The following is a 143,403-nucleotide window of genomic DNA, read 5'->3' on the forward strand; positions in this document are numbered from 1 at the left end:
GGAGTTGTAGTAGAGGGGAACTAGGTGGAGCTTTACATGGGCAAGTTGCTATTTGTATTGAAGTGGCAGTATATAGTAGTATATAAAAACAAATTTAGTTATTAATTAAGTAATTATTAATTATTAATTAATTAATGATTTTTATAATTATATATTTATTTATAACTATTATTCATCATTTAATATTTATAGATAATAATTAATAATTATTAATTATTAATTAATAATTTAGTTATTAAGTAACTGCTATCATTATATTAGCATCTAGTGAATCAAAGGGAGAAGAGTCCCATTGTGCTAGGCATGGTTTATCTAGAAGAGAAATAGGAGCTGGCCAGAGAAGAAAAGGGTAGAATGATTAAGAAAGAAACAGTTTTTGTTATAAAAATACCTGCATCATACTGTAAGAGGCAGGAATACTATAAGGCAGACTAAATGTCATTTTGTCTGCTTTACCATCATCTAATCTGCAGGGCAGACTAGTCCTGCAGACTAAATTAATCTGCTACAATTTCTAGGATGGAGGAGATTTGGAGGAAGGTAAGGACAGTACTGTTGCAGTCCTTCTATGCCAAAACTCTTCACATCTCCAGTGGGAATCAGACTTTGGTGCTGCATTGTGGCAACAGCAGTTCCGTCATCACCTCTATGAATGACAGATACTTCCCGTTCTCTCTGAGACAGCTGGCCTCTTATGAGCACTTTAGACAAAGCTAAAGATACAAGACTTTGACATATATTGTTTATCAATAATTTTCATGAGAAAAACTCATCTGTCATCTCTCCTACCCATTTGTGTCAGTCATTTAGCAACAGAATTGCTGTTGCCACATCTGGCCATGTTGCCTCCTGATTCAGGAGCCTCCTCTCACTGTCAGAAGTTGCCAGGGTCTCTGTTGCCAGCCGTTATACTAGTCTAAGCTGAAAAATTGTCTTTTCTCCCTCCTACTTTGACATTTGTCCTTCCTTTGCTGTGATGCATTATTTAGTGCTGTGTGGTAAATATACAACTTTATGAGCTATTTCACAACACAGATGTGTTTTACTATCACATTGTGCAAACTTCTATATCTGGAAGTGAGAAATGGGGGGTTAAGTACAGACTGTCCTGGGAAACAGTGATTCTGGAAAGGTTCCATGAGGCTTGTAAGAGAGAAGCAGCTTAGCATGAATTTCTTGTGCTATGAAGTAACAGCCTCGTGCAGCCCATCGATGTAAAAGTAGGGACATGGTGAACTCTGGGGGGACTCCGTGTTGCCCTGGCGTTCAAGTTTCTAAAGCAATGCTGGAAGATAGAAGAGGGTTAGAAGACTACAAAGATAATATAAGGCTACTGTTAATTGGAAGTGTAGGGGAAATACAGTAAGTAAATTTGTTTGTGGTGAAGTTTTAAGAGGTAAATGTTATATTGCCAGATTAGAATCAGGTGAACTCCCATTTATCTGTCCTTACTGTCAATTACATTACAAGGAGAAATGATCTGAGTGAGCAAATTAAAACATTTAGCATGTTTTGCCCATTACAAAAAGATTAAAAGATTTGACAATGTGTACCTGTACAAGTTAGAAATGCGAGATCTGAAGGTACTTTTTAATCCCACAGAGGAAGGCAAAACAAGAGCCGGTGACTGGAAGTGGAAAGTAGGGAAATTCAAATGAGAAATTAGGCAGAAAAATTTAACAATGAGAGTGATTAACCTTTGGAAAACTGGGATGTGCTCACTTTTCAATCCCTTGTTATCTTCTAATCAAAGCTGCAGTCTCTTGGGAAGAACTGCTTTCATTATTACAAGATCTGCTTTGGGCAAGCCTGAGCAGTCAGGGCCCATACAGGAATAGCCAGGTGAAACTTAATGTCCCACAATATATACAGCATCAGACAAGAACAGTTAACATTCTTTTCTGAATTGATCATCTCTGTGCATCTTCATGTATCTCTTCTAGTTCTGGACTTTTTCTGAAACAGACCTGGTAATCGTTCTGAGATCCTTAAACACATTTTCCCCGAATATAAATCTGTCTCTTAAGAAAGAAGGATTAATTCTTATTTGTTTTTACCACGATATTTTTTGCTGAATATTTCTGGACAATAATGCTATCAGGTTTCCACATACATCTCTTTTCACAAAAATGATCATGCCAAAATGATCCTTTCTACGGTGAGTAAAGAGTTCAGGCTCTGTGGAGTACTTAATCCTTGGCATGGCTGCCAGCAGAGATGTTTTTTAGTTTGATGCGAATACCTCAACTGGTTTTGAGAACATGTATCTGATGCATTCCAAGGAGTCTTTTGGGGTAGATTTAGGCTGTTAAATCCTCTGCACCTTTTTTATCTACTTCAGCACTTTTCACATTTGCAAATGCAGAATTAAATGGTTCATGAAATATCTTGTAACAAATGAAGATGACAATACAAAGTAATGGAATAAGCTATTGTTAATATCAGATATCTGTATGCCTAAGAGTTGCTGCACATTGTGGGATAAAAATGATCAAAATAAATTACACTTCTTAACTCAAGGGATAAATTACACCACAGGTAAGATGCTAAACAGTGAAAAAGAAGATATTTACGTAGATGGAAAGGTTCAGCCACATCAGCAACCCCTGCACTTCAGATTCCCTTAGGGGTTACAGGCAGCATTCAGAAGGAATAATTATAGCTGTGGGAAAAAGATCAGAAGGTCTATTAGTGCTTTTGTAAAATCTTTAAATTCTTCAAGCCATGTCTGTATTCTTTCGAATGACTGAAAGGGAGGCTGGTTTGATTTCTATTATTTGTTGTACTTTGTAGAAAAGTAAACTTTTTCAGATAGGCAAAAATGATCTTGTGTACTTCTGTAACACCTTCCAGACTCCAGGGTGTTTTGCCAATATTTTGGAAGCATTCCACTCCCAGCTGGTAAACATCTTTTCACACAGGACATGGTGGGCCACTGACACTTCCCAACGACCTGCAAGTGGAGTATCCTTTAGCGGCCAACAGCTTTAGCAAACAATGTAAAGGGGATTTTTTGCCAACAGAAATTATAAGAGAGAGGTATGGAGGTGGTCTGCAATTGTCTAAACTGATATTGGGCAACAAGGTTGAGCAAAGGCCTTGAAGGAGCAAAATAGTAGTAGAAGTGGGCTTTGCAGGTCACCTAAAGCACAGCTCTCCAAGCAGCACATTACTTTCTGTTATCACATTCGGACATTGGTCACTACTGACTTGAAGGGACTGAATGACCTGTGGCACTAGGCAAGTTTCTTTCGAGAGATGTCTTATCCAAATATTGTCTCTGTACAGCATGATTGGTAAGAAGATCCTATTCTAAAATTTGATGTCTCCCAGAGTCAGCTCTGAGCTTTCCATTGCTGATATAAAGGCAAAACCTGCCAATCTCCATTTAAAGCTGGACCAAGAATGTGGGTGGGTTTGGTCTAGCAAGAGACCTGTGGGAGTATGTTAAGCTATCTTCTGGAATTAGTTCCAGGTAGGTTGTTTTGCTTCCGGTCTTCCATGTTGATTTGCACATCTGTCAACCCTTATACAGAGGTATTTGTAATATTTTTTTCTGGTGACCTGAACTAACCGGAAAAGAATCAGAAAATATTTCAGAAGTACAGATCTCTAGCAACAGAGATCCCATCAGCTAGATCTTCAACTGGTATGAATTGGCATTGCTACAATGACTTTTAGAGCTGAACTTGTTAATAGCAGCAGAAGATGGATCTGCCTCAATATTTGTGTTACTGACCATCCACACAATGGCAGAACAGATCAGAAGAGTGAAGAAAAACCTGCTGGGTCAAGCTGTTCTTCCCACTGCACTGGTAGCAATTTCTCCCCACACCTTTTCATGTCTCCTTGTTAAGCTAGTTCTCTGGGTCCACAAAATCATAGGATCACCTGGTTTCTGGGACTGTTTTGATCTCTTTTCCCATGCTTCCTCCTGTACATGAGGAATGTCTGGTATAAGTGAGACTTTCCCGATATCCTTCCATGTTCTTCATTAAAGTGAATCTAAAAAAGAGGTTGATTCTCAGTAGGGAGGGTTGATACTGACCTCCTGTCCTCTTTTCAGGCAGTCTGGCTGCTCTTCCCGCTCTGTGCTTGGGACAGAGAGGCCTGAATCTTTTGAGTTTGTTTCTGCATTTCATGAGATTCACACCTGGGATGCAAATGTCTTCAACAAGAATGAAAAGGAAACGCTTTTCGCTTTTCATCTTTCACAGCAATTTGGGGTAATCTGAGATTTAATTTATTCACCAGTTGAAAGGGAAAGGGAAAATCAAGCCAGCATCTTTCTTTCGAGCCAAGCTCTTTCTTGCGTACCCCGTGCAGGCTCACACAAAAGAGCTCTGATCACTCTAACTAGGTGCTTGTTCTAATTATAGAAAGATTTAGCGTTGGTTACATAATTGCCCGCTGCACATTGGCACACGGCATTGTTATACTACAAAAGCCTCTTTTTTCCCCCCCCTTTCTGCAGCAGACCCAGCGTCAGCCTGTTTAACTGAGAGCTGCAAGGAACAGAATTAATCTCAAGCAACCTGCCACAGCTTTTCCAGGAGAGGCCAGCAAAAATCAGATAGTGACCTGCTCTCTTTGCTGGGAGCGTTGCCAACACATGTGATCTTGCAGTTAAAGCAGGGGATTGAAAGCCTGGGCCACAGTCTTAAGCATCCTGGGTAGAAGCAGTGAGCTGTGATCAGGAATCAGTGGTTGTGCTGAAGTTACAGTCTCTATTTTGGGTTTTTATATGCAGTAGTGCAGTAGCTTTAAATGGATACCCTGCTATTATGCCCAGTATCGGCCTGAGCCATGGAGGTCATGAATTTGCAAACACAAAAATCTATAGGAAAACTTCCACAGACTCTAGTAAATACAGAAGTAATAGATCTTTTCCCCATATTTCTAAGCTTATTTTATTCTGTGATTTGGAGTGGTTATTTCATGTCCCCACACTCATTTCTCTCTCATTTTCCCAGTAGTACATCACATGCACATCTCTGTGACTTTTTATTTTATTCCTCTTTTAACATCACCCTCTAAGCTGTAAAGCTTCCTTCTAACAGATAGTCTTTCCTACACAATTTGTAATGGTCCAAGACTGAGCTGGGATGCTTCACTGCTCCCCCATCAGTTCGAAAGCTCCCATCTGTCCAAGGAGGGAAAGAAGCTTATGGGATTGTAGCCAGTTTTGCCATCATATGGCTGATGCAGCAACTGGCCATGTGGGCCCTGTATCCACAGTGTGCTGGCAGGGTAGTCACCCTTAACTCTGCTCTTCATAATTTGTAGCTGATTTGCTTCTTAGAGATAATGTTTAGCAGGAAGCCCACATTGTGCAGGCATTTATGTTAATATCTGCTGTAGGGGACAAGTAGGGAAAACAAAAGTGAAGTGAAGCCAGATGGAAACAAAAGGGGTACCCAGCAAATATTCCCAATATTGTGTTGATCTTTTAGGAAAATCTTTAGTATACCATTGTCCCACAGCCGAGGAGAAGGTGGACAGGTTACCTTTACAGCATTTTCTGCTGGGGCTTGGATGAAAAACCTGTTCATCCTGGAAGAGATGCTGGTCATCAGGACCTTTCCCTGAACACAGTGTCCTGGTTTATTACTTCTAGAAGCTGAGACCTTTTGCTTCAAGTGTTTCTAGATCCCTTTTTTCCCTCTCTCTACCTTTTTGGGTGCAACTGTATCCCTCCAAATGTGAACGGAAAGGCAATGTGGTGATGCTTTTCCTGGATTTCTTTCAGTGTTTCCAGAATCCTGCTGGAAACAGTAACTCTCAAAGAGTTATTAAGATCCTTTCGGTCTCATTCTGGTTTTGGTCTCTGGCATCCTTTTAAAGTATTAAGGATTAATTGTGGTAGCTGTGTCCTTAACTTTGTCCCAAATACTTCCAATTTTCCACTATGGGTTCCCAGGTGTTACTGAATTGCAGGTTCTCTTTATCAGAAAGATATTGACTGGAAACAACATTGAGTTTCCTTCTTTTCACAATGGGAGAAAAGTTCAATCAGAAATGCTAAGTTTCCAGTGGGTGACTATCAAGTTAGGTATTTGCTCCAGGGAATATGAATCTCTTACAATATTTATGACAATTCAGCAGCGTTTTTTCATTCTCTGCTCTCTTTTATTGTAATCTTTATTGCAAGAAGACTTTGGTGAAGAGATTGGTTTTGCATTGAACCTTGAATACGATAAAATTTATTATAATTTTCATTTCTTATGGTAAGGAGATAAAGGTTAGCTGCAGAGAAAGCTGCTTTTTTTTTTTTTTTTTTTTTTTTTTTTTTTTCCATTCTGCAATTATTTTCCTTGTTGCCAACAGCTCTTATTCTTGATGAACATGGTTGTTTTACTGGATCATTTTCTTGGATGGAGAACAGCAGTTTCTGAGATATTTATGATACACATCTCTTTGGTCTTTGGAATTATACCCTTAAATATAAGCTGATCTTAGGCAGCCATGTGTGCATTTCACTGAATTATAAAAGCTAAGTATAGCTGCATAGTTTGTGCTATCAGATTACGCTGCTTGAGAATCTGACCACAGGATGGACAACATTGTTCTGTGTTCAACAGCAGCAGGACAATGTTCGACTCCATTGCCAGAAGCCCTCTGGTGAGAGCACTTCCTCAGCACCGGGAGCATGTGTTGCAGTAGCCAGACTCACAAAGTAGAATGTTCATAGTGCCCTGGTCAAACCCACACCCTTCACTACAGAGCAGTTCTGATTTCTAGTTGATAAAAGCATCGGTGTCCCTCCAGCACCTCTCACAGGTGTAGAAAACTAGGGCTCTGATATCTGAGTTTGGTATTTCTACCTTCTCTCCTGATTTCTGATATATGTATGTATATATGCTTACAGATATATGTACCTTCTCTCTGCTGCAGGGCTTTCAGTGAGAAAACGTTGAAAACCAATTGAAATATCACGAAGTCTTAAGACTTTTCCAAGAACGCAGAAGGTGGCTGTTCGGGCAGCCGTGCCAGGTTGGGAGACCCACTGATAAAGGGGAGATTGGGTTACCCCGTTTTGCACTGGACTGGAGGGTGCTGCCCTTGCACCTCCTCTTTTGCAGTTAGGATGTGGGAGCGGCGCGCACCCCTGCACCGGGGGCACAGGCGTTAAAGCAGCCCCGGGGCCGCCGGTGCGCAGCGCCCTCCCGGCTGCCCTCCCGCCGCCCCGCGGTGGGCTCGCCCAGGGGCCGCCCCTTGCAGTCCCGCGGCGCCCCCGCCGCTCCGAGCGGCCGCGGCCGGACACTGCACTTCCCAGCATGCCGCGCGGGGCAGGGCCGTACCATGTGCGAGGCGGGGGGGGGGGAGGAGGCGGCTGAACGCGCGGGAGTTGAAGTGCCGCCGTGCCGGCGAGGCGGTAAGTGCCGGCTCCGTGGGCTGGCGGAGGCGTCGACGCGGTGCCGGAGGCTGTGGAGGGTCCGGCGGGGCGGGACCCGGCCCTTCGCTGCTCTCTCGGCCCTCGCCGCGGCATCGGGCGCCTCGTCCCGGTTCGGCTCCTCCGCGCCCCGGCTGGTGCCGGTGGACGCGGGGGTCGGGGCCCAGGGAGCGGTTGCCCGGCGCAGGCCCCGGCCCCGGGGGTGGAGGCTCGGCTGCCGCAGAGCTCGGTGGGGCCGGGGGTGTTTCTGAAGGCGGGAGCGGCGGGGGGCGCGGGCGCTGCTCTGGGAGGCACGGCAGGGCTCGGCACGGCGGGGCACGGCGCGCCCGGAGGAGAACCGAAAGCAGCCGCGTCCTTCACGGGTAGAGCTCGGGCCGCGCTGCTGTGGCGGCGGCGGGCGCGGGGGGGCGGGTCGGCCTCGCCGGGTCTTTGCTGCGGCCCCGGGGACGTTGTCCCCGCTGTCCTGGGGGTGGCCAGCGCTCCCTGCCGCTCCTCGGGCCTCGGGGCAGCGCGATCTCCCGGGCAGCGCTGCCGCGCCGGGGCACAGGCCTGGGCAGGTGGCGGCGGTGGGCCCCGAGGGAGTCACCTCCCGGGCTCCGGGGGAGAACCGGTAACCGCCCGTCCGTCCCCGCTCCCCCGAGCCCTGGGAGTCGGAGAGGCGGGGCGCCCCGCTGTGAGGAGAGGGAACCCTTCGTGTGTGAAGTGTGAAAGTCAAAGGAGCCAGCTCACCTAGGCGAAAGCAGAGCTGAAGGTGATCCATCAACGCAGGCCTTAATAACGAGAGGCAGTGACATCCTGAGGCATATTTCACAGCTGACAGGGTCTTTAAGATACCCCTAGGGGTGTTGGAATGGCTCATTTACATGGAAAAAGCTCCTCGACACCTTATGCAAAACTTTGAAAGACAATTGATTTCTAACAATTCCATTTCTGCACCTTATATTGGAGGGGTTTTAATTCTTCCCTTTTTATTGGTACAACGCGTTGAGCATGAAAACAGGAACTTTATTGCTGAAGAGCTCAGCTGCTCTGTCTGTTTATTTGCTACCTAAAGTTCCCATCTTCTGTTCGTGACGTACAGCTGGCGGGTATGGCAATAGATGTGATGTCACGAACTGCAGATTATAGCTTCAGGTAGGAATAAGATGCAAGAACAGATGGACTTGCATGCTGCTTTCAAGCAAATGTTCTTTCAGTAATAAAGAAAGTGAAGGAAAAAATAAAGGGAGGCATATCTTCTGTGTTAAAAAAAGTCACTGTTTGCACCTTTCACTTTCCAATAAATGAAATTTTACAGAAGCGTACAAGGAGCAGAAATGGTTTAATTAAAACATGTTGCAGAAAATGTTTTTTGAAGGTGACAGAGGATACAAGAGATTTCTGTACAAAAGAGATCAGTCTTCCAGGAAGAAGCCCTGAAATTTCTAGAATTTCAGTGAGACAAGGGGAGGAGGGCAGCTTTTTTTTTGGGAAGCGTGTGTTCATTTGGCTGTAGTCAAGGGTCCAGGTTTATTTTCTCTTGAATTTGATCGTAGGTTTGAAGGAGTCCTGATCAGCCAGCTACCCCTTCTGTCTGGTGCTGACAGAGTATGTCTCAGCTTTTCTGCCTCAAAGTTACCTAGGGCTTGTAGGGAAAGAAAAGGAAATAATAATGTTTAGCTAAGATTCTTGCACAGAGGTCTCTTGTGTTATACTAGCCTATTTTGCCAATTGTGTTCTTGTGAACTGTTTTTTAAAAGCTTGACCTGTATCACTGCATGTATTTTTTGGTCACAAGACTTCTGAGAGAAAAAGCACGAGCCAGACTGACCCCACTAAAGGTTCACAGTGAGAAGTAGGAAAGTTTCTCCATCTAGTCTAAGAGTGGGAGGATTAGTGGACTCGTGATGGGGTAAAAGCCCACACTCTGTCAAGGGTGCTCTTGAGAGCTTACAGAGTAGGTGAACCATGCCACTTGATTCGTGGTATAAGCAGAAAGAATGGCCAATCATATTTTCTATCCAATACCAGCCAAATAAAAGAAGAGGAATTCTTTTTTCAGGTCTGAATCCTCTAAAGTGATATAATGAATCATAGTATATGTATCACATGTAATGAATTACATGCTTACACTGCTTTATATCCTGTAAGCAATGAAGTAGTGTTCCAAAGTGCCTAGTGTGGGAAATGTGTTTGTTCCCCACCCTTGCCTTCCAGAGAAGAAGTGAGTGAGAAATGTCCCATCCCAGACCTGGGCTGTGCCTGTGACAGAGCCAGGATTAGGCTGTTTATTCCTGCAGGTGTCCATTCTGCCACTGCCGCCCTGCCTGGCACTTGAATGGGATGGCGATGATGAGAAAAATCTCGCTTGGTCACTCTGATCCGGTCCCCCATCCCCTGCGTTGCATGCGGCTGTCTGCCACTGGCTGCTGGAGTTGCACGCAAGCTCCAGGGATGCATTGGTGCTTCCTCCACCACTCATCAGCAGTGAGGCACTTTCATAACTAGTCTGGCAGAATTTTCAACAGGTGTTGGGTGCTCTTGATGTTGCAAGAGCTCTTTTTAAACCCTGCATTTTTATATCCTGTTTTATCCCCTTGCAATCTGCCTATGCTGTGATATCTTCAAAACATTTACATTGAAGAGGCGGCCTGTTGCAGTGGTCAGAAATGACTTTTGGTGAGCTTGTGTTCCCTTCTCTCTGGCTACCCGTTTCTCCTTGTGAAGCCTTTGGGACCATGAACAAATGTTTTGTTGCAAGTGCACAAGGTCTAGCAGTGAATTACTTCTGTGTTTGTGGCCCAAAGTAGGAATAGCAATGGAGTCAGAGCAGAACAGCTTAAATTTAGTTGCTCTGTGATTGCTTGAGCTCTTGGCTGGGGGCAGTGCTAGCAATGCATCATTAGCAAAGGAGCAATTAAAACTTGGATTGTCAGGTCCCTTGGGGCTGTAGGCATCAGTTCACTACATCCTTCTCAGATGTTACAGTTGCTGTTTTGTGTCCCAGCAGGGTTCATCAGTCATGGCACGAAGGGCCTTGAAACTTGCCTCATTGGCAGCAGCTGCTTCTGGCATCTATCTGTATGGAAACAAGTTCCTGGATCCCAATGATTTTGGAGTTGTTCGTGTGGGCCGAGCCATTGCCACAGTAAGTTTCACCCTAATAATGTGCAGAAAGATTCCTAGGTGGGTAAGGGAATTTGAGTTCACAAGAACTTGGGATTTCCTGCATTCCCTCTCTGCATTTCCAGTTGGCAGCTGGCTCCGGGAGTCAGAAGATCAATAGGGAGCTCTGCAAATTGTTGATGCAGTGGGGAGAAAAGAGGTGAAAGCATATAAGGAATAGACCTGTCGTTTGCACGTTTTGGAAAGAAACAGAGGTCCTGGGCTGCAGAGAACTGTCTCTGCTTCCCCGGATAGGGTGGGACCTTCAGAGCAAGGGCTCACTTTGGGCCCACATCTTCATCAGCCACCCTTCAAGGTCAGTCACCCAGGTACAGTGTCCTGCTGCCTTTAACAGTGACCTAGTTCAAACCATCTTGTCTGCATATGCCATTTTTAACATTGGAATGTTTTGTTTTAAGGATCATGGTTGTTGTATTGATGTGCCATGGTAGCCATTGCCCTGTGACCCTTAGTATGAGAGATTTGGGGAGAGGAGGGCAGGTGTTTTGAGGATCATTCTCAAAGCGAGAGTAAAGTGAGATGGGAGATGATGTACTTCTGAGATTGGATTGGTTTCCAGATTCGTAAAATAAATGCTACATCTGCCTAGCATCGCTGCTGTTTCACCCTTGTGTTGATCACTGCTCCAGAAAACCTGAGAGTGGAGACTGCCAGCCAAACAGGTTGCTGCCTTCTCCTTGAGGATATTGACCGATGAATCCATGAGCAGCCAGGAACAAGGAGACCAGAGACTCTGGAGGGAGTATCAGTCTCCCTGTACCTCACTTGCATTATACATCTGTCACTTCAGGCCACGATCTCCATCATTTACAGACCCCCAGTGGTAAGCAGCTGTCTGTCTGCATATTCTATGACTTTTAAGGACTTCATTAATGAGTTTTACAGGGAATCGGCTCCTGAGGGCAGATGCAATAAGAAACAAGCTCTGTGGGTTGGCTGTGCCATTTATATGTGGAAGCTGCACCATGAACTATTGTGAAAAGCGAGTGTTTATTTTGAAAGGGTGAGGGCAGAAATACAAACTGTAATCTTTCCTTCTTACTTCCTAAGTGCTAAGCTTCATGCTCTGTCCCTGACCATAAGGCAGCGCAGCCTGGTGGCAGGGAACAGGTGTGTCCCTTTTATGGCAGAGGAAACTGAGGCACGGAGAACACTTATTATGGCTGGAGAGGAATCTGCTATTCCTCCCCACAGCTTATTATGGCTGGAGGGGAATCTGCTGTTCAGGCTATTTGGGCTGTCCAATCAGCCCTTGAGTTCTGCCTGCTTGACCAGTGTTTCTCAGTCTTTCTTCAAGCCAGTGATTTTGTGGCTATCTTCTGGCAAAAATAAGTGAAAGTGTGCAGTGATGAAGCTGTGCAGTTGGTCTGTGTTTTGAGTGATGGTGAGAGATGAGTTTCCTGATGAATAGGGAGTAGGGGAAAGGAGATTTTCTTTGCTTTAGATACTGGCAAATCTAAAGACACGCTTGACTTTCATGTCCTCTGCATTTAGGAAAGTCACAAATCATGGGCTGTAAAGCACTTCACTGGCCTTGCTCTTAAATGCATTAGAGTGTTCTGCACCTGTAGCTGCAAGCAGTGACCCCCAAAACCAAGCAACTAATGGTCAGTCTTCTGTAGGTGACGGCAGCGTGTATTTATATCTGTGTGTCTGTATACTTTTCAAACAAGAATTTTCTGTATCTTTTTAAATTATGTGTTCCCTCTGATATGTAGGACTGCATATGGTTAGGTTGCTTCTGAGAGATTCTTTAGTCCTGCTGCATTGGTGACCTCTGTCTTCTCAGTTTGGGGTCTGCTCCTTGTTGGAAAGTCAGAGGTCATATCTCATCTGAGCACTGGCAGCCCGAACTGCTCTCATTCCTTAGCCGTGGACTGCTTAAGCCAGTAGAGAAATTAGACATGTTCATTTCTAAGAAGCTCAGCTTCTTGGGCTTGTTCTTTTTGTAAATGAAAGCTGAGACTCTGTAGCAAACAAGGGACTTTGGGTATTGGTGGCTTCTACATGGACCTAAAGCGTCTGTCCTTCAATGTAGCCGTGCCCACACTTCTTACCTGCGGTTTGATTCAATCATTGGACTATAGCCAGGCAAAAGCAAGCTGTAATTAAGAGGCTGTAATTCTTAAGAGCTAAGTTGAGCAGCAGCAGACACAAAAATTTAAGACAAGTTATGGTGTGGCAAACAAAACAAAACAAAAGCCTGGAGAAAAGAACACGTGGAGGTCAAGAAACTTAAAGCAGAACTACAGGACTCCGGACAGATTTCATCTGAGTTTGATTAGAAAGATTTGAGCCTGCTTGTACTTTAAGCATACTGGTTCAGTGGTCCTTTGCAGACTTTCCTAAGAAACTTGATGAAGTGCGTTAGCAGAAAATTTCTTCTTGAAGTTTAGAAAACTGGCTCTTGCTTATGTGTGGGTAGACAACGATTCAGAGGGAACATTGTGTCGTGACTTGGTAAGATTTGAGGATAGTTTTAGGAGTGGTGGAAGAGCATAAGGTGTTGAGAATTCACTGATACAAAGTGAAAGCCCAAGTCTTTGGGACATTTAACACTGGACTGGATACCAGATCAGTTAAAGAAGTATTCTGACATTTGTAAGGGGAGGGACTGATTAATCTTCTAGATCTTTTTATGTCTCTGAGATTCAGTCTCACACTGTAACATGAATGACAGACAGCACTAGTCTTGCATGAGAATGAAGTTAGTGGCGTGAACAGCGTCACGGTTCAGACAGTTTCTATGTTCTGGTAAAATTAGAAACCTGGCAGAGCAGTTGTGCGTTTGCCATATTTCTCTGAGGGTATCCCAGTTGTTTTGGGTATGTGGAAGGAACATTCTGTGCAGTAACTGGAATACATCTCAGGCACTAGCAGGGATTTGGCAATGTCAGAGTTGCCTATCAGGATCATCATAATACTAATTCAGTGTTTAAGATTACGATGTAATTAGCAACTGCTTAATTAATTCCCTCTTCCTCTGTAATACAGACCAATCTGTTAGCTGCTGCTTTTCAAGTTGGAGGTGATAATTACCCTCGTGGACCAGAGATAAAATAAGAACTAACTCAAGACTTCATGCAAGGCTGATTTGAACCTTCCTCCACTTCAAAGTTGTTCTTTGAGGTTGTGAAGATGCTTTGAAAAAATTTTCTTCTGAATGGGTCTTTGTGTATCTGTGCAGCTCCTGAGTTCACCAGAGACAAGAGAGCCTGAAAAGCCAGAAAAAAAAAGTTGCTGTTCTCAGTTTCCAATTTGGAAAACAGGAAACGTGAGAAACCTTACCTCCATAAGGAGGGAATGTGTCTGTTTGTAACTGATTCCCAGCTGAGTCTCCTGTTGGATGTGTCTCTGAACTTTTGACTGTTTCCCTGTTGTCAGCTCTGGTGACTTTGTCTCAAACTAGATTTGATTCCCTTGCCTCCCTGGCTTTCACGATACATCAGTTGTGCTTTATGCCCTTCCTAGGTGTGCTTGTGGTAAAAGATGGGGCTATTATCCTGTCCCAGAATTGGGGTCTTCAGTAGGGAGATTTTAGGAAATCTGACTTTAGATCTGAGTTATGCAAATGGTTCTTTGTGGCAAGGACCTTGAAGTTCAAATGGCAGGTTAGTGGACAGGCTCATCTAGATGTACATTCCCTTTTCTCCCTCCAAGTAAACTTAATAAACATGACCTGTATGTTTCTGTCCACTTGCTGGTGTTCTGACTGTGGAAAGAGAGAAACTTTAGTCATAGGATAAAATTGTGAAATATGTTGCATCTATTTTCAGAAATCATTAAGGCACTAATTTCATTGTCTGTGGCTATGTCTAGCTAACAAGCTTTAGCTGGATCCCCAGCTGAAATTGTTGTTTTGTAATTGGGTATCTGACCCTTTGGCCCTCTAGTCCTTTGTGCACTTGAATATCCCCAAAAGTACTGCTGCTTGTGCTAAAGGTGAGCTTGTCTTCAGTCACTTTGCTTCCTTTTGAGCCATCTACCCAGACTGAGCTCAGTGTGCACCAGTGTGGTTAGGCAGGTTGGAGGTGTGAAGATGAAGTGTGGGATAACTGATGGGGCACAAACAGGGTCTGCATGGCCTCTATTACTAGCAGTAGACCTTATTGTGGATGGTTGACTGAGAATGGGAGTCTACTGTGCAAGGTGCTGTACAGAGATTATGAAAATGCTTTGAGCTTCGAAAAGAAGATAGTATAGGAGTGCTAAGTGTTGCTTATTTTTAATAGCTGCATGTCAATGAGGTCCCTGCACTGCTTTCTATAAATGTTCATTGAAACTGAAATAATTTAATTTCTTATAAGTCTGTTACCATAAACTTCACTGTGGAACCTAAACTGTGTAAGATACATACATTCTCCTTAATAGAAATTTTGTTGTTTTGATAACTGCAGAGCTTGCTCAACATTTCTGGTTTCATTTGCAGACGGCAGTTATCACCTATGACTACCTTACCTCTCTTCGGAGTGTCCCATACGGATCAGAGGAGTATGACTTCCTCAAATCACAGGTAGGTGATAGCACTGGACTGTGTTCCTTGGAAACTGCAAGGCACAGGTGTGTTGCCAAAGCCATTGCTGTAAAGCAAACTATCAAGCTGTCAGCTTAATAATTCAGTATGCCTTCTACCAACTGTACTGCATGTTAGATAAGATTCTTGCAGGACCTGTATTGCCCAATAGAGAAGGTCCCTTGTCAAGAGTAGCCACATGCAACCAGTGCTCACTTATGTCCATTAGAGATTCAAGTCCTCAGTGTATGGGGTAAGATGCATTTGGGCTCTGTCACCTGTTCTCTGCTGCCCAGACTGGATGTGTGGAGGTCAGATGCTGAGAGGGGCCTGGCAGTGGTTTCTTATCCTGCTTATTGCTTGGTAATGGCCATAATATGAAGGCTGAGAGTTTTAAGTAAAAGGAGTGTGTTGGAGGAGAAATAATAGGGATGAATCAGGCTTGCAGATCCCTGAAGAAATAAGAATTGGGCAAAGAAATGTACATCTCATTGCAAAACACACTGTTGTGTTTTGCTATCAGTAATTAACATGAATAGAAAAAGCATTTCTAGTGAGAAGGAAGATAAGCACCCCTATTGCTCCTCTCAGGCTTGTGCTGCACCTTTCATTCCAGCCTACAGCCCTATAATACCTTGAGCTGTGAGTGACGCCGAGTTTTAGTTGAGCGCATGTGGTATATGTAGCCAGGGTATCTCTGCTATTCCAGCTCAAGGCCTCTCTGGAGTGGGAAATATGGCTTGTGCCAAATTAGGCCAGTCTGCATAGTATGTTTGAAGTAAGGTCTTTGACCTCATTTTTCTTCTTAGTGCATATAGGATTTAGGCCACTGGTGCTGTTGTAATGCATGGGGTGGTGCTCTCCAAGGACTCTCAGACTGGAGGGACTCTGAAGCTGGAAACAGTGGTGGGCCAGGTAGAAATCAGTGACATCGGACTCCAGCATGCTTTAGTATTCTTTTGGCAGAAAATCCACGTGATCAGTGTGGTCTTAGAGTATTTGGGATAGTTTGCAGAGTGGCTTCCTTGGGCTTGTTCTCACCCTCTCCTGTCTAAAGATGCTAAGCTCTTCTGTTGTAGCTCCCCATCCCAGGTGAGTGGCACTGATGCCCTGACATAAACTGGAGATAGGTGTGTTGGATTCTGGAGCTTCACCTTCCATCTGCCCACGTCTCTGCCATGTGCCTTTGAAACCTGGTTTGCAGAAGGGCTGCTTGTAGCTTTCTTGAGCGACACCCAAGTTATGGAGTTACCAGTGCTTGGACAGCTTGTCATTTGGCAGCAGTTTGCAGCAGCCCTTGCAAATTCCTGACCTTTTGCTGTGTCTCTCCATGGCTTCATTAACCTCTGTCATGCAGGTTTTGATGGTTTGTCAATTCATGCCCCAGGCAGCCAGAAAGGGCTGGCGCTGCACAGAGCTGTGCTCTCCCTGCTTGGCAAACAAGACTAGCTGAGTCAGCCTCTGCGTGTGGCAGAGCCAGTGGCAAGTACAGCATGTCAGCATGACACGAGCACTCTGGCATGGCCAGCACTAGCCCTTGGCTGCATAAGGGGAATGAGCTGGGAGATAGGAGAAAGTGGGCGCAGGCATGGCATGTCCTGTTGTTGGCAGGTGTTATGGAGGGCCACCACTGAGCCTGACAGTGACAGCACTTGTGGGTTCCTCAGCAACATACCTGTACTGCTTGTGCTAGCAAAGCATCTGTTTGGCATGGGAGAATTTTTTGGGCCTGGGCAATCACATGCCAAACCCTTTATCTCAGTGCAGCTCTAAGTGGATGAAAACCATGTCTTTACCATCTTGCAGCTCTTATAACACTCTGTGGAAGCTGATTTTGTTGGTCTCAGACTAGCTCAGAATGACTTTTAAGAAGTTGCCCCATTGGAGTTGGTACTAAAGATTAGTCGCTGGACAGGACCAAGGGGATGTGAATGCCCCTCCCAAGTAAGTGTTGTGTGTGAAGGATGCTTATCCAGATGTTGCTTCTACTAGCCTCTCTCCTGGATAGATCTCTGGTGTTCTCAGCCATTCATTGTACTCTCTGTGCTTTCTGTTCTTCCAGTGAGGCCATCTTAAGCTCCTCTTCATATGCTGAGAGTTTGGAATTTTCTTTTAAGCTTATGTATGAATTGATTACTGATTTCCAACCTCACTTTTGGTGCTGTGCCTAGAAGAGAGATTCTGTGAGGCAGGAATTTGGTGACCCTGGGACTGTGGATAGTGCCAGCAGGTCTGGATGCAGCTGCTGTGTCTCTGTCTCTGGTGAGGTTGTGCTGCGTGTGTGTCTGGAATGGGTTTGCAGCTGGGAGTGGAAAAACACTTTTTCTGTTCATCTCCTCCTTGTACTCAGCATACTGGTGAGTGCTACTCCAGTGCAAATAATGCTCAACTTGCTCTCTATGCATTCCCAGTTAGCCATTAAACTGGAGCCTCTAAATTACCCATGGCCACAGATCAGAGATGGGAAGCCTCAGTAGTAGCACCAGTCCCTGAGCCTGCTGGGGCCAAACAGGGACATAGTCATTAGGAAACAATTAAATGCAATGCAGATTAAGAAGGAAATGGGTTCCCCAGGGGCTTTTAGCCAGGTTCCTGCCTAGCTCTAAGGAATTCTCTTCAATCTTACTCTATTTTTCTGTCCCTCATGGAGCACTCTTGATGCTAATGCTCTCAGCCTTTCCGTTCTCAGCACCTTTTTATGGCCAGCAGATTGAGGGTGTTTCACCACTTTCTGTGAGGCAGGAAACAGTATCTGGAAATTCACTGTGTGTCCCTGGGGTTGGTTTGCTTCTCTTTGCTTCTGCCCTCAGCCAGGAGATAGGAGAATCCACTTTCCTGATACTGCGTATCTTTTTGATTCCTGCCCCTTCCAGAGAGAAACCTGCTTAAGTGGTCAGGCTTATGTCCGTCCCAGTGGTTGCTTCATCTCACCACTGGTGGCTTGACCATGAAGGTAATGATCTTTCTCCTGAGTTAAGGATCCTTTTCTGGGGTGTCTGCCCTTTTCCTGCATTTGGTGATAATGCCAGTGTGCTGATGTCAAGGCCAGTGGTAGCCATGGTTAGCCCCAAGACATTGGATATCTGTAGGTCTAGTGTCAGGAGCATTAGGGGTGATATGAACTTTCTTCACTTCATGTCTGTTTCATTAAATGACTCTGGCCATCTTTGCACAGGTAAGCTTGGCCATTTCTTCCGGTTTCTGCCCCTGCTTGTAATGGGTCAGAGGAGGAAGGAGGGCAGCCTGCTCAGTCAGTGCCATTTCTTTGCCTATTGCTTTCTCAACAGTGCATTTTATTCTGTAGAGGGCTGCATTTCTCTAACATTCTTTTGCTTCCTTGAGTGTTTGCCTCCTTCCATGTTTGTGTCCTCAGTCTCAAGTCAGCCTGCTCTGTGACATCCATTGTAGCACCTGAATGTCTTGGTTGACGCTTCCTATAGTGCTGCATCAATTTCTGTTGATCTTGCTGTCAGTCAGGAGGTGTCTCACAACATGCAGTTTAAGGGCTGGCATCAATGGGATTCTGAATTGTTCTTAGTGTAGTAAGAGGATTGCAATGGGTTGGTCATCTTGCAGATTTCAGCCAAAGTGGCCACAGTTGAAAATCTTGAGCAGGGAATTTTTGTGTCATTTTCCTCTGTAAGACAAAAGGTTACTGTTGTGAATGTGGGTAGAGGTATTTTTTTTAATGGAAAGGAGATAGCAAGGAGAAAAAGGATCTGTGGTCAAGGTGTCTCGGGAGACAGTGGGAATCCATTGTTGAATTAACTTTGTTGGCCACAGAATTGCCTTGTCAGGGAAAAGCCATTTGGGAGGTTAATTATCTTTCCTCCTTTTGAGAGCAGAATGAGGATATTCTCCTCATCCAAACTCCTGGTTATTGGGCTGTCAGTATCTGGGCAAATATTTGGAAGGTGTAACCTTGTGCCATCGTTATACAAAATACAATTTCTTGCTCCTTGGAGGCTATTCCTGGCGTTTGTTGTGTTTGCTTCTCATGGTGGGATGGGTGTTTTCAAAATGAGCTGTCTCACTGTGAAGTTGCTTGACTGAAGGATCCTGGAAAGAAAATGGGTGGGTGTATGTATGTGTGTGTTTTTCAGAAATAACCTATAGTTTCTGGATAGTTCAGACCAACGAAATAGCCGGTGTCTTTGGACTTCCCTCATGATTCAGTAACACTGTGTGCCTTGAATAATAGGAAGTGATGTCTAAAATAGTTTCTTCACGATGGAGGTGGACTGCATCTGCAGAGAGAAATCCCCAGGAGCTCTCCATGGCATTCCTTCAAAAAGGCAACTATGAATGGGGACTATGGGCTGTTGTACACCACAGCCAGTCTGTGTAGTGGTGGCTGTCTTTGCTTGTGCTTCATTCAACCTCTGATGAACTGGAGTGAGAAGAAGCAAATGAACTTCCCTATGAGACACGGAATAGCCATTAGGTGGCAGTGACTTTCTGTTGCCAAGCTAAATGGGAACCAGTAATAGAGAGGTGAAGAGCTTCACAGCGCATCCACAGTCCCTGATCTGATCATGTTTGGTTGCTCTATTATGTGCTCCCCAGGATATCTCTTCATCTAAAAGGCATGGTCTACGCTAATGCAGTCTAAAAAAGCTACTAGCAGGGCCAGCTGGTGGCTTGATGACTCTACATTTGAGCACGGCTGTCTAGCAAACTTCCTGCCAACACATAAAGCATGAAAGCTTTGCACTGAAAACACATAACAAGCTGTAAAATAAATCTTATAATTATAAGACACTTCCTTTTCCTCCTTCTGCTTTCTAGAGTGGTGTCAGCTGAACATTATGGCCACAGCATCTCTAGATTTTAATTTTGTAGCATTAGGAAAGTCCTTTATTTTGGGGATGCGTGCCTATGAAACAAGATGTTTTCAGTCCTCAGCAGTGATTTATTCAGAGAAATGGGCCATCTCACTGTGACATTTTAGGAGGAGGAAGAAGGAGAGAAGCGAGAAGAAAGAGGCAATGCCTCATTTATTGCACTTTTCCTGTCTGTGCACCCTCATCTCTGAAGTGCTTCACTCCCGGAGCATGAGTGTGAAGTGTCAGGCACACCACTTGCCCAAGGGGTCCTGCATTTTGCACCTCCCCAGCAGGAAACTCTGTGCCTTGGGAGCATTTAACCTTCTCTCCTCCAGGTGGGGCTATGTCATTTGAATCCCTGTAGACCTCATTACTTTGCTTCCTTATAGCTGCTGAAGAGGTACATAATAGCCAGAGGAATATCTGAAGAATATCTCAACCGGTACAGTGAGGAAACCATTAGGAAGCCCTTGAATGATGTAGACTGCAAGGAGCCTGCACCTTGATGACCACTATAAAAAGAGCAAATGGAAAGTGAAGAAATAATCCTGTTTTATTTAGTTTTTGGACTATGCCTAGAGTCCCAGTGTGAAATGAACATTCAGCAGTGCAAAGTCAAGAGATATGGCAAGAGATGATATCTCCTCTGAAGAGCGATTTATGTATTTGCCTAGATTTTTACCCTAGATATGCGTGGTGCAAATAGATATGAACACGGTATTTCTCAGAGGGTTGAAGGTCTGTGTAAAGAGGGAAGGAAAGAAAAAGCAGAAATTGCTTAGGATGCCACTGTAAGTAACTTAAGATTGGTTCTAATGACTTTGGTTCAGGCTCTAATTAGGGATGTTTTCTTAATGAAGGACTGTGTATCCTTGAACTACTGGTCAGTTTATATGATTTGGTTGTGGGAGACCACCTGTAAAATCAGTAGAGCTGAGAGGTAGCCAGTGCTTTACCTGTTTTAAGAATAGGAAGAGAGCTGGCTTGAAAATTGAAATAATCTTATCTGAGACTAGGAAAAATAGATACCTAGAAGATTCGCTTGGGGATAGAGACACATCAGTACTTCCAACGGCAAACTAGGCTTCTCAAATGTTTTTGTTTGTCCTTTGAGCCCTTAACAAGACCCATATTGTGGATTCTGTTGCCTTTTTTAAGGTTACTGTAGTCAGCTTGCAATGAAGGACCCCAAATTAGGAGTACAGAGATGTAAAAACAGGAATGAAAAGACTAGCATGGCGTGCAGAGGATATTTCATGTATCAGGCCAGGTTGGAGTTTCAGAGCAGGACTGAATACTGTAGATTGGCTCTGCTAAACCAGTGACCTTAACGCATCCTCCCCAAAGTGTATCTGATAAAAGAATGTGCTGGAGGACAGCACACAATTATCTTACCTGTCAAGCTAGTGTCTTTATTTAGTGCGTTAAGTCAGTGTTGAGGGAATTGCTATGGTGGGTGGTATCTTGCAAAAACTTCTCTGGATTTCTTGGCAATGTTGAAGGTGTCTTAGTGGGTTCCAGGCAAACCCCTTTACCTATGTGGGGGCCACCCTGTTTGCATACTTGAGGGAAAGGTGTCTCTGAAAGGAACTCTGCTGTCTTCATGCATCGGGTGCCCCAGGACCAGGCAGGACTCTGCTAGGCTGAGGAAGCCCAGGGGACTAGGAAAAAAGGAAGCTATGTTTCTCTTGCATTGGAGCAGTTTTAGTCTAGAACAAAACAAAATGTAAATTTCGGTGCCAGGTTTGGAAGCTACCCCTTTATTTACTAGCGTGTTCAGGTGCTCTGCCTAGAAATCTGCTTATGTGAGCACGTGTCTGCATTTTTGTACATCTGGACAGGCACATCTGTCTGCCTGTAGGCATGTGCCTGTGTGTTCAGGTGTGAGTGCTTTTGTTGAAGTAGCCACTTTGAAGACAGAGTCAAAGGTTCAAAGATGGCTTTGGAGGAGGGAATCCAAGGTGGTAATCACATTCACTGCTAGCCTAGTTAAGCCTACTTTTGGTCCCATAGAACTGGTTTGTTTTTTTTTTTTTTTTCTTGTCTCTTTTTTGACTTGAGAGTCCTGTCTCAGTGGCTGCAAATTCTGCTGATGATGCACCATTCAGAGCAGCTTTCCGCTCCTTCCTCTGCAGCAGCATCATCTTGGCAGGTCTGACACCAGTAACAACTTGTTTTTGTCAGTGTACTGAGCTGATGTGACTTGGAAGGGGCCCACAGGGAGCAGATAAACATAGTGACAAGGGTCATCTTTGTACAGCCTCCACTCTGTTCCTAGCTCCACTTTAACAGTGAATCTGCATGAGCTTGCAGACATGCATGCATACACACATGCACAGTGCTTTATGAAATGCCTCCTGCTAAGCCTGGATCTGCTTACTGTCTTGCCAGTTTTGCTGAATTGGAAGGTAAATTCACTGAAAAGGTCACTAGCAGAATTGCTTTTCAAAAAAACCCAGCTCCTAAAATGTCTTCACTGCCCCTGCAATCTCTGTTTGAAAATGTACTCATTTTGAGTTGCCTGTGAACTCTGTAACTGTGGCAGCCTGTTTGTTATTGTAGGGTTGCTCTGAACGGAAGTTGTTTTTTACGGGATTGCCGAAGGGCAGCAGGCTTTGCACTCCCATTTGTTTATCATAGGACTGTTGTGTGAAGAGAAGTGTGAAGATACACTTTGCTCCCTCGGGCCCTTTCCTTTTCGTTCAGAGTCAGGCAGCACAGCTGGGCATTTCCAGAGCTTAGCAGGAGCTGTTTCATCTCTGCAGTGCCCTGGTATCGCCTCTTCTGACTCTCTTCCTCTCCAGGACAACTTCCCTGCTTCTATTTCTTGCAGTAAGCTGAGGTTTTGCTGTGGCAGTCTGAATTGGGAGTTATTTGCTGCCAATATATGGAGTGGTGATCCTTGACTGGGGAACATTGTTATAATGAAATGATGGCTCTTGAGCGATGGAGAGTGAGAAACAGCAAGGCTGTTAGCTGGAACCGTGCTTTCCTCTCTGTGAGCTGGTGCTTGTACTGGGCTGTTGTGCTTGAAGACAAGAGGTGTCTGCAACCTGATGCATGTGAAGGGCTCCAAGAGCTCTATCAGCTCCTGCTTCCCTGACCAGAAGGGTTAGATCCACTGCAACTTTCCTCGACATCCATTGGCCCCAGAGGCCACAGGCTAGGGACTGAGTCTGTACCAGGAGTGAGGGTGATGTTTGATTCTTTTGAACCTGTGTTTTAATTTTAGGGTAGCAAGTGCTTGGTAATGTGGTTGAGGACTGAGCAAAATGCAGGCAGAAGCAGCTTCACGGATGCATCTCTCCTGGTATATCCCCGTCTGAACGCATGCAGCTTCCCGCACTAGCCCTGCACAGCTGACCTCTCTGTTGGCTTGTGCTGCCATCCTGTACCAGACCTGAATCAGCTTCCTGCTCTCCTGATTCTCCTGCAGCCTGCCCCAGCTCTGCCCTTACCTCTCCCCACTGACGCCTCAGCCCTGGCAGCAACCTCCCTGGCCCCCGTCATGCTGCCAGCAGATTTGATACGGATTTACCCCACCCAGCCTTGCACCGATTAGTAGCTCATGTGGCAAAGATTTGCCACAATCTTAATTTTCTGAGAAAATGGAGACCCAGTGCTGGGTGGATGCATTGCCAGCCCCAGGCAGGACAGCTCTCCCAGGCTATGGCTTTGCACACCTGTGTCAATGGCGGCTGAGCCGGCAGGTTTCCCCTTCCCAGTCCCTTTCTGGAGTAGGATTCCCAGCCCTGGCAGACTTTGGTCTTTACCTGGAGAGACACTGTGTGTATCTTAGCTTAATTCCTGGAAATCTCACTCCAGAAACAGGCAGATGTCAGGTTCTGTAACATGCTGAAATCAAATGAACTCAAAGCCCAAGGAACTCTTCCACTCAGAAACAGCCTAAAACCCCATTATATTTCATATTAATATTGAAAGATTAATGCAGGCATGCAATTTTTATTTGAGGAATACTAAATTTAAATAAAGCAACAACAAAGAAGTCAAGCTCTGTCCCTTTGCAAAATCTTTGAAATGGTGGGATGTATGTGTAGCTAATGAAGGAAAGTTCCTTTAAATTAAAGAAGAAGCAGTGTATAGATAAGACCACTTCCCCACACAACCCCCATCCCCATGGCTGATGCCCCTCCTTCCACCTGCATTGCTCAACAAATTTCATCTCAAGAGGGGAAATGAATTTTCAGTTGCAACATGCCTAGTAATTAACCACACTGTAATTCTGATGTGCAGTGCTGTCACCCACCATCGGGTGGGAGTGGAAAAGGCACTGCATTTTGTTGATGGTTGAACATTTGTTTTCCTCATCATTTTGACACCAGAGGTAATTGCCATTCCTGAAGTATTCTCTCGCTACCATTACAAAGCAACTGTTAGGGACAAATTAATTATGAAGAATCTCGTTATGACAGATTAATAGGCCAACAGAGGAGATTTCTTTTTCTTCTTTCAGGCAACTGAATAGTAAAATCTAACAGCTCCTGTATAACTGCTAGAAACATGTGCTTCTCTGTAAGCCAACACATATTTTGTTGGAATGGGGAATTTACAAAACTAGGACTAGAGTATAGAGTGGGTTTCCAAGCTTGCTTTTATTGAGCTTTTGGTTTCCCAATATCATGTGCCAAAATGCGCTTGAGTCTGGGCATTGCCATATGGAGGGGAGGTCTTCGTGGTTGGTATTGGACCAATGTCTTCTGTCTGGGTCATGGTTGAGCAGCATCATGAAAGCTTGGAAGTGAGGAATGCTGGCCTTATGGATTTGATGGATTTTAGAACAAGACATAAAGTCATTATCTGGACTGCTTTATTGCCACTAAGGGTTCCCTGTGTCAGGGAGGTCCGATCTGATGTGCTGGTTGAGTTCCAAATGGCCAATGATATTCTGTCTGCTGTGTCCCCCTGGAAGTTGCAGACTACCTGCCCCAAATTATTCTTGTGGGGTGCTTTCTGGGGACTGTTGTGATGTGGCCCACAGATGGCTGCCGCCTTCTAGTGGAGGTGATCGAGGCACCTTGCCTCCTTGTGACTGAAGTGTTCCGTTAAAGCCCAGGGGAGGATGAGTTTGAAATATCTGAATTGTTCATGGCCGTGTTTAGAAGCTCACCCAATTTATGTGTAGTCAGGACAACAATTCAAGTAGACTTGGTAATTGTGCTCTGAAAGAGGCAGTTACATATGTATCTCACAGTTGACTGGCTACTATGGGATGCTGGTGAATCCCAGGTGCTGATGAGCACACAGTTAAAAAGGAGCCTATTTTAGGCTTCAGAATAGGCATAATGTAGATTTAAAGAAGGTCTTGGAGGAGGCCTGTTCATGATCTCAGCTTTGCCTTCTTTGATGTCTCACTCGAGTTGTCAGGCAGTAGTGACTCAGCAAAGGATCTCTCTAGTTGAGACCAGAGTCCCCTCTTACCACTTCCAGCCAAGTGCTTGTACATGCAGCACTCTGTCCCTGCCCAGGAAAGGAATGAATCTTCAGTGGTAATCAACGCACAGCCCCCCTTCATGCCATGATGTCCTTAATGAGAGAACAGGGAAGCTCCACTCTTTTCCAGAGACCAAATCAAGACCATGTTTAGCCCATTTTCCATCTTCTCCTGCCTGCTGATGTCAACTCCCAGTTTCACTGTGACTTCATCCTTCTTCATGGGATCTGTGTATCTCTGTGTGGAGTATGTAAATGCTTTAATATTAAATATTTGAGGCTAGAAGTTATAGATAGCATTACTTTTGAATTACTAGCATCTGATTTCATTGCTTTGCTTCATGTCCATCTTGTGTAGTGCTAATTCTCTATGGTCATTTTTGGCATGCAAATTTTGTCTTTGGGACTATTCACAGTGATTGTATTATGCCAGCAAGGTCTGATTCTTTGGAGGATCTTTGTCAGTATTATTTTGCTGTCAGGTTTTGCACTGATTGCCTTTTGTCTTGAGTTTACCTTCTAGCCAAGGTTAGAAATTACCTATCTTTGGCTAGCCTGTTGATGGAGAGTGCCTCTTGCCTGTTATCTCCACTGCAGTGTCATCTTTGTTTTTTCTTGTCCAGCATTAGCCTTTTATACCAGATTCTCCCCCTTTTGTCAAAGGAACCTTGACTTTTGCTTTTGTGAGATTCAGACCAAAACCTCTGGATTCCTAGATGGTGCTTTCTTTTTAAAATTGTGACAAGCGCTGCCTGATTTGCAGTTTTCTCCACAGAGAAGTTGTAACTGGGTGGTGATGGACCAGTCTTCCCTTACCCTGCCCCTTGGGGTGCTTGCACAGGTGATCTGTGGTGATCAGCATCTTTTAAATCAAGAAAAATTAAACCCTATATTTCCACTTGATAAAGCCCATTTCCTGCTATTTGTAGTTGCTTCTCTGAAAGGTTGGGGGATAAGGGTAGGAATGTTCCTTCACAGGCAGTTGTGCAGAAATCTGTTTTAGAATGTCCTAGGCCAAACCACTCTTAAATACTGACCAGTCACTTTGATCCTGGATGGGAGGTAACCTGGAGATGGAGGATTTCTCCTCCTTTTCTTCTTGGCTGTGTGCCCAGCTCTCCATGCACTCATAATGTTTCCTGTTGCACCCAATTCCTCATAAATAAAATAATGGCTGACAGTGAGTCTGCAGGTGGAGGGACACTCCATTTTCTTAAAATTAGAACAGCTTTACTGACTATTTTAGTCTAGGTTCTTATAATACGTTTGACATTTACAAATGCAGCATCCCTGCCTCGTAGATGCTCATTCATCTCTTAGATGAGAGGGAAAACTCAACAACTGGCAATGGAAAGGGCAAAATGTTGAATATGTAATTGTATATAAAGATGATCTCAGTTTTATTCCCTTCACAACCTTGGTGAGCCACAGCAAAGTGCAGGGGAGACATGTACAATATTGTTCATTGTGATACCAGCTGCAAGAAAGGTAATTGCCTCTGGTACTGCTGGGGGTAATTCCTTCTGCTTATTGTAGGAGCAAAAGTAATCTACTCTGGGTAATGAATAGCCAACATGCGGCCTCACCTGGGCTCTCCTTTTGTTCATCTCAGTTTGGTACCATGTCAAATATTCATATGTTTTTCTTTATTAAACTACTATCTCATGCTATTTTAAAGTGGCACTCTTAAAGCCAAGATAGGTTCTCTCTCTTGCTTGTGTTCCTAGTAGCTGTAAGGATTCAGTAGACCAAATGCTACCCTGACTGGCACCCACATAAGCCCATTTTTTCCACAGTCTGCTTCCATTGGCACCTGCACAAACCTATTGTTTTCAGTGAGAAAGCACAGGAGTGGCTGAAAGGAAGGATCTGACCTTCTAATTGCAGTTTAACAAGTGTATTGATTGTGTATGAATCAGAAGAGACACCAGCTCGGTCTCCCTTAGTGGTGACATTGCTGGGATGCTAATAGACACCATCTGCCTTTCTTGGTGTGGAGCTGTGTGGTGTTAACTGGATGGAAAAGCTGGAGTAATTTATATATATATATTTTTCACTGAAGTCAGCAACCCTGACTGATACCCAGAAGGGAACAGAGCTGCTGAGTAACAAGGGGACATTTCTTGGGTTTTGTTTTTTTCAACATAGGCACTTTTAAAAGTAGAACTGCACTTTGCCATTGATGATGACTTACTGGCACCGCAGCCACTGTCTATCGGTTGGATGTGGTGCTATGACAGTGACTGCAATTTTTTGGAATTGACAGTGTAATCCCACGGTTGTTATCTTCACTGACTTCCTCGTCAATCCAATTTAATCACTTCTAGGTATTTCATGTGTTACTGTCTCTCTCCTCTTCAGGCATCCTGCTCCTATGGGAAGAATTCTGTGCTTTAAAGGTCAGAGCTTCTTAGATTAAAGAAGGGGAATGGAATCTGCCTCTGTCAGTTTGGTAAGGGGCTGTATTGAGATCTCTAGAGAGACCTCAATGGAAACCCTTCTTTCTGAGTTCCGTGACCAAGCTGAATGCTGGTGCCCATCTGTGTGACTGTAAGAGAGGGAGCCTGCTTGCTCTACTCCCCTGACCATTGGAGTGACCTGCCAGGGGAGAAGTTGCATATGTACAAGGGGGAGAAGCTGCTGTTGCATGGTTTAATCGCCTGATGTTGACTCAAATAGGTCCTGACTGGAGGTCAGCTGTGACGTGCAGCTGGTAGGGTGAGATTCGACTGTTGGGAAGAGAAATATGTCAGCCCAGATTCTTCGGTGTTGACAAAGTGGATGTGATGATTTCTCCCCTCCAGCTGCAACGGCTGCCTCTGCGCTTCCTTCTTCCCTGCACGCCCACACTAGGAGAGCAGACTGTGTGAAGCTACCTTGTCTTGACCCTCAGCTGCTGAACTAGATGAGACTTAGCTGAGCTTTCTCCATCTTTCCTTTGGTGCTTGAGCCATGCATATTGATAAACCTCACCTGTCTGTGTGTCTTTCAGTGTATCTTCTGTCTGTTGGTGCATCCTGTAGAGTCCATGGCTTTTCCAGCTCCATTTTATTGCAGGATTGGGTGTGGGCACTAAGGAAGGAGGCTGTCAGATGTCCCGCCTCATCATTCACTTCACTTTGAAGGCTAGGAGTATTCAATATTGAACAGATTCCCTTGATACTCATTTCATCTCATCTTCCACCTCTTCACTAACCCTAGTAATACCCTGTATGTTTCCCTTCCCATTTACAGTGTCTGACCTCTTGAGTAGTTGGAAAATGTTACCAGGTCAGCCTTCTTGTTTTATTACTGAGGACAAATCATGAAACTCTTTTCTCTTTTTCACTCTACTGGTTCTTTGGACTTACAGTGGCTCCTGATGTACTCTACCTTGTTTGTTTTGTTCTCTCTATCTGAGACTTCAGATCTTTTTTTAAGTGAAGAGACCATCTCTACATGCCTCCCCCTGATAAAATGCCTCCCTCTGCATAGCCATAAATGTATGTGCTTCAGTGAGAGCTAATTCCTACTGTGGCTCTTCCCCCATCCTCCATGGCCCAGGACCAGACCTCACTTCCCATGCTACTGCCTTCCCAGGGTTTCCTTACATGAACATAGCTGTCTGGGGAATGTTTTCCCTTCAGGTAATTTTTGCTGCACAACATCATCTCTTGCTGTTCAGCCAGTAGTCTACGGTTTCTGTAGGGTGTGTCAGCAGCTCCTGTTTAGGGAACACACCTGAATGTAACACACATCTCGGTTGGTCTTGTTCCTTATAGCAACTGAAAATAGCAAATAAAATGGGGCTTAATAGGACTGATGGCTGGGAGCCCTCCACTACAGCTAAACACAAAGACATATAAGATGGTGTCTTTACAGCTCTCAGCTTGTTTTCACTGCCATCCCACATGGTCTGATCCAAGCTGAGCTGAATTAATTTTGTTAGCAAGATTTTGAGAGATGCTGCGTCAAATTTATTATCATTTCACCTGCCTCTGTAACAGGAGCTGCAGGCACTGTGATCAATGGATCGAGACACGTGCTTAATTTCACTGCAGCTTCTGTAAATGTCTCTCTGCCTTCTGCAGCCATGCTGTTGAATTACTTCCTATCCTCCATGGGTGCTCTGCAACAAAGCACAGGACAGATCTCTTTGTATACCAACCCTATCAAGACAACAAGGCACTGAGGGCACTTTTGGATACCTGCTGACTTTGCAAGTGTTATACATTTGTGTATACATAGGTCTGGCCCTTCCTTCTCATGCAAATCTGATCAGATCTTATCCTCATATGTAAGTACCATTCACATAAGTGTACATGCCCAAGAAGAGAGCCTATGTGAAGAACCTGTTGTACAGTCGCAGGGTAAAACAGCTTCAAGAGCAGAACCTGTTCACTGGAGGTGATGTCTGTAGGTGTAAAGGACTCAGCTTGACTCTCAGATTACTGTATTCAACAGTTTGATCTGGAACTGTTAGTGAGAGAGAATAGACAGGTAATGCTATAGCCGTAGAAGTGCTATGTCCTGGTTATTTTAGCATGTTACTTTCCCCTTGTCTCTTACCATCCCTTCCCTGTGCTCCTTGTTCTTCATGTTCAGGAGACTTAGACAGAATAGTGCATTCTATCACAGAGGTGTCTAAAGGGGAAACAGCTGCTCCCTTTTGATTTTTCTCCTGAACTGCCCCACAGATAACTAATTGCAGCTCAGTTGCTTCCATTAGCTATTTACCTAAAATTGAGCTGGCTAATGAAAATGTTTCTAATTAATACGAGGCAGATTAAAACTCATTACAGCAAGGTCGTCAGTAATGAGAGATAATCAGAGCACAAATGACCAAGCTTGGAGCAAAATGAAGATGGAACACGAGCAGGCGATCAGTGCTGGTTGTGCATGCACCAGCCAGCAAGGGCAGGGTTCAGCAAGGTGACTGCAGGTGCTCTGTGCTGCGGTTGAGGAACACTGCTTCCTCCTCTCCAGAGCAGCTTGGGAAGTGACTGGCTGAAGAGATGGACCTTAGCCCAGTATAAATGTTTCCTGAATCAATTGGCATCTCAAACTAAGGGTCTATTGCTGGGCCATCCCTTAGTCACCTGTGCAGATTGTTAGGAACTATGTTGTGAGTCAGGGTATTAGAGGGAAGAGCGTGGGAGTATGTGTAGCATAGGTGGGAGATCAATGTCTGTGTGTGCTTGTGTGTGGAAATTCAGAGTCCTGATGAATCAGATGGTGGGAGCTTGCACATCTGTTCAGCATGAAATTGGCTGGCCTAGGTTTGGAAAAGTCGCTTGTGATTTCCAGGGAAGTTTTGCACAAATCATGAAATGTGTTTGCTTTAATTTCAGCTGTCTTTAGTACTGGTGATACAAGGCCCCAGCACCAACACCAGATTTCAGCTGTCTGATGTGGGCTTACCATGTATATCCTTCCATTTGTACAGAGTTCACTGGTCATCCTGCTAGTTGAGTGACTCTTTGTTCCTGTATTTGTGAAACTGAGAAGCTAAGAAATTGTCTCTTTAGTCTAGGGGATCGTCTCTGTCCTTCATCCTTTGCAAGCTATAAAGCTTGCTTTCTTCCTGGTTGTCCCACTGGCAACCAACTGTTGTGCCCAAATTTCTGAAGGATCTTGATCTCTGCTAGGAATATTTTGAGCTATGGAAGACAAAACTGAGAATTAGGGGGATGTCTTTTTAACCAGGGTTTGCACCAAGGGGAACTAACTAACAAGTATGGGTCTGAAAAGGTAACAATGTACCTGCCTAAGTGGGAACATACAGAATGCCCTACTCTCATATGGGCAAGCAGAGACCCATAGGTATATCTTTAGGAATGATATACGTAACTTACACAAATAATGAATTACTATAGAGTGAGGTGCATTGCACCAAGAGTTATTCCAGTCCAAAGATGTGGATCTGTCTGTGATCAGCAGTATGATCAGTATTGGTATAAGGAAGCATTTGAATGGAAATATCTGGTGTGCCTAGGAATGAGCTTTTGTAAAAGGTAGACAGGAAAGATAGTACAAAAAGGAGGCAATAACAATTCCATTTAGAGCTGTGTGTCTCCCTGCAGCATCCCTGCTGTCAGTCAGTTTGATTACCAGGCTGATAGTGTCAGTGAAGGCTACAGTAGCTTATATTAACTGTATGCTTATTCAGATTTGTTGAAAGAGGAGATAACAGCCCCTTAGACACAACTACACTGTCATTGCAATGGGTTCTAGGTTTTCTGTTGCTGTTTTTAAAGCACCCAAGTACATATTCACTTCACCAGTAGCTGTATCCTCCCTAATCATCCTCACAGATCTTTTGGCATGGCACTTGATTTCAGTCTCTCACTGCGTTAAATTGAGGTGGACATCCTTTCATTTTTCTCTGGTTTATGCTGTCCTGGATCATCGAAAACTGATCTGAAGTTTTACTAGCCGTGTGCATATGACCCTGTCATTATCAGGGGTGGAAGAGAAAAGAACTGTGACCAAATTCCTTTTCTGCCTTCTCTGACATGTCTTTTCTCCTTCCCCAACTTAGTTGTTTTGGGGATACCCACTACAGAGGTGTGATGACATCCTCTCTTCCCTCTGTATGGAGTCCAAGTGACAGCCTGGGTCTTCCAGTCCAGCCTCCTGCTCCTGCAGGCATTCCTGGGAGAGCTGTCTCATCCATCATCAATGTCCCAAATCCTTGCAATGGCAGGTAATTTAGTAAGTACAGAAGATCCTTGGAAGCAGTTTGAACCCCCGCAGAAGGGGTGACCGATTTAACCTGAATGTGAGAGCTGGATACACCAAATAGGTTCTTTAAAGATTTTAATGTTGCACCCCACTTGTATTCTGTCTCTCACTGTGGCTAATCCATAGGGTAATTTTTGTCTTGATGCCTTGAGCAAGAGTGTTGAAAGCCCTTTAGACATTTTATTACATGTAATGTTCTTATGAGTCTGTAAAATGGGGGATAGCGATCCTGAGTTTTGTAAAGAGCTTTGTAAAAGCACTCTTAGGGATTAAAAGCTCCATATAAAATCAGGTATGGTTGTTTTATCATAAAGCCTTTCTGAATGCCATTAAGCTCTTGGTTTCTCTATCCTCTGACAGTGAGTGCCACTGGTTAATGCTATACTGTGCAAAATGAGATGTAAAAAAAAAAAAAATTAAAAAAAGGTTGTTGCTTTGTGGAATGCCCTATTATTTGCTGTTTTGTGAGAGCTAGAAATACGAATGGGAGATTTTATTATTTCTTATAACTCTTCTCTCTTATGCATCAACTCTCTCTAATCTGAACAGTCCTCTAACAATTCAGATCTCTTTTTTAACACTCTTTTCAAGTCCATGATCAATTTTCCCTGTCCTTCTCTGTTCTCTTCTTTTTCTTGTGTACCTCTTTTTGTGATGGGATGTCCAGAATCCAAGGTGAGGTTGTTCTTTCAATTCATACAATGGCATTTTGATATTTTTAATGTTTTTCTCTTTTCCTTTCTTAACACAGTCAAACAGCTTGTTTGGGTTTTTCTGACTCCCACTGTGCATTGAGCAGTGCCTTCACTGAGCTGTCCACAGCAATGTGGTCCAAGTGTTAGGTGGTTACAGTCAATTTAGAGCCCATCAGTGTGTGCGGGAAGGATAAATTGGACCTTCCAATATGTGTAACCTTGCAGCCATCAATGCTGATGGTGATATGCCAGTCTATTGATTGTTCACCTATCTTTGGTAGGGACTTGGTAGGACTTATTTTTCCATAGTGGTGAATAATTTCTGTTGCATCTCATGCAGTTTTTGTCACTGCACCGTTCTGTCCTTTGCCTTTCACTAGCAGGGAAATGAAACCTTGGTGTAAGAATGGGTGTAATGGGACACTCTGCTGTTTGTTTTTGAGAGTGGTGTGGGTCAACCCGTTTATAGTAGAGAGCCCCTTCTGCCTTGTGGGCGCTACTTGGACCTGTTTCCCTTTTCATCAGATTTCTCAGTGTTTCTAGTGCTAGTTCAGCCTTACTGGAAGTAACAGCATTGCAGGTGCTAATGTAGACAGGGCTTCTGCAGTATCACCTCATCTAAAAGAGCTCAGAGCAGGTTGAAATGAAGCTGTGGGAAAAACATCACTAAATGTTGCAGCCTTGTCTGAACTAGAGAGTCACCCACTGCTGCTGGCTGTAGTGCTGGGCTTGGTGTTGCAGAGAGGGAATTCTGGGAATGGGATAAAATGAGCAAGTGATGTTCTTGCATCTTCTACAATAATTAGTTTTCACTCTTTATGATGGAATCTATTGAAAGTCCCAGTAAATATCTTCCTTTTCTCTTCTGTTGAACATTGCGTTAACATGCTCAGAGTATTTTAGTGGACTAGTGAAGAATGATTTTTTTTCCTCTCAAAATCACTGTTGGCTTTTTTCAGTCATATCACATTTAGCAAGATGATTTTTAGTACTTTCTATAATTATTGTCTCAACTAATTTAGTTGATACAGAATAAAAGCTTGCAGGACTATAATTTCCCAGATTACTCTGGATTTTTCTTAAAAACAGGGCAACATTTGTTCCCCTTCAGTCCTCTGGAAGCTAATGGTTTTAATCTGTGATCCCCTTTTTATTATGATTATTAGCATCTCAGCTACTTTTGGAATTAATCTGTAATTTTTATATGATTGAAGTTTTCAAGGTATTTTCTGGAGTCATCTTTCTTGAAATACTGTCTTGGAGAGCGTATCTCCATTGTAAGCAGTGGTGGGCAAGTTTCTCCTCAGTGTCCTGCCCGGTGCAGGAAGTTGCCTGCAGCAGAAGGCGCCTCCTTTCCCTTGCTCAGGTTGGGAGTAGGTGAGTGGCACCCTGTGGCGTGGAGCTGTTCCTGCTCACCTGTACAAGAGTGCTGTCTGGTATGGAGGGGAGAGGAGGAGCAGCCCTTTTAGCCCTGACCTCTGGGCAAAATCCAGCCTGATGTCCTTTGTGAGATTTCTGTGTTTGTAGTGTTCCTGGAGGCAACACTCCATCACTAGGATTTTCTGGTGACTTGTTTGTTATGTCTTTGACTAATTGCATTTCAGATTTTTTTTTCTGCATTCCTAATCCTCATTTCACGTTTTGCCAGCTATGAGTATGCCCTTCAGGGTTGGAATGACTTTTCTGAAAGATTTTTCATATGAGGAGTGGCTTCCACCACTTACGTTACTGTCTTTAGTGGCCTTTCTGAGCCCTTTTGTCACCAGGTCTGTTACCAGATGCTCAGGTTTTCACCAGTATATTTTAACTTTGGTATTTATTTTCTTCTAAATTAATTCATTTATTTTTAAGACCAGGTTAGCATCTGCCAATTTGTGACATTTGCACGTCTGATGCTCTGAAGAGCAGTTCTTTGCCAAGGTCTCTGTGAGTAAAGGCTCCTTCAAAAGCATCAAAATGACTTGAGAAACCAGGTCTGCTTGTACATCAAGGGTAAATTAAAAAATGTTCCTTTGCAGCTCTGCTTGCTGAGTATGTGCTTCATCCCAGAGGTGCCTCTTCTCCATATCTGACAGTTGTTACTTTTGCTATGGCCCATTTGGAACAATTTCAGTAATCAATGTTAATCCCAATCTACCCAGGGTTTAGGTAAACCACGTGAGTCTGACACCCATGCTGTGGACCAATGGAGAATTTGTCCTGCTGAAATTTGGGAAAGAGGTTTGAGACAGAAAGAGATGCCCATAGGGACTGAGGAAAGAACCATATACACACTCAGACAGCATTTGCGATCTGAAGTGCTTCCTGAGGGAGGTAGTTCTTGGTAATCCTTGGTAAGTGAAATGCTTCCTTTCTCTGCAGCGTGTTCCTAGGTCTGATGCATACAAGGGGGTCCGTGTCTGACTAGCTGTTGTTCCCAGATCTTTTCCCTGATAAGAAGGGTCTTCAAGGTATTGCTTGTGCGACAAAGAGCAGTATCCTGTGAGATTTCTCAGAGAAAAGCTCAGAGCTATTCCAGGGGTTTCCATTTACCCTGCAGTTTTTTCAAGCTAGGACAGAAATGTGGGTCAACAGTATTGGACACAGCAGTGGGAACGTGGCACTCTTACTTTGCCTATGATTAGGAGAAGGTCATCTATCAGAGAAACAAGTGCTGCATCTGGACTGTGACCTAGCTTGGGGAGATCCAGGCAATTAGTAGATAGTGTTATGAACTTTTTTCTGCTAAAAATCCTGACCTGGTTGATAAGAAAAGAGACCTTGGAAGCTGCCTTCACAGTCCTACTTCATTCTCACTGTACTTCTGCCTCTAATGTGGGCTGGAGTTTTGTAAAATGTAGGGCTACAGATAGATTTCTTTCTTCTGAGGCAAGTTGCCTGGTCATCCTCTGTCTTTCTAGCAGGGGCAGGAGCTGGCATTCCCTGGTCCAAATAGCCAGCTGGGGCAGCTGTCTCTTAGGAGTTTTAGCCAAGCCGGTTGTGAGAACGTGGTGGAGGATGCTGTGCATGGGAGTTTTGTTCTGTTTTGTTCCTGGAGTCCTCTGTAAGGATGCTTTTGTCTCTCTTGGCCAGGACTGCTGTGTCCATGAGGCCAACTGGGTTCTCTACAGGGTGGATAAGTTTGGGAGGGCCAAAATTTCCTCTCTCTTTTTTTGCTAGAGGAGAGAGAGGCTATTTCTGCCTCCTTCTCAGCAGTGACCAACAGGAAGATACACCCTGCATCCAAGTGTGTCTACAACCAGTTACATTTTCAGCTACATGAGTTTTCCATTCTGTTTTTTCCATCTCCCTTGGTGATCCGTGTGGGGCAGGTAGGTGCATTGGAGCCAGCACCTGTATCCCGAGCTGGCTGGCTGGCCTCATGCCCAGCACTGTGCTACAGCCCCAGGGTTGCTGCTGCTCTGCCCTGAGCCCTGCCGCAGCCTGGAGTCATTAGATGGGCTTCTGCTGTGCCTGTGGGAGGTCACAGGGCCCTGTGCTGGCTCGTGCTCAGTGCTGGGGTTTTTGGAGCGCATCTGCAAGGAGCCTTGCCACTGTTTCTCGCCAATGCCCTGGGCTGTGGCTGCCTGATGCCTCGAGGTGGGTGGCCAGCCACTGCTCCCCTTCCCCTTCCCTGCTGGCGGGGGGTTTCCTGCATGGCTGGAGGCAGTGGGCAGAGGGCGATTATTGGAGCTGCATAAAAGCTGTTTCCCTGTAATGGGTTGCACTCTCGGTGCTGTGACAAACTACCCAGCTGCTCTGGCTCCCTCCCTCCCACTACCTTCCTCTTTCATCCCATTACTCCGTCCCTGCTTCTCTTGCTCTCTCGTCCTCTTTCCCAGCTTCCTTTCTTTGTCCCCTTACGGTCTGCTTTTGCCCCTGCCACATGCAAGGGAGGAGAGCAGCGAAACAGCCAGAGCAGAGGCTTGCTTGTTACAGCAGGAGCTTTAAAGCTGGTGTGCAAAATGTAGCACAATAATGTGGGAGACTTCAGGCATGCTCAAGGATGTTATTTTCTGCCTATGTATTTGCGAGTGCTTTTGAGCAGGCAATATGCTGAGTGAGGCTCACTCACCTAGCGTGAGTTATCCTTGCCCCTGCACACCCACCTAACAAAGTGTGTGTGTGTGCACGTGTGCATCAAGCTGTCAAGTCTCACACTCAGCGTGTGAGACTCGCACATTAGGCTTTCTTCTTACAGTCCCTTAGGCCTGTGTTTCTTGCACTTGAAGGTCAGCACCCAGTCTGTCCCCCTGACGTGTTTCCAAATGCGAGATACTCACCCAGTCCTGTGATGTGACATGGCACTGCTCTGCACGGAGGGCAAAGTTAGCCATTAAATGGGGGTGGGGTGGGGTGGGTGATATTCATGTATGTTTGTGGTGGTGTTCCTTTCTGACATGTATTTCGAGGCATTTGTTAGAGTCCCTCACCACAGGATCTTGGGCAGATGAAGTCTACAGACACAGGATTTGACCTTTAATGTCTTCTGACACAGAAGCCAGAGGAATTAGGAGCCTTCATACAGATAGGTGTCAGACATTAACAGGAGATGGTGCAGAGTTATTTTTTGTCATTGATTTGTTTAGATTTTATTAATGTATCAGGGTAAACTTATCTGAAGTTTATTAAAGAATATTGAATATAGCTGTGTCCTTGGCAGAAGGCTTTTCTAGTGAGAGTAATAAAGGTAGAATAAATCATTGTCACTGACTGGTCTGTTCTTGAGAGGCAGAATGAACCTCAGGAGCTGAAATCCAGATCAGGCAAGTGATTGGTGATCGGTTTTGTCATTTGATGGCTGCATTTTGGCCAATGTGAGCAAAGCTCTCAAGCCTTCTAATTCTTAGTTTATAAAACTGCTGTCACTGCGGACTTTGTTGTCAATGTAAGCAGTAAGACCAAGACCTGGCTGGACTGGAGGGATCCTGTTTCCCCTCTGGTGTGTCAGAGTAAGCTGAGGAGGATGAAGGACTGCCCTTATATTGTCCTCCTCACTGCCAGATAGACATCTGTAGTTTTGATTTTTAACAGATTCTTCTTCCAAATTTGTGGAATTTTCTGGGATGGTATCTGTCATTTTCTTCTCACTTTAATTCATTGCACTCACACTAAGAATCCAACATACACATTTGTGATCCTGACTTGTCTTTTGACAAGGGGTTCCCAAACTGTGTGTTGTAGCGGTGGATCACAGTGACAAACCAATGCTGCGCTATAGCTAGACATCTTATTCTCTGCAAGGATGTAGCCCTGGACAGAGCCAAAAACTAATGTGCTGCCACTGATCATGGTGCCTGTGCAAACAAGTGTCAAAGCCCCTTATACCCTTGGAGCATCTTGCCCTGGTCTGGTTCAGCCCCTCTAAATCAGGACAGAGTCCTAATACTTAGCTGACACATTAGATGATGATGCACAAATTCAAGAAAGGAAATCCCTGGTCTGTTTAAGTACTGGACAAATAAAAGGTACATATGTGGGCATGTGCATGTAACAGCGAAAGGGCTTGGCTGACGTTCTGGTCTCTCCTGCAGGTGCACCTGCGCTCTGCTGAGCGCCTCCGGGAGCTGTGCTGCGCCAACCGAGGCACCTTCATCAAGGTGGGACAGCACCTGGGAGCGCTTGACTACCTGCTGCCTGAGGAGTACACCCGCACCCTCAAAGTGCTGCACAGCCAGGCCCCGCAGAGCACCAGGCAGGAGATTGAGCAAGTTATCCGTGAGGATCTGGGCAAAGAGGTAGGGGCAGCCATAGCCTGTGTTGGCTTCTCAGGCCTCAGCAAGCCCTGGGCATCTAGAGGAAGGAAAACAGGAACAAGGAGGTCCCTGGTGATTCTCAGTTGCAAGAGATACCAAGGGGAGATATCTCCTCCTTGTACCTGGGAGAATGCCATGCTAATTTTCCCTGTCCATTGATGGGCATTATTGGCAAGCTTAGGAAAGGAGAAGATAACAGAGGATTAAGAGTGTGAAAGCTGCCAGGTGGAAATGGCAGGACTCAGCAGAGCAGAGTACCCCAAAGGTTATGCCAAGACTAACAGGGTTGCTGGAAGTCAGGATGGAGGGCTGTCTGCCATACAGAGGTGTGTGAGCTGGAGGTATTGATGTTCAGGACAAAGATATATTAGCAGAGCTCTGTGAGAGATGACTGCACTCTCCTGGCTGCACTAGACCAATTCCAGCTAGCACTGACAGCCGTTTACTTTCTTGAGCCCCTAATTAACCCCCAAAGAAAATAATAACATAATTTAGTTTTGGTGTTTGCAGTCAGGTAATGCAGTAGCCCAGGAGTCTGTGTCACCATTAACCCTCAGCAGCCCACAGCACTGAGATCAGAGGTAGGTGCCTGTGTTCATTAGATGTAAGGGAAGTAACTGCAGTATTTAGAGACGGTGTTCTGCTACTCTGCATCTTGCCCCTTACAAGATGTCTCCTTCCTTACACTCCAGCCCAGGTTGAGGAGAGGCATTTCAAGGATCACAACTGACATGGTGAGAGGGAGGCAGGAGGCAACAGTGTGCAAAGGCAATGGTAGAGAGGGTGCATGTGATGAGGAGGAAGACATGAGGTTGAAGAAGGGAAGCAGTGTGTATATCTGTTGTTGCTCATATATAGAGGTTTGTGGAGCTGTTTTGGGCTGTCTGACTGTGTGGTAAGGAGGTATGGGGGGGGAACATGATGGGGTAAATGAAGTATTTGTACCTAGTGGGTATATTATGGGTAGATTTGGATGGGGTGGGTCTGCCTATGTGTAGTTTAAGGGTCTAGGTATTGTCTAGTCAGGAATGACAATTACTATTTCCCTGCAGTTTAATGGCAGGGTTAATGTCAGCCCCTGACCTGCAAGATGCTCCCTCTCTCAGCACTGCATCCTTGCAGCATGGCTGGTACTAGCTGTGCTTCATAACTCAGTGGATAGATGGAGCAGGGCAGGTTGGCTGCTCCTTGCAGACCCCTGCTGCTCCATGGGCCTCCATCTGGCAGTTTCCCCTCACCAGGAGCTGCAGAAAGCCACCCCAAGGTTAACCCCCATTAAATTACCACAGCAGCCACCTTTGGCTCAGTTTGTGTGGCATCTCTCAGAGGATGAGTCAGGTGCTTGGAGGTGGGCAGTTTTCTCTCAAGTGTGTGTTCGGTTGCCACTGATACACCCTGGTTTCTTTCAGCTTTTTGGGAGCTAGACGAACCCTCCATGCGTCATTGATTCCCAGCGAGGCAGCTCGAATCCAGTCTCCACTGCAGCCTTCCCTCTTAGTATTCACTTCACCCACATGGGCAGTGCTGGGCAGTATTTAATTTTAAAGAGACAGAGGGAGGGAGGGAAAAAAAGGTAGAAATGAGAAGAAATAGACAGAGAGGAAATGCTAATGAGAGAAAGAGAGCAATGATGAAAGAGAGAAATGAAGAGAATGGCATATAAAAATAAAGGAGCTGGTGAAACTGGGAAGTATTAAAAGCCGGGGTAAATGCCTGTGTCCATTAGTTACAAGGTACCAAATCAAGGTATTTAAAAAAAGGATTTGGGGAACCTAATGCACCAAAGTTGTCTTTGCTGGATCCCAGAGGATTTAATAGGGTTACTTCAAGAACAAATTTAATTCCAGTGTAGCTATATCCTCAGTACATTTTAAATATGATATACTTAGCTGAAATATAGATGGCAGAAGGGCAAGGTGAAATGTCAAGGCAAAGGAGAGTGCAAAGAGGGGTCCTGAAACCTTCCCCTTGGGGCCAGCATCACACCTGAGAACTTGCAGATGAATTCAAATAGAAGAGAAAATGACAGTGAGGGAACCTTCCCAGGACACGTAGGCCTAACCCTGCTGCTCTCGAATTCAGCGGTAAGGCTTCCAGTTCCCCCATCAGGCACAAGAGCAGGCTCAGATGAATCTCAAGTGTAGCCAAGAAGTAATTACATACAGTTTGGATCAGTGCAGAACAAATGGGAGAAATACAGAACTGGAAATAGAGAGATACTTGGGGAGGAATGTGACAAGGTGACAGATTAGGCAAGAGATTGCAAAAGGTCATGAAGATCAAAAAAGCCAATTTCGTGTATAGAAGCATTGTATCTTCAATCAGTTAGAAATAGTCTGTTTTCTGATGTGACCTAAGAATCTTATCAGAGGCTTGGCTGTTTGACAAATGGAGTGGTTTTGTGGGACAACTGGCATAAATGGAGACCATGCCAATGGGACTGATCTTTGAGCAAAGTCAGAGGGCTTGTGAGGTAGGTTTACAGTAGTTCAACATGGCTCTGTTGTCACTACGCAGACTTGCATGACACCCTGCTGATGGGGGGGTCTCCCATTCTAGTCTGGCATCGTGGCTGGAGACTGGAAGCTGCAGCATGTAGCTCTGCTGCATGAGCTAATGGACTGATTTAAAGGCAAATGGCATGTGTGCTGATCTGACACAGAAGGAGAAGCATCATATATGCTGACTAGTGGGTTGCCCTGTCAAACCCTGTTTTAAGTCTAGGGGGAATCTGTGTACCTATCAGGGATCATTGGGATAAAATAATCAGTACTGAGCAGATGCTGTCTTTCTCATCTTAGCCACAGTGGTCTGGCTAAGTGATCACAGAATCATTCAGGTTGGAAAAGGCCCTTGGGATCATCAAGTCCAACCATCAGCCCTATGCTACAAAGTTCTCCCCTACACCATATCCCCCAACATCACATCCAAATGACCCTTAAACACTTCCAGGGATGGTGACTCCACCACCTCTCTGGACAGCCTATTCCACTGTCTGACCACTCTTTCTGTGAAAAATTTTTTCCTAATGTCCAGTCTAAACCTCCCCTGTTTCAGTTTAAAGCCATTCCCCCTTGTTCTATCACTAATTACGTGTGAGAAGAGACCAGCACCAACCTCTCTACAATGTCCTTTCAGGTAGTTGTAGAGAGTGATGAGGTCTGCCCTTAGCGTTCTCTTCCTCAAACTGAACAGTCCCAGCTCCTTCAATCGCTCCTCATAGGATTTGTTCTCCAGGCCCTTCACCAGCTTCGTTGCCCTCCTCTGCACTCACTCCAGCACCTCAATATCTCTCTTGTATTGAGGTGCCCAAAACTGGACACAATACTCAGAGTGTGGCCTCACCAGTGCAGAGTACAGGGGGACTATCACCTCCCTACTTCTGCTGGTCACACTATTTCTAATACAAGCCAGGATGCTGTTGGCTTTCTTGGCCACCTGGGCACACTGCTGGCTCATGTTCAGCTGTTTGTCAATTAGAACCCCCAGATCCTTTTCTTCCAGACAGCTCTCCAGCTACACCTCCCCAAGCCTGTAGTGATGCATGGGAGGTGATCATTCTCGTAAGTGTTGTATGCAAGAAGTTGAGATGAGGTTTGGGATTCTCAGGGTAACATGAGTAGTAGCAGTAGGAGAGGCTTCACAAAGAAATCTTTAAAATTACTCCTGGAAACAATCACCAGCAAGACCATAGAGTAGGAGTCTTAAGGGGAGACAGTGGAGATGCCACAGGTTGGGTTTGTTCTGGATGTATTCCTTGGAGCAGTTGGAAAAAGCTGTGTGCATAAGAATGGATGATGAGATATGATTGAAAGAGTCTTTCCTACCTCTATTTTCATCTTCCTTGCTTGAACAAGGTTCTGAAAATGAAAAGGTGTCAAGCGTGGAAAATTAAAGTGGAACGAGTATGTTCCCTAGCCCACAATTGTAATTTTCTCTGCAGAGCTATTAATGACACAGGGAAAGATAGCTGGTTCATCTAAGCTCTCTAACTCAACAAAGTGCATGCAGAGCAGAGCCAGGCAACTTCTGGTGAAATGTGGACACCAGACATTTAGGGAGAAAGACTGATGAGGGGCTCTGGAAGATAAATCTTTCAGAGTGGCTGCACCTTAAAAACACAAAATCGTTGTGCTTAGAAACTAGAAATGATGAAAGAAATGTTTTGCCAGCACTGGGATTAGGAGCATTTTCTACCTCTGGCAGGTCTGTTGGAAGGGACTGGCTTGTGGCTGTGGGATACAGGGATACTGGGGAGGTTATGTCAGTTTGGTCCCAGAGCTGAGATGCAGAACCCAGGTCACCTCTGAGTTTGGCCAAGCCAGTTCCACCAGACAGCCCTTCAGTGTCTGTCGGGAAGGTTTCTTCTAGGTCTTTCTGTATGTGATTTCCATGGACGAGGTGGTCGGAAGAGCTAATCACTCATTGCTAAGACTGACCGGACAATTGTGAAACTCTCCCCTTTCAAAAGTACATCTTCTTCTCTCTGCTCTGATGAAGGCCATTCCAGAGCATCCTTCCTCATAGGACTGAGTGGCTGCAGAATGACTTGGCAGCTTTTACAAGCCTGCTCTTCCAAATATCCTTGGTGCCTTTCTGTTGTCTGGCTCCACTGCTGTCCAGTGTAGACCCTGATATGGCTCTGTGGGTCTCACTTCTCTGCCACTGTGCAGTGATAATGAGTTTAGATACTGTGACATCTCCTCGCTTTGCTGTGTTCTCCTGTCTACACCAACACAGTTTTACCTCTTTCTAGTCCTAAAATACCTCCTGTTTTGCAGTCATATTACATGTCCCTGTAGGCCACAGCATAGCTCTACCTGTTCAGCACCACCATAATCCCTTTCCTGTGTACAGCAAGACATCACTTTCCAGAGCCCATTGCTCATCAGTTTCCAGCCCATCCTCACACACTGGCATTTTGTAATCAACTTTCTGAACTTTTCCCCAAGACTTATTTTCCCTCTCAGTGTGTTTTTGTACTCCATATGCTATCCCGACTTTAACTCATGTTGGAGGTAATTTTTCTTGGTGGGAGATAATCCCTCCCTCCCCATCTCTCACCACTGTCCTTTCAGAAATATCCCAGTTCCTCCACCTGTGTTCCTTTCTGGCAGGTTGCCATCAGGCTAGTTCTCTGGTTCCTGCTCCTCTGTCTGGTCTAAGGTTGTGCAGTTGGTGATTAGGGCGAGGATAAAGTTAACATCCCCATGAGGCCAGTGTGGTCCCAGGTAGAGTCTTTCCCGTCCTGGTGGGGTGCCTGTGTGGTGTGGCTGCCCAGGTGCCCTGTGTCCAGGCTGCGTCTTTGCCTGGGGGGCGAGGGGCTGGTGTAGGGCCCAGGGCAGGCCTTGCTTGCCATGAAAGTGAGGGTGTCTCCATCCTTCTTGCCCCTTGACTTACCCTCACATCTCTGGGCTGTTGTTAAGAGTTGTTGAAGCTGTTGCAGAGATGAGTGGAAATTGCTGAAGCTGGGCGGTCTCAGATGCTACTAAGTGAGGGATCCCAAGAAATCCTGACGCCACGTATCCGCATCTACAGACATACTTATACCATTGCTGGTGAGTTCGCTGTGCTCCAGGAAGGCTGAGAGGCAAAACAGGCTCCACAGGGAGAACAGATCAGTGATTGAATGTGTTGGTTCCAGAGCTTGCTTTGTTCAAATCTGGGAGAAAGGGCTGGGGAGAGCCCAGAGGTCAAGGCTTGTCTCTGCTGAAGCCAAATCATGTAAAGGGCTTAAGTAAATGGAAGGACAATCATCTGGAAGGATGTCATTCTAGCTCTGCTTTGTGGGGAGTGCAGGTAATGGGAAGTAGTTTCTAATTGCTTGATTAGCCAGCACCTCCAAGGAGACCATCCTTTTCATCCACAGTTAATTGTGGCTTTTACCTGTTTTTCAAGGACTATTTTGCCATTTGCAAGAAGCCTCCTGCAGCCATGCAGTAATGGAGCTCGCTGATTGAGCAGGGCAGGATATGTCAATGGTTTGACTGTGATTTGTAAGCAAAGCATGTGTGGTAGAGGAACCTCCTGTGCTGTGGTTTCTGAAGCAGGATGCATTTTCACAGTGCTGTTTGGAGGGACCCAGCCTTAGGTTAAAGGGCTTTGCTGTCCTTGGATTCTCTCTGCTGTACCTGGCATGGCATCAGTGCTGTGTGGTAAGAAACAGATACCCCTTGTCTGAGAAGTCATTGTCCCTGCAGCAAAACCGTGGCTAAGAAGGATCCTGCCCTTTGTCCCTTTACTTTAAATTGCTTCCAAGGTTCCCACAGTGTTTTCTAGGTTGGGTACATGAGCGTTATTCATCCACTGTTGAAGTGTACCTATATACACCTGGGAGCATGGTCACTCCAATGATGTGCAGCAATGCCATGTGGCCATTTGACAGGTTGAGACAAAAATTGTATGCCCGTCTGAACCTGCCATGGGAAAGATTTAGAATGAGACCACAGCTAATTCCCACAGCAAGAGACTTCTCTGCCCTCGAACTGTTAGAATATAAGACAAGACAGAGGGAGTAGAAGAGACTTCTCTTTTTACTCCTATTTCTGTACGCATTCCTGGTACAGCGTGGCAGCCTTTGCTGTGCCAGTGACAGAGAGGGCAAACTGAGTCCCTTCCTTCTGGAACTGTTGATTAGCATTTAAGCTCTGGCAAGACATATGCTTACTTCTGATTTGCAGAACTATTGAAGCAATGCTCAGCCCTGTGGGAGAGAGCAGCTAGACCTTCAATAGACTGTTGAGTATTACACTGCATGTCCTACAGCATCCAAGTTGTTCACAAGGGAATATGAGCCACTTTCTGTAGCTGGCTCCATATGTTGCCCTAGAGAAGATTCATTTACCCTGCTAGATCACAAGATCTTCAGGTCATGATTCTGCAGATCCTGTTATGGCCCCAGGAAGCATCTTCCTAGGCTGGCAGTGTTATCTAACCCATCCAGGGTGCCAGGACACGTGTTTGCTTCCTCTGGTGTTGCACAGCCTTGTGGATGAGTGTTCTGCCCAAAAACACTGACATGTGGCACAGTCAGCACATGGGTGTTTTCGTTGTTGCTTGGGACTGATGCTGAATGGCTCTGCTGAACACCCGGGTTGCCTGTAGCTTGTGGCTTTGGTTCTGTCCTTAAGTAGCCCGCTCCAGCAACACTGTGCCGAGGTGTTCTGTGAAGTTGGTCTTCACGTACATCACTAACAGACACAGGGAAACTAGGTTAGGTCAGCAGGAGCCTCTTCTGCCTGCTAGGGGTGTTACGTCCGTTGCAGGAAATCTCCTCTTCCTGCATGACATTACCCACCCTTCATTACCCACCAGAGTGGAGGCTGGGCTGTGGTGACCATTAATCTGACAGTGTGAGGGGCTGGGAAGTGGGATGGGAAGATTTGGCCCTTCTCCCACCCCTCTGAGCCTCTCAGTAGGCCCGTCAGGGTTTCCAAGCAGCCGTCAATAAAAAACACATTTGTATTAAAACTATAATGAGGAATAAAAAAAATTCACATTTTTTTTCAATAACTTGGGATATAAAAAAGAGATTTTTATCAATTATGAAAAGGATTTTGGCCATAAAAAGGTAATTTAAAGAGTCTGAGATGGATGGCGAATAGCATTAATGTCACCCAGAACAAATGGGCCCGCATTACTCAGCTGAAAAGCAGGAGTGGCTGCCTGTGCAGGTCCCGCTGCTGCTGCAGCCTCTGCCATGCTCTCCCTGCCTTGCCTCTGGTAAGAGGCCCCAGTCACTGGCAGATCTCAGTGTGGCTGCCTCTACACCGAGCCCTCGTGCAGGCAGTAGCTGCTCAGAACTGCTGCTCCACTGCCAAGGGCAGACAGGGAAAGCAAACAGGGAGCTTAGTGTGGCTCAGGTGGTCCACCTTGCTTTGTTCCTTGTGTCCTTGCTCACTCTGTTTGCAAGCTCCAGTGTTACTGACCCTTAGTGTCACACCAAGGACAACCTGATGTCCTTACTGCCAGGGAAGATTTGGGACAGGGTGCTCCCTCCTTCCATGGGTTTTCTCTCTGCTCACAGCTCCTGGGAGACTCTGTCTGAGTCCTGCTCATGGCAGCCTCTTCCTGGGTGCTCAGAGCCCGATTGCCTAAGAGAGGGAAGGTTTTGTGAATAGATTAGAGGATAATCTCCTTTGGCTTCCTTCAAGTTAATAAGATTTACAATACAGGAGGTTAGACAGTGGATTTTCTGAAGGATTTTTTGGAGGGCCTTCTGCAAGGAAGTGAAGGATTTGAGATCAGAAATTGCAATAGGGAATGGCCTGGTAAGGAATAGTTCTGATATGCATGCTTAGTGACATTTTTTTCTTTAATTTACAAATTCTTTAGGTGCCTGGGGGTTAGTGTATGACATAGCTGCATGGAATTTGTTGGCTCACAGTGTCTTGGGTGCAGATGGTAAGCTCTGTTCAGTACGGTTTTCTCAGAGTTTTGATGACACCTGAAGTGTTGCTGTGATGTGAATGAATTTTGGCTGGCAATGCACCCACAGCTGTGTCGGGCTGTGCTCAGTGTCCACATCCTGCGGAGGTGGATGTGCTGCACAGCAGTGCTCTAGCATTGGCAGAAACCACCTCTCAGCACATGGGTAACCCTTCCAGTTCCAAACAATCACTGGAAATCACTATCTGTAACTGGGATTAATAGTCTTTATGTGGCCTTCTTGCATATGGAGACTTTCTTTTTTCAAATCATGACATGTGTCTCATTTGCTCAGCAATCTCTATGCATTTATGACACAGCAGGATCTGGGCAGGGGCAGAAACACTGAGCTGCCATGTGGAGGAACTGGCTTCTGTTTCAAAGCCTGCTGCTGATACACTCAGAAATATTCTTACTTGATGCTCAGATCTAGATACAGGCTGGGTTTATTATGCCTGATTTTTCTCTGAGGGAGCAGGGAATTCTGTCATCTGCCTGCCCACTGATCTTTTACTATCCTACTTTATTTTGCCTGGTTAGCATCTTCTGTTTTCTTTCTGAATTTTATGTCTGCCCAGTTACTTGGCTCTTGACCCATTGGGAGCCTGAAAACATGATGCAGTGAGTCTGCGATTTTTGGCAATAGGTTATTTGTGGATGAAACAAATGACATAAGATTAAGTATGGAGTTACAGAGGCCAACCTTGGCATATCTGCATTTTCCTAATGTGCAGAATAAACACATAGCATTTTTGTGTTTTTTTAAAACGTACAGTGATCTAATACGATCTGTTTTATGACACTTCTGGGATCTGTCTGACAGACAGCTCCTGATTCTATGGAAGGATGCTGAACTACAGAAAGCACTTCAACCTTGCCTGCAGGTTTTCTTCCCTGTGAAAAAGCTGCTATGGGTGAGAACGTTGGAAATTCTCCTCATGGGAAGCCTCACATTCAACATTCTCTCGTGTTTTGAGAATTGAAGCAAAAATTGGGATCTAAGGGGTCTCAGAGGTCTTTCCACCATTAGTGAGCAAAGTGTGTTAGTCCCTAGTAGGCAGGCCAGCCTGAGGGAGAGGAAGTTTTCTCATGTTCCCTTTGGAAATCAAGTTATGTTTGTGAACATTAAGCACATTTTGCACTTATTTTCTGTAAGCTTTGCAGTGCTTTGGTTTTACTGGATGCATGGTTCAGAGCCAAACCTGTGAAGCTGTCTGTGACAACTGAAGCAATAAACTCACATGACCTATTGCTTTTGCCAGGAGAGCTCAGCTGAAGCAAACCCACGAGTTTCTCTATTACAAAGCTCACATAACCACTCCATCTCAAATTGGCAAGTTCTTGGAAGAGGTTGTTCAGCATCAGCCCTTCCAAATTTCAAATGATTAGTAGAAAATATACACTAGTTGGCTCATTTCAGGTAATGAACGAAACTGAGATGGTATCGGTTGTGAGTGAAGAACAAAGCTAATTTTGCCAAACACCTTATTGGATGTAACTGTTTGGTTCAGGTCTATTAACTGTTATTCCCATTTATCAAGAAAGACTAGAAGGAGGCTAGAGCAATTAAAATTACCAGGGCTTGTTAAGAGAGGTTATACTAAAGAAGTCTTTCCATGTAACTTTTGCTGCCTTGTCCTTTGTGAACTGCTAGTGCTTTTGCCCTGGCTGCCAAGAAAACCTCTAATCCCAAGCCTCCTGTCCCAGACTGTCTTTTGGACTGTAACCTAACTTTTTACTTCTCCTTTATTTTCCTTTTATTTGAAAGAGCTGTGAGGCTGGTTCTTAATGGGATATCCTGTCAAAGGCCTTTGTCAATCCTTTGCAATTATCAGGACCAGCTCAGGGAATACAGGTTGGCTGCTCCAATCTAAACATTTGAGACACTGAGTGGTTCTCAGTGAGTGAGCAGGGAGGAAGGGATGGGTATGGACTGTACTGGTTCTGTGGGTCTTATCTCTCCTTTGAGTGCACACCATAGCACACAGTGTGTTGAGTTGAGCATCTCCAGTGACTGAGTGTCTTGTACTCAATGAAGGAGGACATGCAGCCTGACAAGTAGCAGGTTTGGGGCTACTTTCTCCTGGATTTGCTCTCCATGGGGCATGTCTGGAGTGGATCTCAATCCTTGGCTCTTCTTTGGTGAGGTGACTCCCTGGGTTATGATGAGGTGTTTTCTGAGATGGGTACCCCTGTTTACATTAGGTAGAATCAACCAAACTGCTTTACCTCATCCACAGGAGCCCAATTTTGAACTGTAGGAAACAGAGCTAGATACCAGTCAGTGTTTAGAGGCTCCCTGTCCTGTTCCTATTCCAGAGGCTGACTCTCTTGTTTCATCTGTTTTTGAGCTGCGTGGGCCCTAGGGAAGGAAGTAGGGCAATTGGATTCTGGCTCTAGAATAGTGGGTTGCTGGATTGCTCAGAAATGCATATGAATTAATCAAAATTAGCCCCCTACCTTTGTTTCCTTAGCCCACTTTTCTCCTTGTAACAACCTCTAGCAGTACACCCTGGGGGTGCCAGAGGAGAACTTACATTCAAGGTGGAAGACAAACGAGCTGTTTCCCACTGCACTCTGGACTGGCAGCCATTCCCTTTGCAACGCTTGTCACCCAGCAGTGGCAGCAGCAATGCTAGGCCTGTAAGTGTAGTTGATTTATGTTAACTGTTGAAACGATAATGTTTAATCTGTAAAGTGCTAATCTATTTTTTATGTTGATTATGAATAGGCCAGCTGTGCCTACTTTCCTATTCATAGAGTTTAGTGAACAAGCCCATTTCACAGGCTGGCTTTGGAGGGTGATTTACATGAGAGCAGACACTGTTTTAAGGAGAGTAAATCAGCTGAGTTACACCACTGAACCAGGGACCTGGCAGCCCAACAAGAAGATCTGGGGGCAAGGAAAAGAAACGGGGAGAAAGAGGAGGAAGAGGCAGATAATAAATAAACTGTAGAAGGAACAGATGGATCAGAACAGAGATGTAAGAAGTAGGGGAAATATGGTCTGGAGAAGAAAGGAGAGGTTGATATTCAGAGGAGAGATTGACAAGAAGGAAACAGGAAATGATGTGGCTGGCTTAGCACAGGACTTTCCTCTCTGGATCAGTGCAGAGAGCTCTGGGCTCCAGGGTTTATATGACTGGTCATTAGGGGATGCATGGAACCCCTTCCCCAGCATGGTGCCAGTGATGCTGTTGGCAGAGTCAGTCGTGGATTTAATTTACCGTGCAGTTGTCTCTCTTGAACGACTCTTCTGGATCTCTGTACATTTTTTCTGAGAGTAGACTGCAAAGGATAAAAACTCCAGGGTCTCATCCAGATCTCTTCGTGAGTTATTCTACCTTGACTTCAGTCCCTGCACCTTGTTCTCTGTGGTGTGGACTGCTGTACTGCTGTGACTCTTGCTTTGACTGGCCTGTCAATATCTCATCAATGCACAGTCACCACCAGTAACTGGTTTATAAGCTTTACATCTTAAGGCTTTACTACTTTTTTAGCATCTTTCTTCTAAAGTAGTGACCTCATTATATCCCTTCCTTGATACAAATTCAATTCAGGCAGAGCTGCCCACATCTGCCAGGCTACATGTACTTCCATGTCCACCTCAGATCCTCACTCCTACTTCCCTGTCCTATTACTCTGGGGCAATGCTGTGCTTCAATAAAACTTTATTACGCTTGCATCGATGTAATCATGACCACAGTCTGAGGAAGGAACGTAGCTGGGCAGAATCTGGCTGGGACTGGGCTTTGCCCTTAGTGTGTTTTCATTGTACTGTGCCTCTGTCCACCCTGGTGACAGGCTGCTGGATTGTGCAATGCTGCTTCTGTCATTCCTGCTCTTTGTCCCAGGCCTAGAAACACTTTCGCCTCATCCCTTTCTGAGAAGACAGATAAAAGCGTTCCACATAGTACTCACAGGAGTATGCCTCCCTCTCTCTGTTGTAGGAGCTGGAGTAGAAGTGTCTGTCAGTGTAGCCTATACTCACATATATGCAGTGCTGTCCTGCTAGATATGTGCCCTGCAACGTAGCCCTCCTCTCCCCCTGCACACCCTGCCTCTGCACACACCCAAACACCTGTCCTGACCCTGTTCTTCTCTTGCCTCTCTGTGGATGGAGGATTTTGCCTACCATTCCCCACACAAACTGTGCACACAAATGCACTGCCCCATGGCTCCTCCTTAATTCTCTGCGCAAGCCCTGGCGCAGCTTTGCTTGCTGATCAGATGCTTGTAGCCTACCTCTTCCAAACATATACCCCCAGACATCCCCTCACCACTCTCTGTATAGTCACATAAATCAGCCCATAAACATTTCTCCCTGACCACCCCTTCTCTCATACTCTTCTCAAAGCCCCCAGGCTTTCAGAGCTGATTCAGAGGCATTTGAGATGAGGCACAGGTGATGTGTGCTCCTGAAGGTTCCTATATATCCTCAGGCTCTGGCAGCTGGTTATTTCTCACAGGACTGTTGCTGTTGTGCAGGCTTACTGCTGACAGGGCCCTTGGGGCATCTCACAGAGCCTCCTTCTGCCTGGCTGTAACTGAGTGGAGACTGTTTGTTGTGGGTCTGTTGACCCTTTCCTACTCAGGTTTTAGCCAGTGCATGGCAGGGATGTGTTTATGCCTGGAGTCAAAATGGTCTTGGAAATTCATTTGCTTCTGGGTACTTGCTTAAATCATACCTTCTTGCTTAATGTGCTAAGTGGCCGTGTCTCTGTGGCATTTCTTCTTCTCTGTGGCATTTTGGGAGAGGTTTCATCTTGATGTAAGAAAGACCTTTTTTACATTGAGAACTATCAATCACAGGAACAATCTCCCTAAGGATGTGGTAGAGTCCTCATCACTGGAGGTTTTTAAGGTGTGATAATCTCATCTAGGCTTCCTTTCTGGACCAGATGATCTTTTGAGGTCCCTTCCAACCTGGGCTATTCTATGATTTGATGATTCTTTCCAAATGCGCTGATATGTCATTTGGGAATATGTCTGGGAATTCGATCAAGGGGTTCTGAGTATATTGAGGACCCCCAGGTGTGCATGGCTCAAGAGAAATGGAAACTGTGGAGGGGACAGGGGGAGAACAGTTGGATTGTTGTCACCTGTCATTTGTGAGCATTAGTACTCAATGTCTAGTACTAGATTCAGATCTGGCCTGGAAATGAGAACTAGAGGGAAGTCAGTGTTGATGACAAGGCCAAGGCTGCAGGCATGCTTCACAGAAAGTCGGTGACATTGTCTGTTGTGATGAGAAAGGAGGAGGGATGGTTTGAGTGAGGAGATTAGGAACTGTGCTTTAGCTTTGTTGAATGTGAACAGAGAGATGACTTTCTGAAAGAAGATGTCTGAGAGGGAGGCTGAAATTGTAGTTTGGCTAGAAGCAGGCTGATCTGGAGTATAGAGATAGAACTACAAGTCACCAGAAAGGAGGTGGGAATTTTATGTGAGTTATTAGCCAGATGCAGTGGTGGGAGTAGGGTCTTTGAGCAGAGCTTTGTGGAACATCTCCAGGAAGCTGGGAAAGGGATAATGAAGCTGCTCAGGCACGCTAACAGAGCCAGTAGAAGAGCAGAAGGCTGAGGAAACTGTTCCCTTCCGTAGGAACTACAGGGGTGTTCCTGCTACGTTGGCACTCTCAGCTCTATTGCTTGGGAGCTGAAGAACTGCAGAGAACACGGTAAGCCTCAAAGGTCTTAGTAGAAAGGGGCTACTACTGCTTCTGCTGAACCATGGAATAAGAGTCCCTTTGGGCAGATGGGATGCAGAAGGACGTTTACTGGCAGCAGAGAGTTGTCTTCTGCCCTGCTCTCACTGCACACTGGTATAACAAGTGAGAGCCTCCTTTATTAGCAGGGGGAAAAAGAGAAAGAAAGAGAGAGTGCTTTCAATTAAAACACAAAAAATGACTGGGAGTAGAGAAGTTGTGTGTTCTGGAAGGACTGTGATTCTAATCTGTCTGAACAATTGACAAGTGTGGCTCCATCCTCACAGACAGGAGAAATGCAGGTGAAGTAATATTTCTCCAAAAAGACAGAAAGCAAAGAGTGGTTTTAATGAGCATTGTTCAAGTGGCAGACAGCTCAAGATGAAAGAGCAAATTAAGACCAAGGGAAGTATTTGTGTGTGCAAGGGGAGGGCAGGGAGCATGGGGCACCTTGGAGCATCTGCCCCATAGCCTGTACTATTGGTGGAAATAAGTATCTCATAAGTCACTACTTTCTTTTTCAGTATGATGGAATGGAAGGAGGTGAACAGGAATATATATATATATATATAAAAATATACATGCCTCAGCTTTACTCTGCATTTTACATCAACTATAAGATGCTTATATCATGCAAAATAGAGTGCACAGTGACACTATTTAGTGTGCACTTTGAGAGATTATCATTTTCCACCTTCTCTCTCCACACAAGTGTAGTTGCTGGTGGACTCTGGCTTGACTCTCTGGCTCTGGAAACACTGGCTGCTGTTGGAGGCCAGTCACAGACAGACTGGGTTGTGGAAGTGGTTTAGGATGGCGGGAAGGCAACTAGCTGCGCAAGATGTTTATTCTGAGGCAGAAAGAAGTGGGATGCTAAACAAGCCAGGTCATCGTGCTGATTAACTGCATCTGGAAACAGGAAATGAGTATTTTCCTAGTGGCCATATCAGGGTTAGAGGGACTGGTACTTTGTTATCACTCAGGGGATCCTGGGGAAATCGGTGATTTCAGTGGTGCAAGGTTCCACCTTCCAGCTTCTCTATAGGGGAGTCAATTGGACTTGCAGCTTAAAATTATGATGCAGCTTCCAACAGCAGAATCTTTCCTTTGGTAACGGACATTTTGGAAAGAAAGAGCTTCTTGGAATTTAATTCTGAGCACGGGATTACGGGCATGGGGAAAAGCTCTCTGCATTGTCTGAAATGCAGTACTTTGACCAGCAGTAATGTCCGCATTGGTGGATGGGTTAGAGACTTGTTCTGAGACATCCCAGTTTTGCTGTTTCCACTCTCTGGTTTGCCATATGCGCTTGTGCTACCGAGGATGTTTTGCTAGCCCTGCAGGTAATGTCTGGACTCTGCTTTCCTACTATCCAGCTTGGTATCTGCCTTATGTCAGAATTCTAATGTGCAGTCTCTCTGCTTTCAGAGTGCTTTGCAAAATCAGCACCTGGACAAAGAACAGCTCAATGAAGCTAAGAATGGAAGAGGCTGTGGTGATGCTGGTGGAAAGCCTGTGGAATTCCAACTGTTGAAAGCATTCATTCTCAGGGTGCTGAGCTAGTCTGTTAATGTTAACATCTTCTGTCTCTGGAAGGTAGTAGGACACCCAGTAGCTTAATTGATGAAAAACATTCATCTCCTTGTGCCAGGAGGATGTTCCTGAGCCAGTTAGATTCCAATCAGGCAATGACAATCCTTGCTTTTATTGGACTGAATATTGTTTGTTTGTGGGAGCCATGGGTAAGTGGCTCACCTTTTATAGAGATGGGAGATGAGGTCCACCTCACAGGTATGGTCTCAGGAGATGTGCATCAGCTCTGTCTGCTCCTTGCTGTTACTGCCTGTTCTAGCTGTCACCACTGAGATTGGTTTCGATCCAGGATGAGTGATATTCTCAGACAGTTCTGCCTTGTCTTAAGGATCTGACTTTACTCAGGAAAATAAATGAAGCTACTGTGTGTGTCTGAGCACAGACTATTAAGCAGGAGTCATCAAGGATGGAATAAAAGGCGCTTTTCCTCAAAGTATGGCTCTGTAGCAGTTAAAGATACTATAGCAAGTAGACTGATACTATTGTGGTACAGCTCAGTGAATGGATGAAGTGAAAGCAAGGGTGGCTTCATGTGGGCTTTCCCACTGCTTTTCTAGCCTGAAGAGACTGCAGAAGGAAGATGGTAGGTGAGCAGAACAGGGAATAGCCAGGATCCTAGGTATCAGGCAGTGAATGAATGAGCCAACTTTGGTCTCTGGATTATGGGACCAAGGACTCTTCCTTCAGCAGAGTTAATTTTCTGTAACATTCATGGCTTTGTGACTGGGAAATGCTGTTGGCAGGATCCCAGAGAAGATTCTCAGTGATATAGCTGGCAGTAGGCTGCAGAGTACCAAAGTGGCACCAGGTAGAAATAACAGGAAAAGATGAACTTCATACCCCAGCTGGCTTGCAGCCCTTTCCCAGAAGAAAGGCTGATGGTTGATGGACAGTCCTGGGTTTGTGCTATTGCAGTGCAACATTAGCAGTGATTAACCAAGTTAGCAGTGATCAGCATGCCAGGAGCAAATGCATTGACAGATGAAGTTACATGTCTGTGGCTGTGTGTGTAATAACTGCTGTACGTGTATTATACATATAGGTTTTAAAAAAGATATTAAAGTTACGAATTTGGTCCTGAGAAATCAGATAAGGGCAGGTTTATAGCTGACTGAACAGCCCTAATCCTGCTCATCCATGCATGAGCTCTGTGACATGGTGTGGCCCATCATCACAGGGGATATCAGGGAGAGCCAGTGTTAGAGCTCAGCTCTTCCAAATTCTAGGCAGGCACCTTAACGCACATCTCCCCTTGAAATGGACCACATTGCTTTCCATCCTGTGCACTGAAAGATGCAGGGATCTTGTGTAATAAGCCATATGTAATTGTTTCAGTGCATCAGAATACACACATACCTTTTATCTGTATTCGTTTGGATGTAGTGTATATCTTTATATACATGCACACTTACATGTATATATAATACGAACACCAGGGAATCCATTCAGAAGAAAACCGCTATTCTGTATATATCTACAATATTATTAAAAATACTGAGTTAATAAATACATGTTCTTGACAGATGCATTTAGGAACCATCAATTAAGCTTGACATTCATTAGGTGGGGAGAAGTCCAATCAGATTTCACTGGCTCAACAAAGCCGCCTATAAATTGTGGGCTGTTTGTTCTGACGTTTGATGAATTATTCTTCATAATCCACTGTCTGCTGTGATAAATCTAATCTCAGTTTTTGCTGTCTTAATAATTCTCAGAGAAACACTGTGACATTTTGTTTTCATAGAGAGGATAGAAAGGCTGGGACAATGGAAAAAAAACCCTCATATGCTGTCTGGGAAGTAGATCGCTCTAGTCCAAGGTAACATTTTCTCATGCCTAGAGCTCTGGTCTTGCAGACTTGCAGGGATCAGTGAGTCCTTGGTGCCATGGACAGACGTGTATGTACTTGAGAAGACGACTAGCCTAAGATGAGGTTCACATCCCTTAAACCTAGTCCAAGAAAGGCATTCAGACTTTCAGAGCAATAGGGTCCTAGTGTCAATAAAGTGAATTCCAAAAGTTCTGGGAGCCACAAGCCCTAGAAATGCTGTATCAGATATAGAACTGAGTAACTCTTCAACTATTCTGCCACATGAAATAGAGGGGACATTGTACAAGGCAGTGTAAGATGGCAGCTGAAGCCCCCAAACCTTCCCTGGGAAACCTGCTCTCTTCCCAGGGTGGTATTGTGTTGGTCTGTTTTCCAGCAAGCTCACCAATGCTGTTATCACAGTGCCTCACACTGTCTCGGCTGGGAGACTGCAGACAGCATGATCCCCGTGTAAATCTTAGAAAGCTCCTGTAGACTGAGCTCACGTTAGCAAATTGCCACCCATGGAGCCATGATTAAGAGGGAACTGTTCAGTGCTGTCTCTATCAGGAATGGAAAAACCAGATGAATCGAGTCACCTCGTCAAGGGAATTTCAGCTTGGAGAATTATAGCACAAGGAGATGTGCAAAATTTACTTACCTTAAGCACTTTCTTGCTGTCAGCTTCCACCGTGGACCTGTCTCCCAACTGTATGATTCCCTTTGTCTTGAATGTATTTATATCAGCTTTGCCATGTGCATCTTCCTGTGCTGCTGCATGGCATCAAAATGCTAGGATACTGCAAGCTGCTCCTGGCCATCACAACACAATACTGTTGTTAATGGAGCTCTGTTGTATCATGGCCTGTGATGAGTATCCTGGAGGCAAGAAGTTCAAGTTAATCCTGTGTTGCCTAGTCAGCCCCTTCTGAAATAGCAGGACATCTCATAGATTGGTATCTTGAAATACAAAGTGCAGGACTTGGGAGCAATTACAGTATGCTGTGATCAGAAGAGGAGATCTGCTGTGAAATTGTGGTTGAGGTTTTGAATGTTTCAGTTTGCATTGCTTTTTGGTGATAAGAGAATAGCATCATCCCTGTTAGGCCCCTTTTTGTGAATTATTTTGAGCGGCTGTGATTGGTGAATCTGTGGAGCACAGTGTAGTATCTGGTGATGGCCTCTGTCTGAGATGGTCTCAGCTCCTGATGCATGTTCCCCAGATGTGCCAGATTCTGGTGAAGTCCGCTGACATGGGCATATTTACACTCAGTTCAGGCATATTTGCCATACTTTTGGTAACAGAAGCAACTTTATTGTCTGAAAGTTACATGACAAGACATTTCATGAAGTTGCACTGTTACCAGAGCTCAGCTTTACCCTGGAGACTGGGCCACTTCCAACTGTGGTTCCCCCATACCCTTTGCACTCTCAGAAACTTACAGGGTCTATCAGTGACTTTCTAGGCTGTCAAACAGCAACTGAGTCCCAGGCTAGGAGCAGGTGAAGCAATTCCTCCATTGTCCATCCTGCTGTTATCGAGACTGATCAGTCTGGTGGGAAGAGCTTCTGAAGAACATAAGGATGACTCTACAGATCAGACCAAAAGGTGAAGCCCAACACTCTGCTTCCAACTGTAGCCAGTGTTGAGTAAGAGATAAAGGCTATAAAAGCATGACAGGCATACAGTTAAGCTTTACCTGGTATGATCTTCCCACTTCCAATAATCTGAAGGTTAGAGGTTTCCTGGGCCAGAGATTTTGGTGTTTTTTAATAATTTGTGATGGATTTTCTTCATTGACTTACTTGCCCACCTGGACTTCTGGTGTTCATAACATCCCGTGGCAATGAGTTCCACAGCTTAATTGGTGTGGGGAAAAATTACTTCTTTTTGCTTGTTTTAATTCTGCTGTCTGGTAATCTTGTGTGCTAGTCGGCAATTTGCGGCTCCTGAGTTCTTCTGTGGAGTGAACGAGCATTCCCAATCCCATTCTCCGTGGCAGAAGTGATTTTATAGAGCTCTGTGACATTCCCTCCCCATTGTCTCTCTTTCCAGGCTGAAGAGTCCTTTGAAGTCCTGGGAAATATTCGAAGGCAGTTTGAAATGCTTTGGTGAAGGACTCACTTCCCCTGGGAAATGCTGAGCATTTGAAAGTCTCCTCAGTGACACCACCTGTACTGGACTGGTTCAGCTCTGGCAGAGTTGAGGAAAGGTTCTTTGTAAGTGGTTGTGGAAAACCAGAATTCTCAAAACTGTCCTGGACTCTGCTGGAAACCTGGATAGGACTTGTGATGCAAAATACTGTTACTTAGACCCCATAGTGGCCTCATTCTGGCTACACCACAGAGAGGGGTCTGGTGCACCATGTTGGAAGGGGTTCAGCCTGCCAGCTTCACGGGGCTGGGCTGTTGAGACACCTTCTGTTAGTGATCCTGCATCCCACTGCACCCTAAATTTGTCCTGAACAGGCTGCTGACACGTGGCCACCATTCATCTGCTGTGGTCACCATGGCAGAGCAGAGCTACCACATCCCACTTGGGATGATGTTATGTAGTGCTGGACCAGGAAGGGGCTCCATGACTTAAGCTTCTGCTCCAGTGTACCTTGTCAGCAGCCCTTCTGGAGAGGGAAGGTAACATACCTCTTTCTGGAGTGGGCAGGTTGAAACCAGGCGGTAGTATTTGAACATTTGCTGCAAAGGTTGGGAATAAGAGGCAGTATTCTTCAAAAGAAATTATCTAGCAAAACATGCACATTTAATGTTTATGGTTTGGAGATAAGGCTGAAACTTGGGATGTCAGGGTCAAATCCCAGCTCTGTCAAAGACTTCTCAGAACATGCTGGACAGGTTGTGTAAGGTAATGCTTTCAGAGAGGACTCGGGATTTGGGAGCTTAAATCCAACTGACTTCCAGTAATTTCCTAAGTGTTTAAGGACAGGATTCACAAAAAACGCTGAGGCATTCTGATGCTCAGGATTATGGCATCAGCTGGTGTGCTGCAGATCTTGGGCAGAGCAGTGTGTGCTTTGGGAAGACACTTCAGCACATGAGGAGGCCTGTAGGTGACAACTGGAGACTCCTGGAAAGCGTGGGTTTGGGCAGGGCCCACAGTTGCTGTGCACCTCACACCAATAGCACTCTGGGCTTAATGATGGTCTCTAGGTGCAACCTCAGCACAAATACATACTAATAAGTGTCTAAGTAGGTAGATCCTGTAAGAGCTTTTATATCAGCTCCCCGAGGTGTGAATACTAATACCAACAATCATGAAAAGATTTTGCATATTTAAAATTAAATGAGCTTCATTCTTTAGAATTAAAGTCAGGGCTGTGTTTCCATCCAGTGAAGTACAGTGATGCATTCATTTGCTGGTTGAACACGTGCCCGATGGGGAGCTGGTTGTGCAGAAGGCTAGTGAGGGAAACCACTGGATGCAGGGACACCACTCACCTCTACAGCTGTAAACCTGCAGCTGGCTGTCTTGCTCCTTTGAAAGAGCAGCCCTAAAGTTCATTTTCCTCTCTTTTAAACCTTTATTAAATGTGTCTGGAAACTATGCTTGTTTCATCTCCTGCCAGGATTACAGATGGTAACAGCCAGTTTGATAAGGCCCTTTGAGACCAGCTGTGGCCTGGAAGAAGCTTGAGAGTTCCTTAAGTACCATGTCAGGTGGGCTCTGAGACTGTCCCAGACCTTTGCTAATTATCCATCCTGGAAATGATGGTTAGAGTTTTTGTTAAGGATGCTTATTAGCAGGGAGCTTGTGAGCAGTAGGAGCCTGCAGCCTGCTCCAAGAACTCCCTGCCTGCATGAAATGGGTGCAGCTGCCTTCCCTTGGGAAGGACCCCGCTGTCCGACTGGCAGTGTGGAAGCCTGGCTACCTCTTCTCTGCTTCCATGTCATACAGCCTCTCGCTTGCTTTAGCCTGTCTGGGACACACAGCCTGCATCAGAGGCACTATCTGCCTCCAGTGAGCTGCAAAAGGACAATTTCATAATGAATGAGGGTGATTTGCTAAGTGGAGGGACCTGGAGCCCAGCCGTAATTGTGCTGCTGCTTTATCTCAGCCTCACACCTGCTCATGTAATGGCCCAGCTGTGATCTGCTCCCTCCCCCTTGTGGATGCTCTACCCTTCTGCTCCTGGAGGAGCCATCAATTCTCTGGCCCTGTTGCCGTCCCTCGCCTTGCTGCCCTCGCCTGCAGCCTGTGGGTACACAGAAATTCCCCTTTGGATTGCAACAGGCCACTGGGCTGGCTCTGAAAGACATGACTGCTAACCTGTCTTTCGTGTCCTAAATAGCAAGTTCTTAAATGAAATCCTTCTGCCAAAAAGAACTCCTAGAGACAGCTTTCTTCAAATGATGTTTCTTTAGAAAACTTAGTCACACAAGAATATTGTATATATTATTCCTGCCAGAGGGAATATGTGGAGGTTTGTTTTTTTTTTCCCTGTATGCATTCAGTACTTGTGGAGATGGATTGACCGTGTAAGCAATTAAAAACTTTTGGAATCCAGAGCAGATAGAATTTTATCCAATTTATATGTGGTCTTACTATAAACGTACCTCACTGGATTCAGGCCAGTGAATGCTCAGTTCTGTGCTTTAATCTTTGGAGGATGTTACCACCCTTATGACAGTTAACACTAGTAATATTGACTGCTACTCTATAAAGGGTATATTCCTTCAATATGAGGATGTAGGGCAGTGAGAGACTTGAAGAAAGCCTCAGCTTGACCTCATGTGGCAAGTTCTCTGTTAGTATTTTTCCCTTCCTTATGGGATCTCGTAGCCTAATATGCTCTCGGCCACCTTAAGTCTTTTCCCGTTAACAGGTCCTCTCTTCAGCTGATAGATGAACTTCACATAAAGGTAAAAGTCCTGTGTCTTGAACACATGTCCCCTGAACCATCTGTCATCCTGTAGGTGCTTCTTTCTTTATACTAATCTGAAATGAGAATCTCAAAATCCAGAAGTGATAGAGAAAAGAAAGGGCGGAGGGGGGGGGAAGAGAGAAAAACTTTTTTTCTCTTGAGACACAAATGTCAATAGGTTTGAATTATGGACCTGCTGTAATTAAAAAAACACGTAACTAGTTATTTTTAAATGCAGTTGTTTTACTTAATTGATTTTGCCGCCAGGACCAAAGGGAATTAATTAAATAAATAAAATGCACCTTCCTAGTGAATTACTGGAGGCAGCCAAGTCTCTGTTGGAATCTAATTGCTGCAAATGCTCCAGTTGGAAGGGGCTGGGAGAGAAGGGGTAGGGTGGTGTGGGAGGGGATTCATTCCCTGGCAGCTGCAGGAGGGAACAGTCTGCTCCTTGTATAGTATTTTTCTTCCTTGTCAGCAAAAAGAATATTCGTTTAACGCTTTGCATGAAGACTTTGCTTAGAAAGTCTTTATTCATATTTAATTACTAGCTCACTGCAACTCTCATCTTTAATTACCTTTCAAAAAGCAGGTTATAAAAATGCACTGACATTCTCTCTTTTTTGTTACTGCATAAATTACAGGCTTCTCAACTACTTACCAAGAATCAGTCCAGCCTGCGGGAAGGGTGGGACAGGTTCCTTTTGCTGACTTCTGGATACCTCAGAGCTTGTCTCCAGCTTGCTCCACAGAGCAGGACAGAAACTCTCAGCTAGCATTACATGAACTAGCTCCATGCCTGAAGCCACATAACTGTGTTGGCACTCCCTCTGAGCTAATTATCTGTGGGCAGGGGCCTGGCTAGTCAGCCAGGCTGATATCACGCTACCATGGTAATAGTGTTTCCAGGGCCCAAGCTGCCCAGTGCTGCACTGATGGTCTCTAGCAGGGTGCTGTACTATGCAAGGTAGACAGGCCTTTGCCCATCTGCTGTTGCTTCACCCATGTCTGTCTAGGTTTTTGCTTCCTGGACATCCCCCTGGTAAATCTACTTCTTCATCTGCAGTTTTTCTTATAGTATAGTCCTCAGTTTCACAGCAAGAGCTGCTAATAATTTCCTCTTCTGCCTGGAAAGTGCTTTGCTGTCCCCACCTGGTGCTTTTTCTGAGCTGAGTTGCACTGGTTACTTTTATTGGAGGTGTGAGAAAGTCCATCACATAAAACATGTTTTCAGGCCAAGTTGTCACAGGTTCAAACTACAATTTTTGTCCCCCTGCCCTGAATCTAGCGCTTACCACTGCTCCCAGTCATGTACTGGCTTTCACCAAGTAAGCTAGATGCTGCTGCTGTAATGCATGGGAATATGCACTGTCAGGTTTCAGGGCATGATGATGGGTGATATTAAATATCTGCAAAAGAAATACATGCAAAGGGACAGCTGTTGGCTTCTGCATCCAGTAACAGCCAAGGATGCTGACCATAATTGCTCCAACCCATTTTTAGGACAGCCTGGAGGGGTCCCTCACATGCTGCCTGGCCATTCTGTGTCCTAGATGAAATGCGCTGCTGGGGCTCTGCCACAGGTTTCCATAAGCAGAGTATCTCCAGGGCACTTCTGTGCTTGGCAGGCTTCACTGGGAGGCCAAGCAGTGAGAAGGCTCAGGCAGGGGACAGAGGAAGGATGAAAGGGCTGAGCCTGCACAACTTTGGTACACGCTGTCTTCTGGCCTGTGGGCAAGGATAGTCTCTGGCACCCTAAACTGTTGCCTCTTTCTCTTCTCCCGGCAGATAAAAGAGCTCTTTGTCAGTTTTGAGGACACTCCCTTGGGAGCAGCATCACTAGCCCAGGTGCACAAGGCAGTGCTGCAGGATGGGACAACGGTGGCGGTGAAAATCCAGCACCCAAAGGTCCAAGCTCAGAGCTCCAAGGATATTTTGCTTATGGAGGTAAAACTACCTGTTGTCTTGGACTTACAAAACAATTGCTATTGAAACATGTGGGGGCCACATTCACTCATGGTGTAAGCAGGTATAATACCACCATCCTGTAGCTTTGAAACCTCCACAGAGATAAATGTTGTCTTACGGGAATAATACAGAAAGTTGGTGCAGTGCGGGTGATTGTGTGGATGGAGAGACTTAACAAGAGGGTAAGAGTGAAGGAGGGCAGAACGAGAAGATGGGTAAACATGAATGACTTTAGAGTAAGTCCATATGAGATTTAAGAACTAGAGAGTGAGTCCTGAAGTCTCTCTTCAGCCTGTGTGCCCATTAACTGGTTGATAAAACTGGTTCCAGTTCCCCTTGCAGTCAGTGCTGTGTGGACAAGGAAAAATCTTTCTCCATGATTAGAATGGTTTTTTTCAGTTAAATTTCAGTGTGGATTCAACAGTGGCTGAGACTGCTGTGATTTGATTTTGTTTCTTGATCAGCTCCTTAATGCTGAGCTGATTCATGCTGGAAACAAAAACACTGAAATATGGAGGGGGTCACCTAACAGGGACAGACACACAAATGAGGGATTCAGCTAGGAAAAATGTTTCAGTGCCTGTCTCCTGTTCCTCTCCTGAGCGGTGAGTACCACTCATGTTCCCAGTGTGCAGTGCTGTAGCTTCTCCCAAACTTCTAAGTCTAGCCCATTGAAGAGAGGAACTGGAGCAAAGCTGTGGCACCGCACTGCATTGCAATAGTCACAGATGCCAGCAGTATGATAGGGAACGGGAAAGGGGTTGAGGTGGAGGGGACAGGCTGGATTAGGTCTGTAAATGGTAACACTAAAGCTTTTAGCTTTCCTAATAAGCATATATCTGTATGTATAGTACAGTAATGTGCACATCCTTTGGCAGACAGGTATGTCCATGGGACTAAAGAGGGGAAGGTTAAGCTGAGGGGGTCTGATAAGTGTTTAGAGGGTATTGCTGATGCAATGACACACAGTTCTCTATCACAGGAGATCAGGAATCAAGGATCCTGACAGCATCCTCTTAGAGGAGCACGTAACAGAGGGTGAAAGGAAGGACAGGTAGCTTGGGAGGAATACAGAAAAACTGTCCGTGTAGCCATGGATCAGGTTAGGAAAGCCAAAGCCCTGATAGAATTAAATCTGGCCCTGGACGTCAAGGGCAACAAAAAAAGCTTTTACAGGTATGTTTGTGATAAAAGGAAGACTAGGGAAAATGGGGGCCCTCTCTGGAAGGAAACGGGAGACCTGGTTACCCGGGATATGGAGAAGGCTGAGGTACTCAATGACTTTTTTGTCTCAGTCTTCACCGACAAGGGCTCCAGCCACACCTCCCAAGACACAGAAGGCAAAGGCAGGAACTGGGAGAATGAAGAACCGCCCACTATAGGAGAAGATCAGGTTTGAGAACATCTAAGGAACCTGAAGGTGCACAAGTCCATGGCATCTGACAAGATGCATCCACGGGTCCTGAGGGAACTGGCGGATGAAGTGGCTAAGCCACCATCCATCATATTTGAGAAGTTGAGGCAGCTGATGAAGTTCCCGCTGACTGGAAAAGGGGAAACATAATCCCCATTTTTAAAAAGGGAAATAAAGAAGACCCGAGGAACTATATGCTGGTCAGTCTCACCTCTGTGCCTGGCAAGATCGTGGAGCGGATCCTCCTGGAAACTATGCTAGGGCACATGGAAAATCAGGAGGTGATTGGTGACAGCCAACATGGCTTCACTAAGGGCAAATCATGTCTGACAGATTTGGTGGCCTTCTATGATGGGGTTACAGCATTGGTGGATAAGGGAAGAGCAACTGACATCATCTACCTGGACTTGAGCAAAGCTTTTGACGCTCTCCTGCGTGACATCCTTGTCTCTACATTGGAGAGACATGGATTTGACAGAGGGGCCACTCGTTGGTGTCCCTGCCCGTGGCAGGGGGGTTGGAACTAGATGATCTTTAAGGTCCCTTCCAACTCAAACCATTCTATGATCCTATGATTCTATGATAACTAAAGATTCTTTAGGCAGCTAAAATACCCTGCTTTGACCAATTCTGGCTAGTCTCTAAAGAAGCACAGTTACTTCCAGCTGCAGCACATCAGTTTTCAGCTGATACTTATTTTGAACTCATAGTAGAAGAAACTTTGGAGTTCAGTAAAGATATCCCAGTAAGATGGGATATGTCTGTTTTAGTGCTGGTTTGAGAACAGAGGACTGTTTGAATTGGCTCTGGGTCCAGCTGTAGATTTGGATTTGATTCAGGTTCACTCCAGGACTGCATGTAGTGGACTGCCTGGTGAGTTTGCTTTTGTGAGTCATCACATGCATAGCAGTTCTCAGGGGGCTTATGGCATCCTTCACTCCTGCCCAGGACAGGATGGGAGAAACTAAGTAGTCAAGGAAGAAGGGTGAGCAGGTAATGAAAGACTGTAAGGCCAGGGCAGTAAGAGAATTGTGTATGAATGAGCCAAGACCTAGATCCACCTTGGGATATTTGCCCTTTTAACAGTGCATATTACAGAAGAAATCCCCCCTCACACTATGTTGCTGTGATTGCTGATTTTACAGGAAAGAGACATTTAAACAATTTTAGAATGATTCCTGTCTTCTCTGGTTTTAGACTAATCCTTCTGGGAAACTTGAAACTAAACCAGTGTATTTCCTCTTGGCAATTTAGTATTGTCCTTCCTCTAGAGACAGTCTAGTTTGTCATCCTTGAGATCTGTTGTGTACACACAGCTATGGGGAAGTAGCTCACAATATGACACATGCAGTCTTGTTTTTAAAGGGTCTGTTTTGGAGTGTTGGCTTATATGCATCATCATATCCTGTGTGGGGCTATTTTTGTGTAGGCTGCACTGAAAGCTAGATTATGTGCACTGAAGTACTGGTCCTTTAAGACTCAGACAGGCGTTGCAGCTAGATAGGAGGTTGGTTTAAATATTGATGGAGATGGTCTTATTTAGAGACTGATGGGAAGGAATCTGAATGGGAAAAGCTAGATGGAAAATTCCTAAATTCACTTGAGGTTTCGTAGCATCAGTGCTGACTCCTTAAAAATCAGTACAGCATCTGATAAATCCAGAGAGAGATACCTCACTGCTCTTCTTATATCAATACTTATTTCAAGACACTACGTTAGACAGATGTCAGAAAATGGACAAGCCAAATACTTAAGTATGTCCCTGCTGATGGTGAAGTGGGCAAATTGATTGAGAAGAGCATTTAAAGAAAGCAAAAAACAATGCATGAATTTTCTCACATCAGGCACCAATGAAATAATCCTGCAGCCCCTATAAAGTTTTATGTACATGTTCATGAAGACCGCTGGTTACATTTCGTTTGGGTGACATAAATTTGAAAGCATTTATGCCTCTAGATGTAACAGTAGAAAAATCATTCAGTAGTGTCTGGAACCTGGTGATTACATTTTTAAAGGAACATTGAGTTTGGAGCTGACATTCAGATGAGAGAAGTAGAGACACGGGTGGAAAACAAACGTTCTCACACAGCAGAACAGGAGCAGTGATGGTGCATAGATTTATTTTTTGTCATACATGTCAATGATAGCAGTTTTCTGTGTGTGCTTTAAATGTTCCTCCTGCAGTGCAGGAATTCCCACCTTAACAGTGGAGATCTAGAAAGGGAAACTGTCAGGGAACACACACCGACAAGTCTGTTTTCATTTTATGTATGGAACAAGTAAGATAACGACAGTGAAGTGGATGGCATTTTAATGTTTTATTCTTGCTTTATGACTCAAGTAGTTAAAAAAAGCCAAACAAATTATTTTCCTTACGATGTGGTCCAAATTGTCAGCTTGTGTAAATTTGTGACACTGGCTGAGAAACTGGCCTTTCATTTGAACAGAAAGCATGCTTGGCTGCTGTGCAGCTTTGATTATGCCATCCAATTGCATAATCTTGATTTTCTTCAGGAAGGGCTGCCCATCACCCCTTAAATGTTGCTTTAAGCAAACATTTCCAGGAACTTTTTGGCAGGGCTTTTCAAGGCCCTGTGCAGCTGAATACCTAATCCCTTTTAGCAGAAGAGGATGCCAAGTAGTAGACATATAATATTTAGAAAATACCACATCAGCATTGCTGAGGATGGTTGTGACTGACACTGAGGAGCAACACACCCTCTGACCCCCACCAAAAGTGTCCTTTAAAGATCTGTAGTGTACTCCCTGTATCCAGACTCCACTGTCTTCTCCAAGCTGCCCAGTGGATTTCCTGTGCTAACAAAATTCTTTCTCAGCAGTGGAAGAAGTAGCATAGAGGTGACAAGTCTTACTTTAGATCTTCCTTTTTGCATTATTTAAGGGCTGTTCGAATGAAGCCAAACAGTGATTTGTAGAATTACAGGACTCAGAAGAGAGTCGCTCCTGGGCCATGCCCTTGGCAAGATCTGGCCGAGTGGTCTCTTCTCCAGGGCTTTGTTCTCCTACTTCTAGGCGGCAGGCAGCTGGGCTCCCTTTGATGTCTGTGCCACCATTTAACTCCTAGATGTGCCTGTGTGGAAGGGCAAGCCAAAATTTGTATTGCATGACCAAGGCATGACACTATGTGTTGTGTTATGATACTGCAGGAATCCTACAAGCACTTGGGGTGCAGGTTGGGTTTTTTTATCTGAGAGTTACATGGAATGATCCTATTAAACTAGCACTGTGTGCAGCTGTGTGGCTTTGGAGCCAGGATGCAGCTGATTGTTTCCTTGTTCTCAGGTTCTTCTCTTGGTTGTGAAGCAGATCTTTCCAGATTTTGAGTTCATGTGGCTGGTGGAAGAAGCTAAGAAGAATCTGCCCTTGGAGCTGGATTTTCTCAATGAAGGCAGAAATGCTGAGAAGGTTGCTCATATGCTCAAGAACTTTGACTTCCTGAAGGTGAGGGAACACATTTCTATGTATGTATGTGCATTAATAGTCTCACTTTATGCATCTTGTGCACCTCATTCACCACCTGGAGGAAGCATACAGAGGGATAATGGAGTTCAGTCCCTCTGTGTTGTTCATCCTAGACTGCTATGCTGGTACGGACCAGAAATTGCTCTGAGACATGCTTCCTCCTTGTCTGTTTCCTACTGTAGGCACCATATATTGGATGAGCGGTGGCTTGGGGCCAGCAGTCTCTGGAGCCTGCTCCTTATTTTCCATACACTGTTTCAGAACTTGTCCAGAGACCTGTGAATTTGCCATTCTTTGCTGAGCCATCAGATGGTACCCTTTCCTGGGCATGATCTCCACTGAGGGCAAGAAATGAACATAAACCAGAAAAGCTAGACTGAAGCTGATGATGTCAAATAGGACTGGGAACACTGTATCTCAGGAGGAAATGTGTTCGCATGAATCCTTCCTCCTGAAAAAAAACACGTTCTCACTCTGGAACTGAGCATGCATCCTTCATACACATCCACAGCTAATGCATTCATGTTACCTTCATACACAAACTCAACAGCACCCATACTGGGCTCTTCCCCACTTACACTCTTACCCACCTTCCCTGCTACGCACTGACTAAAGTCACTAACAAATGTCTCAGGTACAACCAGACATGTACACATCTCATTCTTGGAAAGACATAAGCTCACATCTTCAAACTTGAACGTGCACAAATCTTTTGCTGACATACAAGAGGTACAAGCCTCCACTGTGTGCATTCTGGAATACACCAGTATGGTCAAGCACACATAGTGCTGTGTGCACAGTCACATAACTGCATTTGCACATACACAAAGGCAGCAAACAATGCACCCTCCTTTGGACCTTCCTGCATATGCACATCAAAATGAGGTTTTCACCTCCTGTTTATGCAGAAGTCCCAAGATGGAAGTGACAAATGTCTGAAATGAAGTGAGTTTTTGTTAGACTTTACAGGCCGATGCAGCCATTTTTAACTTGCTTTCTTCATGCAAGGGCTATAATTCCTTGTCACCTGACTCCAGGTTTGAGGCTGTTCTTTTGGAGCCCAGTGGCAGCAGTGGCCTTCCCATAGACACAGACAGCTAAAAGCCACCAGGGCAACAGAAGGCCAAAGGCCAATGATTTTGCTGAGTGGGCACTTATCAGAAGTGATGCACCTTGGAGAGCTGTATCCGTTGCAGCTGTAACTAGGATACTGTGAAGTAAATCCCCATGGAGACGGCCAATCACCTCCTTGCTGGGTTAAGGAGCTATCATGATATCAATATGTGTAACAATAACAAATGGCTTGAGATGGCTAAATAATGGATCCTTCTGTCTGACCTGCCAATTCAGAGACGTGTTCATCACCCAAAGGCAACAGAAGAATTGGGCTCCTGTATCATTAATTTTCCTAAACATGCTGGAAAGCTCAGAAGTAGGTTTTGTGCTGTGAACCTGTTTGAGGTTTTAAAGCCAGAGATAAATTGTTTCCATGCACTAGCATTACAGCCAAACATCTGTGAGTAATTAAAAAAATCACTGAAGAATTTGGCTATGAGTGAGCGAGGCATCTCTGAGAGCATGGATAGTGCTTTACAAGCCGACTGACTTCCCCCTCTAAATTTTGAGACAAGAATGAGTGTCATCCTAAATGATCTAAGGCATCAGGGATCAGTGAGCTAGATGGGCTGGGAAACTGTTAGTTTCGGAGTTGGTTTACTTCCTCACCAATCTAACTGCAAAGAATGGACATCCAGATAAGCTGGCAAGGCTGCAAGTGGATTCCCTTGCCCCTAATGGATCTCTGACGTCAAAGTCTACACAAGGTTAACATGCAAAGTGTGCCAGGAGGGTTGAGTGGTGGGTCTGAGGGACGCTGGAATTGCTCAGCAAAGGAGTCTTTGATCTAAAGCGGCATGCACATGGTAAGGTAGAAGTGAGTGACCCTGGGGAAATGGTCTCTCTAGGACAGGAACAGTGGGGGGAGGCAGATAGTGAAGGACTGAGACACTGTCAGTAGTTACAAGCAGAGCATAAAACAAATGCTGCTTGTTCAGGAGTTACGATGAGCTACAGTGGCCTGGCTGGTTCCCCTGGTCACCCTAGATGGATGACACCTCTTACCTCTTCCTGTGGTCCTGCTGGATGCTTGCAGTGTGTGAGTCCTGAGTCCATGGCTGAGGCAGGCAGGTGAGGAGAGGGGGCCACACAGCTGTCTCTCTCTTTACAGGATCCACAATGTGTATCTCTGTATTGGGGCACAGTAATGGGAAAGGGTGGAGATCCCTTATATCTTTGGTAAAATGTACCTGTGTGGCTTCATCCATGTGCAAAAGCAAATCTGGACAGCTTGGGAGATTGGTCAGCACAGTGATGTGAGGAATATCCAAAGGGAACTTCAGCAGAAGGACTCTTAACAGTAGGGACTTCAGCATGGGAAGAATTTTGCTGGAGAGAGAGGCTGGAAAAGGGGAGCCAGCCTGAGTGATGCCTGCGTCACTGCCTCCCTGGGTGACACCAGGCCTCTTACTGGTACCTCATTCAGCTTGATTTACTGCAGATTGAATGAAAAGTGCTTTGACATTTTACACTTGTTACTGTGTCACTTTGGCAACAAGATAGTTAAGGGTCTCCCAGGGTTTCTGTGACAAGCCCCTTATTTGTGACACTTGATTTTTCTCCCAGTTCAATTGCAGATGGCCTAAGTATGCAGGGTTTGTCAGCTCAAAGACGTTTGTGTTCCAAGGGACACTGTGGAGATACAATTTATGACGATGGCTTATCATTTTTAGAGCTGCATAAGTGGGCCCTGCATGTAGCAAACGAGATATAGTTCCTGTCTAAAGGAGCTGAGTGGATGATTCAGAAACTTGCAATACGTACTAGTTAAACAGCCCAGCTAGAGGAGCTGCAGAGCAGATAAGAAAGCTCTCAGACATCAGTGGGAGTGGGAGGTGGTCAAAATCTTGTAGAGCATGGCTAGAAATGTTTCATGAGGGGAGATCCTGCTGCCATTGAATTGGTGTGTTGTCCTTGCCCACGTTGCTGCTGTTCTGGGGAGGAGGCCAGTAGATGGATTTACCTCCCTTGTGCTCAGAAAAAAAACAAGTCCTCACTTTAGTCTCTTCCATTTTTACTCCTTTTCTGGGTTGCATGTGATACATTCTCCTTGCTTTCCCAGCCTGTTGTTTGACCTAACCCATCTGTTCCTGTTTCAGGTCCCCAGGATCTACTGGGAGCTCTCAACAAGGCGCGTCCTTCTCATGGAGTTTATGGAAGGGGGACAGGTGAACGACAGGGCCTACATGGAGAGGAATGGCATCAATGTCAATGAGGTAGTTTGTCAGCCATCTCTGAATTGGGTGTGGTGGGCAAAGCAAAACTGTTGACATCAACTGACGTTGATGCAAAATGAAGGCTGACAGGACAGGAGGGGACAGAAAAGGGAGTACATACAGATGTGAACAGAGCAATCAGTCTGAGACATCTCAGTTCTTGTGCTTCTGGGAAGAGTACATAACTTCTTTTGGGGAACACTTTCCTATAGGCTGCACAGCTAGAGAGATCTTCAAGAAGAAGATAGTGAAAGATGACCGTGATCTTGTATTACGTATATTCATGGTTTGTTCCTGTTATCCTAAAGGAACGACTTCAACTTCTGATTCTTTTTGTCTCTCTTCTTTCCCTCTCTTTCTTTTGCATTATTTTTCTCCTGGACAAATGCATGGGATGTAGCTTTTATATCCCAGCAGCTATCACCTTAGGCAGGAGATATAAATCATAGATCTTACATGATCACAGTTACTAGAGTGCTGGAGCCTCAGCCATGGTGCTTTGCATAATATTCTGACATTGGTTGTTTTCTTCTGCTTTCCAAAATCTCCCTCTTTCTTCCGGATGCAATGGTTTTCTTCTTTGCTTCCTGGTCCTACATTAATGTGTAGTTTTGCAGTCCTTCATTAAACAGCTGCCAGATTTCATCCCTACAGAGAGGCTACATTTCCCCAGTGAGTGAAGTAGTTTGTATGTGTGGCATGAAGTCGGGAGAGCACTTTGGACTCTCTGTGGCTGAGAGATTCTTGAGGAAAAGGAGGTATTACTTCCCAGAGGGGCTGAGAAGATGCTGGGGAAAAGGGTTTTGAGTCATTGGACAGTGTGTCAAGCCACCCCTCCCAGTCAGTGAGTGGTGATTAAGGCACTACTGCTTGCCTTTCCCCTTGTGCCCTATCGATGAGCCTCAAAGCTGCACTTGGTTGACTGGCTATCAAAGAGCTACGGCATAAAATCAATTGTACTTAATCTGTCCATCCACTTACCTCTGAAATCTGAACGCTTCCTCTCTCTCTGCTCTTCCTCCTCTCTCCTCCCTTTCTATCCATGGCAAAGTTCATGTGGCATCAGTTAGAGACATGCCAAAAACCTCTCATGGGAGGGGAAATGTGAGTTTGGTGTGCCCCACAAGGAGAGAATGTTAACTGTATTTTCTCAGCTGCCTCCCTAAGTCAGCATGCAGCTTTTTCTCTGCCTGAAGAGCTCAACCAAATTACAGGGGGAGGACTGAGTAACCTGACTGTTTCTCTGCCTGTTTCTCTTTGCCTCTTCCTCTGCTCTTGCACCCCATAGGAGTCAATGAGATATTTTCTAGTAACCTCTGCAGACAGAAAGACAGGCACCTTTTCATGTGTTTCTCCACTGAAATACAGGAAGGTCTAAGGTTAAAGTAGATTTTGAGACTATCTTTCCATTGTAACTGTGACAAACAAGCCAAGGACAATGGGTAATAGTGAATGATGCTCTCTTCCCTACAAGATGTCTGGTCCATTTTCACTCAAGGGACTTCTTAAATGAATACAACCTCACCCATAGATAGTGCAGTCTCTCACATCTCCATCAGTAAGAATTTGGAGTATTTGGGTCACTGTTTTTTCTCCTCCCTCTCATCAAGGCATCACAGAGGTCATTGTCAGCTGATCAGAGGTAGACATAATTCCTTCTCTGTGTCTGTTTCGTGCTGATGATCTTTCTTTGTATTTACCAAGGTAGGTGCCTTAGTGATGTATCTGGTCTGCAGAGAGCACCATAGTGTGACTCTTGAAAACATGGACTCATGGACTTTACTATCAAGAGAGATTTTAAAAAACCTTGTCCATGGCAGATGCAGTCAGATCCATTCCTGGACAAGTCAACTGGTCAAAAGTGAGAGTTCTTTGAACGAGTTTATGCTATCCTTCTGCTATAAAGGCAGAGGTCAAATCTAGCCCCCAGTGCTCAATACAACAGTGAATATTCCTCAAGTCTTGAAATAGTCAGAAAGGCTTGTTTTGATGTATTAACAGGAGGACTCTTGAGCAATATGTACATTCAGATTTTGAGTTGGGCTTCCTCACAGTTCTTGGACAGCAGATGCATTCTGAGATTGAGGTAGCTAGCATAGTGTAGCTCCCTGAGACTTGGGTTGCTTCTTTGAATTTTCTCAAACTGCTGGAGATAGCAAAGTTGTCTGGAGAAGCCCAGGAAAAAACATTCTTTGCAATCTTCCATAGCTTTTTCCAGCAAGTCAGAGTGGAAAATTCAATGACTTCAGCCTTTCAGTGGGATATTTTGCTGCCAGTGTGTGCCACAATAGAGAAGCAGCTAATTTCAGTTTTTCTAACTTGCAGAGGCTTTTGCTTGTGATAGGAGAGATTTAGGGTGAAAATTCATTTTTTTTGTTCGTCTGTGCCTTTGGGAAGGTTGTTTTCTGATGTCCTGGCACAATAGGTTCTGTGCAGCAATGAAACCACATATTTTGCTGATTCCGAGCTGGTCTGTAAATGATAGCTAAGATGTAATTTAAAAAAAATTGTCAACAGACTTCCACTATTGCGAAGTATAAGCCTCAGAGGTTTCTGGCAATCTGTCAGGTATAAGATGTTGCTCAGCTCAGCGGTAGGACTGAGTTTCTGCAAACTCTCAGTGCCTGCGATGAGCTGTTCTTTCTTCCTTTTCTCTCCCCACACCCTGAAATTAATGATTAACTTTTACTGATTGCCAATAAAACAACAGTAGAAAGGAGGGAATACCAAGCCTGTCAGAATCACATGATGGGGAACAAGGTCTGTTATTAAGGCCACAGTGAGATGAGGCACACCCCAGACTTCTCCTGTGGCAAGGTGCAGCAGATGGGGACAAATATGACCAAGGTCTATTATCAGCTGCTGCTGTTGATGCCCTGGGTAAAAGAATTGCATGGCATGGTGGTGAAATGAGCAAAAGTCAGCAGACACTGAAAGGAGCATGAGGAGGGGTGGCAACCCAGGTTTCAAAACTATGACATGGCTTATAATATACAGCAGTTCTGGCTTTCGAGACATGTATTAGCTCCCTACAAATCACCTCAATCTATTTATCTATCAAGCCCTCTATCATCTTACTCTTTTTGTTTTACTGGGCGGAGGAAGAGCAGTCTTCACTAAGCAGGATTTCTCTCATGTGACAATGCAGCCTTGAAAAGCAAGCTGAGCCTCTCTCCTCTAAATGGAAAGGATCCCTGAGGTGAAAGCTCCCTTCAAACCAGGTTACTGACATTTACTTAATACCGTCTGTAGCAGGATTATCATTAAAGCTGCCCAAAAGCACATTAATCTCTCTGGATCCGTGCAAGCGCTAGATTGTAATGGCATTTAATCAGAGAAGGCTTTGATTTCTAAAGACAAGTGCAAACACTGAAATATCTGCCTGTGGAAGAGTTACTTATTCATGTGCAAGTGTAGCTGAGGGTGAGCATTCAGCTAGGATATTGACAGTGGGAGGGAAGTCTGAAGAGGGGAGTTACCAAGAAATGAGCTGGCATAAATTTTTGAGAGAAGACCAGGTGGTGGCAGGGTTAAGAAGGAGGCCACCTGGAAATGGGGCTGTTCCTGTTTCAAGACACAAGAGTATTTACAGTCTTGGTTGAGAAGATATGTTTTGAAGAGGTGGATAGAGCAGGGAAGGGAGGAAAAATAGACTGAGGGGCTCTCAAGACCTTTGTAGCATACTGTATGCAGGAGGGAAGGAAGGATAGCAAGGCTACTTAAAGCATGGACTTTTAAAGAAGATCCCAAATGGCACAAATGCTCCTTTTGCACCCATTCTGATTTTAGCCGATTCATTTAGAGAGACCTTGTCTCTATACAAATCTTAACATTATCTGTGGTTCTGCTGCACGGGTCCTCCCTGTCCCTCCTTGTGGATGCTTTGCCTGTCTCTGCAGAGACTGCTGATCAGCAGGCTGTGGGAGCTGTGGAGTTTACAGATGCACTCATGACATGTGCTGTATTGCCTCCAACTAACCAGCCAGCTCAGGTAGCCAAGTGGAGAGTCTTCTGTGATCACCCTGGCTTGGACTTGGGTCAGGGAAAGGAAATGATGCCATGTACTTCAGCTCACTAAGAGCCTGGTCATGAGCTGTGGATGATTCAGAAGTCAGGAAAGTGTTTTGTCCAGCTGAGAAGTGAAAGCAAACAGCTAACGTACTTAAGATGAGCTATTGTGCACAATTATTGCCATCTGTCACCTCATCCTACTATGGCTTTTTGCTTCCTTCTGTTACTAAATGGGTTCTGCACTGGAACAGTATCTCTTAGCTCGATAAAGAGCACAGCTACCTTCTCATGGTTGACAGCTTTGCAACTTGAAATATGCTTTCAGTGTGGGGTTTACCCTTCCACCAAGAGTCAGGAGCTGCTGCCTTGTAGCTGCTAAAATTTATGTGGGATTTCCCAGGGTGGGATCCCGTTGTCAGCGCAAGTGTGGAAGCCTCTCAAGTATTTGTGCTTATAACACTCAAGTGTTAGATGAAATGGAGCATGTTTCTGGGGAAGATGGCTATTCTTGCTCTTTGCACCTGCTGCTTTAGTCTGGGGAGAGGTTTCCTTGCAGGTTCTCCTACATTTCCTCTTCTGTGAAGCTTAATGAAAATTCACAAGGTACTGGTAAGCAAGGATAGTGACCTCCAGCATTTCCAGCTTCTGAACTGTACAAAGACACCAGGTAAAAGAGTTAAATTACACATAAACCCATTTCTTACTGAAAGTCAGTCTCAAGCATCAGTGTCAATCAATTGCTTAAGTCTCATCAAGATGCTTTACATTAAATCCAAGGGAATATGACTACATTTAAAGCCAAGGGAAAATGATCTCCATGGCCATTTTGTGTCTGACAAAGATGCAAGAAGCAATTAAACAAACAACGACTGATCTTCTCTACCTGTGTCCTTTCGAGAATCTGTAGAAATTTATCAAGTTAGTCCCTCGGTTCCCTGGGCGGATGAGTCAGAATATTTCTCCCCACTTAAATGCTGTGGAAGATGGGGCATTGAGCAGGAAAATAATTTCCTCAGTCCCCAACAGAGAGTATGGGGCATGCTAGGAGTACACTCCAGGAGTCCTGAAAACTGTTCCTGTATCTTAGTGACATCGTGTGTGTCCAGACATCACCTTGCTGTGATGCTAGATCAGTGCATAGTGATAGTACTGCATTACAGAGCACTGTGTTTTGATCCTCACAACTGGATCACAGAGGGCAGAGTGTGAAACTGGATCTCTTGTGTATGACCATCCTAATTTGCTATGGACAAGAGCCATTTCAGAGCAGGCTCCAAATTGTGGCTATTCTCCATCCACACCCTTTGCTAATTTGACACCAGCTTAATTGGGTAGGATTGTCCTAGCAGGATTAAGCAAACCCTTAGATGATGGCTGTAATAACAACAGCGAAAGAAAGCAAAAACCCAATACGTTCTTCAATCCAATTAACCTTCGATTAAGGTTCCAAAATCAATGATATTATTTTGGCCTGAGGAGGTAATATTGAGCCCTGAGAAATGAGCTGCACAACGACCTTTACTTTTAATGAGATCAATAGAAGTTAGTGTCGCCATCTCTTAAAATAATTGGCAAATATTACAGCCAAATTAAGGCCAGAGACTAGTATCTGCTCCTGATCTAAAGAGACAGTCACAGATGGAGGTGGGACAGGAAGGGATGATGCCCGATCAGGCAGTTTCATCTGGGACTTATCAGGGGCAGACAGTGAGATCAGCTCTACAGGACCATGTCACAGGATTTTTTTCTTTGCCTTTCTTCTTCATGTCAGTTGGAGGCATTGAGCCAGCACCACTCCAGCTTCCTCACAAGGCCAGGAAAGTATCAGTGACTTTCCCTCAAGTAACCCAGGCTGGTTTGTTACATTGCAGCTACCCATGAACATGATATGTGTGCCATCTTTTTACCGTAGGATTATTCATAGGCTCAAATTTGCACTCATTCTTTCCTTTCTGAGAGGTTTCTTGCTAACTGTTGTGTATTGGTTTTTATAAAGATACTAATTCGTGATGGATTTTCCAGTGTTTTGTTATTCTCAGATTGCTCTGTCAGCTGGGTGTGCTGATTTGTTAAGAGAAGAGTTGCATACAGGGGCTGGTGTGTGCCCAGGAGTTTGCTACTATGGGGCTGTATGTGAGGGAATATAATATGGGTTATTCAAAAGTAGCTCCTAGTGAATCATGCGAAGGTAACACGCTTTCAAAACTGATGGCATCAACAGTTGCAGCTGTGTACGTATAGAAGAAAAAAATACATCACTGCTGCTGTGTATGCTACAGCTTGTGATACTCTGAATTAGAAGACCAAAATACAGTAGGTGTACTTGGTAAAATATGTGGTACACTGGATATGAGTCAGTTAACTAGAAAAAGTGGGGATTAGTAGGGAAATTGCAAAGTAGGTAAGAAACTGATAGAGTCAGTGGTGGAGAGTAATTACTGTAGCAGAGCTTTGTGGGGTTTGCTCTTCAAACTGATCTTGCTTAATAAATTCAGTGGTGACCTTGACACAAACAGAACTGTGTGAAGGAGGTTGTGGATGACACCAAGTTGGGAGGTTGTGTCATTGTAGAGGACAACCACAGTAGCACTTGGTGGCCTTGAGGACTGAAGTGATAGAAAGGGATAAAAATGAGCAATACCAAGTGAAAAGCCATGCTCTTAAAAGCTAATAAGAAATGTTTCTTAAATATGCTGGGATTTTATCAGAAGGAAGTGAAATATTAGAATTAACTTTGGGGTATTAGTCAGTTACAAGGTAAGCGTGTGTTTCCAGTGCAGTGTGATTGTGTAAAAGGCAGGCTGACTCCTAGGACACATCAGATAAGGGAGCATCCTGCAGAAATGGGGCAGTATTTATGCTGTATTTATGCTGATAATTATCTTACTGGTGAACACACTGGAGTAGTAAATACTGAAGAGGGAAGGAACTAGTTAAACTCTAGGGTTACGTTAGCTAAGGAAATTATTTAAACTAGACATCATTAAAATCAGGCTGGGATTTTCTGACATTATTTAAACTAGGCATCATTAAAATCAGGCAGAAAGATTCTGACCATCTAGAGAAAATTTTTGGAACAGCCTCTGAAGTCATGCTTTCTGTCATACTTATTTCCAGTGAGCTTGACAAGTTTATAGAGAGACTATGTGGTACTGTACAATAACAATCCTTAATGTCTGCACTGCATTCTTACTTTCTTCTGTGTTGGCTTGTAATTCATGTAGGATAGTTTGTGACATGTAGCATCTTTGTCACATTGAGTACATAAAATGAACTCCACGTGCTTAGTTTGGTGAAAAGTTACTCCAAGTCCAGCTGTTATACATGTATCTGTCACGCCATTGTTTTTGCTCAGGCTGCTGACTCTCCATTTGTCATCTTCAATCTGCTTATTCATCAGCTACAGTTTTTTCAAAATGAAAAAATTGGGCTGAAAATGTGTGCTTTGCCTGACACAGTGTCATGGTCATGTCACGTACTGTGGCAATGGCAGGTTGCTATTTGTGTTGACTGGTGAGGCCACAGGCTTACTTGGTGACTGTAGTCATCATGTTCTGCTGCGGCACAGACAGACAAATTGAACTTCTTTTAGTCAATAACACAGCTCTGGCAATAGGCAATGACATGCCTCTGGCCAGAGCCAGAGTCTGGTGTCATCCTGACATATCAAGCTCATCTCTGCTTGCTGACTAGCATAGTTTTTTTTTCTTAGGTGTTGTGCCTAAATTATGCCATTCTTGATTACACCCTTGCTACAAGTGCTTCTGCTTCCTTGCTATTCAAACCTTCTAACATCGGTAGACTGCCCTCCTCTGCCATTCCTTAGCCAACTTAAGAATCTTCAGCTCTTTTAATCTTTTCCCAGGTAAATTCCTCCTGTGTCTTGCTCATTTATTTGCTTTCTCTGAACTCACTCTGTGTAGTCTGCATCTCTCTGTTAATGAGGTGTCTGGAAGTGAATGCAGGATTCCAAGGGTGATTATTATTTTTTTACGATGTGCAACAAAACAATACTGGGGGACCCCGGTAATGATAAGGACCTCATTGTGTTGGATGATAAACAGGGAAGAGAATGATGACCTCTCTGTGTCATAACAAAATGCCTGTTTGCTTACTTTGGTCTTTGCTTCTGTAAATCACTGCAACCTTTTGTCTAATTTGCAATGCACCTTCACCCCAAGGTCTTACACAGCCTAAATGCATGTTGAATTCCTCCCTTCTCCTGAGTAGAGGTTTTCACGCGTTTGTTTTCTCATTTCACCTCACTGCATTCTTCCAAAGTGAATTCTGTATATGTTATTTATCCAGTGACCTTCTCAATAATGGTGGAATAAAGGCCCATAGTGATGGGGGCACACTCCTGGAGAATGAATGTATATAAAGATTTCATGGTTTTTTCCTAAACTTTTTCTTTAGAAACATGAACTTCCTTTGTCTGAATTATAATTATAGGTTGCTATTCACATACTACACTCTAAGCCCTAGAAATATACTCTTCCTTTTTGGTTTAGAATTTGATGGTATTGGTGCTTTCTATCTTAATTTACTTTTTATCCTATTTTAGAGGTATGTCAACAGGCAAAAATATGCGAAAATACTTTAGTGTGCAGCACAGCTCCATCTCTTATACTGGGTAATTTTTTTTTCAAAAGTAAAGACTGTTTATATGCTTATATCATAAATCCCTGTAACATATCTTCTGTATGCTAACTAAATTATACAGAATGCATTCCTCTTTCTTAAAGAAGCCATAAAGTGTAGTTTCATTGAATTAACTACTGCAGATACTCAAGGTTGCATGCTGGTGAAGAGGTAAATATAAGTACAGAAGGGAAAGGAGAGAGGATGGGGATCTTGCAGTGAAGATTGTCTTGTACCCATGACCCAGCCTGTGGGTCTGAACAGGGCTGTGACCCCTCTGTTTTCATGGTGACATGAGAAGATGAATCCTGAGCCTTTTTTGTGTTGCATCGTGGGGTGCAAAAGGCTATGACAACAGATCTGTTTAGTAACCTGTCTGCTGACGGTGGCTCAGGAGGGGACACCTTCCCTGCACCTGGAGCCTATAGCCATACCATAAGATCCTGTTATGAGGGTGGCATGGATAACTTGATGAGATGTGTTTTTATAGGATCCTAAGGATATCTGAGATTGGAAGGGACTGCAGGAGGTCTCCTATCAAACCTCTTACTAAGACAGGGTCAGCTATGAGGTCAGACCAGCTTAGTCAGGGTGTTATCCAGTGAAGTCTTCAAAACCTCCAAGGATGGAGGTTGCACAACCTTTCTGGGCAACTTGTTCCACTGCTTGACTTTCCCAACCTATGCCATTACTGCAGCACAGAAGGAGAATCTGCTCTCTTTGAAGCAGCCTGTACTCCAGCCCCAAATTAACAGCTTTCCAGGCTTTAGCCATGACCAGCCAACAGGTTTGCAGAACTGCCAGCCCCTGTCTGGACTTGTGTTTAATGGGTACGAGGCATCATGTTGTGCCTCAGATTGTCCCCAAGTCCTCATCTTCAATAATTCTGTGCCCTCCAGGTTCCTGGAGGGCAAACAGCTGAGGCAGAGAGGGCAAAATGTGGTTCACTCAGTGTGTGCACAGGTGTCGTGGTTGATACTATGATCAGTCATGATGTCCAAGTCCATTCCTGGTGGTGTACAGGTCCCTGGGAGGCTGTGGGAATGAGTGCCTGACTTAAAACAGACTGTCTGGCATATTCTTGGACTGTCAGCAAATGCTACTCAGCCTCTCTAGGAGATCACAGCACCTGGTACTTTGGTCCTATCCAATTTTAGAGCTTGTTGATCTAGTAGACTTATAAGGGTCACTTTATTGTTCCAGTGATCTCTGCTGGTGATTCAGAAGAGAGACACCATTCCCCTCAGTACTTACATTAACACCTGTGTGGCATGAGGGGAGCTGCACTACAGGAGACCACAGGGCTGTGCTATGCCACCTGTGTGGGTGATTCGGCATGCGGGCAACATTCTCCACGATTCAGCAGTGGCTCCAGGTCCCACTTGGGGGATGGAGGGTTGTCCCACCTGGTCCCACAGCTGTGCCTGTCGGTGAGCTGCCAGAAAGGTTCCTGTTCTTTCTCCTCATTTGTAGTTACTTGGGCACTCAGAAGTGGCTGCATTTCAGAGGTGGGTAAAGCAAGCCCTTCTCTGGCTGTCTGGTTTTCTGCAGGACGAACTGTCATTAGTATCCCCGTTACCTCTCCTACCACCTTTGCTTATGGGGACAGCTGCCTGTTTGCTGCTTACACTGTGCGTCTGGGGACATGCTTGGAATCATTTATAATGATTGTCTTTTAATTGCTTGCTCAGCACTCTGCTGTGGAGCACCATGCTCTCTCTGATGGCAGGGAGGGCCAGCAGTGGGGTGTCAGGGTGAGGCTGCTGTGTTAGTGCATGGTGAGGGACTGATCCCGGGCCCTGCGGATTTTTGCTTGCTCCTACAAGGTTCTTAGCTTTAATAACATCTCTTGGTGGTAAGGATCAGTGGCATGGAGGGACACAGCAGTGACAGGATGATTTAACAACCTTTCTGTGCTGCTTCATTTTCACAGACATCACAAATCAGATTAGCAGGAGTCTGAGGAAAGGAGAGGGGGAAGTGGGGAATAGTGTGATGGAGGAAGGGGAAAGGGAACCCATGTTCGTTCTGGTCAGCAGATGGACAGGCTGAGTCTCCTCCCACCTGTTCTCCTTTGGGTCCTGCTGCCATCCATGGATAAAAACACACCTGAGTCTTCCTCCAAGTAGTCTCTCACCCACCCCAGCAGCTCTTTCCATGCCTTCCCTGTGAATGCCTGTCTGCTCCTATCTGATGTTTCACTTTCCTCCTCATTACCAGAAACCCCATTCTTACCCACAAGTATTTTCTCTTTTTTATGCCAGGCAAGTGTTCTTAAATAACCCCTGACCCCGCAAACACCTTCATGGTGCCCCCTGAATGGATCCTTCTGTGAATGTCCTGGGTCACCCTGCAATAGATGCCAGCAGCTACCCTGTGTGTTTGTCAGCATGAGGACCTGCAAGAGCTCTGCATGGGGACACTGAAACGTACCAGACCCTCGTTCCCCACAGTGTTGGCATGTGGGGGCTGCCTACCCTCCCCAGCAGGCACCCTGCTGTGGGTGGCAGTGTGTGACCATCTCCTGTCTCCTCACAGATCTCTCGCAACCTGGGAAAGCTTTACAGCGAAATGATCTTTGTGAATGGCTTTGTGCACTGTGACCCACACCCAGGCAATGTGCTAGTGAAGAAATGCCCAGCCTCTGGCAAGGCCCACATCATCCTCCTGGACCATGGGCTCTACCAGGTACGTAGCTATGGGGGGCCTGAAGGGCCTTGTGAGGCTGCCTGTGGGTGTCAGGCTGAAAGAGCACACCCAGCTGCAACCTTGCCCCCCTAAGCCCCTATTTTTCCTATTACTCCCATAACCTTCCAAGGATATTTCCTGGCTCTGAAATGGGGGATAGGTCACAGCTAAGGGGCACAAGGCTTTCCCCCCGCAGTTCCCTGTCCTCCGTGGACTTCTGGGGGCTGTGTCTCCCTCCCCAGGTGCTGAGCGAGTCATTCCGCATGGACTACTGCCGCCTTTGGCAGGCCCTTATCAAGGCTGATATGAAGAGGGTGCAGAAGTACAGCCGGCGGCTTGGGGCAGGGGATTTGTACCCTCTCTTCGCCTGCATGCTGACTGCCAGATCCTGGGAGTCTGTCAACAGGGGCATTGACCGGTCGCCAGTCTCAGCCAGCGAGGTAGGTCTGGTGTGCCCTTCCCTATCATGTGCCCTTCCTTCTCCTTGGGTACCTTTCTTTGTTGTAACCATTTACACCACTGATATTGCAGCGATGCTGGGCAACCCCTGGCAGCTCTGTAGCCAATTCTGCATTGATGGCTAAGCTAGAAAAAGCCAGGACTCATTCTGCAATGTGTTTATAGTGGCTGAACTTAATTTCCCAGTTTCACTTGTCACGGGCTGCTTAAATTTTCTGTAATATTTTAATGGCTAAGTGTTCACCAGTTCTGGCAGGGGAAACATTTGTAGATCAGCCTTTTCTTTTAAAAGTGTTGAATGCAGCTGTGCAGGGAACCATCAAGGAGGATAGGTTAAGGTAGAGGAGACATAAAGGCTTAGTGGGAAGACATGAGAAGGATAATGCATTATCACTATTCATGTAAATGACTATCAGCACTGATACAAACTCCTAAAAACCCTTGGAAATTACCACCCAATCAGAAACCCTATTAACTTGGAGTCAAGGTTGCTTAACTGCAGATCCTGTCAGCTCAATCACTACAAATCTAGGAAATTGCCACTTACATACTCCACCCTTTCCTATCCACACATACTGGGGTCCTTCTCACATCTCCTCACACTCCTGACATACACACACCACCTTAAGAATAGTAGCAGCCCCTGCCAATTGTGCTGTTTTTAGGAATGAACATATAATGATGTGATTTCAGCCAATGGACTGTAGGCAGAAGGATGGTTGTATCCTATGGTTTGTTTTTATCTGCATGCATTTGTAGTCGAGAGGATGAAATTCATTTAAGTAGTGTTATAGTCCTGTGAAATTCTCTTCTGGAAATTCCTTTGTGTTGTCATTTCATTTTGATGGATGTGGCAGAATTTGCTGCACTGGCTTGCCATTATACATAGCAATGAGTAGGTCAGATACCTTGGGTAATGGACCCCCCCACCCAGTAATTTGATTGTTTCCTACCTGAGTTAATTTTCTGCATATCAGAAATAATATAGTGACTGTCTAGCAGATCTGTGCTTGATCTGGCAATTTCTGGACCTGGTAGCTCCAGAAAAAAATTCAGAGGCACCAAAGTGAATCAACATGGAACTAGCTCCAGTACTACAAGGCCAGTGTTGAATCTGAGCTAATAAGCAAAGTTTATCCTAAACTGGCTTGTGAAGGTTATGCCAGAGGTGTAACTGCAGCCTCATGGTGCCTTGTGTGGGCTAATGAACTTTGTCATTGAGTTGAATTGCATGTATGGAGCCAGCTCTGTTGTCTTTGCCTACATGACACAATTAATGCTGAAACTGAATAATCCTGTAGCAGATAATGGGGAGCTGAGCAGATTTGCTGTGGCATTAGGAAATGAGCTGCTGCTTGCCCTTAGTTTAGAGGTGAATTTGAAAGATTGTTATCAGCAGCAAGAGCCAAGCTCTGTGTAGGCAAGTACCATCAGCACAGAGCTCCAGAGACTGTGCTTGAGGATGTATCAACACAAGAGTAGCCTGTGAGACAAGGAAGCATCCCTTCTGAAACAAAATCTTATCTGTAGTGCTGTGTCCAGTCTGGGACACTGCGTCTTGAGAAAGGTTTGATGAAACTGGGGCAAGTCCAGCAGCAAGCTACAAGGACTGGTGGTCAAGCAGATGCAACCCATGAGGTAAGTCTGAGCAAGTTAGAGCAGAAAAAGTCTAGAAGAGCGTGGGTCAAGAAGGGTTGTTACAGTGATTTTCAAATCTGTTAAAGACTGCCGCAAACTGGACAAGAAGTAATGGGTTTAAATTCAGCTAAGGAGATTGGGTAATGACAAGGCCAGTGAAACGCTGGTGTGGATGGTCTGAGGAGGCTTTGAGTCACATCACTGGAGAATTTTAGGAGCCGGCTAGGCAAATGTGTGAGAATTGCCATAGGTGAAGTTGTTCCTGCCTTCAGCCAACCCCAGGCAGCTGACCGCTCAGGGTGGCTGCTAACCTCGTCTCATCTGATTTTATTATTGTGTTTTGCTGCATCCTGCAGCAGCCTCAGCAACTGCAGCCAAGGGGCTTTTCTCAGGTCCTGTGGCATAGCTGATTTTTTCCTCTGTGCACAGGCTTTGCCCTTGACATAAAATGACAGTTCTGATGACAGATCATGTGGTTGTTTTGTGATGTGGACAAGCAGCTGGAGCTAAAAATAAATAGAAAAGAAACAGAAAAGAAAACGTATGTGTGGAAAATAAAGTAGTCTCTGCAGCGATGCTGGCTAGGATAAAGGATAAGAGATAATCAGGGAGAAATTTTCTGCCAACAAATAATGGAACAAAACATTTAACATTTAGGAGAGCTAAGTGTCTTCTTGGTGAAGGTTTGTGTATTTGCTCACTGGTGGAGGCAGGAGGACACGAAGATATATTTGTCAACAGCAAAGCAACCATGGTGGTGTGTGAGCTGTATATATCTCTTGGCCATCACGACCGGCACACTCGATTTGTGCAGGTCTGTTCCTTTATAATAAGTCTGATGTTCACAAAGAGTGAGTGTGAGATCCCATATCGTGAAATATAGGCTGGCCAGCCCTCATTCCAGAGGAGAGAAGGTGTCCTTTCCCTTTCCCACAAAGGAGCTCTCCTCCTGTAAGAAGTGATTTACTGCCTCTACATGTGTCCTGCTGGATTCTGGACATTTCAGATGTTCCAGGGACTTTTGTTTGGATTTGCTGATTCATGTCATGGCCTCTCTAGGAAGAGGTAGGGACACAGTATGTGTATGGAATCAACTCCACACCATGCAGTGCTATATTTACTGGGATGGTGGGGGAACTCTCAGATCTAAAAAGAGACAGAAGAGTGGGGGCTGGCTGTCTTGCATGCTATGGTGGCTAACGTTTGGAGGGGAGCCCATCCTAAGTAGCTCAGGCTGTAGTCATCAGTGGGATCTTACCGTGACAGTGTATTTGTTGGAAGCTGGGAAACCAAGGAACATGAAGGATCACCCTGCGTCTGCCTTGGTCTTACACTCCTTCCTTAAGCGTCTGCTACTGGCTGCTACCAGACAGGATATGGGGTCTAGATAGACCCTTAACCTGACAGGTGGCAGTTTTTGATCTTCTGGGTTAGCATGACACTTAACTGCATAATGCCTTCTTACCTTTGCTGAGTTGTGTTGAGGACAGAGGGCTAAACTAGGTCTTGAAAACAGCTTCATCAGTATAGCATAAAGCCATCAGTTGCATGGGACAGCAAGGCAAGGAGCGACCTGGTTGTCCTTGCAGCATGCCTCAACCTTCCTGAGCAGTCCTCTGCTATCTGCATCTCTCTCAGCTTTGGGGCTGATGAGGTGAGACTCAGTCAGAAGGCTGCAAGGGTAGTACTGAGACACGGTTGCTGCGGGCTGCCTGGGGCCAAGAACTGACATAACAGCCAGTGCCCTGTGTTCCTGAGAGGCTACTAGTCCTGCCAGTGAGGGGACGGGGCCTTGTCTCACTGAGGGGCAGGTGGGATATGGCAGGAGTGATCTGTGACTGTGCTGTGAGTCCTTGGGATGGCCAGGTGTCTGCAGGAAAGCAGGACAAAGAGTTCTTTATCTTCTGGCTAGAGTCATGGTGTGGAAAAACACCATCTCCTCCTGCCAAATCTCAGCTGCATCTGGACCTGGGTTTCCCATGCACTCTCAGCTTCTCTCTTCTTTCTCCCTGACATGACCCGGCTGGCCGCAGGATGTGGAGATCCGGTCCAACGCTGCTGCTTACCTACCCCAGATCACCCAGCTTCTCAACAATGTCCCTCGCCAGATGCTGCTGCTGCTGAAGACCAATGACTTGTTAAGGGGGATTGAGTCAGCCCTGCACACGCGGGCCAGTGCCAGCTCTTTCCTCAACATGTCTCGCTGCTGTGTCAGAGCCGTTTCCATGTGAGTCTCTTCTCCTGACACCAGGGGCCAGACATGGAGCAGCAGGGGCTGGCTGTCCCTGGGGGCCAGGATTTGGGGGGATCCCAGGGCCAGCAGACCAGCCAGGCCCAGTCACACAGTAGCTAAGTAAGGCAAGCAGGACAGACCCTGAGTTAGTGGTCAGGTCCCATCAAAAGTCCAGGTCCAAAGTCAAACCAGAAAGTCAATCTGTAGATCAGGTCTAGTGGTGTTCAGGCAGGTCCATGGTGACAAGACAAGAGCTGAGGTCAAGCCAAGAGGTCAGTTTGTGGATTGATGTCCAGGTCAAGGGGCTTCACAGCAGGGCATGACCTGGGGACCATTACTGCTCCAGTGTAGCTCAGGCAGAGACTGAAGGTGCAGGCCTGAGATTAACTGGAGCTCCTGGGCCTGTGAGCAGAGGGTTGGGGGAGGTCCCAGGCCAGTCAGTTTTGTTAAGGCTTATTAGAGCCCCTGCTCAGGACCCTGACAAGGTCTAACTTGACCTCTTGACCTCTTACTCTTAGCTCTAGACTTCTCCCCCTCACTAGCACATCTGCTGTGGTCCTACCCCTGCTCAGTCACACATCTCAGCCTCTGTGCTGTTCTCACACCCATCAGCCTCTCCAGAGGACAGGTCTGTCACCCTGAGGCTGGGGACAGGGATGGAGTTGGAGGCCTTAGGGTAAGGGTTTAGGGTTTGGCCCCTCCAGAGGAGGGGAAGGGACTTCCTGCCCATTACAGGCGTCACCACTGGGAAGTATTTGTGGGTAGCAAAGATCTGCAAGTTCACTGCTGCCAGTTTCTGCAGCCTGATTGAGGGGCCAGGGCTGACTGTGAAGATCAGGCTGATGTTTAAAAGCCAGGAACAGGAGTCATGCAACTGATTTCCATCTGTGAGTCTTATGAGTCAATGCACTTCTGCCTCAGATTCCTCCTCCATGAGAAGAAATAACAGTTATTTCTCTGGCTGATGAGGGACCTATGAAGCCCCGTTAACCTCTGCTTCTAAAGAAAGGTGGAGAATTACTTTTCCTGGAATCAGTGTGTCGGGATTGCTGGACTCTTACAAGTGTGCTACCAGGAAAGGCTGTAGGAGTGTGGACCTGTCCCAGTTAGCTGAAGTGAAGCTGTACATAGAAGCAGAGGGTGCCATGGCCCGAGGTCGCTACACGCAGTGGGGAGAGAACTGGGCTCACAAGGGAGCAGACTGTATCTTCTGCCAGATTCATGCTAGGAAGGCAGCCCCAGCTCCTCAGGAACATCACTTGGGGAAAATCCCTACTGGCGGGGGTCCCCACTGCTGGTGATTCTTCAGATGTGGAACATTCCCCTCCCCTGGGGAGGGTCACTTGTACTGAAGATATGGGACAGGACTCCTTCCCACCTGTCAGCATCGTGCTGGATCTAATGCAGCTGTTTCTCTCATTCTAGGTACCAGAGGAGCAAGAGCCATTCGCTTTATAGAAGAGCCCAGATCTCACTCACAGAAGCCCTGAGCCTGTGGCAGATCAACTTGTATGAACTCTTCCTGTGGCTGAAGGGGTCCCAGCTGGGGAACTGGGTCATTGCTCTCCTGAGCTGGATGCACCATTCCACATACTGACATGAACTGGTGGGAGAGGCCTGGGTGCTCCCTCTGTCCCTTCTCTCCACAGCACATTTGCCTTTCTGACTGTTTCTGTCTATTCTGTGGGCTATTTTGGGGTTTTGTTCCAAGTTACATGCTGCACTGTCCTTGCTTGTTACAGCATTAGCTTTCTCTGTGGCACTGAGAGCTGGAGTCGGTACCGGAGCTCTGCTGTTTCATGGTTTAGGAAAAGGAGGTGCAGGATTCCGTGTGTCTGGAAGGGCAAGGTACCTTTTTCCTCATCTGATCAGGGGAAATTCCACTCAGATTCCAGTGGGACTGCACTGGAAGCAAAAGCCTCTCCTTGGCTCTTCCTTAAACAATCTTACAGAATTTAAGAGAATCCCAACCCTGCCTAGAATGCCCCAAAACGTTTCTCAGACCCTCAGAGAGAGGTGGTAAGTCCCTTTAGAATCCAATAGAGTTTATATAAGTTTTTGCAGTCTCCTTAGTCTGATTTCTGTTCAGGTGTGCAGATAGTTTCTCAGAGGAGTGAGACCTTGTGGAGAGCTGGCACTAAGGCTTCCTCTCCCAGCACCAGGGAAAGGGGACCGTAATGGTGAGAGTGATGGACTGGGAGTTGGACTTTCTGAGATTCACCTCCAGTCCAGTCAGCAAGTGCCTCTGTGTTTTTGGACTTCTCTTGGCCTGTTTCCTTGCAGGTGAAATGGGGGAAGGGGACAGTGGTTCTGCCTTTTTTCCGAAATTCAGGGAAGGCGGGAGGAATGACAACTCGGTGCTCTGAAACTGCTGGTAATGTATGTGTTATGTACAGTACTGCCACACAGCAAAATAAATGTGTTGCATCAAAGACCTTTGGGGGAGGGATGCCTGCCTGTGCACTCAGGGTGACGTTTGGGCCTCTAACCTCAGTCCTGTTTCCACTTCTCCACTGAGTAAGTGATGCCAGGCAGCACTGTTAACTCCTTGCAAGCCAAATGAAATGGCCTCTTGGTCTTTCCTCTTCCCAAGAAGTTTGTTCCACATCTGAGTCCTCTGGTGCTGCATCAGATGTGTGTTGGGATATGATGGAGAAGCGGGTGTCATTCTGCTGGGAAGACACACTACTTCTTGCCACCTGGATCCACAGTGAGCCCGCCTCCTCCCTGCCTGTGGGAGCGTGCTGCAGCACATCTGTGAGATGTCACCATCTCCATGCCACTCACTGAGCATTTCATCTCATCACTGCCTGTGATGTTTCACTGCTCCTGCCTCAGATAAAAACCTTGGTGGTGCAAGCGACAGGTCTGATGGCTCTGACTCTACAGCTGTGGGATGGCTACCAGGAGGTCCACCCGGAGGCCTCCATTATGTGAGACATATTTGGGATCCTGGGAGATGTCCTTGCTGCTTGTGAGGATTCCTGTAGCCAGGAAGGGTGGATGGAGGTGACTGCTCATATTGTTTCAGCTTTCTTACAAACTGTCTTGGTGTGAAAGGGGACATGAAGGACAGGATGGGAATGTCCTTCTACTGCCATCAAGCTTGCTAAGCTGAGGGTCGTTACTCAGGCAGCAGGCTGTGCCCAAGAGCAAGCCAGAAGACCAGCACTCCCAGTTTTCATGCAGTTTCCCAGCTTGCATGGGTGTGAGACCCCACCTTGCAGGGAGTCCATTTACATCAGAAGGGAAGCAAGGGGCAGAGTGTGAGTGAGTGTGAATGTGAGTGCCTGAGGGACCAGTTCTCTTGTTGGCTCTGTGGGAGAGGGAAGGGATGTAATCCAGAAAACGTACCTGACTACAGGTGTGCTTGGATGTGATGAGTTAGTGACTGCGGATGTGTGTCTTACAACAGCAACTGTGTACATGTGCAAGAGTGTAGGCACAGCTGGCTGGCTCAGGACTGTACAGAAGTGGTGTGTGATGGGCAGAGTTGTGGATGGGGAATTACTGAACGTGGGTTTTTGGTCTCCTATGCAGTCAATCTCCTGATCCTGGCATTGGTTCTCTGAGCCCTTCCTACTATGGGGACAGCAGCACAAGTGGTACGCTCTCCCACCTTTGCTAAGAGCAAAAAAAGAAACTCCGGTAAGACTGAATGTCCTCACAGAGCTTGTCCCCAACCTGTGCAATGACAGATCAGAGATTCCCCTGACTTCTGGGTTGTGTGACGGTGTCAGGGTGGTAACTGCGGTGACAAAACTCCTGAGTCGACAAGGAGTCATAGGGGCCCTAGAGTATTAGTCCTGCAGCCTGTACACGAGTAATCTTTGCTCCTGTGAGCAGTCTGACTGAATCAGTGCCTTGCTTCGGCACTTAGAGCTTGTAGGCTGGCCAGTGTGGGTGGTCCTGTCTTGTTCTCCTCACGAGTAGAGCTCCGCTCATGAAATTGGCCTGGTGCACCCAGTAAAGTCCAGGAGACCCTCTAGCAATGGTCACTGACTGCACATCATCGTCTTGTAGCTGCTCCTGCAAATGACTTTGCCTATCCATGTCTGGATATACTGACCAGAGCGCTGTTTGGGTCTCACTAATATCTGTGTGTGAAAGCTCATCCCACAGTGAGATCCTGATTGTATCCCTCATTTCCAGAGGATCCTGTGTTGTGGAGAGGCTCCCTGCAGCTGGCATTTGCATTGACTGCCAAGCCCCCAGCCCACTCTTGGCCATGCCTGTTCTTTCACCCCTCCAAAATCCCACCATGCGACTGTAAGTCCTGCTGCCTGAGGAAGGTTCTGGCTCTAAAAGTGGTAGGGAACCAAGAGCCCCTCAGACTGTTGGTTTTGGCAGCATGCAGCAGGCAGAGCGTGGGGTGTATTTGGAAAAGCTTTGTCTATCGTCATTAGTCTCTGCCAGGAGGCTGCATACTTCAGTGTTAGCAGTGGGACTCCTCCATCAGTTGTGCTCAGCTCTCACCCTTCCCACAGTCAATCAATAAGGGTTTGCCTGAGGAAAGAACAAGCAAACACCCGGAATCTGACCCTTTAACATTCCTGCCTTGTCTTTTTGCTGAAAGCTCTCAAAGGTGAATGTGTTAAAAGGGTTCTGAAAAGACACTTTCTCATCCCAATTTGTGGTTGTCAAACATGGGTAACCTGGATCAGCTCTGTGCACTTGGCCTCTCCTTCCAACCTGCATTTATTGGTGTTTTCACCACCAGCAGGCACAGCCTCTGCTGCTCTGTTTGCAGGCGGCACATGGGCTGCTGTCTGCCCGGCTTCAGCTGTGAGCAAACAGAAGTTTGGTGCAGGCACTAAACGTTGGCCTTGCAGCAGACTCCTGAGCCCACTGACTCTTTCTTGGGACTGACAAGTGGCACGTAAGAGCTGGGGCCAGAGGTGCGAAACTGACGGTCAACTTTCAGCTCCTCTAATATGAAATACTACATTGTAGCCTCATAGCATCTCCCATCCTAAAGGCTCTCAGTGCTCTCAGAATTGTTGGGGAGCCAGCAGTCATTTCATCTAGCATTTAAATGTACCGTCATTAGGTTGGCTGGAGGTGGAAAATGGGGCAGTCAGGGTAAATAACATTGCCAGGCAAAACTGCAAGAATTCAGGGTATGAAGTGAACATGCTTTTTGATATCCAGCTGAAGAAAAAGCCAGAGAGCATTAGTCCAGGCTAAACACCATAGTCTTTACCTAGCACATCCAGTGAACTTTAATGATGACAAGTGGGTGGCATATAGATTTGCAGATCAAGGCTGCATGGTGCCCTCTGCCATCTCGCTGGGGCGTATGAACCTCGTGCAGTCGCAGTGTTGAAGCTTTCCAAATGAATCACTCCCTGCTTCCCATAGCAAATGAACCGTGACCGGCATGCAGCCTGGCCAGCGCCAAAGTCATTCTCCTCACAAATGACTCCCCCAGGGTCACTGGGGCTACCTTCTGCTGCCTCGCTTGGCAGAGCTCTTCCCCCACCACTGCTGCATATCTCCGTGTCCCCCCGGCACCATTGTTCCCCACCTGTACCCTGAGTCCAAAGAGGTGTGGGCAGACTGCAGGGTCCTGGAGCATGCAAGAAGCCGTCACACATGGTGGGTTGTGCCAGGACACCGGGCATTCAGGTGGAAGCAGAGAGAGGGATGTCTGGAGGGTGCAGCCCTCAGGAAAGCCAGTGCCTTCCCCCTTCATCCCCTGACAATTGGATGGCTAGAAAGGGGGGGGGCAGACCTTTCTCCTTGGCTCCTCTCTAGAAGCAAGAGGTTGGGGCTGGCTCCTGCTCCCAGCTCTGGCCATCCCCATCTCATCCAGGGGATGTGCTTGTCCTGGGTGATGGTGAGAAGTCTGTATTGTGGCTTTCAAATGGCACAGAGCAAACAGCGCTGAGGTAGGGGGAGGGTGCAGGCTGAGGCCGTGCCCTGTAGTGGGAGAGAGGGTTTGCTGGTGCTGCTGAGCTGGGAGGTAGGAGGGATACTTTAGAGGCTCCCAACCCTTGGGGTAAATCCAGGTCTATTTGGGACTGCTGATCCTCTGACAACTTGAATAGAGGTGCCATAAGGTGGAGCAGGGGGAGTATGGAAGGAGCAACTGGAGCTTGTGAGTTTGCTTATCACCTCCCTCTTAATGTCCACAGCAAAGCAGCAGAAGGGTGGCTCTCTGCTCTGCACTAAAGAGCCATCTCCCACCTGCCACCTGCAGGGTTAGCTGAAGGTCTCGGTTGCTGTAGGAGCGCAGCAGCCCCCCGGGAATCCTGCTGTCCCCACTTCAGGCTCCTGGGCCACACACCTCTGCAGCTTTGCACCTTGGGCAAGGCTGTAGCAGTGCTGGGGGCCAGGACCTCCAAAGCTCCCCAGGGGGGACCGCCCTGGGCAGCGAGGTGCTGGCAGCTGATGTCTCTGGGGGCAAGCTTCTGCCACCACTCCATGATCACTGCCTCACACTGTGCTGTGTGGAACGAGTCTGCAAGGCCCAAAGGCTTTCTGCTCCTTCCCATCGCCAGTCCTCTGTTGCTGGCCCAGGGGGGTGATTGCCATCCTACCCCTGTTGTTTGCTAGAGGACTCGGCCTCGACTGCTTTGCTGCAGTGTGGCGATAGCCGGTGGTTAGCAGAGACGTTGGTGCTCTGGCCAGGCAGCTCTTTGAAGAGCAGCAGGAGGATGCGTGTGATTCTGTGTGTTCACAGCAATTAATTTTTGCTAGTGAGGGCTTGAGGTTTGGGGATGGGAGGGGTGGAGGGTTGCAGAAAGGAAAGGTGAAAGGAAAGGAGAAGGGAAGGGTGGGGTGGGGTGTCCCCCACCTTTCAGGAGTAAATACCAAAACCCAGCATGGCTCTAAATGGATTTGTGATCTCTAAATGCTTCTAGATTGCACTCTCTGCTTTTTGTTTCACAGGTCACGCAGACACTGGGGCAGGTGAGTTGCTGTCTCTGGCATAACGAAGTGCTCCCCCTTCCTCCTGCCACCCCACGCACCAGTGCAGTGTGGTGCAGTATCTGCTGAGGTGCAGCGGTCTCTGTGAGGTGGTTCAGAGCCTTTTTTTGACTCTGTCTCCTGTGACTGTTTCCCTCCCTCCCCACGTGGGACTTCTGGGCTTTTCTTAGTTGTTGTTCCATCTGGTGAGCCAGCAGCTGTCACTCTGCTGGGGATGACAGGGTGGCGGATGCAAGGCCCCGGTCGGGAGGCAGCCTGAGTCCCCATTCGACCAGGCCACCAGGCTCCTGCTGACATGGGGCTGGCCCTGTGTCAATACCACTGAGGTGCCTGCAGGGTGGGGTCATCCTCCCTCCTCCAACAGTTGCTCAAGTGCTGCTCAGGACTGTAAAAGAGCTGGACAGTGAAAGATTGACATTTGTAATTAATTAATTACCCTTCTGAGAAAAATTATCCTTTCCAAGCATCGTACAAGTGATAGTGATGTCCCCTAACATCTTAGTCCACAAGGTATCACTAGGACCTTTTAGCTGAAAAGAAAATCTACTGCTGGAGTACCAGCCCTGCTGAAAAGGAGCAGGAAGGGGTTACGGGAGACCCCAGGTAACCATGAGCTTGCAGTGGAAACCATGACCTGGGCTACATCAGGAGGAGTGTGGCTGGTGAGGCTACTTCTCCTCCTCTGCTTGGTGCTGCTGAGTCCACACCTGAAACAGTGTCCTCTTTCGGTTCTCTTAGTTGAAGAGGGATGTTGAAAAACTGGGTTGGATCAGGTGGAGGGCATGTGACATGGCCAGGACCTACTGCCCATAGCCTGTGAGGGAGATGGGCTTGTTTCCTCTGGCAATGAAGAAGTAAAGGGATGAGCTGATAATGGCCGGTGACTCTTTGAAAGGGAGTTAGAGAAGCAATAGAGTCAAACTCCTTCTGGTAGTGCCAGATGACTTAGCAAGGGCTGATGGCCACAAGTTGCAGCTTGGATAGTTAGACTGGGCACAGGGATGAACTTTTTCACCAGGAGGGTGGTGCAGAGCTAGGACATGTCACCCAGAGAGGGTCTCCATCCCAGGAGCCTTCAAGGACCTGACCAGCCAAAGCGTGGCTCAGCTGGTCTGTTGGCGAGAGTCTCCCTTGGAGCAGGAGGGCAGAGAGAGACAGACGCCCCACGGCCCCTTCCAGGCAGCCTGCCCGTGAAGCCATACAGCCGTGGCACGGAGCAGGTAGGGGGCTGGCTCACACCACTGGTGAGTCAGTGCTGTGGGATGAGGTGGGATCTGGGTTTCACCCTTCCCAGCTCTCTCTCTGTGTCAATGTCTGTGCTCAGATGAGATAACATCCCTGCCCAGGGCACCCAGGGCTCATCTTTGCTCTGAAGCCCAGGCCAGAGCTTAGCGACTGTTTTCATTTGGTTCAGTTGCTGAGCCGGGGCTGTGAGCCTGCCCGTCCCAGCAAATGCCAGCCTGGGTAGCTCTCCTTGCAATTTTAATCAGCCAGCTGCCCTTCAGGTCCTCCTTGGGCAAAACCTGCACGTCATGGTGTCTTCCTGAGAAGAGGCAGTGTGTGCCTTTCCAGGGTCCTGCTGTGGCTGCCTCAGGCTTTGAACAGGCTTTAAACCAGGAGTAAATTCTATTCTGTGTGACAGTAATCAGGCCTCATAGAGATGGTACTGAGCTTTTCCGTGGCTGAGGGTGTTCAGCACACAGGGCAGTGGAAGCTATACCCAGCAGAGAGATCTTCTCCATGCCAACTTGGAAAGCTGTGACAGCTTCTCGGCAGGGTAGTGATCTGTGTCTCTGTCCCCTGCAGGGATCACTGCTGTGCGTTCGCCCACAGCTGTGCCTGAGGGAGCCCTGGGCAGGAGGTGACTGCGCACTTACCTGTGTGCCTCACACTGACCCTCTGCAGCTCCAGGTAACCTTGTCAAAGGGTAACGGCCTTTCTGGGTTGGCTTGTGTGACCCAGAGAGAATCTCTCCACTTGCCGCTCCAGATCAGCCATGGTGTCAGGTCACTGGCTGCTCTTTGCACATTGTCCCCCTAGAGCTGCTTGCTCACGTACTTTGATTTCTGGTGGTCTGATAAAAACTGTTCATCCAGACTGCACACGCAGCGTGGAGTAGGGAGGAGCTTTGGCATTCTAGTATTTTATTTTATTTTACTCTTTCTTAATTTTCATTTGATTCAGATTCTTTTTTGCTGAGGCTACTTTTCCCTACTCTGATACTCTTCCTATAACTGGCGCACTGCAAAGAAGGGAACAAGACTTAGGTCTGATCTAGCAGGACGTGTCTGCATGTAAAATGCACATTAGCTGCTGGTGGTTTGCAGGCCTGCAGCTCCGGACTCAGCGTGGATGTAAGTGAGCAAGCGAGGGTCTCTGCAGGGCGGCTGCCCCGTGAGCCCCTGCTCTCCTCTCAGCTCACAGTCTAACAGCGCCTCTAACTTTATTAAAGTAAAGATTGAAGAGATTACTAAATGGTAGCTAATAAACACAATGACATGCATGAAGCCTGGTAATACCATATTGTCCTTAAAGAAAATATGAAAAATAGTAATCATGGCCATTGTTATTACTATCTTGTACTTCACCATGGCTAAACTATCCATCATGCCGATAAGGCTGAAAGGAAAACTTGGCAATATAAGATGCATATATCACAGGGCAGCCAGTCCTGCAGCTGCCTGTCCTGCACCCAGTTTGTGCTGGGACTGCGGTTGCTCCTCTGCAACCATCGGATGGGGCCATCAGATAAGTTGGAGCAGGGTAAGCCCGTTGGTGGAGCCACCGGGAGCAGGTCAGCATGGAAATAGCTGTTCTGCAACAGTCAGTATGCAGACCTGAGCAATGAGGTGATATGGGCTGGGGAATTACTTTGGGATATCAATGCACCTGAAACACATTGGTGTGAGCCAGATAGAGCCCTGGAGGAAGACAGAGAGAAGAAAACAGCTTGATGTGGTGTGGGAAGTCAGCTAAAAGTGTGTTACCACTTCTAACTTTGCACAGCAGGCTGAACAGTCAGTTTTATAGGAGAAGAGTCTCGCCCTGGGGAAATTACACTCGACTGTTCAATTGTGTGCCCAGAGAATGAGAGTTACTGAAGCCAGGGAACAGGATGGAGACGTGCGCAGGCTGTGCAAGATCGCCCTCACAGCCCTTGCTGGCCAAGGGCTGTTCCCTGCAGTTTGCTCTTCAGTTGTTATCCTGCCTGGGTTATGTGGTTCATGCAACTCCTTTATTTTGGAGACTGCTCTATGGCCTTACTCTTGGGAGCTCCGTCCTAGGTCTTCTTCCTATGGTTTCCTTTGGTTGCTGCATTTGCACTCTCTGCCAAGCAGTGGCTGGACAAGAGATGGACCCTGGAGGAGCCTCCACGGGAGGGTATGGGGCTGCAAAGCTGCTTGTGTGCTCCTGTGCCACGTGCCTTGTCCCTGACAGCACCTGAATTTTGCTATGGGAGCGGGTGCTCCTATGGCCTCTCTGCTGGAGACTCCTGCCAAGGCTGGGCTGTGGAGTCCCACCCCAATGACATGGGTGGCTCTGGGTGCACTGTGTAAGCTCTTTCTGCAGCCTGTCTTCTGCTGGGAGTGGGGAAGGATTATTTATTTGCCATATTGTGTTACGAGGGGAAAAAGTCATGACCACGCATGTAGCAATCAGATGGCAGAGCACAGCCCTGGCTGTTATTATTGGCAGTTACTCCCTTCACATGCTTAGGGGCCTACGGACATTAGAGCATGGCTGCTGAAACATGATGTAAATCACGGACAGGCCACAGAGTGCCGCGTGAAGACTGCCCCTGGGGTTTAGCTCAGCCTTGTCATGCTGGCACTATAGCAGGGACAGTCTTCTGCCTGTGGACCCCACTGGGCTGGGTCACTCTCTGTGTCCTGGGCAGCCCTATGCAAATGTGTGCTGTGACAGTGGCAGCTGAGCAGAGCCCACGAAATGGCTCTCCACCTCTTTCCCTTCCCTGTCTCTCTCCCTCCAGGCTGGGCTCCTGTGCTGCCCTGCCACAGCTGCAGCCAGCCCCGTCTCTGGCTGTTGGGGGAGACTTCAGGAGGAGATGGGGCACCTCCTGGGAGAGAGGTGTTTTGGACTGCAGTGGCACATGTTGATAAAACACAAGCTAAATGTAAAGAAAGGCCTCGGGAATGGTCCAAAACAAACTGCTGTGTTGTGGTGCCCCTCAGACGGCAGCACAATGGTGCTGTGTGATGCTAGGGTCATCCTCAGCTTACACCAGGGTGATGACCGTCCCAGGGCATCGTCAGGGCACAAGGGTCAGTCGGGACCACAATGTGACTGAGCTGCCTTCTCACCTCTAAACTGGGGCACAGGGATGGTGTGGCAGGGGCAGGGGGACAGGGAGAGAGGCTTGCCAGGCTGCCCAGCTCTGGAAATCAGCAACACCACTATCTCTGGGGCTGCCAGTCATGAAAAGTAACTGTACACAAGAAGTGCCAAACGGGGCTATCCCTGGACAGCTCAGGCCAAGTTGTCTGCTTACCCTCCCCAGCCCTCACATGTCCCTACATCCCCCTTTCTTGTCTTGCTCCCATTCTTATAAGCTTCCAGCAGGCCAGTGGAGCTGAGGCTGCAGCAGACATGGGGACCCTGCTGCCATCTGTGCAGCCCCAGGCCATCGCAGGTACCTGCTGGGACAGGGAGCACTGTGACCTGCCAGAGCTGGCCCCACGGGGGTAGGTCCCCAGCAGCTGCCACCGGCCAGCTCAGGCCATGCCTTTCTCCCCCACAGAGCAGGTTTTTGGCACTGGCTGCCCCACCAGGGACATCCAGCCGGTACCCCTCAGGCAGCGACAAAGGCAATTACCTCGCCGCCAAGCACAAGTGAGCCCTGCCAAGCTCCCCCGGCTGGCCGCCGAGACACTTACCTGAAATTAGCTGTGGCCAGCGCATCGCAGAGGTGAACACGGTTGTGATTATGAATGCACTTCTTGTTTGTCTTTTCAGTGCCGAAATCCTGTCAGAGAGGAGAAGCGATAATAACATGCTATTAAGTTCTTTCTGGATAATGTAATTCAGGAGTCAGGAGGCAGTTTGGTCATTTATGCCTTTGAAAAGCTCAGAATAATTTTCAGTGTCATTATCTTCCATTTTAAAGAGCCTGTTTCAAACATCAATACCAAGAGCCCCTCTCCTCACCACCTCCCCCTTGCTTGTGTGGTTTTGTCCCACCTTTTGTTCCAGTTTTCTCTGAATTTTCAGGGATTTGGGGTTTGTTTCCAGTCATTCATACACGCTGAAACACACACTGCACCCAGCCCTTTCTTGCTCCTTTCCTCTTTTTATAGTGGGTTTTGGAACTCACTGTTATTTTATTCAGTATCTCTAAGTTGTAGTTGGTGAAACAGCCCCTTGTCAGGCTGGGAAGCGCTGCTCAGGCCGCGGCGGGAGGAGCATGGATGTGTTGTGGGTTTGGGTCTGCAGGGAAGGAGCAGGGCTGGGGTGTTCGCAGCAGTGCGTGTCCCCCCAGGGCCAGGTAGGGAGAGCCGCCTTGAAAGCCCAGCTGCCCTCAGGAATGGGGGCTGCGTGGGGACACTGCACACGCTGGAGATTTCAGTTGCATTGCAATGTTCTGGGAGTGAGCTGTGCCGCCCAGGCCATGGCGCAGGTGTGGGGCTGGGGAGCCCATGCAGCACGGCCACTGCGGCACAAGCAGCCACCCTGCTCTGGACCACTGCTCCCTCCATCTCTCCGGGCACGGCCGCAGCTGATGCATCATTATGTTCTTTGCTCATGGTTTTGTTAAGTGTGTGCTTCAGTGTAAGCGGTTAATGGATATTTTTGCCCTGAAATAGCCCCCAGGATAGGGAGCAGAGAGGCTCCTTAGCAGATGCAACTTCAACAGCAGCTTACACTGCAGGCATGAAAACAGACAGATGTCTCTGAGTGAATGCAGCAAAACTTATTATTCAGAACTGGGGCAGGAAAATCCAGCTCCTCTCCTGCATGCACAGAGCACAGCTGAAGAGGAGAATTTTATTCATTAAGTTAATTGGCAATGATCCCTGAAATGTCAGCTTTGGCCTTAAGTTCGTTTCTAGGGTTGGAAAGCATCCTAGCCCTTCTGTTTTTAAAAGAGGAAGGTATGTGGCTCCTTCCATTTTTTATGTGCTGGCACTGCCAATGTTTCAGTGCAAATAGAAGGGATAATGCCCTTCCCTTTGCTGCCTTCTCCCTTCAGAGTGGGAAATGGGATCTCCCAATCAGAGTGCAGAAAATCCCCAGGGAGCAGGCAAGAGTCGCATCCATCATTAAGCGTGGTTCATATTGTTCGGCAGCTTCTGAAGAAACTGCTGGGGCACTCACGTGCCAGCAAAGTCAGCAGTGGAGTCAGGCTGTGACCTGGCATGAGCTTATTTGTGGAGAGGGTGTGGGAAGACTTGCACAGAGAGCAGGCTCACTGGCCTCACTCTGACGAGAGGATGCAGAAGGATTAGTGGCACAATGTGGCTTCAATACGAAGCTGGCCCAGCATCATTAGCATAGAGGATACAGTCTCCTTGGGACAGGTGTGAAGAGGGATGAGGATGCCTTTCCTTTGTGAGAGATGGAGAGGCCTTTTAAACACTTTTGGCAGTCCCGGACATTAATGCACAGTTCAGCGCTGGCCAATGATGCCAGGAAGGGAATCCACATGATAGCAGGCCAGGTGCAACAGATGCATCTGCTCCCAGACAGCCATGCTCTCTCTCTGCGTGGAAGCCACAGGAACAGAGACCTGCCGCTGATCCAGCCGCGGCTGGCTGCGCCTGCCTCCATCGCCTGCTGACTCCCTGCTCTGTGTCCAGCTGTAAGTGCCCTTCTGAGTGTGGAGGCTGATTAAATGTGTTTCCTGTGGCCCGGGGTATTTGCATGGTTTCTTCCATTAAGGTTTTCTGGTGCTTGGTATTTTAGCTCACACTGTAATCTTTCCTGCAATGGGGACGCTCAGAGAGTCTTTTCTCCTCTGTCCACCTACCTATTTTCATTAAATCTAAAGGACTTTCATTATCTCTGGGATCTCTATGTCTCTCTGTTGGTTGAAACTGGAGGAGTATTTGAATAAATGCCTGTCAGTAGGGAACTGGTGGAGGGTCAGACAGTCCAGTCCCTCCTGTCAGGGCAGCTTGATGGGATAAGCTGTCTGCCCTTAAAAAAATGACTAACAAGGGAAACATAAAGGAAAGAAAGGAAAAAAAAGATAGTGAAAAGCAGAAGAAACAGGACTTCTTAAATGGCTTGTTATATCAGCCAGATCTCCATCCACTCCACCATCAGCCTGGCCAGCTTAGCCCCATTCCCAGCAAGGACCCTGCATCTCAGTATTCAGCCTCTCTTCTCGCACATTTGTCCCACTGTTTCTAGGCCTGATTTTCCCCCAGTTTCTGCTGCGCTGACAGCCCATGTGCTATCACCTTGCAGCACAGCTGGCTGGTGCTAGGGGCATGGCAAATGGGGCACAGGGAGGGACTGCCAACTGGCACAGGGCACACAGCTTCCCTTTGGTCTGTGCTTTAGCCATGAGGCAGATGTTGCCCCATCTCAGCTTCATGAAGCTGTGAGGGCCATGCCTGGCTGCCCAGAGCAGGCTGCATGGTATATCCACATGCTGAGTCATTTCCCTCTTGCTTTTCTTGCAGGCCCCTGCTTTCAAAACCCACTCTGCAGTGATGTTTCTGTCACTCTTGGTTTGCCTCTCCAAGACATCTTGGCAGCTTGAAGGAGGCCTGGCTGTGGTTTGGGTCATATCATAAAAATGTCAGTGTTGCTTATCGATGGTTCTTATTGCAGAGGGATGTTGAGTGCGTTTTAGATCACTCTGAAGATCAATAGATTGGTCTTTAATAGTGGCATAACTCAGACCTCAGCTCAGCCCGGATGGGTGACTGGGACCGACACAGTAGCCGGACTGGAGGCATTTTGGCAGGGCTGTGTGGAGAGCCAGGTCTGTAGTGGCATCACTGGGTCATGAGGTGCCATCCCACACTTCATGAGAGAATGGCCTGGGCTCTGTGTGCAGAAGGGCTGTTAGCAGGGAGAAGGAGATGCTTTGCTCACCACAGGCTGAAGCCCATCAGCCGGTCTGCAGGAGCACCAGCTCTGGCAAGGAGCTCTGGCAGCACTGCAAGAACAGGGCTTAAGGCACCCTGTGTGCTCACGGCATGTGGGGTCAGCATGGGCACAATGTTTGGCTCCAGATCACTTTCTCATTTGCTTCAGGTAATAACACTCTGCTGGGTCCATAAGTCATCTGAAAACCCTACCTGACTCTTGGTAAGGAGAGTTCTCCCTTCTGATTTAAAAAGAGGTCTCTGCAGTGTGAAAGGAGGCAAGATGTCTTCTGATGGCGAATTCATTCCAGGGCTCTTCTTTTGGCCATAGCCTGAGATTTGAGGCTGTGCAGCTGCTCTTATGAGCATGCGTATATGTGTGCTCATGTCGATGCGTGCCTGTGATGGCTGGTACACTAAACTGTAGCCCGTGCTCATTTTGCTCCCGGTGCACTGCATTCTCCATGCTCCACCAGCCGTGCAGCCAGAGAGACCTTCCAGCTCGAGTGCCAGAGGACTGTGTCAGACCCCTGGGTGGCGGCTGGCCATTTGGTTGATGGATTATCCACTCTGACCATGAGACAGTAATCTTCAGAGGAGCAGACCCAGAGAATGTGTCAGAGTTAATTGCCTTGAGCATGGACAGCGGTCAGAGACGGAGACGGTGGGCAACTCTCAGAGAGAGCAGCATGGGTAAGAGGGGAAGAGGAAGCAAAAGGGAAAATAGAAGCATAGAGCAAAAAAGTCAAGGGCTCTTGCTTGGTTAGGAGGGACAGAAGTGGACTGGGTGCTTTACAGCAGGATGGGACTCAGCCTCTACCAGCTTTCTCATTTTGTCATTGATTTCTCACATGTTCAGTGGAAAACTGCTGCGCAGGATCTCTCCACAGTGGGACAATGCAGGCTCTGCCCAGAAATACGTGCCACATGGTTACAAATGGGAGAGCAGAGAGTGCTGTTTAATCTCTGTCCCCTTTGCCTCTATTGGAATGGTAGTGAGAAGTGCTCAGGCAGGTATTTTATGCCTTACAGATTCAAAAAACCAGATTCTGCTGGAGACTATACTTAGAAGCAGGAGACTTACAAAGGCAGCTCTGTGTTACTACAGTATTCACAGAAAGATGTTTTTGAACTCCACACTACATTACTCCAGGGAAGCCATTCTGGGCTTCACACCCGACCCACTGCCTGTTGGGCAGAGGGTTTTGTCACTTCTCTGTACATCTTCAACTGGGTCAATGAGTATATTAGCCACTATGACCAATTCTTAACAGGTTATCTCTAGACTCCTACCAGCCTTTGCAGTATTTCTTTTTCCATATAAGTACTTTGATATATATATGGATTAAAAGTGTTATGAGTACTGAGTATTAATGCTTCGGTTAAAAAATGTGTAACTAGTGTCAAGAGACAAGGTATGTTTATATTGTTAAGGCATGTGCCAATGGATGATCCCACTACACGTAGTCTTTCAAGATGTTTTTCTTATGTTTGGCCATGGAAGGATGTGATGCAACACAGGGGTTTTGCAAGTTTTGGGGCAGAGCCAGGAGCCCTAAAGAGAGAGCCTTGTAAGCACCACTGTTCTGCTTTGGTCTTTTATTAATGTCAATTCAAGGGGAAATCCACACTGGTCCTGGGCTGAGATCCCCAACAGAGTCCTTGTAGGCTCTTCACTGCCTCTGCTCCAGGGCGTAGAGAAAATGTGTAGAATATTGCCAGGCGCAAATCTCCTAGTTCTCCTTTGCTGGAAGACAAACCACATGCCCTGAACATCTGGCATTACACAGACTGAAGGGCAATGCTGATGTCTGAAAGGAAAAAAGTAATTAAAATATTATCACTAGTCATAATTAAAAGCCGCCATTTCTAACATTAAACTGGAATCTTAATGGCCAGATTAAACCAATGCTCCACCTAGTCCAGACTGCAACCTCCAAAAGTAGTTCATCCTGGCTGGCCCAGAAAAAGGTGGAAAAGCCATACAAACAGACAATGCTAAAGACTTGCGAACTGGAGAAGTTTCTTCCTACTCCATAACAGGTCTAAACTTTTAACAAGAAAGTTTCTGTCTCTTCTGTTAACATATATAAATATATATATGTATGTATTTACATATAATGCAACTGTGCCTGTTTTCAATAATTACTGAGTACCTTGAAACCTTTATCTTTATAACCAGTGCAGGGCACAATGACTAACCAATTGATTGTGTCTATCTGGGTCCAGCCATTCCTTGTGACACAATAGTGGCAAAGACTGAGTTACAGTGGTCACTGGGGTGTCCTGTCCAAGCCCTGCTGGTCATACAGGTCACCTGGCTCCATCACATCATCAGATCATCTTGGACACTTGAGTTAAGTGAGCTGGAGTTGAATCACCAAGACTACATGAGGCATCTCAGTTCCCAAGATCAGTTCAGTTGCTCCAGTAAACTGCAGGTAAAGTCCAAAAATGGCCTTTAAAAATACAGTAAAGGTATGGTCCATCTTTAATATTTAATCAGAACAATTAGTGTTTGGGTTTGCTTTCTTCCACTCAAAATGATGCTGCCTGTGACTGTCACATCAGTTGTGTTATAAGGTAGGTGGGGCTTGGAGAACATCTGTTGTCCCCTCCCACACATTTGGGCTATAGAAAGGAGTGTTGGGAAACCAGAGAAAAGACATTGCTGGTCACTATGGAAGAAGGAATAGCTTGATGAGAGGAACTGCTGTCTGTGATGGCTTTTGGAGAAGGAGTCAAGAATGAGGGCTGCAAGGGTTTTGGAGGAGGCAGAGTAGAGGGCCTTGAAGTGGAGACAAATGGACAGGAGATGAAGGTGGAGGACTCAGACTTTATAGGTGGAGAGGGACTGGATCCTCCTATTGATTGCCATTTCCTGGTGGGCCTGCAGTGCTGGGAGAATGTGGAGGCTGCCGAGGGGCAGGGTCTCGTGGGGGCTTCTGTGGTCCCAAGCTGAAAGAAGACAAGAAAACTCTCGATGTGATTCAGAGACCAGCCTTGCAGATACACCACAAGCCCACCCTGCAGGGATCCCCCTTGGGATGACAGGACATTCCCTATCCCAGCATCTCTGCCTCCTTCTGAAGCTGCCAGCTGGGAGGACATCTGGGGGAAGTGTGGCAGTGCCTGATCTGTGTTTCTGCCTTGGGACACCCCAGCCTTGTGCTTACCATGCACTATTGACTGCATGCTCTTTTGTAAATATATATTTTGCAGTTTTCCTCTGCTAGTGGGATCCCCTGACAGTACCCATTGCTTGAGGGGGACAATTTTTTAATAGGTAAAATACAGTGGAAAAAAAGCATCCTGGTACCAAGCACTTGTTAAAGGGTCTTAAAACCCCCAACCACTGCAGTCTCTGGGGCACAACATGACTCAGTGTCTTTGGCTGGCATCTTTGGTGACATTGTTGGTGACTAAAGGTTTTTCCCAAGCAGCAGAAAGCTTAACCCTTGATTTACAGCAAGGGCTGATATATTAATACCAGCAGTATTTATCTTTTGCTCTTGCCAGGGTGCGGTATGTATTGGTGAAGAGTTACTGTACCTCTTCCTGCTGGGCTGAGGGGAAGAGGGGGATACATGGGGGATGCTAGAAGCTGTCCTGCCACTACAGATAGTCAAAATGAGAGGCCAGCCAGCTTCCACTCATAATAATCAGGAGCTTGTTAAGGATTCTAATTGGGCAGAAATATTTTCCCGTCAGCTCATTACAAACTGTAATGAGGTTGCAGCTCTGGATCGTGGCTGCTTTTTTTCATGCTGAAGGTAATGAGTGCATCTGCTGAAGGCTTTGGTAGCTCATTTGGTGTGATATACGGGTAATGTGGAGAAGAAAGGTGAGGAAGGGGTAGGGTCAGAGTTAGGAACAGTGAGGTTAGCCCAAAGAGGGTGGTGTTTTGACTGGTGACCTGGAGAAAGGCAAGTATTTCTCTGCTTCTCTGTCTGGGAAAAAGCCAAGGGAAGGGTGGCTGGGGAAAGTCCTGCTCCTGGAGATGGTGGTGGTTTTTGAATGAATGATAGTGCATCTCCCCTTGGACTTCTTTGTAAGCCTGACAATGAATACATGAGGGGACCTTCACCTTGTCTTGTGTATAGGTTGTGGGCCTGTGTTATGGCAGCTGAGGACAGGTGGGAGAAGGTGTGAGAAAAGCAAAGCAGTGCTGAGGCTTTTGGAGGGTGCTGTGTTCTGTGGAGGTATCTGCTTGCCTGTTTTCCTTCTCACTTCATGTCACTGAGGGGAGTTTTGACTTTGTACACAAATACATTGCTCACACAGGTTCAAAACATTGCTGCCTGTTGTCTCACCAGCACCTCTATTTTTCTCCCTGGACTTTGAAAGGATATGGCCATGTGAGCTTGCAGTAGAAAAGTCTCTGTGAGACTCAAGCCATGTTTTATTAAGCAGAAATTAATTTGGACAGAAGAATGTTAAGTACAAAAATTAAAACACACAAGTAATGAGCATCTGAGGTAGCGGGAAGCATTTTGTTTAGTAATCTTACAGTGAGCTTGCTGGGTTTTAGGTTCTTGGGTGTGTTCTTAGTTTTTTTGCTTCTGGCAGTCTTCCAGCTGCTATCTCTATGCTACATTGCTTCACACCTGGATTGACCTGCCTTTATAATGTGTCCTTGACATCCAGTTAAGGTGGTTTGGAAGCAGGAACACTTCTATTAAAATGCTGGTAGAAGACCTCACTCTCTAGTGCTAAAAATAGTGAGTTTGTATCCTGCATTAGTGTGGCTGTGCCTTTGTGCTCCCATCTGGGCCCCTTCAGAGTCCCTGGATGTGCTTGCCCTCTTTGGATCCTTGTTTAAAATACTGGGTGCATGTGTTGGATCAAATCCATAGGAGGGGCACAAATAAGGCTCCTGACCAGCCTGAGTCTGGTCAAGGGCTTGAAGATGAGGAACCAAACCAGACTTTCTGGTAGCACTCCTGCTGCTTGCCCTTATGAGAGGCTACGTTTCCCTGTGAATGGTGCCATTTCTCCACCCAAGAGTGAGGAGCTAGAGAGCTTGGTGTGATGACGACGGAAGCCTTGTGCATGTTTGGGATTTAGCTGGGAAGGTCTCTGGTACTTGTATGAATTCCCCTCTGGATCTGGAGGGTACCCAAGGAGTCATATGGCCAAGCTGTGCTGAGATGGCTGTACAGCTCTTCCAGCAGTACAACTCTTCCGGCAGGCAGCCTGCACAGGCTGTGGAAAGGAGCATCATGAGTAATTACGTGCTGTGTTACAACACAGCTACACAGGGAGGTTTAAATGGCTCTCTCCAGCTATTGCCTGATTGCTGCTGTGTTAACAGGAACAAGGATCCTCTCTCTTGGCATTCAAACTCCCTTCCCCCACATGCATGCTACAGCATTTGTAGCAGAGACTTAAGCCTTGAGGTGATTTTGCTGCTATTGTTGCAATCTTCTACCTTCACTGTCATCACCTATCCTTCCTTTCCAAAACTGTGTCATGCCTGCTATCCATCCATCTATCACAGCCCCTGCTCAGGATGTTGGCATTGGGGCATTAAAAGGCAAGTGCATTGCTTGGCACACAGTTTTTGTAGCAGCAGATACAACAAGAGAAAGCCATAGAAAAGGCACATGGACTCAGTTTCATTAACGCACTTGGCTTTAGGAATGATGAGACTTACCTTGAAGCAAATGACCTAAATCAGGCTACAGAGATGCTTCAAATGTATGGAGGTCTTCAGGCTTTTAAATTCAGAACAGTTACTACTGCAGACTTTTTTTTCTTTGGGTTTCGGGTTTTTTTTTTCAGTATGCTTTAGGATGGTCCCCAAAAGTGTCTTTAAGGAAAACCTAGGACTGTAACCATCTCCCGCCAATATACTTACTGTTTCCTGTATCAGCTGGAAAAAAATGGAGTAAGTTGGTAGAACAGCCTGACTTGTTTCTACATCAAGGTCCTCTGTTTCCTGAAGTATTATAGTAGCTTTTCCAGCATAAGTCACTGACTGCGGGTAGTGCAGGTTCACTTAATAACCTGTGAGTGGCTGCCTATCTCAATGTCCTCACTCATCAGCTGAGCCACATAGCCAGCCTTTGCTTCAGACGTATATCCTGGGGAGGGGGGGCAAGCATCCTGGAATTGACCTGCCTATCTGGGACTAGGGTTCAGATCAGGAAGGAAATACAGGATTAGTATTATAAAAAATGAAAGAACAACTACTGAATGCTTAGTATAGAGCCTGGAGGTGGGCACTGGGTTGGGAAGATGAAGGCAGGGAGGATTCACTGTGCTTTTGGACATGGTAAATCCATCTTAACACAAGTCTAAGAAAGTTGGTTGGGATTTTTTTCTGGAGGACTAATGAACAATGCACCATCTTGGAGAGGGACAAGATCTTACAATGTGGAAGTAAATACCTATTTTTATTACAAAAAGGTTGAACAGTTCATCCCAGCCTTCTAGTCTCCTGGCAACAGTAAAGAACAGACTATACTGTGGCCACTATTTTAATCAACCTAATTGCAAGTCCTTTCTCTCCTCCCCTAGCAATCAGCTTCCTGGGAGATGGAAAACCCTTTTGAGCACGTCATCTAAAGGACTTGGAGACTCTCTAGTTTGCCATGCTGCAGTCACACGTTGCTCAGATCTGTGTAGTACTGTTGTTTCATATTTCTTGCTTGGAAGCAAGGCATTACTTTTGGGGGTTTGCATTTTTTCCTGTTATATTAAAATGAACTTGTTGCTTTCACTTCACTAAAAAGTTTCCAGTTGGATATTACTTCCAAATAGAAGTGCTTTACAGTCCTGACTTGTTTCCTTGACTACCTCTCTGCCTGCCCATGATGTTCAGAAGACCTCTCAACCTCCTGCTCCTGTCCATTCTCTAAAAGTGCTTTCTTGCCTATGCAGATATGCAAAACAATAAATGTTTTGTGTACAAAGCATACGATGATAAGAAACTTCTACTCTGATCATGAGAAATGTCACCTACTTTCATCCTTCAAAACCAAAAAAAAGATCTATTCTTCTGACAGTTTATCAGGGCAGTTTAATCCTCACCTTCTCAAACTCTTGGACTTCTGCAGCCACCTGGGCTGTGGCTGCACTGATGAACTGGTGTAATGGCTGGTGTGAAGGTGCTTCAGTTCAGTATAATTAGACTGCTGCACTTAGTGCAAAGGAACCAGGCCATCTTTTTGCCCCTTGCTCTCTTTCACTGTCTCTATCTATTAGCAGTAAAAGACAAAAAAATAACACTGTTTTGAACTTTTTTCCTCAAAACTGTAGACTCAGTACTGGATGAACAAACTCCACTGCTCTACTTTGCTGCCCTGTGGCAGTGATATAACACTGGTCCCAGTGTCAGCTGACAGGGCACATCACAGAATTCCTCCTCTTGCTGCTTCTTCTTCAGGGCACCTGAAAACAGTTAGGAAGCCATTTCTGCCCATTTTTTTTCTACTTACACTTTACCTCCTTTGTGTTCAAAGGGTTGACCTCAAATCTACCCTTATCAGACAGGACACCTGAACTGCATGCTCACCTCTAGCAATGGCCCTTCCAGGGTCACCACTGGAAAGCCTCTGCTCCCAGGCATGGGAAGAGGCTTCTGTTTCCACAGCTGATGCGGCAGCGCCCCTTGCCCACAGGCACCCTGCCCGAGAAATGGATAGGACCCAACACCAAGAAGAGCAGTTGCTGGAGGTTCATGGTGCCTGTGCCTGTGTGGGCATCCTGCTGTGCTGGGAACACTGAGTGCCCAGGAAGCTCTCCTGCCCTTCTGCAAGTGAGCTCTGAAGCACCAGGCAGTATCGTGAGCTCTGCTGTGAACCTTGATCGAGGCAATTTGGCAGGCATTGGGGGAGGCTGAATGCAATCCTTTTTTTTTCCCCACTCTGGTCTAGTGCTGTAGCCCAGCAAAGGCCTGTCTGTCAGAGCCGGGAGCAGCATGCAGCCCTCGCAGGGGCATGAGTAAAACACCTGGTGCTGCTCAATGGCTTCTCAATTCCTGTTGTATTGTTGCTACAGGAATCCTACTTTCTTTCCTCGTTTGTATCTTTGCCCTCCCTACCCCTTTTCTTTTTAAAAATTCACTGAGCTATTAGATTTGCAAATGAAGGGGCAGGGAAGTGACAACAAAAGGGAGCTGGAGCTGAGGAGCGCAGGTATAATTACTGTAATTAACTCAAGCAGCAGGGGCACAGCCAGCGTTGGGAGCATCGCTCAGAGATGCTGTGGGCGAGAGATGGGAGAGGAAGGATGGCCAGCCGCACAGATCGTCCCCCGCCCCACGGGTCCCCATTTCCCGCCTGAGTGCATTGATAAGAAAAGTGTAGTTGTGCCCTGCCCCTGCGGCAGAGCCTCTTGGACAGGCTAAAGGGACCCGCATCTCCCCAGATGAGGTGCAGTGGGAGCTCATTCTGTCTCGTACCAAAATTGTGCTCTTCTTGGGCAGCCCCTAAGGGCTTACCCCGAGCCCTCATTTCCCGTAAATCCCTGGGCCTGGGGAGTGCTCTGCATGCAGCAGGACTAGCCCCTTGCCAAGCAGATGGAGCCTGAACACAGGGAGAAAAACCCTGCAGCAGCTGAGGCCTTGCAGGAGGAGCTGGGACAACTGGGGTCAGCTGACAGCTTCTCTCAGAAGCTCTTTAGCATCAAAATACATTACTCGTTGACTTTGCTAGGTGCTGCTCTGGGACTTTATGGTTGATCTAAGAAATGGCATTAATTATCCTCATCACTTGCAGACTGAATAGGAAGCATGACCTTCTCAATTTGGAGAGAGTTGCCATGAGTCCCTATAGACTCCCATCTATGGCATGGTAGGGACTGTTTCATACACTCCTGATTATCTTAACACCAGAAAAGTTTCATGATCACTTAAGAAGGAAGGGATATGTCTTTTTCTGACCTACTTCTGCAAGTTACAGTCCTGTGGTTACTTTTTGTTCTCTTGGCAGTATACATGTCCACAACCTGTGTCTTGTTCATCTGGGAGCGCTGCAGGACACGGTGTTCCCAGCACATGCTCCCTTCCCATTTCCGTGGGCCTGCTCTGCCCTGCAGCAGGACAGTGTGGCAGCTGCCTGCACAACAGGTCCTCCAACAGCTCTAGCTCATGGTGGAAGGGCTTCTCTGTGGGAGTGTCAGCCCTGCACAGCTGTGGGAGATTCAATACTTAAGAGCCAAATAGACATTGGCCAGTCAGCTCAGCCAGAGAGCTCTGTTTGGGGAGCTTGGTGAAGGTGGAGAGCTCTGCCCAGAAGAACTCTGTTTGGCGAACCAGCTAGGAGCTCTGTCCTGCGCTGACTTGGAGAAGTGCTAGTTCTACTCTGTGCTGGCCTGGAGAAGCAGCAAGGTTTGGAGGAGAAACAGGCCTTTGAAGAGAGATACCAGGCTGTGCTAGTGTGGTGAAGAAAATGGCAGCACCGAGACTGCTTGTGTGGTATGGAACTGTTTGTGGGATAAGAGTGTTGATGACCATCTAGCTGCTGATTTGCTTATTATGAAGTAAGAGCTAAGGTAGCAAGAGCATAAGTATGTACCATTGTAATAATAAAGGATTTTCCATTTGCACTTCAATGGAGAGTCTGTGCCTCAGGTGCCACACTTCTCCACTTCTCATAAAGATATGGGGGGCTGATTTCAAATACAGGTGTTGCTAACATTAGTTGCCATTGGTTCTATGCTTGGAGTCTGAGACTGTTATTAGTTTTAGGGTTTTCTAATCTCTTTAGACATAACCTGAGTTTATTGGATAGGTGTAACATTTAATGTATGAGAAGTTTCCATGGGAAAACATTAAAAAACCAAACCAAATCCCCAAAACTATTTTTGGGATTGCACAGGCCAGCTTCTAGCTAGAGCTACTGAGTGAAGAAGGCATGTACAGGGAGCTGCAAGCTCTGTGGCTCCATAGCCACCCCTAGGAACAGTTAAACAGGCTTGTTAGAAGAGAACTGTGTTTTTGTTGCTGAACGATTAATGTCCCAAACTCTGCTCCACATAGGGTTGAGAGCACCTAAATGTGTGTCTGGTGTATTTAGAAAATAGATTTGCTGAAGCTGGGTAGGAATGGTCATGTGTGTTTTGCTGTACTGTAAAAACTTCAAAACTCTCCCTCTTCATTGTGGAAAATATCTGATACGAGGGAGGGGGAGTGGAGAGTTTTGTGAACAGCTTCTGTTTAAACTTGCTACTACTGATCAAAAAAGCAATAGGAAATGGGATTGGAAGGGACTTTGAGAGATCATCTAGTCCATCTCCTTGCCCAGGGCATGTTCAGCTGCACCTCCTTTGCCCTTGACAATATTTTGACTGATCTTTGGGCAATCTTTCCAGCACTTCATTATTCTTAACAGTTTAACGTAAATCTTCCATGATGCAGTTGAATTAATTGCCTCTTATTCACCATGGGCATGGTAAACAGATTATTCTCTTCCTTGTAGCAGCTGTTCAGATATTTAGAAACTGTTGTGGTGTCCTCCCCCAATCATCTTTTCTTTATCTAGCTATCCTCTGTATGTTCTGTCTGCTCTTGTTGGCCATGTATCCTAAACCTTTGACCATTCACCTTCTCTCCTGGGCTCTCTCCAGTTGGCCTCTGTCTCAGCATGGAATGCCCAACACTGGATGTAATCCTCCAGGAAGAACCTAAATCAGAGGTCTGTCAGACTAACCTTAGTGTCCCAGTATGGTACTTGATTGTCCTGTGGTGGTGAGACATGTTTTTTACTGCTTTTCAGCTTGTGATGTACAGTAACTTCCAGACTACTTATTGTAGAATTGCCACCTAGATGGCTGTTCCTTTTTCTCTGTTTATGAGGTTGATTATTCCTGCTTATGTCTAATTACATGAATATGTCCTGGTTGAGTTTCACCTGGTGTTCTCAGATCATTTGTCCAATTTGCTGTGATTGTCTTGTATTCTATTTCTGTTCTCCAGTGTATTCAGTCCCTCCTAGCTTGATGTCATCTGCAGATTTAATAAGTATACTCTTTATTCCATTATCCAAGTCATTAATGGAAATATTGAGTAGTGCTGGACCATCCAACAAGCACCTGTAGGATCCACTCAATGCATCTTTCATCTGGCAATGAAACAATGATAACTATTTTCAAGAAATGTTTTTCTAACCAAATGTTATTATCCCACAGTAGATTCACATAGACAGTCTTGAATATTGTGAGTCACATGTTGAAATGTCAAAAGCTTCAATAGAGTTGAGACATAGCATCCGCTGCTTCCCAAGCCCTGTTAGTCTGTTGGAAAAGGAGACTAGATCACTCTGACTAGAGCTGCTTTTGCAAATCCATATTCGCTGTTATGCTTCTCTTTAAGAATAATTTCTGCCTTAGGTTCAGGGCCTCTCCTGTTGAACGATATGGCTCAGCACTTTAAGCCAATAGCTCTCAGCAGCATCATGTATACTCATAAAATCCCCTTCATGCTTGGAGGTAGGTACTTACTAATAATATTATTTATACTGAAGGGAAGACTGAGTCCCAGGAAATCCTGATGATCAGTCACACGCAAAGAAGGTTGAACCTAAGAACTGATCCGGAGAAACTTGTCCCTAGGTCCTGGTCGGAAAAAGTAACTCGGGTGAGCCAGGATGCATGCCCTAATGCATGTGGGCAGCATGATTCCACAGCAGTGACAGCAGCTTTCTTCAGACATGCAGCCACCAAATAGAGCTGGTTGTGACAACCAAAATTTCACAGGCTGAAGAGGCTCACAGCTCCGGTCTTCAGCTCCTCAGCCAACTGCACTGGACTCTGGGCTACCTAGCAGACACCATGTAGGGGCAGTGCTTAAAAGAAACAGAGTAAGCATAGTCCCACATTCCCTGAAGAAATAATTTACATTCTCATCCGGGAATGAGGATCAGGTGGTGCATCCCAGTTGCTCAGAGGTGTCCTGGGCTGAGAGTTTGGGCAGGCACCTTGCTCCAGGCTTGTGTTCCCTCCCTGTGCATGCCCTGCTGCTGACTTTGGTGGCCTGTGGCCCTGTCCACTCTGCCTTGCCTGGGGGGGATGTGGGCACTATCTCTCTGCCTCAGGTGAGGAGTGGTACTTAACTCCAGACCACTGTCTCTCCCGGCTGAGCATCGGCACACACTGGTGTGCTGCTGAGCACCTCACCTGCGTGCTAACCCTAACGGCAGCCTGCTTGATTGGGTTCCTCGCCCTCTTCTGCAAACATGGGCATTTAAATGCTGTACGTTCAGCAGACAACTGTCAGGAAATCTCAAATTGCAATTGTCTACCTCTCTTGTTGCTGGGGTAATTGGATGATAAAAAGCAGAAATACTGATTCCCCCACCCCATCAATGATTGCATGTAGGTATTTTTAGCAAGCAAATGTGCCAAATGCAGAAGCTACTAAATATAGAAAGTCTCAGCTTTTTTTTTTTGCTTTTCTTGAAATCTTATTGATGAGAACTCTGCCTCATGTACTTAGGAAAGAAATGAAGCAATCAACAGCAATATATAATTTTTTCCGGTTTGGGGAAAAGTTTTTGTTCTGACCCATTAATTCCCAGCTGTATTCCAACATCACACAGGGCAGTGTTAGTGTGCTAAAGGGACTCTTTCTAAAGTTCTAAAGTTAAGGTTTTTAGCTTCTCAAGGAAAGACTCACCTGTCACTGCACCGTGTTCTGAGTGGGTGAGAGCTGGATGAAAAATTCACGAGAAAGGGAAGAAAAAAAAATCACAACAACCAACATGTAGAATGCTTTCTTAGTCATCCTGGGTTTTGTCCCCTTCCTGCCTGTCCCTTGTCCATTTCCATATCTGAAGCCTTGATGCTGAAGTCAAGCCTCCATGTATATGTGTAGGATCAAGGGGCTCAGACGGGAGTTTTTCAGGGCATGATTCCTTACTTAGATGCTTGAAAAACTCATAGCACAGTTTTAGAAATAATTAGAAAAATAAGAGCTGATGCAAATTTGTGATAAAATGGTGTGACTCATCAAAATGTCATCAAATTACATTAAAAAATGTTATCCTGTTGCTGCTTAAAGTTACTTTAAGCCCAGTAAATATCCTGTAAGTCATGGGTGCTACTGGAGCATGTAATAGTGCCAGCACAATTGGGATTCATGTTTACTGCTACAATAGATCAGGTGGCCACAGTGGATCTAATTTTCTTGTGGCTTATACTATTAGAAATTGAGAGTACTTGTCAAGTAAAAAACAGGTGTTCTGCTATAAAAAGGAGAGCATCTGGCCACGGATACCAAAAGCCTGCTTGCTCATGACTTACACTTTTCTCTCCGGTGTTTCTGATGTTGGCACATTGTTTACTTTAGCCAGAGCCTTTAAGGCAAGGCTAGGGAATGGTATTTAAGTGTGAAGGTTGCCCTTTTTGGAGCTACCTGAATGTAGAAGGAACATCTAGAGGTGCTTTAGCAGAACAGGCTTTCCCAGCTTGCTAGGAAAGTGGGTGCTGGATGTGGGTGTGAGCAATCGAGCCTTATTTTGCTTCTGTACTGAAAACCTCTTTCCAGATGGGCAAGGGCCTAGCAGCAGAAAACAGAAGATTAACTGGGAAATGTGGAAAGCAGTAGAACCCCTCTCTTCCCTCTCTGGTGTGCAGCACCCTGGCCACATGTGACTTCTGCCAGAGCTGTGGCAGATTCCTGGTGCAATGCAAGACAGTGCAGTAAAGGCCCTTCTGCCTTGGAAGCTCTGCAAAGATCTCTGTAGGATGCAGCCATCCTCTGGTTGTGTGTGTGGATGCTCAGTGGTTGCAGGGCAGGGAGAGCTTCTTCAAAGATGATAGCTGAGCACTTGGGTTCACACTTGTTCTCAGTGGGTTCAGCTTGCTGTCATCTCTGATGTACGCCTCAGAAGGGACATCTCTAGGGAATGAGCTCAAACAAAATCAGGAGGAGAGCAGATATCAGCATGGAAAAGATCCTGAGGGTCCAGCTTACTCAAGTCATTGTGATTTTGCACAATTGCTGCCTGAAAAACTACTTTTCAGTGAGTTGGAATTTGAACTTTGTTGTGATACTTATTCACTGAAGCACTCTTCTGTTTGCATTCTCTGCTGGGTGATAATACTGTTGAATTCACATTTCACATGTCCCTTCATAGAAACCTGGCTTCTCTCCACTATCCGTTTGCCTGTTTTCATGAAACTTGTGAAAATATAATACCAGATGGAGATGTAGCCGTGTCAAAGATTTAAGCTGAAATTTGCCCACAAATTTAAATGCTCTGGGGAAGTGGGGGAGGCAAGAGGAATGGCAGGCTGCTGCAGTTGCAAGCAGTGTATCTATGTGAGCCAGGCTTCCTCAGGAAGCGGGCTTTGCAAAGCCTTAGTGCATTTAGCAGAAAGTCCCAAGCAGGCTCTTGCTTGCTCTTGCTGTTAGTTCCCAGAGGGTGCTTACAGCTTGTCTGCTTGGGAGACCTTGGGTATGCAGAAACTCCTGTCTCAACATACCTCCATGGCCTTCATGCACCCCTTTCCCTAGCCATCATCTCCTCTTCCCTCCCTGCACTGCTTTTTTTTCTCTCCTTCCAACAGCCCCTTGTTCTTTTTCCCCTCTCTACCCTCTCTTGCCACTCCTTCCTTCCCTCTTACAAAAAGCTGGCTTGGGGAGCAGTAGAGTGGGTTAAGCCTGCAGGGTCTCACGGCTGCAGAAGCATTGGTGGCCTCATGTGTGGTAAAGTGCCTTTTTGACATGCAGAGCTGTGAGCAGCCTCCCTCTCCCCCTTCTCCTCCTCAGGCTCTGCGCCATCGGGCAAGCATTTACAAAGCAAAATTACAGAGCTCTCTGGGTAATGATCTGACCGTTCCCATACAGCAGGTGGCTGGAGGCTGAATCCACACCACTCCCTCTCTGCTCTATTCCCATGCATGTCAGGAAGAGACGGCTATTCCTCCCTTACAGCTGCTTCCAGCCAAGAGAGGCCAGGGGCGTCACCCTCCCAGCAGAAGGATGCCATGGGGGTGAATCTCTCTCTGCAAACAGCTGCAGTGGGTTCCAACCAGAAAAGCCAGATTCAAATGCCAGCCATGTGCATGGACAGAGAGGAGATGGCATCTTCACTCTGACTTGTGAAACATGGCTGTGCAAGAGAACAGCACCAATTTCTGCCTGCCTATTCTTCTCTGGGTGTCAGGGGCACAGAGGGGGAATTGGAAGACATCAGGCAGGTCACTTCTAAAACCCCTGTCAGTTAGATGCTGTGAGTCTTGGACTGCAGGGACCCACCAAACTCTGCTAGCATTGCTGGAGAGGAGTGTGGAGGCTGTCCTGACTTTCCTGCAAAGCTTCAGGATAGCCCTCAGTGGTCACTTCTAATCATAACTGCTTAACCTGTTGCATTTATCTGTATTTCCTCTGTCATTTGCTTACCCAAAGAAAGGCTCAGCAGGTGTGTACGCAGCCTTCAGGCTCACCAGTGTACAGGCTAATCCTAGCTGTGCTCCATCCATGCGATTCCCCCTCTCCCCTTCCCTCCGTACTGCTGCTGAAGGCTTCCTATACTGATGTCATCCTGCTTTCCCCTCCTGCCCTGCCAAACCCTTCCTGTAGCAGCAGCAACCATACAGCAGCTTGTAGGGTTCCCTTTCCCTGTTCTGGGAAGCAAAGTGATTTTACACCAGTAGGAGGGAAGGAGTGTCAGACCCCAGGCAAAGAAGAGCACAAGACCCCTAAGCATGTCAGATCCACTTTTTTTTGGCTGCTGGGTATAAACTCTGAGAATTAGAAAGATGAAACTCTTTATCTTTTACACTGTTAGGAAGGATGGGCACTGTATGGTGTTCTGGATGAGAACCCAGCCCGAATCTCTATACCCATTTGATCCTCTGAGACTATTGATGCTCTCTTCTCCCAGAAGGAATCCTGATAGGAGCCCCTTATCCACATTTGTCTTGTAAAATAAATATTTAATAAACAAAGCCAAATACTGTTAAAGGGCATTCTGAGATATTAACTTATTCCCCTAAGCAGTAGAACAAACAAAGCAACTTCATTAGCAGTAGTATATAATGTACTGCTTGAGTGTCTCCCTTTGGGCGGAGGAACCGGGCTTGCTCAGGTAAGCTAGGGCCTCTGTGGACTGGGATGGACTAAATTACACTCACAAGGATGGAGGCTCTGCTGTGGCACAAAAGTGAAGCTCTTCTCAAGAAGGACTTCAGCCTGGTTCCTGCAGAAAACCTGTGTGGCCACCAAAGCGACACACAAAGCTGGGAGAGTCCCAGATTTGTAGCCCTGTTGCAACTCCCGAAGGCAGTTGGTGCATCTGGAGGAGAAGATGTGAATGCTGCCATCCCAGTGTGGTTGCCTCTGGGGCTCCATGTTACTTATGCTTTTTGGCTTCTGTGTGAAAGCAAAACTCAGTGAGCAATAACTTCAGACCAGCAGGTGGAGGAAGACAGTGAAATGGGACGTAACAGAAGTGTGGATTGTAGCAAAAGAGGAAGCAGGGGGGAAAACACACCATGGGGAGAGGATGAGTCTAGGGGACAGAAGTCTGTGAGTTACTCCCTCTTCCTAGTTTCCTTCCAGAAGTTTAGTTCTTTTTATTGCAGTGTGGTTCCTGTAAGAAATAATGTATGATAGAGCACATTTTTTTATGTAAGATTGGTGCATGAAGTACTTTAAAATTTGTTATAATTGGTAAAATATTACATGTATTGCAATATTTTGCCTGTCTCTTGAGTCTTCTCCCTGGTGATCTTAAAGTACATTGCAAACTTTCCATTCATTAGATTTCACAACATCTTTGTAGGTCAGGCTTATCGCTGGTTTACAGATAACAAAATTTACACTAAAAATGCAAATGGCTAAGCCCAGAAAATGACCCAGCATCTCATGCCCCATCAATACTGGTTAACTTGAAGCCTGTTCATCTGGGCAGTCACCCATACAGCTGTACAGGAGGAGCAGTGGCTGTGCAGAGCCCAGGGAAGAGCTGAGGAAGATGAGGCTCATGGTGCTTCCTGCTAGCAAACGCTTCTACCTTGTATTTGCACCAGCACCTCGTGGGAGAGCTTCATTCACTGGCACAGGGCTGACTCCAGTGCAGATCCGGCCATGTGAACAGTCCCCAGAGAGAGTTGTTAAGATTTTAGGACATGACCACTTCGGGCTTTGAAGTCTGTGTCTGTACTCAGGGCAGTCCCTCATTGCTGGGGCTGCCCGAACTGGCTCAGGCTCCTCCAGCCCTTCTCCAGTCCATTTGTTCCTGTCATCTCTGTATCATTCAGCCCAGAAGTGCTGCTGCCAGGGAGCAGGGTGCCTGTGCAAGCTGCCTTGTCGCTGGCAAGAAGGCAAGGTGGCCTTGGTAGGTGCTCATTTTGCTCTTAGCACTATCACCCTGCAGAGAAAAAATTGCAGCACCGGTGTGGAGAGGATGCTCTCCCTTGACTCATGATGTACCTCCAGCAGATGAAAATTTGTTACTTTTAACATGAGAGAAGGCAAAGCTAGGGATGGGTAATTCAGTCCCATTGGACCCCTCCCCTATCTCAATTTCTTTTTAGGAGTGGTGGATTCTCTGCCTCTCTTTGCTGCTGGACAGCCCTGTCACAGCCTGTTAAGTCAGCGGCATCTCACAGCACTGCCCTGGCGCTCCCTGTGCTCCCTTGTGCTGGCGGACTGGGTGCGTGTGTGCTGGAAAAGGACTGAGGGTACTCGGGCCAGATGCCTGTCCTGGGAGACTATTTCTGTCTAGCTTGGCCAGGCTGGGCCAGCAGCAGTGGTTTGGTAGTGACCCCTGTGGGTGATGAGTGGGTTGTTTGCAGTCCTGTTCCCGGGTCACCTCATCTCAGAGGTTGCTATTTAGAACCCCCCCTCACTCCTTGCCCAACTGCTGCCCTCATTGCTAGGCTACAAGTAGAGAGCAGCGATGTGGGTCTTGCTGCAAAAGTTGCTCTTGTGGTCCAAGATCAGGCAGGCTTCGGGCACCCAGGGAGCTCTACTGCTGACTCAGGGATCAGATCTTTTCTGTGCCCAAAGAGAGAAGGCAGGCTCAGATTTTCAACCCAGATACAGCTGCATCGAGCCAGAACCACTGGTCTTTGGTAAACCGGAGCTGGTGCAGGTCCTTAGGGCTATCAAAGCAATGCAGTTTCACCAATATCAAATTCTCCTCAAAACTAAAAATGTTCCCACCCTCTGGGAGGACGCACTGCGGAGCCAAGACAGTCTGGCTTGGAAATGTGTACTCAGTCCAAATCCCGGTCCTCTCCTCTGACTGCTCTGCAGCACGTTCTCCTGAAAGTGATTCTTCTCAATCCCCTGCACATGTGCCACTAAATAAGGAACAGGAGATACTGCCAGAGTTCACACTGAGGGCCACAGGGATCTAGAATAAACACTGACATGTAATAGATTTTTATCCACTGCCTTGCCATAATCCCCATCTGAATCCCTTCCAAATTGCAGTCAGGCAGCTGTTTGTACAAGTCAAACATTGATTCAGCTGCTCTTGAAAGGGATTGGGGGAGTGCAGGCTGGAGAGAGCACTAGCCAGGGAGCTGGAATAATGGGATTTATTTGTTATGTGCCAAAGGGTTAAATTCTTTTCACAGCACCCAGCTCCAGAGTATCTCCCCTTTCCACACACAAGGAGGAGGTATTCACAGAAAGGGTAGTTTCTTAAGCAGTGAGCCTGGCACCTCGAGGAGCTCTCGTGTCCCTGCTCAGCAGGGCTGTGGAGGGCAGGATCGCAGCTGGTTTGCAGGGGCTGTGGGCTGGGAGACCTCCTTGCAGTGCTGGGTCCTCTGAAGTCAGAGCAAACCACAGTTTTCTCAGCATTCTGGATAGCATGTATGGGGCTTTGCTTGCTGAGTGGTACCTGGAGCTTCAAAAATTCCCTGTCAAGGTCCTGGGCTAGGATTATTGTTGTTCTTCCTAGGAATGCTGGGTGGCAGGGGCATGGCCCAGTGCCCAGCATGTGGGGCCTCTCCCAGATTTCCTTAGCCCATCTCAGAGCAGCTCTGTGAAGGGGAGAAGTCCAGAAAAAGTCCTGGAGTCCTGGGCAGGAACTACCAGTACCACTCTGCTCACATTACCTGCCTTTCTTACCATCTGCAACAGAGAGACCTTTCAATGCTTCACTGTGTTTTATTTCTATTTCATTTCCTGCTTCCTCAGTGGGCTTCAGCATTGTGCTCTTCTCCTTGCCCAGCACTTACCTGCCAATGGCAGGATCAAAGCACATGGCTGTCACAGACATGGGAGGCCTTGGCCCTTGGGATTGAGATGGTTTCAGGCAACTCATATGGGGATACACATCAGCTCCTCACGCCAGCCTCCCAGCTGCCAGAATGATGGAGAGCCACAGTGAATGCTGAGCAGCCAGAACCAGGGCTGTTTTGCTCTATCAGTGGTGACATCTGCAGGGCTCAGCCTCCTGCAGAGTGCTTCTATCCCCATGCCACAGTCGAGTGCAAGGGAGGAAATCCAGCAGAGCCAGTTGCGGGTTGAGTAAGCATGCCCCACTTCCATAGTCTGGGACAGGCTGGCAAGAAATGCTGTGGTGGATTACAGGTCAGTGGGGCAGAGACAAGTTCTTGGTCTGTGCTTTGTACAGCACTGAGCCCAGAATTTAGTCATTAGTGAGTGATTTTATAAATCCTCTTTCCTTTCTGCTTGTTCCAGATGGCCATGCCTGCCACTTATAAGGGTCCTGCTGATGTTGGATTAACTATGCAGCATCTCCAGCAGGTTAAGAGCTCAGTGGACATGTTCTCCATGGTCCCCATGGTTCGTACCTGATTTGTGAGCACAGATTGCTTGGGGACCATGCTGTATGGTCCTAGGCACTGCAGCCTCAGGTCAGCAGGCACTTGCTGTGTGGAGTAGAGCAAAATGAACAAGGCAGAAGGTAAGCAGAAGGAAAGGATTCAAATTCCCTGACTGACTGCTGAACATTGTTTTAGAGATGGGGACTAGATAGCTGGTGGTGATGGTCTGCTGGAGTGGGGTAAGAAATCTCCCTGGCTGTTGATCACTGACAGACAAATCGGAGAGGTTCAGTCTAACTGAAGCCAGATCTGAGCAAAACCTCAAGTTCAGCCAATGAGGAGTGTTGAGCTATCAGTGAAACGGCTAAAGAGTTTCTGTGTGGGGTATTTAGGCTCATTTCCACACCTGCAACAAACAAGTGGGATTATGGTGCCAGCCAGAGTGGCTGTAGCTCAGGGGCTGGGGCAGCCATATGTAAGGGAGCAAGGGGCATGCTGGCAGTGTTTGGCTCCTAGCTGGCTTGAACTTTGCAGATCAAATCAAAATTCATTGAGGGAGAGGAAACAAATTAATCACCTGATTCATGGAGAATCCTGCTGCAACCGGACTGGCCACAGTCTCAGGGTCGTCTCAGGATGAGGAGGGAGAGGAATGGGGCTGTCCGCTCTCCAGGAGAGTGAGGGTGAGAGGCTTAAGGCTCCTCAGTGCTAGAGAAAGTAACAGAGTGCCCCGGAGCTCACAGCCCTGCTTGAAAATGATGGAGGCTGACAGATCTGGGATTAATCTAAAGGTTTCAGCTCTCTGAGCACCAAGTGGAAATTTGCCTGAAAACCACAGTGCAGGAACTCAGCATGACGAAAGCACTAACTGGAAGGGGGGGAGTCAGAGGCACAGTGGGTCAGATAGCTTGCCCTGCCTGATTATGCACAAAGGCTAGAGCCCTTGTCTCCTGCTCTCCCAGCCATGTGTCTGGGTGGGGAGGGAAGGCATTCAGTGATAATAAGAGCATTAAAAAATAGGCCACTTTTTTTTTGTACATTAGGCAGACTCTGCTGCGGGTGCAACTTTGCATTGCTAATTAGATGTAAAGGCACAGCTACACCCACAATGCACTCCTGATTGCACCTGGTCACGCTCTTGGAGCAGCCGGGTGTTTGACTGGGTCGGCGCAGACTGCATAAATACTAGAAGCTGTGGTTTTGCCTATGCAGGTATTTGTAGGTGTTAGACTGCTTGTGAGGGATAGGAAGGGAGGGTGGGAGGCTGGCCAAGAGCTAGAGCCAAGGTGTGGTCTGCTGATGCAGACTTGGACTTTCCTTATTCATCTTGTCTAGCTGCATAAGGGAAAGGCTACCTCCCGCTGTATCTGTAGCTTTCCTGTGAGGCTAGGATGCTGATCTGTTGCTCAGTCCTGAATGTGGAACACCAGGGCACTACTTTTCATCTGCCTTGGCATCCATTAGAACTTCTGTTTTAGCCCATGGAGTTATGGGGACATACCAACCTTTGTACTACATCCAGGTGCAGTCTGCAAAGAAGGATGTTATATGGACATGCATATGCCCCCCGCTTGCCCCCAGACACCAGTAGGCTTCAGCTGAGGCTGATGAAAGTCTTTTCTCAGTGCAAGAAACCCACCAATTCTCATACATCCTGCACTACGCGAGTCTCTGAGTATTAGCACAGCTGTCATATTTAGCCACGTCTGCATGTTCATGCCTTCATATCCAATTCCAATACAACGCCATTACTCCTGTTGCTCACATCAAAGAACTGAATGCATCATAGTGCACAGTCTTAACTCCTTTCAGTTAGCTTGCTCTATAAATACGTAACTCACAGTGAGCGAGCATGTGTAATATATACCTGTGTATGGTTCTGCTAAGCACTGTGGATGGGATTGCTGATCTGATTATTTTGAAGTCACTGGGTTAGATATTCTCCAGTACATATAAATTGGTGCAGCACAGCGGTATTGTCAGTTTATGCTAGGTGAGGATCCAGCCTTTAATGTTAATCTACAATAGAAACTTTTTTGTGTTCCTGAAAAGTGGATATTTTGAGTGGGCAATCAAACTGGCATTCTTATCCAGGCTTCTACATGTTATAATTGTAATTTCAAGATTATAATTGATATTAAATTATGAAATAATGTAGCAGTGGAAGGTTAGTTTAAGGTTGTGGTGTGATTTTTATCTCTTTGATGTGATATTGTTGAACTGAAATAAGCATGGTGATATGTCCCAGTGCACAAACTGGATATGTAGCAGAGATGAATGAACAGAGGCACGATTTCAGACCAACCAGCCAAATCTGAACACATGTCCTCTTCTAAGAAAGGAGTTTAGGAGAAATAATTTTCAGCTCTATGATCCACACACCCAGTCATTATCACAGACATTATGATGGTCTCTCCCTGCTAGTATTTTAGAAAAGCTCAAAGGCTGAATTGCAATACAGTCGTTGCTAATTCAGAGTAAGTGGGTAACACTGCAGCTGGTGTGTGTTTGCCCATCTGATATATGAATAGCAATCAATTTGGATTTTTTCTCTAAACATGATGTGATATTGAGTATGCAATCACTGCCAAATCTCCATGAAGAATTATACTTGGTTTCGCTAGAAGACTGATGCAGCTTGGTCACCCTATTAATGGTTGAACAACAGCCTGGGCAGTTGTTTCACCATGGACATCTTCCTCTGTATTTAGCTTCAGAAACTATAACAGCTTGTTGCAAATAAAGGAAATAAGTGGTCCAGTTCTGATACCTGTACTAGATGACTTTCCAATAAATGTATGTGGATATTAATCTTAGGTTTACTTTATGACTTTTTTTTTTTGTTCTTTTCCATTCAGATTTACCGTCTTATAACACCTATCTCTTATTCAGAGAGTCCACCAAGATTTGGAGGTATTTGTCTTTTTATTCTGCTATCATATGGTTATTATGTATAATGTATGGTTAGTTAACAGTAAGATTATTAATTGCTCTCACAAACATCTTGTAGCATGGGTACACCAACTGAGCTTTACAGCTATTTCAAGCTCATTTTATTTTAACTTACAAATCAGCTTCTTCCATCCTATCATCAGTGATTGCTCTTTTCTGAAGTATGTTCTAAACTGTTAATCTCATTCTGGGACTGAGGTGTGGGGAGAAGCCCTTTTCATGATCAAGTTGACAGCAAGTCTCCTGCCTTGAGATCTTAGGAGACACAGCACCACGTAAGCACTACATGCTGTTAGGAACATCAGAGAAATAACTCTGTGAAACAGCACTGTGGTTGGTTTATTCTCCCTTGGTGATGTCCGCACTAAAGTACTTCGTTTACAAGTGATGACAAAGTTGTCCTCTGCTGCAAGCTGAGCCTGAAGGCAGGGGGCCAGTGTGTGATGGAAAAGACAGAGTTTCTCAGAGTGATACATTGCCTTTGCTTTCTCACAGCACACAGTTTTGAGGAGGAAATTCTTTGGCTTGATGTTTAAGTACCGGAGACAGAGTCAGTGATGCTGGGAAGAATTCAGGGGTGGGAGGGAGGTAAATGGATGAATCAATAACAAACTTGAATCTTTGATCAAAACATGAAGTGACATGCCTGACTCCTTCCCCTCTCTGCTGCTGTCTGTCCAGACTTGGATGAAGCTTGAGGAAGTTGGGGAGTTAACAAATCTTTTTTAGCAAGCGACTTTGCATCTCTGGTCTATCTCCACATATGGGGATGTATTGTGCCATCCTTAGGATGATGCAACGTGACAAGCGAAGAGACAAAAGATCTCTAAACCTCATGCAAGAGACCATGTGCAATTTCTGTCTGTCTTTTCCAGCATGTGTGGAGCAAGCTGTACTGCAGACGGGCTCTCCCGCAGGGGAACTGCAGAGATCAGGTTTGGCTGGGTCCTGTTTTCTTCTGTGCTTGCTGCACATTAGGTTGGAAAAAAGCTGGGCTACTGAGACCCAAGTTTTGGTGCTTTCCTTCCACCCACTGCTGTTGTATCAATACTGGCCATCCTTGCTTAGCCTCTTCTGTATCTCCCACTGTGGGTGGTTAGAGCCCAGTGCTGCTTCCCTGCCCACTGCCAAGCCTGACACTCCATGGAGGACTTCTGGTGCTGCCTCTTCCAGGTGGAGCTGGAGATACCAGCAATGTGTTGGCTCTTTCCCATCCAGTCCCTACCAAGGAGACAAAGGCAGCACTTAGAGCAAATGGTGGATTTTGCAATACATGAAGCTCTGAGAAGTTGGGATGGTACTTGTCAGAAAAGCAATAATGTGCATCAGAATCAAAAAGGTCTGTCATTTCAGGTCCTTAGCTGGCTGGATGTCTGCTTGCTGGCATGAGGTCACTATTGAATTTTGAAGACATGGTTTTCCACACAGATTTGTGAGCTGCTGTAATGCTCTACTGTCTGAGTTTTGGCATTGTGCTACTAATGCCATGATTTTGCATCCTCAGTGTGGTAGAAATTAATTTGTGACACTGCAATGGAATTAAAAACAAAGAAGAAAGTGGGTATAACCTAGCCCAGTGTACTTCACTTTTGAAAGCATGTTTTGATTCCTGCTTTTGATTCCAGTGGAAGCTCCTCTGGGCTTACACCTATCTTTGAGGCAAAGTCTGGAAAATACTCCACTGAGGCACTGAAAATAGCAGCAGTTTATAGAGAGCTTGGGAAGTGATTTCCAGCTGTGGAAATGCCCTGGTGTTTGCAGTCAAAAATCAGATGAGTGTAAGTGCCAACAAGATAGGCCAGGTTTGGATCCCCAAATCTAACTTCTGAAGAAGTTTGAATTTAGCTTTATTTCAGCTCCAGGAGAGCTAATCTGCAGGATGCCTTTGAGTCTACGCTGTGGCCCAAATCACTCCTTGCTGCAGGAGTACACTGAGTGAAGAAGTCATTTTCACCGTCCTGCTTGTACCTCGGTGCCCTGTTCTGCCACCACCATCGCTCCTGCCTGGGCATCACTGGTGTGGACCTGTAGCAGAGAATTTTCTTGATTGATTGGAGGTGAGAAAAAAATACTCACTCCATCGCTGGCTGTGTTAGTGCATGAGAGCACCGAGGTGTCACCAGGTGTTCAGACAATAAATCACCTGCATTTACTCCCTGGATGATTCTGTAAAGCTGGAATTGCAACAGCAGGCTCTGTCAGCGATAGAGAGTCACCCACAAATATGGACGCAATGGGACCACCATGTCAAAGTTTCTCATTAAGCTGTAGTAACATCCAAGCCAATGTGTGGGAAGGTGCTAAATGGGGAGGAGAAGCTATCAGAGTCATGGCTGGCACAGCTGGTGTCTCCAGTGTAGGGGATGTGCTGGAGTTGGGTGTAGCTAATTTTCTCCAGAATGTGACATGTTTAGCAGGTCTGAGTTTGCATCTGTGTTTGGGGTGGTAGTGGTACAGAGTGCAGGAACCACTGCTTGCAAGCCTGCCTTCTCAGGAGCCTTCAAAATTGAAGCCAATGAGCCAAACATCATATGAAACAAGATAATATCTAGGACTTTTCATCTTCATAGCAGTTCAGAAATATTATCCAAATAAATATCCTTACATTTTTGGACACCGTGCTTGCCTCTGCTGTCATATGGATATTTTCCTCTGTGCATGCCTTAGTTTCCCTATTTGATAGTGAGAATAAGACGCTGTCTATTAGCACGAAGGACTTTGACAGCCCTATATTAAATGTTTAGTGTTATTGTTATTTATTGAGTGAGAGTTTTCTGATGATAAGCAGGGATGAAAATTAAAAGGATAAATATGACAATAAATGAGAAAAATTAAAACCCTGCCAACATTGTCACTTAACTAGCTCATGGTACCTATTATGCAAGGAAAAACAGTCTTTTCCAAAGGCCACTCACTTCTACTTGAGTAGAAGTTCTTTCTGCTGTGTTGTAATACAGCCATACCCGGGATGAAATCAGCTCCTTGTTTGGCTGATGTCTCATCTCAGGCCTTTATAGACAATCTGTTGTCATTTATATTAATTTAGACAGTAAAATCAGCAAGTGTGAGCCTGTTGTGTTTATTAGAATTTAACCATTTTGGGTATCTCTATTTAACTGATGAGCATTGGTTTTCCTATTTACTTGGTGAGAAAACTGAGGTGCAAAGTGGAGAAATGAGGCTCCCAGCATTACTCACTGCATTACTGCCACTGCTCTGATCAGCACTGTGGATTCTTCACCTTCCAAGTCATCAGAATATTACTCCTTATTTTATACTGCAGACCAGTTTTGTGTTAGTGATATTCAGCTGTTTAGCTATCAAAGATCTGAGCAGGAATTTAGCAGAATACTGAAAGATGTTTGTTCCCCATCTGCATAATGGAAGTATTTGCAGTCACAGTATATTAAAAATATGCATTGGTTAACTGCTGTTTGGTGTTAAGAAAGAATTTCCTGATAGGCAACTTGTTAAATAATTATTCTTTACTTGATGATTGAAGTTTCTGCTGAAGCATTTGATACTTACAAACACGGAAGGTATGAATAAGATGAACCAGTGGATGTATTAGATATGAAGATTCCTGTGTTTTCTTTAATGCAGGGGTGCTGTCTATAAAATGGGCCGCTCCAACATGTAATATGTTGTCATGATTTTGGTCACTCTGTATGCTACAGTCTTTGAAGCTTACGGTCTTGTGTTAAAGGTGAGAGTGCTGGTTTCTGGTCCATTTTATACCATTCCATGCTGTCCTGAGCCAGGGTTGCAGCCTTGCAATGGTGTAAGTATAGTCGGTTGTGCCTTGGGGCAGGGGGATGGCTTATATAACCCTTGAAGTCTCCCTTACAGACTTATTTTCTGTGATTGCAATGCACATGCACCATGGAGGAATAACTCACCTGGAGCTCCACAGCACTCTCTCCACCAATCCTTCGCTTAGCACCTCTTTTCTGGATGCAAAGCCTTCATCCATTCTCTCCCCTTGTCTGCAGATCTCTTAACTCCATAAGTGGCTGCAAAACCACTGCCGTGGGAATAACCGCTGCCTGTTTCCTGGCAGCAGCATAGCTCTGTCCCCTGCCCCATGGCGGGGCACCCACAGCCAGAAGAAAGATGCTCCAGAAGCAGCGTCACCTTTTTTCTGCCGCTGAGCTGTGCTCCAGCCTCCCTTCTTTGGTTGCTGCCGGCGAGGTAGCAATTATGCTTCCATCGATCCCTCCTCTCCAGGAATCACCCCGCATGCACCAGCACACTGTCACAATCAATAGCCCAGCCCTCTTGCAGAGACGGCGAGGGGGCCAAAGAGGCAATTTGCTCACTGGACAGGTTACAATGAAATAATATTGTGTCAGGAGGTGAAGCGGCAGAGCAGCTGGCACTAAAGATTTGTTTCTGTGGCCACATCTAGGGCTGGATGAGATCTGAAGTCCAGCTTGATAGCTGCTGCTTAGATCCTACTGGAGATAAAGTGTAGCTGAAAGAATGTGGGGAAATGATTGTTTAGGAAACAAAAAGTGATGTGGGCCTTTAAACCCATCACTTCAAAATTGTTCTGACTGGGAAGGAAAGGAGGAGATAAAATAACTTTCATTTCTGACCTCTAGCTGGTAGGTATTAAATACATACAGGGTTCATTGTGGACAAAACTCAGAGCTTCCAACAGCCAAACTCAATCAATTAGCTTATTAGTAAAAGACAAATATTGCATTCAAAAAAAGGAGGCACTTGCCTTGACAGTCACTGCTGTCATCCTGTGTTAGAGGCATATTGCAAATTAGGCGATCAAAGGTATCACTTAGATTTTCTGCCAATTTTTGACAGACGAAGCAAGGGGAGTTTCAAGACTTCTCTGAAATGTTTTTATCTTGTTTTGAGTAGCCCCTTGACGTTGTATCTCAAATGAAATGAGTAAATAGCTTTTTGCCTGTTACTCCCTGATGCAAGGCTCATGTTTGATATGTGATAGTCATATCTCCCATGCAAAGCATATTACAGTCTTCAACTTTGCCGAGCATAAGCAGAGGGCACTGTGGATGCTGCTTAGCTCAAGGGCCTTGGTGCCCATACTACCCATTTGCACCCAACATACATCAAATACTTAGAAATACAATTACTTATAATACTGATCTCTGTTATGGAATCTATATCAATATATTTATATAGAAATAAACCAGGTTAGTGTAAGCATGGAAATCATTGATAACAAGGTCTTCAGTCAAAGGTGGGTTCACAGGAAGAGAAGGCTTAGTGGTTAGACCAGGAAAAGGGCCTGAAGACTGCTCCTGCTCCCAGCTACACCTCACACACCTTTTGTCACTCCAGGCACATCATTTAGGCCAGATTTTTCAAAAGTGCCTGGTTATTTGGAGTGCCTCATTAGTGATAATCCAAGTGTGGAGCACCTGCAGATGCCCCTCCATCAGTAGGGCCTAGCAAGGCTGCACATTTGCTCATCAAGTCAGCTTGCAGTTAGGCATCTCACAGTCATAATGGAGGCTTTGTACTTTCAGCACCTCTCAGTTTCCACCCCTGTGAAACAGAGGCAATGCTGCAGGAGATGAACAGCTTAGTGGAAAATCTCCAGGCCAGAATAGCCTGTTCACACTACATGGCGGCAGGGAAACCTTGGGTGACTTGGTACTCCTAAGGAAACTTGGGGCTCAGGTTCTGTCACAGGCTGTGCGCTAAGCCCTTGGGGTTTCCTCCAGCCATCCCGTGGTTTCTCTGGGGCAATGCTCTCAGGCCCAGCACAACACAGGGATGGACCCCAGTGCTGCCGTCAAGAAGGTCCCTGGGTTCTGGAAAGCAGTCTGTGGCCAGTCCAAATGCAGGCTGTCCACAGGGCTCCTGGATGGCTTCTGCTGGCCCTACAGCTTCCAGATAATAGTGCTCCGCAGTCATCCTGTGCAAGTGCAACACAGGGCTACTTGTCCCTTTGTCAATAAATGGGGACATTATGTTTGAGCTGGGCTTGGCAATGAAGGGAGCATTTCCCTGGCAAGCAGAGAGCGTCTGGCTGCTTCTAGCTCTGCAGAGGGAGAGGGTGAAGCATGATCCACCCTCTCCATGCTATACAGTTCCCATCTCTGCCTGTCTAATGGTGCTTAGTTGTCACCACAGAAGGGGAAACCCAGCCATGTGCAAGCACGACATCTGCTCGGCAGGCTGCCTCTGCTTGGCACTCACCAGCATGCAGCACAACACTGGTTGCTGGGCCTCAGGCCACTCACCCTGGGTGCTTTGCAGCAATGCTGGCGGCAGTGCAAAAGGGTCAGGAGTATGTGTGCCTCCCACCAGCAGCCTCAGAACTGCACCATCTGACCCTAAAGCAAAGCCTCCGGGTGGCTGCGTAGGGATGTGAACAGGGACTGGCAAGTTGAGGCCAGTGGGCTCTGGGAGTTGGGCAGGTAGCTGACAGGCATTTGGCTGCATCTCCAAGGGTGTGCTACAAGAATTTGGGTGCTGCCTCTCTCTTTCCGTGGGGTTGCTCCTACCTGGAAATGTATTTAACAAGGCATTTGAAGATTTCTTAATTATTGTCCTTCTTCACAGTACAAATGGATCTGACTCAAATCCCTAAATGCCAACACTTTTTGGGTACTGATTTAGCTCTGGGTATGACACTAATGTCTCCCCCTCTCCTAAATACTGGTTACATTCAGCCATAGCATAGCCTTCCCTGGGAGCAAGGGGCAAAAGGAATGGGTTCCTGTGGAAGGCAGGAAAGCTCTGCCCCAACCATGGAGCAGCATCAGCCCCTGAGATGCAGGGCATCAGTGGGGAGCAGGTCTCCCCTGCTTGAACTGAAGATCCCATGTTTCTTATCTGTATTTGTGTAGTGATGAGGGCTTTCCACTAGAGAGAGACATGAGTACACACAGAAAACCTGTTTGCTATTTGTATCACACAGTCCACCTGGCCAACATGGTGCAAAAGGGAATGGCTGGAGCTGATCATGAAATGAGCTTTTTCCCATGCTAAAATTTTTACTTACCTTTTCTGACTGACTCTTGTCTTCAAGGCTTTTGGGTTTTGATGAAGAAAATCCTCCTTTTTTCTTCATTCTCCCTTTAAAAAAAACCTTTTACTGTTTTTAGTTCTTTTGGTAGAGGCCAAAATATATTCAACTATTAGACAGTCTTCAAAAAAAAATCAAGAAACTTGTCAAAAATATTTTTATTAGAAATATATTTCTAGAGAAAGCTTTTAGCTGCTTGGTGTTTATCTGACAGGGAAGTGGATATTACCCAGGCAGAAATTGGTAATGCTTGTGTATGGTTTTGTCAGTATAGACAAAAACCCAATTCAGTGACCTCTGAAATATGAACGTCTGTGGGAGGACCATGGAGACTACTGAACAAAACACATTGTAAAAGCAGAATTAAAGAATAACTTTCTTAGTTGAAAATCCCATGGGAATAGAAATGTGGCCAAGAACAGTGGTGTTAATATTTCTATATTTATGTGTCATGCTTTAATCCTTGCAGGCAGCCAGGCCTGTGCTTTGCACACCAGAGGGAGCTGGTCCTCTCAGATGTTTTTTACCAGAAAACCTGCACAGCCAGCAGAACCAAACCTTCTTAGTGTGGTGTGAGCAGCGCCCATTTGGAGGTAAGAGCACTGTTGAGTGAGATGCCTTTAATACATGATGTATTGTTATATGTATATAGTGTAGGTTTTCCTTTGGGGTCACTTGCAGCTATGAGTGCAGAGGGTGAGTAGCACCTAATGCTGCTTTGCCTGGGATTTCTGGTGAGCATACAGCTCAGGTGGGCAGAGCTGTGAGTCACACAGTTTCTTCTATTTTTGGGTCCTGTTTTTGAATGCTTTCCCCTGTGGTATATGGGTGGTTGAAGGAAACACACGCGCGCACGCTTCACACACTGCAAATAGAAAGTCTGCATTTAAAGGCCTCCTATTGCTTTCTTGCAGACCCTGCCAAGCTTCAATCTGCTAGTCTTAATAAACACGCTCTCCTGGGGTGTTGCTCACTGGGAACAGATGGTCCCATGTGGGACAGATGGCCCAGAGCTGGGAACTTCCAGGGGTTTTTTAGTGGGAGATGGGATCCCACCCTTTACTTCAAAGGCCCATACTAAAGGCACAGTGAGAGCATTTTCCTCTAGTATGTTTCTAATCCCATGAAAAATCCCTCTTTGTTGCCATCAGGTGTGAGTCGTAGCCCATGCTGAAGCAGGGGATTCCAACATATAGGCAGGTAGTGTCCTTTCTGCTGGACGAGCAGTGAAGAAGGAAATATGTAAAACACTAGACACAAAGACCATGAAATACAAGCATTTGAAGATTTCTTAATTATTGTCCTTCTTTGCAGTGCAAATGGATCTGACTCAAATCCCTAAATGCCAACACTTTTTGGGTATTAATTTAGCTCCAGGTATGACACTAATGTCTCCCCTTCTCCAAAATACTGTGGTTATGTTAAGCCATAGCATAGCCTTCCCTGAGCGCAAGGGGGGAAACTTTCTGTAGGTATGTTGGTGATAAAACGAAGCAGGGGGGCCCTCTCTGGAAGGAAAAGGGAGACCTGGTTACCCGGGATATGGAGAAGGCTGAGTTACTCAATGACTTTTTTGTCTCAGTCTTCACGGACAAGGGCTCCAGCCACGCCTCCCAAGACACAGAAGGCAAAGGCGGGGACTGGGAGAATGAAGAACCGCCCACTGTAGGAGAAGATCAGGTTTGAGAACATCTAAGGAACCTGAAGGTGCACAAGTCCATGGCATCTGACAAGATGCATCCACGGGTCCTGAGGGAACTGGCAGATGAAGTAGCTAAGCCACTGTTCATCATATTTGAGAAGTTGAGGCAGTCTGATGAAGTTCCTGCTGGCTGGAAAACGGGAAACATAATCCCCATTTTTAAAAAGGGAAATAAAGAAGACCCGAGGAACTATATGCTGGTCAGTCTCACCTCTGTGCCTGGCAAGATCATGGAGTGGATCCTCCTGGAAACTATGCTAGGGCACATGGAAAATCAGGAGGTGATTGGTGACAGCCAACATGGCTTCATGTCTGACAAATCTGGTGGCCTTCTATGATGGGGTTACAGCATTGGTGGATAAGGGAAGAGCAACTGACATCATCTACCTGGACTTGAGCAAAGCTTTTGACACTCTCCCACATGACATCCTTGTCTCTACATTGGAGAGACATGGATTTGACAGATGGACCACTTGGTGGATAAGGAATTGGCTGGATGGCCGCACTCAAAGAGTTATGGTCAATGGCTCATTGTCCAAGTGGAGGGGTGTGACGAGCGGCATTCCTCATAGGTCAGTGTTGGGGCCAGTGCTGTTTAACATCTTTGTTGACAAGATGGACAGTGGGAATGAGTGCACCCTCACCAAGTTTGCTGACAAGACCAAGCTGTGTGGTGTGGTTGACATGCTAGAGGGAAGGGAGGTCATCCAGAGGGGGCTTGAGAGGTGGGCCCATGCAAATCTCGTGACATTCAACAAGGCCAAGTGCAAGGTCCTGCACATGGGTCAGGGCAATCCCATGCCCTGCGCTGGAGGATTTGGGATTAGTAGTGGATGGAAAACAATATGAGCCAGCAATGTGTGCTCACAGCCCAGAAAGCCAACCATATCCTGGGCTGCATCAAAAGAAGTGTGGCCAGCAGATCGAGGGAGGTGATTCTCCCCCTCTGCTGTCATGAGACCCCAGCTCTGGGGCCCCCAACATAAGAAGGACATGGACCTGCTCGAGCAGGTCCAGAGAAGACCATGAAGATAATGAGGAGGCTGAAGCACCTCTCCTATGAAGACAGGCTGAGAGAGTTTGGGTTGTTCAGCCTGGGGAAGAGAAGGCTCTGGGGAGACCTTATAGCAGCCTTCCAGTACCTAAAGGGGGCCTATAGGAAAGATGGGGAGGGACCTTTTTACAAGGGCCTGTAGTGACAGGACAAGGGGTAATGGTTTTAAACTGAAAGAGGGAAGATTTAGATTAGATATAAGGAAGAAATTCTTTACTGTGAGGGTGGTGAGACACAGGAACAAGTTGCCCAGAGAAGTTGTGGATGTCCCCTTCCTGGAAGTGTTCAAGGCCAGGTTGGACGGGGCTTTGAGCAACCTGGTCTAGTGGAAGGTGTCCGTGCTCATGGCAGGAGAGTTGGAAGTAGATGATCTTTAAGGTCACTTCCAACCGAAACCATTCTATGATTCCATGAAATAAGGGCCTTTTTCTTCGGTACTTTCCAAATGGCTTCTTGCCCCCAGATATGCTCCTGCATTACCCAGGGTAAGACCATCGCATATTTCCATCATGACTGGGGCTGGGGTGTAAATCCATGGCTTTAAGAGTCTGATGTGAGTTAACGTGGATCTGAAAAAGTGTCTTTTCAATATTCACTCTTAAATTAGAGTCCCAGCTTTGCTCTATCATCTTGGGGAACAGAGGTGCAGGATTTAACTGATCCTGTCCCCATCAGCAGCCATTCCTGGAAATGAATCACTGCCTCTGAGATCATTTCCCAGATGCTTTCCATAGAATGTCTGATATCTCAAAAAGATGTATTTTCCTTTTCTGTTTATCCGCCCTGGAGCTATTACAATCATAGTAGCTGCTGGAATTATAACACCAGGGTCAGAAAGCCTGGCTGCATCCTGCCCAAGGCACCCCCTCTCCTCCTCTATGCCAGTTTCCTGTAGCCTTTTCTCAGGGTGTATGGCCTAGACCTAACAAGGTTGTTAACCTCCCAGTTCCTATTTGTTCTTAATTTTCCCTTTGAAAACTAGCCCTCGGCTAGTACAGTTTTCTCAAAAACCGCAATCCTTTGTTATACCAAGTTTTTGTTTGCTCTAGCTTGAAGCCCAGTCTTCCCATTGGGAGATAATACCACATGTAGGGCACTAACCATTGAAAGGTAATATAGTTGGGAATTTTTACCTCAGAGTCATGTTTTATTGTAGATCACTTTCTCCCTTTGTAATACCACTTTGGGCCTCCTAATAAACCCCTCTCTCCACTTGTTTGTGGACTCTCATTCTGTTTCAGAAATCTGGTAAATGCAGAAGCCTTTAGACAGAAAATGTAGATTAAAAGCTGCTCTAAACCAATGTTTCTTCCCTCTTCTTTGTAAGCCCAGTGCACATTAAATGAAACTTATATGCTTCTTGAAGCTGCCTGTGTTATTATTGGAACTGATGCACATTCACTCCAACCAATCTATTTTTATTTGAACCACTTACGCTGTATGAAACCAAGCATAATAACTACAGTCAATATAGATATATTTGTTTTTATTTAAACTCCTAAGTGTGCTAAAAGCAATAAATGCTTTTCCCCCTGAAAACCAATATATACGTATAATAGGCAGAAAATGTATGTATCAGTCAAAGCAGGAGTGACCGGTGGCCCAGGGGGCCACTCCTGAAATCCATCGCATTGTCACCCATGCAGGCAGCTGTGGGGGGCCGGGGGCTGCAGAGGGCTGAGGGGGAAGGAGGGGAGCGGGCCTGCGGGAGCTGGCATCTCCCCGCAGGGATGCCTGGCTCGTCGGGAAGGGAAGAGGCAGTGTGGCCTGTTGCTAAGGGCTCTGGAGACGGGCCTGCCAGGCCATTCCTCAGGGCGTGGCGGGGCTGCAGGGCGCCCCCTGTGGGTGGAGGCTGGCGCTGCCTGTACCGGTGCCAGCTGGTTCCAGCCAGTTGCAGCCAGCTCTGAGGGCAGGACAAGGCTACGCCCTCATGGGAGGTGGTGGCGGCTCTGAGCCAGCTGGGGGAGTTTCTGGCACCTCTGTGAAAGCATATTTTGGAAAGGGCAGTAGGTGCCATGCTCAGGGAACAAGGACGCCAGAGCAGGAGGGGAGACCAAAGAAGAGACAAAGCCCACACTGGAGCAGGGGGGGAGAGGAGAGCAGCAGCTGAGGAGGTGGGCCGGGCTGGGGCTGAGAGGGCTGCTGCTGCTGTTGGAAGAGGCACAAGGCACTGACCCTGTATTCCTCCATTGCCCCTGGGCTCAGGGGCAGTCCCTGTCAGGGGGATGTGTGAGGAGGGGACTGGCGAGCAGAAAGAAGGGAAGAGAGGTTTGGCAGAGACAAGGAGTGTTTTCCCTGTGTTCCTGTTTGTTTGTTTCAGTTCCAGAATCAATAATTAGAACTTTGTTTATTGACAGTAAATTAAATTGATTGAAAATCCCCCCAAACCAGTAAACCATTTTTGCCTACAACACCAAAATGCCTCTATCAGTGGATAGAAATTAACCACTCTGGGGATGGGTTTTAACCCTCAGACATGGGAAATGGGCAGTTAACAGGCATCTTCCTTCCGCTCTGAGGGGATCTGCTCTTTTGCTTTTTTTCATCAGGCAGCTTGTCACTTTTCAGCATCAAGATGTTAATATATAGGAGAAAGAGAACTACAAGAATGGTCAAAATGGCTGATGAAGGGTGGAGGGACTACTCAAGGTAAAGTCCAAGGCGGTCTGTGTCTATCCTGGTCTCTTTTGAAATGCAAGGTCACATCTTCTAGCCTGTCCACACAGCTCATCAGTTACTACTTGTGCAACGTACAAGCAACTGCTTTTGTATCCTTCCTCAACAACAATATGCCAAAGGTAGGAAACACTATAATCTGATGAGTAACCATGGCTGAGTCTTCTGTGATCTGCAGCTCCTCCTAGAGCTCAGACCATCATCTGTGTTTTCCTACACTCACATGTGTCTTTTCTGTTAGAATCATCCCTTCTAACAGCTTTGTTATGCCTACTCTTCTACGGAGAAGATTCAAAATCTTCAGTTTAGTTATTCTGTTCCCATGCCCTTAGGCAGCATTAGTGCTCATTACCAGGCCCTCATTAAACACACTGAATTGTGAATGGCATGCTTCCAATTGTGTGGCCTTTGTTGGGCTTTTAAATAGTTGTATCAAGAAAGCTTTGGGGGCATATAAGTTGGCCAACAGCTGCAGTGTGTCTATAACCTGAATGCCACATGTTTTTGGTTTGTAACATGACTTTTGTATTACCTGAAACTGCTTTCCTTACATTCAGTGGCCCAGTCTAGGCAGGTGTGTATGGATGGTTCACACTAATTGGTCTGTGGTGTCAAGTGATGCACCAACAGTTTTCATTCAATGCAGTTTCTAGCGTTTTAGCATGTACCAATCTTTCAGAGGCAGATGTGCATATTCAGCTGCTGGAAGAAAGAAAGCAAGTTCAGTGTTTCTGGGTGAGCTTGCAGATAGCATTCATGAGCTATATTACTGTAACCACTAAATTTATACTTTGCCTGCTTCACCTGTGCTTTAGAAAACACTATGCAGTGTACTGTCACTCCCAGTGGTTTGTATCCCTGGAGTGAGTGGCCTGTGCTGCATTCTGGCTTACAGAAAGTTGTTTGTTAGCTTTAAAAAGTAGAAGAAACTCATGTACATGCTAGACAGGTTGGTGCATAATTAGTGTTCAGTAGTAATCAAAGACCTAGAGAGCATCAACATTAATGTAGCTTTGGTTTGGATGAAGTCCTTTGTTTAGAGAGAAGGTTTGTTTACATAGAAGTGCATATGCTGGCCTTGTACTTAATCTTTGACCCTCTGTATTGCTGTTAAGTAGTATAAGTGCAAGTATACTTCCTTGTAGTGGGCTGTTTTATTCTTTGTCATTAACCACCTCCTTTTGTGTAGTTTGAGGCAAAATTTTTTTCTGCTAGGGCTGATAGCATCATGTGTGGGCTCTTAGAGTGTGGAATATGCCACTAGCCATAGTAGGCATCTGGGTATCTGACTTACCATCACGGTGCTGAGCAAACCAGTGATACTGTTTTCTTCCTTTTCCCTGAAAAGCTGAATTTCTGGTCTGTCACCCACTTTAGCACAGAGTGAAACTGTATATTTAACCTAGTGGCTCTGGTGAGGGTTTGCATCCTTACTATGTCCTCACAAGAAATATGGGTGGCATATGCCAAGGCAAGCCTCGGTCCAGCTGTTATTGTATACTCCATCAGAATGAATGGCTGGTTCAGGAGTCAGCTGAGTGGTGTCTCATCCCGTTTGCAGGTTGTCAAAGCCCTCACAAACTGTAGCGCGCTGTGGTAACCTCCTTGTCCATATTAGCAAAGATCAAGGGCTGAATAGACCTTGCTGCTTATTCTGGAGAGCTTCCATTGCCATGAAGAAAGTTTAGATGGTCTCTCCCATACTGCTGTTGGTCTACAGAGAAGGTTTCAAGTAGCAGAGATCGTCCCACTGCCCATCTTTGGGCCTGGTATCAAAATGCCTCCCCTTCTTCTGCTGTTTGCTGCCAGTCTGTGTGGGAGTCTTTGAGGGCAGTTCTCTGCTGTCGGGGGTGTAGGGCAGAGAGCCACCAAAAGCACTGCCGGCCTGTGCTGCTTGGTCTGGGGCAGAGAAGAGCTCTGTGGAGAGCGCAGCTCCAGTTCAGCAGCAGGGCACTGCAGCTCGGCTCGAAAGCCCTCCCAGGCAGCTGGACATACAAACCTGTGCTCAGTGCAGGTGTGGACACTGAGCTTTCTGGCTCTGCAAGGTGCTGTGGTATAGGGATGCCTTAGTCTCTCTCTGTCTCAGGTGTCTCAGCTTTACATTGAAGTAGACACTAAAGTAAATGGTATAATATAGATGGATAATATGACAATAACAACCGACAGGGGATGTTTGGAGGCTAAATTCATGTCTGGCAAACGTGCTGTAAGGACCTAAAGATGGAAAAGCACTGTTGCTATTATTGACATTGCAGTAACATCTCAGAAGTCACATTTTGGGACCTGAATGCCACTGTGCTAAGCTCTCTGTGTGCACATAAGAGAAAGGTAGTCCCTGCCCCAAACACCTTTCAAAAGAACAAAATGACAGCTTCCAAAATGTGGCTATTAACCAGAAAATTGGGGAGAGGACAAGCTGAAAGGGACATGATAAAATTTGGCATAATAATCTGCAGTCGTGACACACCCACTCCCTTGCCATTGCCAGTGTTAAAATCCTGCAGTGGTTCATAATATTGCTGAGTAACTAGCTCCCTCTTACAGACTAGATGTTCTTCTCCCTTCTGCCTTTCCTGAAAGGAAAGAGTTATACTCAGCATGCCACTGGACCTGTGCTGAACCCCCAGAAAGATCGAGAGGAACTCAGACCATTAGTGTTGGTACGCAGAGCTGATTGATCCAGGAGCATCTATTCAGGCAGGCATCAGACCCCAGTACCTCCCAGTTAATCCATATGGCATTGTGTTTGCATGTTTGCTGAGGTATTCAAAGGGGCTTTATGAAAAGGAGGATTTCTCCATAATGAAAGGAAACAAACAAGATAAAAAGGCAGAGATAAGCAAACAGACAGGATTTCAATCCTAACCTCCATTTAAACTGAGTGGCTGTCAATACTAATAACATAAAGGCAGCAGTGAAGTGTGGTTGACACATGCCAGGTAGAGAATGCTCAGAGACATCTGAAAATCCCATCAGAAATTGCAATGGCAAAAGTAATCAGCATGTCTGGAATTGTCTTAATTCATTGGTTTTGTATTGTCTTGAGAAGCTGGCAGGGATCCTCTGCACATAGCTGGTGCAGGCACAACTGTGTCCTTTTCTTAACCCTTCTTGGTACTCCATACATGGAGGTAGGTGGTGATGCTAACACAAGGTGTTCCTGCCCACAGCTATAGGTGTGAGCCACTTTCTCAGTGTGTTCAGGTTTCAGGACTAGTTGAAATCACAGACCCTACATGTCCGTCCTGTATGCTAGAAGAATTCAGTCTTGATCTGACTAAACATGATGTGCTGCAGGTCAGGGGAGAGAGGCATGATCAGAGTGGTGTGGGGGCCTGTGGCTGGGCTGGCTGGTGATGTAGTCTGGGGAAGCAGAGCTGTACAGGGAGACACAACAGAGAGGCAAAGTGATGCTGTTAGTCACAACCAAGGGTGGCTGAACTGACTGGGTTAGCAGTGCCTATGTAGGACCATGCCCAAATGTTGATACAGCACAGCAAGGAGCAGAAAATCAACAGGTAGGGGAGCACATCTGAGAAATCACCAACGAAGCTGGTGAAGGGTCTGGAGCACATGTCGTATGAGGAGCAGCTGAGGGAACTGGCGTTGTTTAGTTTGGAGGAGGCTGAGGGGAGACCTCATTGCTCTCTACAACTACCTGAAAGGAGGTTGCAGAGAGCTGGGGATGAGCCTCTTTAACCAAGTAACAAGCAATAGGACAAGAGGGAATGGCCTCAAGTTGCACCAGGGAAGGTTTAGACTGGATATTAGGAAGCATTTCTTTACAGAATGGGTTGTTAGGCATTGGAATGGGCTGCCCAGGGAGGTGGTGGAGTTGCCATCCCTGGAGTTGTTTAAGAGTAGGGTTGATATAGCGCTGAGGGATATGGTGTAGTTGGGAACTGTTAATGTTGGGTTGATGGTTGGACTGGATGATCTTCAAGGTCTTTTCCAACCTAGATGATTCTGTGATTCTGTGAAATCAGTTACAAAGGAAATGCAGGAACCCAAACTGCAGCTTAATATATCCACAGGTGCACATTTAGCAGGCAGTGGTTGATGACAACAGAGGGATTTGGGGGTTCCACAGTAAATTTCTAAAGCCATTTACACAGTAGGTTGGTGCGTGACCCAGGAAATCAATAGACAAAAAGTGTGGTTTATGGCAAACAGGTACAAAATCACAGTAAATGGATGCAGAATGACTAGTGACCACCTGTGGCTGACACCAAAAACTGACTGTTTCACACAGTAGATGCAGTTTGAGCTGTACTCTCATGTCTGTACAAATACAGCTAATGGAATTGCGGAAGGGCTACATTGCACTCAGCCACATATTTCTGCAGGGCTTTGGTAATGGAGGGTGAGCCTCTGCTGGAATATTTGGCAGGATTTGAAGTAGTGGTGGTGGGAGTACCTTGTGAGCTCAGGGTGCAGGGCAGGCTGCTTCCAGTGTCAATCAGGGTACTGGCCCTATACAGGGAGAGTCAGTACCGCAAAAGATCAGCCGTAAGGAGACATAATTTGATTTAATAAACTCATCCACAGAACTACAGGGCCAGTATGACTCCTAAAATACAAACAACACAGGGAAATCCATTCACATTGACTAAAATAAAAGCCGGTCTGGGAGCACATCACAGACCCAGCTGTCACAGAGCAGCGGTTACTAGCCTCTAAGCTGTGAACACAGTACACAGCACTCAAGGGAATGGGCATTGCTAACCCAGAGACTCTCCACTAGTTCTGGAGAACACTGGCTGCTTCCAGTCAGGTTTACTAGCTCAGTGTCAATGCTGGCACTGCTCACACCACCTGCGGAGCTGGTAAAGAAATGAGAAGACAGCACTGCAACACCAAGTCAGCTAGAGAAACAAATAAGTGAGTGAATGACACAGGTTGAAGGGGAAGGGAAAAGAGAAGACAGCTGTGCCAATAGCTGAAGTAGGATAAAAGGACTGAGAACATCAACCAAACAGATGCAGAGCGTTATTTGATTTCTAAATGAAACTCAGCTGTAGAAGTGCTGGCTTTGAGCAAACAGGGGCTCCTGCTATAGCCTGGGCTCACAGCAAGGAGAACTGGTGAGAGTAGTGGGTAAAACTAGAATTGCTATGAAATACCTGCGTAGAGCCGAAGATGAGCCTGAGGTGAGCAAGACTAGACAGAAAGAGGCTAAAATATGGAAAAGGAAAGAAAATGGGATGTTGGCAAGAGACTACAGACCATCTTTCCAGGTAACTTCTAGACCTGGATGATCCATGGCCACACTGGCATTTCAATATGAAGTGAACTGCTGATCTTGCTTCCCTGGGGAATGGCCACAGCTGGAATAACTCAGTAGCCCTGTGCTGGTGGGTTTGTTTTCATTTCAAACAATAACGATAATATTTCCCTCCTGCTGCTGCCCTTTTTTCTCAAGTGTTTAGAGTCAGTATTTCTGCTATAACTAGGTCAGGGAACTTAACTAGGTCATGGTGACTTTCTAAATGTGGCAGATCTAGAAGTAAAGCTGGGGAGGGAAGACCTGACTGTGTGTAAACAAAAGGCAGCAAGCTGGGCCTAGTGGGAGGGATGATCCCAGGGTGAAGTGGGGAGTCAAGCACCTGTATGGGAACTGAAGAGAGAAAGCGAGGTGGAGGGTAGGGAACAGGGGCTGAGGGAGAAAGAGGGTTGGGGAATGGAGTACTGCTGAGGGGAGGAGGAAGACAGGGAATGGCATTGTAGCTGTGGGCATGTGGCAAGCAGAGAAAGGTGTTAGGGCTAAAGGGTTAGAAAGAGAGGGATTAAGAATGAGGAGGGGGAGACCAAAGAGATGTGTAGGTAGAAGCAGCTGAGAAGGGCTGGGAATGGGCTTTCATGGAGGTCAGAAAGTGGCAAAAGGTGGGAAAAAGGCTGAGAGGGATAGAGTGAGATGGGGAGACCAAGGACACTAACTAGAGAGCGACAAGTGGGAGATCAGGGAGAGAGGGGAGTGGTATTCATGTAGCATGAAGCTGCCAATCCCAGCAAAGACCACAGTGAAGCCATCACTGTGTGCCTTCCCTCCTGTCTGGGAAGGGTGAGCACGCTGAAGGCAAAATTACAAAAGAAAAGGGGACTGTGACTCTGCTTCTCAGTTGTACCTAATTTTGCAGGGGCATTGTTCACTTGAGTTTCAAAGCTCTGACTCCCATCCAAAGCTTGGTGTTCTTTCACTGGAGTCATCAAAATCTGTTTCCCTTGAAAGCAAAGAATAATGAAGCTGCAGCAACAGGAAGAGCTATTTACACCAAAGGGAGAACACCCCAGGATTTGCAAGTTAATCATTTTTATGTGCCTAATTTGGGGTCTTTATCTCACAATGCCGTGCACATTTGGGGTTGGCAGGTTGAAAATGATGCAGGCTCCCCATGCTGCCCTGCGGGACCCCTCAAATTAATGTTCCATGGAAATGTGGAGACTTCGTTTCCCCATCTGCAGCATCTCCCTCCTTTTATCACAGTGCAAGTTGTGTTCACGGGTGCAAAATCAGTGCATCCATGCAGGGTGCATCTG

General features: G+C 46.3%; 1 protein-coding gene across 8 annotated transcripts; it reads left to right on the plus strand.

The window, feature by feature from the left end:
* The first annotated feature begins 7,326 nt into the window (after nt 1–7,326).
* Nucleotides 7,327–89,211, plus strand: ADCK1 (aarF domain containing kinase 1). Of its 8 annotated transcripts, none has more exons than XM_074824840.1 (11): nt 7,327–7,375; nt 10,383–10,520; nt 14,988–15,071; nt 38,280–38,483; nt 62,701–62,859; nt 67,598–67,756; nt 70,993–71,109; nt 82,300–82,449; nt 82,692–82,889; nt 86,580–86,773; nt 88,205–89,211. In XM_074824840.1, exons 2-11 carry the CDS (start codon nt 10,395–10,397, stop codon nt 88,374–88,376), a joined length of 1,563 nt encoding a protein of 520 aa, XP_074680941.1. In that variant the 5' UTR covers nt 7,327–7,375; nt 10,383–10,394; the 3' UTR covers nt 88,377–89,211. The 8 variants fall into 8 exon arrangements, with proteins under 8 accessions (XP_074680941.1, XP_074680945.1, XP_074680947.1 ...); XM_074824841.1 differs by having other exon boundaries at nt 7,332–7,375; nt 10,380–10,520; XM_074824843.1 differs by lacking the exon at nt 7,327–7,375 and adding an exon at nt 7,573–7,755 and having other exon boundaries at nt 10,380–10,520.
* The last annotated feature ends 54,192 nt before the right edge of the window (nt 89,212–143,403 follow it).

This window comes from Strix aluco, chromosome 4, assembly GCF_031877795.1.
Source record: "Strix aluco isolate bStrAlu1 chromosome 4, bStrAlu1.hap1, whole genome shotgun sequence".
In the NCBI taxonomy this organism is placed as follows: domain Eukaryota; kingdom Metazoa; phylum Chordata; class Aves; order Strigiformes; family Strigidae; genus Strix; species Strix aluco.

Bases quoted from the DNA above. Each gene is read 5' to 3' on its own strand.
- ADCK1 (XM_074824840.1), top strand. From the start codon at position 10,395: ATGGCACGAAGGGCCTTGAAACTTGCCTCATTGGCAGCAGCTGCTTCT. The intron at 10,521-14,987 runs GTAAGTTTCACC...TTTCATTTGCAG, and splicing joins TGGGCCGAGCCATTGCCACA to ACGGCAGTTATCACCTATGA. The intron at 82,890-86,579 runs GTAGGTCTGGTG...GGCTGGCCGCAG, and splicing joins CGCCAGTCTCAGCCAGCGAG to GATGTGGAGATCCGGTCCAA.